The sequence below is a fragment of the Clarias gariepinus genome, chromosome 8, assembly GCF_024256425.1.
Source record: "Clarias gariepinus isolate MV-2021 ecotype Netherlands chromosome 8, CGAR_prim_01v2, whole genome shotgun sequence".
Lineage (NCBI taxonomy): Eukaryota > Metazoa > Chordata > Actinopteri > Siluriformes > Clariidae > Clarias > Clarias gariepinus.
Genome location: NC_071107.1, coordinates 25,195,408 through 25,329,337, shown reverse-complemented (window position 1 = coordinate 25,329,337; position 133,930 = coordinate 25,195,408). Strand labels below are relative to the sequence as shown.

The 133,930-nt window shown below is 40.2% G+C and overlaps 1 protein-coding gene across 6 annotated transcripts; it reads right to left on the bottom strand.

Annotated features, from left to right (window-relative positions):
• Window positions 1-18,987: 18,987 nt before the first annotated feature.
• Window positions 18,988-97,477, bottom strand: LOC128528756 (KH domain-containing RNA-binding protein QKI). 6 transcript variants are annotated; one of them, XM_053501851.1, is made up of 8 exons: window positions 96,637-97,477; window positions 74,778-74,920; window positions 55,257-55,373; window positions 45,998-46,141; window positions 27,644-27,731; window positions 26,809-27,093; window positions 24,132-24,206; window positions 18,988-21,281 (listed from the first exon to the last, which is right to left on the bottom strand). In XM_053501851.1, the coding sequence occupies exons 1-8, from the start codon at window positions 96,776-96,778 to the stop codon at window positions 21,265-21,267; spliced, it is 1,011 nt and encodes a 336-aa protein (XP_053357826.1). In that variant the 5' UTR covers window positions 96,779-97,477; the 3' UTR covers window positions 18,988-21,264. The 6 variants fall into 6 exon arrangements, with proteins under 6 accessions (XP_053357826.1, XP_053357821.1, XP_053357825.1 ...); XM_053501846.1 differs by having other exon boundaries at window positions 24,132-24,209; window positions 26,809-27,117; window positions 96,637-97,476; XM_053501850.1 differs by lacking the exon at window positions 24,132-24,206 and having other exon boundaries at window positions 26,809-27,117; window positions 96,637-97,475.
• Between the last annotated feature and the right edge of the window lie 36,453 nt (window positions 97,478-133,930).

Genomic DNA, 133,930 nt, shown 5'->3' with positions numbered 1-133,930 from the left:
AACAGTCATGTTTCAAGAGTTTTACTTCTTAATATTCTTTATCGTGATCACAAATTATATTGTGATAAAAAAAAAAACTAGTTGCATATCCTTTCCTGTTAAAGCTCTTGCCTTAAGTCTGGAACCCAAGACATCATCAGACACTGGGTTTGTTTCAAGGCAATGCTCTGTCAGATCTTTACTGCAGCTGTCTTCAGTTCCTGTTTTTAAGTGTTCTGTCTACAGTAAGTGAAATGCATGCTTATGCATGTGATCCAGGTCAGGGCACTGAATTGGCCATCTGTCTGTGACACAGTAGGTTATGAATAATTTGTCTGAATCTGAGCAGATAATATGGTGCTATACATTTTGGAGCTAATTCATATTGCTTTTCTCTGCAGTCACATCATCGAATACATTGGAAAGAACCAGTTCCACTGGCGGCCATACACGCCCACAGCAAAAGATGATGTGGTGAATATGGTGATATTCTTTAGATCCTTTCCTTGTTTATATTATTCTTTTTTATCGATCTTTTTCTTCTATTTAAAGGTCAGAGTTTTTGGCAAACTGCATTTAATCTTCCTGTTTCTAAAGCTTAACCAAGAGTTAACCTCTTGTGGTATATCCTTTGCATTAACTGTTTTGTAGTTTTCTCTCGACTGTTGACCTTAACACCTCCTAGAGGATGTTCCGGCCAAATGTGAAAAGAGTTTCTTTACCAGGGGAAAAGTTCTTCTGTCCTCCAACACAGTTCTATGTTTTCTGGGCTTTTTGATGATTCTGAATTCACCAGTCTATTCTTTTCATGTACCAACCAATCTGACAAACATTGGTTGAATCTCTCTCTGTTAGGCTTGTTTCGATATTTCTGTCTTTGGATGGCTAAATGCAGTGGCAGTGGCAGTGGCAGCTCTTTGGGCTTTATATTTCCAGTTTACAGCACAGCAACAAAATCTGAAGGCAAATGATGCACAGTACGTTTTATTTACTTATTTAATAATAAAGAAATGAGGGAATAACACATGCCTGTCCAATTACGTTTGGTCTCGTTGAAAAAGCAGGGACCCACGTATGAAAGGTGCAGTAATTCCTTTATATGTTTATATGTAGACTGTAACGGGAAGGCTGCACGTTTTTTTAATACAAATTCATAAATTTAAACTCCTGTATGCTCTGATAGACAACAAAAGAAAATTTCAAATAAATATTGATCTGCAAATATGTACTGTCACTTGCAAAAGTATTCATACCCCTTAAACTTTTACACATTTTGTGACATTACAACCACAAACATAAATGCATTTTATTGGGATTTTGATCTCTTGATTGGTATATATATTGTTATATACTTTGTTATATTTTGCCCTATTATAGTCTAGTGGTTCGGGCGAGAGAACAGGCTGGAGTGTGTGAAAGCGTCTACAGTCTGCTTAGTTCACCTTGACTCGGTGGCACAGAGCTGGCAATGTAAATTTTAAAAACATCCTCTCTGTCTACAATCTCCTGTTCTGCAAAACCAGAGAATTTCCCTGCATGCACCATATTTTTACACAATCATCACCCAGCTTCCCTCCTAGTTAATGTTGTAAAGTTGCTGTTAATGTTGCAAACCTTATTCCCTAAAATCCTGTGTAGTTTTGTCATCATCAGTTTGGGTCACACAACCAACACCAGTAGTAGAGACTTCCCAGTAGGTAAATTTGTCCAGATCATTGCCGAACCTTTCCTACATTTGTAATAACATTAGAACATCTCTCTTGAGATGAGGCTTTAGCCCATCATCATACTGTGCTGTACAGTACATGTGACAAATAATTGAATCTTAATCATGTGTGTGTAACGGAATGTTGACTTTAGTCTCTTGATCGAGTTCTGTGGAGTCAGACGGTGATCCAGTCTTTGTTGATAACTCAGCTCTGTGCAGTGGTTAACATGGTTGTGTGTATAATACAGCAGCATGGCAATGTACATACATTATCACTAAAGGTTTGTATTAAATCTATGTTATGACCACCTTTATAAGAGGATCCAAGGATTTACTCCTCTTGACTCCAGAATGGACATGAATGCTCTTCTCAGAATCTCCTGGACTTTTAAAGTGAGTATTAACTTCTCCATCAGTCAATGCTTTGTCTACAGAGACAACAAGGTTTGAAATGAAATCCGCAGAGAAATTCAGAGTACGTCCCTGAAGGGTCTGTAAATAATAATTTGATTCAATTCAATTCAATTCAATTTTATTTATATAGCGCTTTTAACAATGGTCATTGTCCCAAAGTAGCTTCACAAAAAAAAATTAAAGATTTTTTTTTTTTTTTTTAAGAAAAGAAAATATTTGAAAGTGTGTATGTGTGAGAAAAATGTGTCTAGATAATAATTAAATGAATGAATGATGAATGAAATGTCTCTGATGAGCAAGCCAAGGGTGACGGCGACAGTGGCAAGGAAAAACTCCCTGAGATGGCAGTAGGAAGAAACCTTGAGAGGAACCAGACTCAACAGGGAACCCATCCTCATCTGGGTGATAACAGATAGAAATAACATCAAGTGTGTTGTGCAGGTGAAAGTTCAATATATCAGAAGTTGTGTAGATTCAGTTCAGCAGTAGGTGCAGAGGGCAGATGGGGTCAGATCACTGGAAGCACAGGAGCAGGATGTGTAGCTCCAGCCATCATAAAGCAGAATCTAGCTGGAGCAGGTCCTTCTCCAGATGCCTTAGAAACCTTGCAGGGTTGGCCTTTGTCTACTGAAGCTGGCACAATCTCCAGATGTCTCAGGATGGGTAGAAAAATACAGAAAAGATGGAGAGAATTAGCGTAGTTGCCATTCAGGATAGGTGTACTGCAATATGAGGTTATGGGATGAGTTACGCGTATGCCAGATTAAAGAGATGCGTCTTGAGCCTACTTTTGAATTGGGAAACCGTGTCTGCTCCCCGAACAGTGTCTGGAAGGCTATTCCAAAGCTTTGGAGCCAAATATGAAAATGCCCTGCCCCCTTTTGTAGATTTTAAAATTCTGGGAATTACCAGAAGTCCTGAGTTTTGTGATCAATTGTGCAGGCTTATTTGTGGTCACGTATTTTATGTTAGTATATTTCAAATTGATTACATTTGTGTCCATGTTTTTGTATGATGGTCAGATTATCTTCATAAATAACTGTGACGCCTCCTCTTTTACCAGTTAGCCGAGACAGATGCATGTAGCTGTAGGATTAGCAGGAGGACAAGCTTCATTTAATGCTACCTACTCACGTTTCTGCTAAACATAGTACATCAAACTCCTGATCAGTGATAGTTTCATTAACAGGAAGCGCTTTAGATGTGTGAGATCTTATATTTAACAGTCCTAGCCTCAGATCTGAAATATCAGCTGTGGTCTATTTATATACTGATCAGACTAAAGCAGACATTATGAGTGTTTCTATGTTTTTGTTTCGAGCAGGGCACATACACAGTCTCTATATGGTTGAACCTGAAAGACAACTCTGTGTAGAGTGCAGGTGATCCGGTTAGCCTGTTTGTCTGCTTCCTGGCCTAGTCACTAATTAAGTTCACTTGGTTTCAGTTTTTTTTTTTTTTTTACTTTTTGATCTCATAAACTGCTAATCTTAGTGGGTTAAAATATTCGTATATTCTGTCCTTCATAACCCATGGTCAGTTTTTATTAGCGAGCTGGTACAAAATCAGAGCATAAATGTAAAAGACAAAACGTGTCATATGAAATCCTCAGAGATTGTTTAAAACAGTGTCAAAGATATGTTAAAGCAGACATAGATAGCAGATAGCTAAGACAGCACATTATGCTGGATTAATTAATAAAAATGCTAACGGAACCAAAGTAACACCACTTAACAGCATTAGTTAAATCTTCGATCCTTCTGCTGGTTATTTTGCCTCCCCTGCTTACACCATGAAAACTCATGAGAAGTTTAAGGCATCATTAATTGACAAAATTTCCCAGGATAACATCACATATCCCTCCTTCAGACACCAATCTCTCATTATCCTATTAGCTGGCTTCCGCATTTCCAACCATTGTTGTCTTCTTGGCTGTCTTCTTGGTTGCACGCTTGAATATCACAAATTGTCCCTTAGATTTAAAACCATCATCAAAGCTTAAGAAAGGTTTTAAAAAAACGTATTATGACCATTGTTAAAAGCGCTATATAAATAAAATTGAATTGAATTGAATTGAATTGAATTATGCCCTGCTATTTTGCTTATAATCTACAACTCCCTAACAAATGAAGTGGTCCGCTCCATCTGATCTGATCTCAGTCGTCACATGTTAGTCATTCTGGATCTCAGTGCAGCCTTCAACACACCTGACCATGACATACTTTAAAAGCGTTTAGAAGTTGAAATAGGTTGTCAGGGTCCTGTATTAGAATGGTTTACCTCCCACTGAATCAAAACAACCTTTTTTAATACAAATATAAAAATGTTCTTTGTCTCATTACAGTGAACTATGGTATACTCCAAAGCTAAATGTTAGGACTTCTATTATTTTCCAATACAGCCGCCCCCTTGGTTCTATCATTGAGAACTACAACATTCTTTATCATTGTTATGGAGACGACACACAATCTTACCTTTCTGTTAAACATGATAACAACCTGATAAGAATTGTGCACTAAACGTCATATTCAGTTGTCTTGATATCAAATGCTGGATGGCAGGAAACTTTTTACAACTAAACAAAAACAAAACTGAAGTTATTATATTTTATATATTGTACAGGAACTATCTGACCATTTTGATTCATTCACATTCACATTCCATACAACTTAAATAATAATTGTTTTGATTGTGTAAAGCTGCTTTGTGACAATGACAATTGGTAAAAGTGCTATAGAAATAAAATTTAATTGAAATTGAAATTGAATTATATATTTGGTGTCCACAGCCTCACTTTTAGTCTTGATAGTATGCTTTGTCCCCTGTTTTATTTGCATAAGAAAGTAAAAAATTTTGGTGTATTTCTGGATAAGTTCTTAAAATGTAATAAATCAACAGTGTAGTCAGGGGCAGCTTTTATTAACTCAGGTTGATAGCCAAGCTAAAGCCTATTCTATTTCAAAAGAACCTGGAAACAGTTATCCATGCTTTTATCACCTCTCTGCTTGACTAGTGTAACGCCCTGCGCATGGGAATCCACCCATCCTACAAATTGTCCGAAATGCAGCATCCTGACTTTTAACTGGAAGAAAGAAAAAGCAACCCCTCAGTCGTGCATTGGCTCACCTGTACTGGGTCACCCATCACATATAGAGTGGATTTTGAAATGTTTTTTAAAGCACTTAATCACCTGCCCCACACCACATTGTTGACTTGCTAAACCCATATTGTGCCCCAAGGTCACTACGATCAACTTCTAAACTCTTAGAATTAAATTCTAAACTCCTATTATTTTCGCACCTGTGTTTAAAGACCAGAGGTGACAGGTCTTGTGCTGCTGCTGCGCCTCGGCTTAGGAAAAGCCTCCAGGATCACATTAAGTCTGTTCCCACTATCCACTTTCAACTGCTTTTAGTTCAGTCTAAAGTTGCCCCAAGTTTTCCATCAAGCCTACTATTTTATTTTGAATTTGTACATTTGTAATTTTAACAGCTCATATTTCATTTATTTTTTTATTTTATTTTATGCTTATCCGTGTATGTATTTTGACTTTTTCCTGACTTACTGGTTATTAACCTTTAAGGTGGTTTATTCATATGTTTTGTTCCACACCTTATATTGTTTTATCCTATGCATTTGGCATTCTTTGGACTATGTACATATATTTATATGTGGGTAAGTGTGTATATGTTTATTCTTTCAAAACGTACCTTGGATAAACTGCTGTGGTTTAAATATGCTTTGACTTGACTTGATAGTAGACTTGGACAATAAAACATTCAACTTCCACAGCCACGTTAGACAGAGCACTATCATTTATACTGAATTTAACATGTTTTAAAGTCATTAATTTTATTTAAATATTTATAAAGTTCTCATTCACACCTAAATGTAAGTTCCGATTTTAAGTGATGAACTGAAACAGTAGAAGGCTGCATTCTGTTGACGTGCTCGCTTGATGTTGCGCAATCCCGGGGCTCTGAGCGCCATGGAGTTATAATGACACCTGGTGGTAACAAATAGGAACTGCAGCAGCTGCTTATAGTGATATACAATTTTTATGTAAAAACTTTTAACTGTAGAATTAAATATATTTTAATGAATTATATAACCCAGGATATCCACACACTTATGCACATGCATTACAGTTTAAAGGACTAAGAGAGAATGATTTGACCTATTTGACTTTTTGATATTTTAAAGTAATGTATACTTTTATTTTAAAAAAAAACAACAACATACAAATATAGTTGCAAGCAATGAGGAGCGGGCCCAAGCACCTCACGCCATCGCCTCCTGGGTGCGCCACACAACCTGTGTGTTATTTGAGCATGTTAAGACCTCCAAAAAAGTCATCGCCGCCCGGGTGGACCACACAATTTGCTCACTGTTTACTTTAATAATGTTCAAAATTGTTTGATCTCAATCATTTAAGCCCTGTGTATGTGTGTGTGTGTGTAAAATGAGTGAATGTGTTTGTGCACGTTTGTGTGTGGTGTGTGAGTCTGTGTTAACATTTGTGATGTGTGTGTTAGTGTGTGATGTGCAGTGTTGAGGGACGTTGCATTATAAAGTAACTAATTACATTACAAAATTACTGTCTTTAAAAAGTAATCAGCTACATTACAGACTTTCACACACGCACACACACTAAGGGATTGGGAATGACTGTTGTCTGACTCACGGATTACATAAATTGTCTGAATAATGGATTACATTTTCGAAAAAGTAACTAAATAATTGAGTACTTAAATGGCGGACCTAACGCATTAGATTACTGATTGCATCAAAAAAGTCATCCAAGTACTCTAACGCGTTACTTTATACCGTGTTGCACACAACACTGATGATGTGTGAGTGTGTTTGTGTATGTGTGTATGTGTATGTGTGTGTGATCTATGAGTGTGTGCGTGTTTGTGTGTGTATGTGTGTAAGAGAGAGATGTGAGTGTGTTAACATTTGTAATGTGTGAGTGTGTAGAATAGGGGGTATTTTATGTTAAGACATCCAAAAAGCCAAGGATGCTGGGAAAAAAAGCATCTCATTATGATGTTCCTCAATGTGATGTCACACAAAAAGTTATTAACCACTTTTTAGTGGAAGTTTTGATCAAAAGTCCCTCCACTATTTTGCATGCTTAATGTCGAGATCACATAGGCCCAGTGTGGTGGTGATCGTATAATTCACTAGGAGGAGTATATCTAATTCCATTGGATGCGTTTTGCAAATGACCCAAAATACTGTGCCACGCCCAGGGCCCAGACTCTCAGGCATCCTAATGGCAGCAGATTCCAACCTGTCCACAATGACGACAAAGGGCTGATGTCATAGTACTTATGGCCCTAATAAAAAAACATAGAAAGTAATCACACCTTACATATGTGAAAACATCTGAAGAGCATGTATAAATATCATCTATAACAGTCAGTGCACTAATAGGCTCTCATACATTTGAATTTGGAGTAAGGTTTAAATTGGAATATGATTTAAAAAAAATGACAGATGATGTTAAAATTTAAAGCTGAACAATTTTTACTTAAATATTAAATTATTAAAATTTGTTGCAGAAAAACACTTCTTTTACACTTATGTTAAAATAAGTTTAAAAATCTATTAATGTAAGTGCTTTCTGGATGCATGATATTAATCACAACTTTGTGAGATTAAAAAAGTATTTTAAAAACCAAATATCTTACAAGTATCCACTTACAGTCTTTGTATGGGTTGATGTAATAAATATTTGCATTGTTCATTTTTATTCAAGCATTTACAAACCTGTTATTCCTTTCAATTGATCAGTTTGAGTTTGCCACAGACCTCTATATGTAAATAAAAAAGGTTATGCAGAAAAGCAGCCACAGTGTGTGAACACGTCATCATTCACATTCATTTATTTAATTAAAACATGATCATTTATTGCATGTTATTAAGTATTTTTCTTTGTGCATGCCATGGCTTTTTAAAGTCAGTTGAAGTTTAGAGCTTTTCCATACTTTAATTGTTATTTTTTCCTTTGAGTTTGCTTAGCTATAAAAAGGGACATGCTGGGCATTGTCTCATTTCTCCGAAGCTGGGTGTGGTGTAGTAATCTTTGGCTCAGCTTGCTCTACTTGATCCTCTCCATTTCTCACATGGTGCCTACTTTTCTCTCTTACTAATCTCAGCAATTCTCTTCTTTCTGCCGCCTGTTCTTCTCTCCACCATCTCTCTCTCTTTTTAAAGGTATTGCCTTTTTTTCAGAATCCAAATTCTGGCACTTAATATGAAACTTTCTGTCATCAATGTAAGCAAACCGAATAGAAAAGTAATATAATACACACATGCACTTTATAGGGGCAGCATTTTGATGTCCACCCTGTTATGTCCATGTACTAACAGGCTGGACTATAAATTAATTAAAAAAATTAGCATAAAAGTGAAATCGGACACATTGCACCTCCAGGGCTGAGGGTTTGATATCTGACTTGAGTCTGTGTGGATGGACTTTGTCTGTTTTCACCATGCTTGTTGGGTTTCCTCTGGGTGCTCCAGTTTCCTCCCACAGTTCAAAAACATGCAGATTAGGCTAATTGCCCAAAGTGTGTGTGACCAGGAATAGATTGACACCCTGTTGGGATGTACCTCGTGCCCAAAGTCTCCTGGGATAGAAGCGCCCCTGCAACCCTACACTGAATAAGCAGTACAGACGATTAATATTTTATAAAGATTTGTTTAACAAATTACAAAATAAACCCTATCAGCTCTAGATACTGAACTACAGGAATGATGCTGCCTCTTCATGCTCACTTTTCAGAGGAGCATGAGCATTAATCAGGACAGTTACTCACATGGAAACCTGAAACCTATCCTAGGAGACTTGGGTACAAGGCGGTGTAACCCTGGACCAGGTGCCAATCCATTGCAGGGCACACTCATACACACAGACACACACTCATTCACACACTACAGGCAGTTTGGAAAGGGCAATTAGCAAAAATGTGCAGATTGGGAATGCAGAACGTGTAAACTCCATGCTCACAGACCCGAGGCAGAAATCGAACATTGATCCTGGAGATGCTAACTACAGTGCTAACCACTACGCCACCACTTTAAGTTTAATACATTCCCACAAAAAAGTCAAAGTAGAAGTTAAGACACTGCATCTATTAAGCACAATACTATTTGTATTGTAAGACATATTGCAAAGATGTTTTTTTTTAACATCAAACATACAGGAGCGATGTTTGTTTTTCCAGACAAAGGCTGGGCCAGTTCCAGCTAATTCATGTGGGTTTTTTTTATGTAAGTTTTTCTTTTCCTTTCTGGATGCATAAGGCGAGCGATATAGAGGCAGGTTTACTGCACACTCCCTCATCTTATAGTGACTACATGTGGAAGCCCAGATGCCAAGCTGGAGGCAGTAGGATGGGGCATTACTATAGCATTTTCCATACCCTTAGTGCACTTTATAGTAGCTTATCGTATACTATATTATATACTATATTGTGTATTGACATGTAGTTAAAGCACTGAGAAATGTGAAGGCTTTAATCTACTTTGAGCCAACAGCTGGCCCAGAGTTCCATACTGAAAGTGAGGAAACTGACAGACGTTTGATGAGACTGAATATAATGCAGTGATTAAGTGCTAGCTTTAACTGAAACACACAGATGGGACTCAACTTTTCTGCAGGGTCACTGCTGGACTATGAATATCTGGTAGAATTGTGCTATGTGATGCCCAATTTTATGCAGAGAATATACAATCTCTATATTGTCCATCAGGCCCTCCTTCTGGGAACCTCTGTAGTCCAACTGGAGACCGTGGAGGCCAACGGTGACCAGTGAAGGCCAGCAGTGAGTATTATTCTCATTTGTACAACCATGGTAGGACCTCCGGTCAACATTCACACATTACCAGCAAATTGGCAATGCCAATTCGATAACATAATCTGCATGTCTTTGGACTATGAGAGGAAACCGGAAAACCACCAAGGACGGGGAGACATGAGAACTCCATGCACTCAGACCTCATGTGGGAATCAAACTCGGGACCTCGAGGTGCAAGGCCACAATGCTAACCACTAAGCCACCGTACCACCAATCTGTATGTTCGAAAGTAACCAATAGGTGTTTACAACATAATGCAACATGAAACATTAAAACCATACCACATTATCTTTATTACAAATATTATCATGTCTAAATGTGTATAATGTCATCATTATTATAAACCAATTTCTTTTTCCAAATATACCTTAAACATTAATAAATCAATAACATTACAGATGAATATCTGCATGCCTGTAAAGAAACCAACAAATTACAGACAGAGCAAAAGGAGAACATGCCAGGAATACAGACGAAAGGTGAGATTCAAACCCAAACCTTTGAGCCGTGAGGTGACTGTACTAACCACTAAGCCAGCCAGTTGTCAGCTTTTATCATTATTATTATTATCATTATTATTATTATTATTATTATTATTATTCATGTTGTTGTTGTATTTGTTATATTCCTGTACTGTTATCGTGTATAAACATACAGGCATGAGTAGAAACCTCAGGAGTGAAAACTACAGAAGAACCATAATGACATCACTTTATATGTGCTGGACTTTGTATAAGCCAGATAAAACATTAAAATCTTAACATTTTACACATTCAGTCCAACAGAGGGCATCCAGCTACTGAGGAAAACTCAAGCATGCTCACATGGCTGTTCTTTGTGAAGTTGCCAAATGAAGCAGTTTCCTGACCACCCATTTGGTTATTCTCTATCAACTCTAGCTAACAAATGTAAATATAACCCTGAAGCTAAATATTTACACATAACTAACATGCACACAGGGTTGGTTTATTGTAAATCTGACTTGTTTTAAAATGTGATTTGCTAAACTTTTCACACACTGACTCTGGCAACCCTGTTGTATGCAGACTGTATGGGCATCACATGAAATAGAGGGTTGAGAGATTGTGCCAGGACGGAGAGAAACTGGCAGGCAGGGGGACATAGAGAGACACAGAGAGAAGAGCTGAAAGAGGAGGAACAAGCTCCCATTAGAATTCTGGAGCTGCAGCTGTGAGTTCTCGGCCCGCCGAAGTGAGGCAATGAAGTTTGCCATTGTTGCGGTGCTCACAGGCCTTGGCTTCCTGGCAACCGTGAAGTGAATTAGCCAGGCCTTTTTGTGGGTCGAGAAATAGCTCCTCTGTTCCTCAACAAAAAGCCCATTGAGATGAAGGGCGCACTGGCCTCCCCAGGCCTCCTGAAAGGCGAACCCCAAAGCCAGCAAATGAAAAGCCCGGCTCCTGCTAAGGCATCGGCTGCTGTGGGAAATGCCGGTGATGTCATTATCAATGCATTTTCTTACTGTTCTTGTTGCTTTCCTAAACTCCCCCTCCTTCTTCTTCTGTTCACACTCACCCTCCTATCCATCCTACTGTTCTCTTCCTGTTCCATTTAGATCCTCATTATGGGGCTGCATCTCACTGCAAATCCAAAGAAACCCCAAGATTTGGTTGCTATGGAGACTTGGAAACAGTGCAGGGGTTTGAGGGTAGCAGTCTTTTAAATCAGTTTGGAGGCGATGAGATGGGGGACGGGTGGGGCGTGGGGACGATGAGACCGGAATGAGCAGGAATTTGGACATGTTTAAAGACAAATTTGTAATCCTTCAATTTCTAGGCTTTTAGTCAAACAAAGGTTTGAAAGTCTAATGAAGTTTGTGATCTCAAAAGATCCTTTACAGTCAGCTAAAGCCTTTTACATAGATACATGCTGAGAATGTTAAATACAGCTCAACTGCTGGGAAAAAAAAACATGCTGTCTTTCATCAGCTAGCTAGAATTTTATTTGTATTGATATATGCAGTGCTCATCATTTCTTTCTCTAATTTCTTGTAGCATTTTGTAAATACACGTCAAGCTAAGTAGGGAGGCAAAACATGATCAGAATTATTGGCAGTGGCAAAGCATTGATTAAAAGAGGCATAATGACAGTATATGTGTAGCTACAGCATACAAAATCAAGTCCTGAGGGCTGAGGGAATTCTTTTGAAGTTGGAAAGGTTCTCACGGTACTTTGCAAAGAGACTTTTCTTGCTCATTTGGCTTCCATTCAGGGTCACTTTAGGCTAATTTTCAGTGTCACTATGGTGTTCTACCATTAGATGCTAAACAATGGCATTAACTGTTTAGAGTGCAACTGATTCTCTCCAAGCTTCAACTTGAATGGGAATTAACACAAGAAACATAAACATAGCCAGACCAAAAAAAAAAAAAAAAAAAAAATGGTAAAAGACTACTTTTTTTAAAATTCACTGCTGCATTGTACACTCTGACTGATTTCGATTTATAATAATATTTTCATCGTGCTCCTGCAGGCTTTTAAAGTCTACAAATGAATTAATTTAAAAGCAGTTGGCATTTACGTAAGAGGACGAATTCTGACCCCAAAATTATTTTGCAACAACAGTTTTTACAGCCCTAATGTTTATCATGTTGTTATTGTATGCACCAGTGCAGGCAGCTAAAGACAGCTCTTTTTAAACCACATATTAGCAGTGTTTTTACGAACACTGTCCAAAATGAACATTTACTCATTTGTCATATATTCACATATACTTATAAATTTATTTATATTTATTTATTAACTTTTATCTTTTCTAACTATGTATAAGCAGATACTGTAAGAGAAGCAACTAAAAGCATATACAGTGCCTTTAAAAGTAAAAAACAGCTATTCAGTGAGGGGATCGATAGCTAACACTTTTTTTTTCTTCTTCTGAAACTCGCACAATTTTTTTTACTTGTACAAATGTTCTGTTTTGGCACTTTTTTTTAATAAGGCACTTTCAACCTTATAGAACACAGTTACTGACTGGATTTAAATGGCCGTGTTGCCTGGTCTGACAGTATTCTGTTTTGAGGCTGGTTCCTCTCAAAGTTTCTCCCTCATGTCATCTCAGGAAGTTTTCCTTGCCACTGTTACATTTGGCAGCACAGTAGCTTATGGGGTTAGCACTGTTGCATCTCCAGGGTTGAGGGTTCGATTCCCAACTCTGGTCTGTGTGCAGGGAGTTTCCATGTAAGTTTCCTCTGGGTACTCCAGTTTCCTCCCACAGTACAAGACATACAGGTTTGGTTAACTGCCATTTTCAAATTACCCGTAGTGCGTTTGAAAGACAATTAGGCCACAAACTGGTAACGTGAGCCATTAGTAACTGCCATAGAAACAACGGATATATCTCCAGAGTGGGGAGTATGGGTGCTGGATGGCATGTAAATGGACCATACAAACAAAAAAAAATTGGTTTGCTTATCTACAAACTGATAAAGCTAATCTATGCATTTTCCATTTTATATCCAGATATCCTTTCTATGAAGCTGCTTTGTGACCACATCCTCTGGGTTTAAACCAATAAAATAAAATGGAATTGAATTGTATAGAACGAACAGATGCAAAGAGTAATATTTTGAGTAAAACATAAACCATACACGTTTACCCCGGTGAGCTGGCAATTAATATTTTGTCAGATGTAGAGAATAACTGCAATGAGATTCTTTTTGAAATATTTAAAAATATTGGAGATACCTGTGTCACTCATCCATGCAACATTTTGAGGCTTTTATATATTTTGGTTTGTCTACGTTGTCAATTTAGTGGGGACCTCATTTGAGCCACAGGTTTTCAAAAATGTTTAAACTGTGACAAACATTGATTTTGTTTCTCGTGTACAATTCATGATGCGATTGGCCATGAAAACACCACCCACATAGTGTGTAACAGCTCTAAACAGACCTAGAGGATCCAAAATCTTATTAGACACTTATGGGTATGTGGGTCTTTTCTAGTAATTAATCCTGATGAACAATAAAAAAAAAGTTCTAGTTCCACTCTCTCAGGTCTGCCTGATTCATCTCTGCTCCTTCTTCACCTGAGAACCATTGCTGAGCATGGCCTCACATGACTAGCCTAAAGTTAATGTTGTTGATGGTACCACACGGATACCTTAAAACTGGCTGTGGATTATTATTTTTTTTATTTGGATAGCAAAAGTGTACGCTTGCTAAAAATAGTTTACAGTCAAGTCTCAGTCATTAATCAGTGGATAACTTCAATTAAATACTGTAGCCTTAAAAGTAAATCTAGAATTAAATCAAAATGACGTTGGTGCTCACACTGAAGATCGTTTCAACACACCTAGCACTGCTTGATTCCATAGCACACATGTGGAAGAGTAATCACTTCTAATCGCACCATTCAGTGTCACCCAGATGAGTTAGGTACGCCTTTCAAGCTTTCTTCCTCATGTGGTCTCAGGGAGTTTGTCCTTGCTATCATTTCCTCTGGCTTGCTGATTAGGGCTCATGCGAGATCTAGAACGATTTCTTTATAGCTGCTTTGTGAGAATGTGCATTATTAAAATGACTATAGTATATAGATTCAAATTTAATTAAATATACATTGTGAAATTCCAGTGGGTTTTAATTAGTGGGTTGCTCTAGGGAAGAGATGTTTTTGGTTCAGGTTGGTTTCATGCCATCTTTATAGCTCTTTTGTGTTTAGGCAGTAGGTAGATGGGTCTAGAGTTTAATGAGAAGCTGTAGGTAACTGTCTGTGAGGAATTTTATCCTGTTCTTCCGTGCTCCTTAAAGGCAAAAAAACACAACAACCTATGAATTTTCATTAAACCATATTGAATCATACACTTTATGTGCACTAGTTTGAGGGTTCCTGATCATCACACTTACTGTACAACGATCATCCGTAACATTTAAAGTGGTGACGGTCGATTGAATAACATTGCCAAGCGGTGGAATATGTTGGGCAGCAAATAAAAAAAAGAATCAGTTCTTGAAGTTGATGTGTTAGAAGAAGAAAAAATCAGCAAGCATGAGGATCTTATACACTTTTACAAGTTCCACATTGTGATGGCTAAAAAGCTGTGGTGTTCCTGGTATGCAGTGTCTCGTACCTACTACGGGAGTCATGAGAGTCCATGGCTCAGTAATCCACATGGGAAGTAAAATCTAGCCTGTTTGGGCTAATCCCACATAAGAGATACTGTAGAACAATTTGTTGAAAAGGTTATTTCTGGCTGTGATAGGAAGGTGTCAGAACCCACAGTGCATTACAGCTTGCTGTGTTTAAAACTGCACGGCCACAGACTGGTCAAGTGTCCATGCTGAACCCTGTCCACTACTGAAAGCTCCTGCAATGGGCACATGAGCATCAGTACTGGACCATAGAGCAGTGGAAGAACATAGCCTGGTTTAATGAATCACATCATGTGGATGTCTGGATGTGAATGTGTGTGTGTGTGTGTGTGTGTGTGTGTGCCTCACTTACCTGAGCAACAGATGGCACCAGAATGCACCATGGGAAGAAAGCATGCGGGGGAAGACGGTGTGATGCTCTAGGCAATGTTCTGATGAAAAACTCTGGGTCCTGGCATTCATGTGGATGTTACTTTGACACGTACCACCTACTAAACATGTTGCAGACCAGGAACATTCCTGATGGCATTGGCCTCTTTCAGCAGTGTAATCCACCCTGCCACACTGCAAAATCATTTAGGTATGGTTTGAGGAACATGACTCAGACTTTAAGGTGTTGACCTGGCCTCCAGATTTCCAAGATCTTGTGAAGGCCTTATAGAGAACATGCCTTGATGGTTCGGAGTTGGACTTGTGACACAAGTGGGACCTACAAAACATTAGGCAGGTGATTTGATTTTTATGACTGATTGGTGTGTTGTAGAGGATCCCTTCCGAATCACTTTATTTCTGTTATAATATGCATTGCTTTTAATATGTCAGGTTCGTGGAATGATTAAAGTACCGAACACTTGTAATAAGCGGAGTGAGCAGTGGCAGATCACAAATCCAGAGTTCTGGTGCAGAACGCCTCTCTGTCTGCAGAAAGCTGAGCTGGAGTGCCCCGCTCAGACATGAAGGTCAGCGGTGTTCCTCGCATGGCTAAGGTGATCCCTGTGTTCCTGCTAAACACTCTCTGAGGGCTCTTTAACTCAGCCTGGTTGGCTCACTTTTCCTCAATCCTGCCTGTCCTAGCAGTCTCCTCTGCGTCTAAGCAGCACAATTACTCTCTCATTAGCCCCATCCTCTCTCTCTCTCTCTCTCTCTCTCTCTCCCAGGCCCACTGCATTGTGTTACATTAGGATAAAGAGGGCAGGTTAATGTGTGAGTGTGAGTGTGAGTGTGTGTGTGAGTGTGTGTGTGTGTGTGAGGGAAAGGGAGCTCTTAAGAGCAGCCACTGACGTTTGCCGATTCAGGGGGAACCTGAGCTCACCCAGAGTTCGGTCTCTCATTCTAATCTCGCTCTTGTTCCTCTGTCCACCCAACCTTGCTCTTTCTCTCTTCTGACTGATTATCATTTAAATGAGCTGAATATTTTAGACAGCCCGAAGTGATTAGGATGGAATTTGACGCTACTGTAAATCTTCCATGAGAGAAACATACTCGATCCAAGATTGTAGAGTTCAATATTCGAGTAAAACATTGGTATTTTAAAATATCATTCTCTTGCTGTTTGTGTTCAAATGGAGTCGCTTTCACTTGTAAACATGAAGGAGCTCCCGGGGAAAGGGTTGTGATTATTTGAGGTGTGACATTTTTACAACAAAAGAAAACATTCTGTATTCACAGACGTCACACTATCACAGTTTGCACGAGTACACACCACTGTATTAGTTGCCGCTTTCATTACAAGGTGGACTAATTTATTTCAGTGTGCATTTCTTATCTCAGAGGCAATGCAACGCTTCCCAGACTTAATATTCGCTCTCACTGTCACTGTATAATTGAAACCCTCCACACCCTCGAGTGCAGACACAACAGCTGAGCGAAGCGGAGAGCAGAGACGAGAGAGTAAAGGGGGGAGGAAATGTCAGCCGAGCGAGCCGTATGTACCGCAGCTCTGGTCATGTGGTCTTTTTCACCCCAGCACAAACAAACACTTTCATGGCTGAACACCCGGTGGCGACTCAAGATGCGATTGCTTCCCCGAAACAGCCAGCAGGATTCACAGCATGCCTTATCAGTGGTGAGCAGAGGACTACAGGGGCCCAGGCAATTTGAGCCATGTGATAGACACGGGCTGAAGAAACAAAGCTCAGCACATGGGCGGTGGGGCCAGTTGTTCAACTGAATAAACACTATTGTTTTCGTTCACTTTTTTGACTTGTGCTGTGTAATGCAGTGCTGCAGGTGGAGCTGATCATGATTATTGTACCCTATTATGAATGTTTGATAATGTCGTAGCATTAGGCAAAGACGTTATAACCTGGGAGTGTGTAATTTTGTATTTCCAGTTGGCTTTTGTCTACCTTTGACTTTTATGCAATGCAATTGTCTTTTTGCAGTCAAAACAAAAATGTATAAGAAGTTGTCCTTTCGACAGCTCCAGTTAAGACACAGCAGACCATCCGATCCACACACAAATTTGCACAAGTTTTATGACGGATGCTCGATGCTTACCCGGGCTTGGGACTGTCATTGCACCCAGTGGCTGAGAAGTGAACCTGCCTTCCGATCGACAGGCGAGACACTTACCACTTCTATCGCTTTCCCTGTTACCATTTAAAAGGTCCGCAACATGGGCTTGAAAAAACCCACCATCTGGTTATAGAGTTTTCAGAGCTAGTCTGTGTAAACACTGTCATTTTCTTCCCCATTCATCAGACTTGATTTTAATATAAACATGCTCATCAGACTGCATTCACCCCTATGATAAGCATCGAGAATGTATTTTGTGGTTGTAAGATGTAATAGTGTTACACTTAACACAAGGATAGTTAAGCGAGTTGCCCATTTATGCTTTTACTCTATAAGCGTATATTAAGAGCTTTAAATGTTTTTAAGCTTACACAAATTTAGTATAATGTAGATAAGAAATTAAGTCAGTGTGTGTGCACGCGCTTTTTTCATGTTCTCAACTACATTTTACATTTAGGCAGATGCTCTTATCCAGAGCGACTTACATTTTTTTATTTTTTTTATCTCATTACACATCTGAGCAGCTGAGGGCCTTGCTCAAGGGCCCAACAGTGGCAACTTGGTGGTTGTGGGGTTTAAACCTCTGATCTTCCGAACCGTAGTCCAATGCCTTAACCACTGAACTACCCCTGGCCTCAACTATTTGTGTTCCCTACTTACACCCTTACTTATATTGCACTATTATCATGCAAAGAAAACATTTATTCCACTATGGTTAAATGGTTATCTAAAAGGTGCTTAATTTTATAACCAAGCTTACGTTTTTATTTAAAATTCTGTCCTTGAGATTAATATTGCATTTGTACATCCTGAAAAATTGTGGTCTTTAGATAAAACAATATCCTTTTGTGATTATTTTTTTAAAGCATCACATAAAAATTGTGCTAAACATATCCAGTATATGTCAGGTGCAGTCATCCTGGACCCACTACTCCCTTCTTGGGTAAAACCCACAGATGAACTTAAGAAAAACTGACTTAAATTGAAGGTCACACAGGCTTCTGTTTTGGTCAACGTCCAATAAAACCATTAGCGCATAACTGTCCATGAAAATGCTTAAGTCTGTAGTTAATCCTGAGTCTGAATACTGATGTGTGTGTATTAATTCCTCAATACTGCGCTACACTACAATGAGTTCAAAAGGTATTAAATTATATGGTGCGTTTTAGTGGTAAGCATATTTCTTAATTCCTGTGCATTAGGTAGGCTACTTTTGAATCAAATGACGAAAAAAGTCAGACCACAGACTGGTAGGGACAAATAAAATATGGCTAGATTTGTTTAGAAAGTGCTCTCTTGGCACTGTTCCATCAACATAATAAATATACACAGTTCATTCTTCTTCAGGAGCTACCGCTGTGATGGAATAATACTCTTAGGATTCTTCATATAGACATAGCACTGAGACAAGGCATTTAATGTAGTTTATTACATACATATAAAATAAGATAGAAAAATAAGGTATAAACTTGTAACAATGGCTGTTGATACAGACGTACAGATTTTCTCATAGGCAATACCTGGGTAGGGGCACACACACAGTATGACTCTAACACAGTCTTATGTCCGCATGTGTGTAATACACTTAGTCACTCATACAATAAAGAACATTCACAGAAATAAAAGCAAGAATTCTGGAGGAAAGAAACTAAAAACAATAAAAAACTAAACAGAAACCAACACAAACCAGACTTACTTTAATTGCTATCTAGGGTGAAACATCATGCGATATTTATTATGGTGTGGCTCATTCACAGAGAGCTTAATCCTGTATTGTTCTGTCAAGCTTTTATCCGTGTAATGTTTTTAAATCTGACCGTTTTTCCCGATCTCAACTACTGAAAAGCAATGCATCTGACATACAGGCTATTTTTCATCTTATTTCAAAATACAGGCTGAACTTTAATACCTTCATAACTACGATAATACGGTCACTGTATACTGCAGAATTGAAACTGAAAAAGGGGATGAAGTGCGGATGGTACAGGAAGACATGTTCAATGACTCAGAGACCCCCCACAAGACATCAGAGGCCGTTTTGTTGCATAGTAAAAAAGATTTGGGGGATGGGGGACACGCAACACATGGTGCAGTCCAGCGTGATCAGTGCACACAGCTTTCGTTGAAGAACTCCAATGACATCTTCAACGGTGCAATTTACTCGTATTGCGATGTTTTTGTCGGTTCACAGTGGTGTAATCTGTTACTGTTATAAATTCCACCAGAAAGGTTCACAGGTTATTAAAGGATCACAGACGGAACACTGGCTACAATCTTCAAAAGCATAATACAGGCGTATGAGGCTGGAGGCATGACTGTTTCTCAGACTAATTAACCAAGAAGCTCATCATGGAGTTTATATTTCCTGTTAAAGGATTTAATGAGAACAGTTCAGATTTATTTTGAATTCACTATCAGTGCAATATTACACATTATAAATAGTCATTGACTTATAAATAAAAAATAAAAAAAAACCCGTGCAAATTGTCCTCAGAAAAAGCTGTGTGCACTGAGCGCTGGCCTGCTCATTCGCCACTAATGATGACACATTCAGATTGAAGAAACCATGAGAACCACAAGAAGGCACTTGGTAATGTTTCTGTTTTCAACCCGCCGTCAGCAGAACGAAAAGGTTGGTTTGGTCGTCCGTTTCTACATCCAATTACAGAGAACGGGATTGTTTTCACATAAAGGGTTTTTCGTGTTCTCTCTTTTTTTTTCTCTTCACAATACTCGTATAAAAGATTCAGTTGTAAAAATATATACTTTCTCTTCCCCTGAACTGGAGGATAATAAAAGTTTTCTGTACATATGTTCTTTGACTTTTTGTTTAGTTTGTCCTCTTTGAACATTTATCTACAAATTTGATACATCTGTACAGCAGATAGGCAAGCATGGCTTATACATCCTCAGAAAAAACTCGTCCACTGAAAAGTGTTCGATTGTTTGTTGGGTGAAAAAGCTAAACACTCCCCTTTTACGTTCATCATTCGCTTTGCACTGCCTATGATAATGCACCAAATCTCATTAATATGCCTCAAAGTTCCCTTTGATCCCTTAATCAGTTTTTAAACCAGAAGATAGATTTCACCAGTTCACGTAGTTAATGTACAGGGACAGAAAGGTGCATGCACTAATGCCACACCATCGCATAATACATTCAGACAGACGTGTCACTGTCACACCTGGGGAACAGACAGAGCAATGCGGGCTGTTTTTTTTTTCTGTTCTTTTCCCCTCTTGATTGAAGGCTGGGTCTGTGTTTGCATGGAGCTCTGAACATCATGTGTCATGTTTTGTGGGGCTGTAAAGCATGTGGTAAGTGTGGGTGAAGGATCAGGTCAGAGTGAGCTAACCATTATTGCTTATTGCTTACAAATGACTCAGTGCAGGTCTACTGTGGCAGGACGGTCCGCTCCTTACAGACCTTCTTCAAATTGAAGGGCGTCGTCCAGGCTTTGCTGAGTGTCCATAGATCAGGTGCGGAGACACTGCATCATCACTGCAGTGCAGTACAGTGTAAGCTGTTTAATGCTCTTTTTCTCTCGTTTTTTTTCTTTTCTATTATTCACTCATTGGTTGTGATTTTTTTAAGAGCAGAGAAGTGATCTGCAGGCAGGCAATGGGCAGGTCATCATTGGGTGAAGTTGAGAAGTCAGAAGGTCAGGGGTTAGTTGCCGGTGGTGGCTGGGTGGTTAGAGAAAAGGAAACAAGGAAAAAAGAAAACAAAGGAAAAGAAGGGCAACAAAAGAGGGAGGAAAAGAAAAAAGATAGAGAGGAGATTAGTTTCAGCTAGTGAAGGCAGGATGACATTATGATAAATGCATTACAATTAGGCTCCAGAGTAGATCAAGTCAAACCTAAGCTTTACTGTGTTCATGCCTTACACAACAACGGTTCAGTAATGTGTTAGGCATGAATTTCACAATTTAGGATAACTCCAACTGTGGTTTGAGTGAATATAGGAGCACTGGAAGAACTTTTGTATTCATTTACACAGTGCAGTAAAATCGAAGCTGATTTTACTGACAGGATGGCAGCCAGTGTGAACCAGTAGGTTACATGTTAAGAAGGAGGAAATGAAAAGGCGAAAATTCCTGACAAATAAAAAAAAAAAAAGAACCCAACTGTGGTAGACATGTCTAATGGTTAGTAGCAGTCAAGTGAAGGGTACAGGATACAGGTCCTAACGAAAAGAGAGGACAGACCAGAGAGCAGCCGATGCAGCGTCTTGTTACCCGACTGCTAGTAAGCATAAGAGCTCTTCAGAGGTTTAAGCGATAAGCTGATAGTTATGATGGAAATGAATTATAATGGCAAGGAAACAAGTCATCGAACACTGAAATAATTTAGGGCCGAAACAGTTGTTGGTTGTTGTTGTACTCAATAAAATTTTTATTGCCTTTTCAAATTCATTTTTTTTTTTTGTTCTTCTATTTACAACAACATAAAAATCTTGGCCTTTAATGATACAAAGCAACACTACATGGAATTTTCTAGATAACATAATAGCCATGGAAACATGAGCTGTGGGAATTTTAGCCATCACCCTCAGCTTTGCAGACTATTGACAATTCACAGGACACATAATATAAAATGCTTTTGCATATAAACACTGGAAAAGTCCTGTCGTTCATATAAAGCCCTAACATATATCCAAAAATATAGGAAATTCTCTAAGATGATACTATAAAGCAACTATTATGCATATTCGCCTTTCCTACAAATAGCCCTCTATAATATCACTGCTATTTCTTTGCAAATTGCAAGTATATTGACACTTCATATACATTCCTGCTTTATATTTATATATAGATTTATATTTATATATATATTTTTAAGAAGCAACAAGTAAATACTATTTTCTTTTCAACAACAACAAAAAAATAAAATGATGCTTACAATAAAACATAAAAAAGTATCAAGTGGAATAGTTTTTTTTTTCCATAAATGCATCTATACTCTGACATTTCTGTCCACACAACAGTGGTCAACCTTAAGACTATGCAGCTTCGATCACACATGTATTCAACACTCTTTTCAGTTCTGTCATCTGAGGTTTGACGTAGTTTTCACTTTTTTTTCCCAACATGTCTGTTCTTTGAAGAACAGAAGAGATGAATGCTTCTGACTTGTTCAGTGCAAAATAATAGCTGTGCCACATAGCATCTCTGTATCAAATGAGGCAAATACCAACAGTTTGAAATAAAAAAAGTAACAAAACTTAAATTAAGGAAAAAAAAGAGACCTCTGAAGACTGGCAATCCAGTACAAATGCACAGATCGGTATATCGGAAGAAGTTCTGTGCAAATGGGTTCTCAAAAGTATATTTTCTGGAAAGCAGTAGTACCATAATATAAAAAAAAACATTTGCAGTACAAAACAAAAAAAAATATATATGAAAGAAATAAATGAAAAACTTATAATAATGAAACAAGGAGTCAAAAAATATAAAGACAGTTGTATTCCCGCTTGCCATCTGTAGTTGCAGCTGGTAAAGGGCATCAAGCTTAAAATGGCACGTTATAACCACATCTCCCCTCTCGTTCAGTCAAACAGAAGTACCACATGACCCCGAATCTAAACCAAATCACAAGTGCATAAAGCAAAACTACAGGTATACCCAGATGTTGATAATACAATAGATATTTTAAGGGGCTGTTTCTCTGCTGGACTGAATTTAAGGTTTTGACCTATTCAATGTATTTTTATTAAACAAATAATACCTATTTCTCATAGTTGTTACAACTAATCATTTGTTCATATGATTAATCTTTGCTTTATTGCATCAATATGCATAATAAGTGGAACTGATCCATGATCTTTTAATTCATTTATTTATTTTGTTTCTGAGCTCTAGCGACTGAGTTTTCACGTTTTTCCTGTGTTTCAGTACGTTTCCTCTCGTTTCTCTGGTTTCGTCCTGCCTCCTAAAAACATGCCAGGGGTTACACTCAATTACCCCAGGCGGGAATGTGTGCATATAAATGTGTGAAGTGTGTGCAGGGTGACCGGCATGCCATCCAGGGGTAGATTTTCACCTAGCACTCAGTGCTCTTCTGTGACCAGGATAAAGTCTTTACAGAAGGACTTCCAAATTTGAAAATGTAGAAAAAAGTCTGTGTTGTTTATTATGTACGTTTCAATAATATTGGATTAGGCCATGCAATATATATAAACATAAATAATAAATCTTGAAGATGTTATGGGATTTTGAATGGCGCCTAAAGAAATTTCAGAACCAGACTAATCCATTATTTGTCATCAACGTCATGTCATGGTCACAAGGTCATCAAAATAATGGAAGGAATTTGATCGCATAATTTCTCTCTTGCTCGATGTTGTGTTTCTACTGTACGTGTTTCTACTGCATGTGTTTGTACTGTATGGGTTTTGACTATTGGCCTTCAAAATGTTTAAGGCTCTAACTTTTAAACAACCGTTTCCACCTGTAGTGAAGCTGGATGAAAAACAGATGAGAACCAAAACAAGGTGACTACAAGTCACGAGCACAAAAGCACATAAGCTAAACTAACCTCTGTCTGTGGTCACTACCCTTTGGTAAGGATGGACCCGCATTTCGTGCCTTCGAACTTTAGTTGCCACTGCACCTGCTTGGATTGCAATAATATCACCAAATACACAGATTAGATTAAAAAAAAAAAAAATCCCATCAAATAAATCAATCAAACTCAACAGATGTCATTTATCTGTTTGGCCAAATACGTATATAACAATTCTTATTGCAAATCATAAAAATACAAGTTAAGGCACAAATAATACTTGTTCATTTTTGAAAGTAGCATATTGAAAAAGAGGGAGGGAAAGTTGCATTCTTTCCAAGTGGTAGATCCATGCTTGGACAGTATGAGGGACATTAGTGACGAGTACACACTACACACTACACCCTACACACGCACACACACACACATAGAGAGAGAGAGAGAGCAAAGGGAGCTTTACTAGTCACATAATCCTGCATTGAAGCAAGAGGAAAGTGCACCTCTCCAGTTCCACATTTAAATATAATACTGATAAACTCACTCTCTGAGCAAAGGCACAGAGATGATAGTGCGTAGGCACGTGTGCAGTAGTAAAAAAAAAAAAGGATAGAAAATACAACAGCAATGATTTAAGTGATTAGTAAAGCAAGCTCTTTGATTTTTAAATCTCCTAAACCATAAAACATAGCAGTCAGTAGAACACTTATTTTTCACACACACATACATACATACACACACATTCCTTTACTGCTAGAGGGGCATGGGGCACAGTTTCAACATTTCTAAGCATATGCTGAGGCAGAGGGGTGGCCAGTGTAAACAGAACAGTAGCGTGTCCGACTGACTGCTAGGCTTCATTTCATAATTCATTAACACTCAAGAAATAACAAGGCCGCTGTGAAAGAAAGCGCATGAGTGTTAACACTCAGATCGGATGAGGGGCTCAGTAAGGATCCTCGAAAGCACTTTTAGCCTTTCGTGGGGAAAGCCACACCTAAAGAATAAAGGAAGGGAATGTGAAATTAGTGCCAGGAGTGTCTGTCCTCAAGAAGCAACACACACTACAATTCCATGCGTTATCAAAGCCATTGCAGGGCTGAGATGCTGCACTTGGTCTCTGCATGCATACGGCTATGTTTTTATGTTTTTTTTATTTTTATTATTATTCATATTGGTTCATAGTATACTGTAAACAACCGTGGACCTCAATGCCACAGAGCACCATCAAACGGCTGTGGTCTGACTTTTAGAACCATCCCATGCCTCCCAAAGCAGTCCCTGTCTGACCCCCACTGTCCCCTCACCGTCTTCATGTTACCTCTCCTGATGCACCCTCCGCTCCATAGGAGGGCGCATCCAGAGGGGGGGGTTGCAGCAGTTTGGGGCTCAGTGCTTTTTCTCCCTCATTATGGTACACAAAGTTTTTAAACATGACATTAAATTAAACCAAAAACAAAACAGGCTTCAGGTTACAGAAGAGATAAACAGGCTGGGGAGCACAGGCTCCTGGAAGAGGGGGGGTGCTTTCCAGTCAGTCCAATAAGATGAATGTTTGAAGGAGGGGGGTGGAGGGGTGGGAGGGTGTCGAAGGATGTGCGTGTAGGGTGAGTGAGGGTCAGGAAAGGGGATGAGGGAAGTGGGTCTGCTTTAAAAAGGAGGCCGGCCGGCTGGCTCTGCACGCTGCACAGTGATGGGAAAGTGACAGGTCTGAAAGCCCAGGTACAGCGGCAGCTCTTCGGCCTTTGAGGATGCTGTATAGGTGTACACAAGAGAGAAGACATGGATGAAATCCTCCACTCTCCTCCCTCCACAACACCCCTCACCTCCTTTGCTGTCACACTGATCTGTCCTTTTTTTTATTTTTTTTATCAAAACCAAACAGCAAAACTACTAACATCAGGTTTCTAATACAGTGCTACTGTACTGGGAGTAACAGAACACTTGCAGAACACTTGGAGCAGTCAGCTTGGCGGAATAAAGGCTGCTTTATTAGACAGAGACTAAAGCCCGCTCTGGCTCATCTCATTGGACATGCTGATCTTGCCTCATGGATGCACTTTTTGTCATTTCTTAACTTAACACTCTGCCTCTGGGAGCAGCCTGTGTTAGACTGGCAGAATGCTGTTTGTAACATGATACTCATAATCGGCTTTTCTCAAGTGCCTTAATGAAGCCATAGAGCTTGTGTGGAGAGGGAAGGACAGGGCCTTTGAGAATGAGAAAGAGAGATAGAGAGAGAGAGAGAGAGAGAGAGAGAGAGAGAGTGTGAAAATGAGGGAGGGAGAAGGAGTGAGGGCAGAAAGCAAGAAAGATCCCTCTCTTATCATTTATATAAAGCCAACAGAGCACTTAGCAGCCCAATCATTTATGCCACATATCTTTAATGTATGTTTTTTATTTTTTATTTTTGCAGTGAAAAATGACTTTTATGAAACTAAATGGATTAAGTTGAAAAGGGTTTGGGAGTGTTATTTATTTTTTTGCCTTTTTAATCTCCCTAAGGTGATGGGAAACAGGTGGATGAGGGTGGCAGGAAATAAAGAAAGCTCATCTATATCGACAGGCAGCATTTGGGAAGGAGGTGTGGGGTGTGAGGTGGTCAGGGTTTAAGAAGAGTGACGCAGAAATAAGGTAGGTGCTGCGCTCCACTGCCCAAATGGGTGGTGGTGTTGGTGAGGTGGCATGCCAGGGCACTCACAGCTGTGCTTACCTAACACGCCACTGGAGTCGATGGGGTACTCGAGGATTGAGGTGGCTGGTGCCAGTGTGTATGGGTATTCGTAGGGTGCGGCGTAAATCAGGCCGGCTGACTCCGGCCCGGGAGGCACCAGGGTGGCGGCAGCAGCATGGGCGTGGGCTGAACCGTTGGGCACGACAGTCTGGATCTGCCGAATTAGGGGCATGATGGTGGGGCCAGCAGGAGCGGGGGTGCGCAGGGCGGCTGGGGGCAGCACGGGTGCTGGGCCGCTGATGATGCGCGGGGCCTGGGCACTCGCTGCAAGAGAGAAGGCAAGGGCAGCTGCAGTGAATGGAGGGAATGAAGAGGGTGAGGACAAGAGAGAAGAAGAAGGAGAGACAAAAAAAAAGGGTTAGTTTTAGCCATGAGCTGTACATGGCACATAAAGCACGTCAGCACGAGCAGCACAACTTTAGATAGCTAGGTAGGAAGGAGCCAATCCGGGGTACTTACACCTGAGCTATTACAAAACTCCACGAGGGTGGCACTTCAACAGCAGCATGTGCAGAAGCAACATAGCAAAGAGCCAAATAATGCAATTACTAAAAAAAAATGAAATATTTTTTTTTTACTGCACACTTTTTTGAGTGTTTGCAAGCTTTTGCAGGCGAACAGCTCGCTGTGGCAATTTAGAATCAAACTAGCGAGCTGTGCTGAGTGCTCTTATCCGAGAATCAGGGTTATCTGAGAGTGCAGTGTTGGGCATTAGTAAAAGCTGAGACCACTCAGGCCGTTCACAATGCCAGCAGTGTTGGTAAAAAAACAGTGTTACAAACAAATCTCTGTAGAGACATGAGGAGGCACTTACGTGATTTAATGTTGGCATCCCTGTAGGTGCCGTTTAGAATGGCCAGTTCCATCAACTGCATCTTCTTCAGACTGTCCTCTCCTTCGGCCTGGCAAACACACAAAAAGGGTGGCAATCAGATTACAAGCACACACACACACACACACACACAAACAGAAAAACACCCTCCATACATGCTCTTTACAGTTAATAATAATTAATCCTGGAAGGTTCAGAATAAACAAAAGCTGAAATTCTGGAAAGCCTGACCCGGAATGATCTGGTATCTTACATCCACTGGGACGAGGTTCCAGATTATTATTTCAAAAACTCTCAAGAGAATGATTTTTAATAAATTACTAAGAATTTATAGCTTAGAGCTGTGGCACATGTTGATATGGATGATTTATATAACTCTGTGGTACGGTGGGTGTGGATGAGCGTCAGCTCATAGTTGGAGAGATTGAAGGGGTTGAACCAACATGGGGATACAAAGAACTTGTGTGACTGAAAAATAAAGAAGAAATGAAAAATAAACCGAGCCCCAAAGCTCTGTCACAGTCCACCTGTCTCTCGAATCCTTCACACACATATCAGGTTCTAAAAACTCATTAAAACAATTTACACAGCTCATTAGTACAGCTAAGTAACAACAGTACAAATAATGCACAATCAACATAGAAGAATAACTGGCGAAATGACACACACACACACACACACACACACACACACACACACACAGACACACACTTGTGAAGGATTTAATGGTCAATCAATAGTCAATTATTAACCTTTTAAAGAATTTTCATTGGAAATGAGTGGAATAAATACTAATTAAAATCTAATTAGTGCAAAATATCTTAGATTTGTACAAATATAATCTGTGTGACTGCAACACTGGCGGGAAAACAACAACAACAACAACAAACTTCTGTTTCATTATTCGTTCTACATCCCACATCACAGCTCTGTTTGATGTCTCTCAGGCCCGCTAGAGCAATTAACTCGCCAAGTGTAATGTGTTCCGACTTCAATCCGTCTTCATCTTTGATTTGTTCGAGTCCTCTCCAGATGAAACGGAGAAGGAGAGATGTATTCCGTGGCCCGACAGCGCGCCTCTGTGGAGATCTTCCAAGGTCCCAGAACACTCCCCTGCTCGGGCTCCGTCTAAATATCGATAGTTTATTAAGTCAAGAGGCTTGTGATGAATTGTGGGGGAGAGAAGGGGGAGCTGTTATAAATCACTCTCTGTCTTTATGTAATCAGCCTAATGGCCGCTGTCCTTGAGAAGCCTCCTGGGCCTGCTGCCTCCTTTGCTTTTTAGTGTTACAGTCAGCCACTTATACACTTGGCTTTATGAGCCCTAAGTAAGAAGTATTAAAGTTTGGGAAGTTCGCAGACTTTGACCTACATAGAGGTAAGGATTTAAGGCTTCGGATACTAAATTATAGGGAACAAACTTGCTGAGATGTGAATTATCATAATAAATCTCCTGGACTATTTTTGCGATGCAATTTGTACATCTCCAGCCATGCAAAATAATAAATGGAGAAAAGCAGCTTTTTGAAGTGTCACCTGTGAATCGCCAGTGAGAGGCGCTGTGCTGTCATTATAGCATATGGCGACAGAGCCTGGAAGAACATACACAAGCTTCCTTTCTCTTTCTGTCACTCATACACTCCCCCACACACACAACACACACCCCTGTGCACAAGTGACTTTTTTTTCTGACACTTTCCTGCAAAATGCCATTTATTCACACACAACTTGAACCTTAGCTCCCAAACATGTTCGAGAAAGCTGTGGAGCAAATCCTTTAATTTACACTGTGATTTATTCCACTTTCCTTCCATCCATCTTGCACTTGTCAAATAATAATTATGAAAAAAAAAAAAAAAATCTTCCTCCAGATTTGTGCTCAGCTATCTTTCTTTCTGTGCTCATCACTTTACAGCAAATAGTGAGTCAGGTGTCAGTTTGGCTCACACATTAGCAATATTACAGACCTGCTGACTCTCACTCATGCACCCACTGTTCTCTCTATCAGTCCACTGCACCCTGTAGTTCTCTTTTTCCTCTGAATTGTCACTCCTCCGTCCACATCCTGTCTCCTTCTCTCTTATACACCCCCCTCTCCCTGACAAATTTGCCCAGGGCCTTCCTGCACAGTGCACGGCACAGTGCAATCGTGCCAGACAAAGCTGCACAAAGCCTAAGTGATTATGCGTGTATGTGTGTATGTGCGCTTCTCTCTTGTGTGTGTGTGTGTGTGTCTCCTGATGCTTGCAGCAAACATCAATATGGTCGATCTCTGTTTAATATAAAGAATGCTCTAGGATGCCAAAGCTGCTAAATCTTATTCTAGGTTTTCCGCCAGGCGCCGTGGGGTTCGGCCGCTTGTCTTTCCTTGTGTGCAGCGCCGAAGTATTTTCAAAAGGCACAATACAAATCTCAGGCTGTGCAGAAACTCTGTCAGAAGGCTCCCAGCAACTATACAGCACAAAACGGCTGCCCGAAAACTATTTATCAGACAGCTTGCAGCACCTAGCAGGCAGAGGGGAAAAAAAGATATGCAATCCTGGGTTTTCCTGTTAACCTGCTGGGGATATGAACTGCTCATATAACTGAACATCCCAATTAATATAATCTTAACCATCATGCTACTGTTAAAACAGCATAATATTGTGATATTACACTAGAACGAACATGCCGTGATCTATGGGGTAGTGGGTGCATCAAGAAACAGACGTAACATTTAGAATCATTTGGTAGAATATCACAAGTCTTTATATGTTCAATAAATAACAATTTCATAAGAATCCAATGAAGAAATGAAGATCTACACAGTGGTCAGTGGGAGCGCATGTATGGCATAGCAGACACCTGATGACCTTTAAATAATGAATTAAACATCTAGAGATTTATTAGTGTCATCATCCAGTCACTAAGCGCTGGATCAAGCGGAGCGTGAGGGAGAAAGAGAGAGAAACTGGAGCACTTGTAGTGAGGCTACAGCGCAGTTCAGCTGCACTGGAATGCTTTTAATGTCTGTCTGCATAAAGAGGAATCACTCTGGAGCTATTCAGGCTGGGACCATAATGACCTTTGGAGTACAATGCCTGCCTGCCTAACCCTCCATCACCAGCTGTCAGGCTGACTCTGACTCCTTCTCTTCTTTCTTTGTGTGTGTGTGTGTGTGTGTGTGTGTGTGTGTGTGTGTGTGTGTGTGTGTGTGTGTGTGTGTCTCTCTCTCTCTCTTTCTTTTGCTACTCATTCAACCACTTTCTCTACAGGTTGTACACCCACTTAAAAAGCCAATCTGGGATTAAATTTGGCTTTTAATTTTTTTGGCAGCATTCATATTTTGTCTTATTATCACCTTCGCTTACAAAAGCATCTCATATTGCCTGACGTACCTTTAAGAACTTAATCATTAAGCAGGTACTGTAATAGCACAGTTCTTCTCCTGTTCTTGATGGATCAACGGGTGTCCATAGTAAAACAAACTGCACTGTAATATTATTTTAAAGTCATTTCAGGTTTAAGGAGGTTTAAAGTGCAGTTTTTGACAATTTTCATCTGATCTGTTTCAATATTATCCCTAAACTATACAGTTAAATAATGTTAATTACGTACCTACTACTAAAATGCGAGCTAAGTGTAAAAGTGTAAAATCTAAGCTAAATGTAGGGGTCACCGCTGTCACCTCACACCTTCAGGTCTGTGAGTTCAGATCGCTCCATCTCCCCATGGTCTCCGCATGCTTGATGGGTTTCCTCTGGGTACTCTGGTTTTCTCCCACAGTGCAAAGACATGCCATGTAAGTGCGTATGATTGGTGTTTCCAAATTGCTAGTAGCGTATGATTGTGCAGGGTTTACCCCGCCTTGTGCCAAAGTTCCCCGTGACCCTAAACAGGATAAGCGGTATAGAAAATGGATGGATTAATTAACTTAAATGTACTTAATTTACCTTGACAGAATAAAGGGTTCATACGATGGTGGGAAAAAGATTAGGCTTACAGGAGAAGAGCTTAAAAGCCCTGTACAAATCATTCCAGATTACCATCTGCCATTTTACAGGGGAAGTGTTTTTTTTCTTTTGATGTATTTGTCAGTGATAACTTACACTAGTTTAAAGTTTGGCAGGTCTGGACGTACTGTACACTATAATCAGAGTAAACTTCTCTGGATATTGTTTCAGTGTAAGATCACATACAGTCAATTAAACTGTTACATAGCTTAGGCCGATACAAGCGAATTCTTGGTTTTATTTCCACCTCCAAGGTGCATCATAAGAAGGAGTTTCTTTAGGATTTAAACTGGGAAATACCCTTGCGGTTGCTACTGTGTAATGCCTGTAATGAGGATGGTTTTCGTTTTATAACACTTCTTGGATTAGGCCAGCTGGTTCGAATGGGTTAAATGGGTTAAACATGACCAGATTTGGAACATCTCTGAGCCCGATCCTATGCTACACTATACCTGATCTTGTCAGGAGTATGCAATCATTTTTTTCAAGGTCAGTGAGGCAGGTTGCCCATCAGACAAGGCTCTGATTGGTGGGGACTGAAAGACAGAGAGACACTGCCAGGGGCTGAGTCAGAATCATCAGGACACTGGCTGGGGTGAATGGAAACCGGATGCCTGAGCTTTCAGAACGTCTCTGGCTTCCAGTGCACACAGCTGCTGTTACTGAATGAACATGAACACATACACACACACACACACACCACACACATGTGCCCTGTAGTCACCTGATGCCATCTTTAGCTCTTCCTGTCTCTTTTTCTTAGTATAACCCTGAGCTTTACCTGCTATTCCCTGATTTCCTCCACCTGGAGCTTTTGAAGAAATGATCATGACGTTCAGTGCCAGCGGCAATCTGACAGGTGGAAAGGAGAAATGCTTTCCACTGCAGCTGCACAAAAGCCAACTCAGCTGACCTATCTTCCTAAAACACTGAGAAAATGTCAGAATTCCAGTTTCTTTTCCTCTATTAGCTTTTTCTCACATACTCTTTTTAAAACTCTCTGAAACACACACATAACACAAACATAAGAAGAATCGGGGGGAGGGGGGGGGCTGTTTGTTTTGCTGTGGGAGGAATTTTGCTAGCAGGTTTGGGTACTTATTTTCTTTTAAGAGAAAGGGCCACTGCCTCACTGAATCGTGTGCTGCTCAGCGCCAGCAGCCCAGGTGAAAAGCTACGGCGTGACATGGTATAGAGCCTGCCAGCGTACTATATTCCCCCCACTGAGGAGAATAATTTGATGTGTTGAACCCTCACGTACAGTCTTCCGAAGACTTGAATTTGTCACCCTTCTGTAGACACACTTAGACACACAGGTCATAACAGGGCCGTTTAACTTGCTAACAGAAGAGAAACAAATACTCCGTCTGATTTTTAAACTTCATGGTGTGTAAACACAGAGGGAAAAAAAAAAGAAGTGAGTAATCTGATGTCTAGCAAATGCCCAAAGATAATGAGGCAACTCTAATACATGTCTGATTTAAATTGCCCATTACCACTGAAGTATGGAGTTAATTTAGTGCCAACAGTATCAAACAAAATTACAAGAACTGCAAGCAAAATATGGAGTATCCAAGTCTAAAAGGATGCTTAAAAAAAAAGCTCTCTCCTTTTACTTCCTTTTTCTTTTTAAATCATAATGTCTCACACACACAGTGCATTGCAAAAGTCTTAGGCACCATATTATATGCTATACCAATTTTGTTATATATGTTTATCATGTCTGCATAATTATATACAAAATCATTCAGCATTTCCATATATAGCTTAAAAATTGGCCATGCACCAGTTTTCAGATAGAACCAAAAAATCGAATGTACGCTCCTGGGATTTGCATATAAATAGAAAAAAGTGAGTGTGACAAGGTTACCAGAAGAACTCATATTCTCCAGCAAGCTCAGTAAAACCTAACAGCTGTTTTTTTTTTATATAACTGCAGAAATCTGTGTCTAAAACTACTGATGTGAAGCAATGAGTTTTCACTCCAAATATTCACTGTTTATTTTATTACTTTTTATTGCTCTTTATAGTTTCTTTTATACTTTTATATCTTTTATGTTTTCAAAAGCATATTTTGCTCATGACATATTTTTATGTACATATACAGTACTATAAGTAAAATAGTAAAACTGTACAATTTCTGTTCTTTACAGTCATGCATATATTCTCCTGTAATGTTATTTCTTTATTTTTTAAGTTAAACATGGAAATACTGAAGGATTTTGTACATAATTATGCAGATATGATAACCATATATAACAAAATTGGTACAGCATATAATATGGTGCCTAAGACTTTTGCACAATATTGTATATATACTGTACATGTTTCCATATACAGTACATAGTTAATACCTATTAGGCAAATAAATGAGGACAAATCCCCACAGCCAGCCCTCAAATCTCTCCTTCCCAGAAGAGTGGAGGTTAATCTATAATTGGATGCTGAACAAGCACACACTGTATGGGTGAGATTTATCAGGAGTCCGCACATTTGTGGCATTACAGTGTCACAAAATGAACTGAGAGCTAAGCCAGAATGGAATGGCATGTAGTAGTTATACACACACAGGTAATCTAATAATGATCAATTCCTTGGTTAAAATGAGATACTATCAGTGTTAGGATTAGCTTTCAATGCTCTCTGTGTTAAAGTAAACTATTTAACAACAGCCAATAGGGCCTAAGTCACTCAATACCTTTTATATATTATATATTGTATTAGACTGACTTATTGTGTTAATCTGACTCCAACTGGACGTGTAACATGTCAACGTTAATCCAAATAATATAAAACTCAAAGTCAGACTAGCACACCCAATAACACGTTTGGGAGCCAATACTCCAGGATGTATAACTCAGTCAATCAGACGCAGGAGCTCTGAGCATGCTACCGGAGCTTAGACCTGAAAGTCAAAGAAAATGGGCAACAACAGAAAAAGACAATACGCCCAGAATAGTGTGCATCTCTTTTGTACAGCATGTACGAAATGTACAGCGCTGTAAAGTTGTCCATCGTATTTACAGCTTGGCATGCTACCAGTTGGAAAATACAGCGCAGGGCATCTGGTGTTCTTCCTCTTTACAGAATCTCTCAGACCATCCAGGGTCCTGAGCCTTTCTCTTGTGCTCTCTCAATGGGGTTTAGGCATAAACTTGATTTCAAGCAGTCCATGAAGCCATGTGCCCTAACTATATTTGCAGGGGCTTTGGAGTTACAACAGCCTCATAACAATCACCAAACCACATTTTACAGTTGTTGTTTTTTTTCATTAAAGCCATCCTTCTTTTTAAACCTATTTTTTGAGTTTCCTGCAAAAATTCTCAACTTTAGTTTTATCAGACCTTAGCACACAGTCCCAGTCAAAATTGCAGCAGTGGCTGACTAACTCCAGGCACTCGTGTGTGTTTAAGTGTCAGAAAAGCCTTTTATCTGGCATACATTATAAAATAAAAAAAAACTCTCTTAGTATGGCGGTATTTCGAAAGACTTGACAAGACCTACGATTTTAGCTTGTTCTTGTAATTCACCAACAGTGATGCTTCTCTACACTGTACATGGGGGTAAATTAACTTTTGGTCCTCTTTCAGGCAAGTTTTTAACAATTCCAGTTGATTTCCACTTTTCATTACTTCACTCTTAGAAAAAATAGGCATTTCCAGGCAAGTAGCTGTTTTATATAAATTTTTCCTGACTTATGAAGGTAAACACACATGCTTGCGTAGTCTCTTTTCTTCCCTATCTATGTTGACGAATGACTAAGTGAACTTGCTTCTGTGCCACCTCACCAAGCTAACAGCCTGAAGGTTCCTTTCTAACACTCCAATTAGCTCATAAAAGTACATTTTAAATGGGAAACATGCTTGAGTTACATTGTGTTCACAATAATTTCCAGAGGTGCCAATTATCATAGCATTATTATTGTTTTTGTGGAAAATAATTACTTCTTGATATGGGATGTTTTTCTCTGAATACATTTATTTCAATTAAAGCTTTGCATTTTCCTTTTTTTCATTGCAAGAAAAAGCTATTTCACAAAAATTGTTTTTCCCCCCTACAACCCCTTAGTTGTGTAGGGCACTGTAGACACAATACATGAAACGTACTACCTAACTAGTACAGAGAGAGATTAGCCAGCTACTAAACCCACTATAATTGAAACTAGTTTTATTACGTATATAATCTGTCCTAACCGCAATTTAAAGAAACTATATGATGTATAGTTTTTTTTAATTCTGGTCAGGATCACAATGTTTGTGATCCTGACCAGAATAAAACATTTGCTAAGTATGAATGAATGTATGAATGAATGTATGAATGAATGTGTGAATGAATGAATGAATAAATGAACGAATAAATTTCATGACGTGACATGATTATGAGATTTCCTGTTCGAGCTCATGCTTTGAATAGATATTAAAACTTCTGGATTAATCTGTGATGCCAGATGAAATGTATTAAAGCATGCCCACTTGTGGAAAATGTGCCAAAAGAAACTGAAGAATTTGAGCATCAAAATGCAATGATACAGTAAAATTTGGTCTCATTAACTAACATTATTTACTACTGTAATTGACATTAACAAACTATTAACCTCAGTAACAGTAAACCATTAGTAAGTTAAAATGAAGTCTAATTAATGTTTGTTTAACATATTTTATTTAACCATACCTACAATGATTAATGTTTATTCAGTCCTATTGCACATTGTGGCTCAGTGGTTTGCCTGTAGTGTACCCTAAGTAGTGTGCCCTAAGTTACCTGGGACATGATCGCCATAACCCTACACCGTGTCATAGGGATCATATCCCAGGTAACTTAGGAAAATGGAAAATAGATAGACACATAGCTTTTCCTAAATGTTTTTTCTTCTATGGGTTTAAATACTTCTGCTTCAGACTCGATTCTGAATTTTCACAGTTATAAAATCAAACAATTTATTTAAGTGTTTCATGCTTAATTTTGCTCATGAATGGTATGAAAACATTTAAACATAATTAAAGTGTGAGTTATTTTGTGACTTTATGGAGTAATTATGCTGAAAGACATGTTTAGCCAGTGTGTAAATTGAATAATTTAAATGTTACTACAGTAGCAAGTGTTATTATAATAATAATAATAATAATAATAATAATAATAATAATTTAATATTACTACTATTACATGCAACATCAAAATATGACGCAAACAGAGCCCACAGAGCCCCCTGAGGTTTATTTATTACTCAGCTGGAGGAGTGTGTATTGTCTGTCTGAACAATACAAGACGGCTGTGAGCATAAACCTTTCTAAAGCTTGAAGTGCACAGACACGAACATGCCTACATTTTGTTCATCTCCCACACACACACACACACATATAAAATTAGACCATTAAACAGGGAAACAGCCTTTCCTGTCAGTGTGGAACATGACTCATTCCTCACATGATGGGGAAAAGAAAAAAAAATTCAGAAGAAGAAATGGGTAGAATTGGGAATGCGTTTAATTGATTGGCCAATTATTGCGACTCTGGATGTGAGGTGCCCACTGTCAGGCCACTGAGCATGAAAGTTTAAGGGCTGGCCTTTAATACTAAGTTTAATTCTAATACTTTGCATTAATTGGGTTTGAAAGAAGAAAAGTTGGACGTGTCGCTCTGGGTGTGTATCGGGAGATTGTCGGGAGGATCTTGCTTCGTTGGTATGCGATTCGTTTACACAGCCTGGGACGCTTTTCTAATAAGATAAACTTTTAACTGTGATCTGGTGTTGGTCATATATAAAAATTACACATATAGAAATACAGCTGTGTTTGGTACAGTCACAATTTTCTAAATGACACAATATGCAAACTAATACTCAAACAATCTATTTCATGCTGCTTCATTTCCCTCCACGCTGCAGCATCATAAACAAAAAGTCATTTTATAGTCACAACTGTTTCAAGGAAAAAAATAGCACAACTATCATCTTAACAGCTTCCCTATTTGCCGTTTTGTCTGTCTTTTCACTCGTGGAAAAATGATGTGCGAAAGAGCCGGGGTCATCCCTCTTGGGAAGTGCATAAAAGAGTCATTGATGCCGACTCAGATCCTTTTACAATTTACTGTTGTGCCTGATAGACCTGCACAGAAATACTCACTGCTACAGCATATCTGAAAATCTAGCATAAAGAATAGGAGACCAAGCAGACGAAGACAATCACATGGTTAAATGCATGTATAGAAAATGAGTAAAAATACACAGACATATAGTATGTTTGTCATGCCGATGCAACTAAAACAAGCGACTGGTTGCCTCATTGTAGGCAATCTCCTGACTGAAATTAAAGAAGCATAATTAAAAAGAGGAAAGAGTTTCATACATCAAACTGGCTTTGAACTGAGGAAACTACTGAAGAGAGAGAAAGAGAGAGAGAGAGAGCGAGAGAAAGAGAGAGAGAGAGAGAGAGAGAGAGAGAGAGAGAGATTATTATTTGCTATTTACTGCTCCTTTTATCCTCCCTGGAGACGCTGTGTTGGATTGTGTGTTGTTTTGCTGGGAATTAAAAAAAAGAGAGAGATTCAATCAAAGCTGGCTACATGCTCACATGACTGACAACCAGTAAAACTTCACATCCTCATACACAGACACACACACACACAGGTTCAAATTAAAACATAATCTCTCCCTTTCCCCCCTTCTATAATTCACACTCTTAGAAACGGTCCAGATGGTCCATTTCTCCCTCGATATAATCGCATGCTCTTATTCTCTCGCTCCTCATAAAAGGACCCCAAAAATATGCACAAGAGAAGTGCCGCGACAAGTCTCCTGGTCACAAAGTCAAAAACATTACAAAAAAAATAAAAAACAGGAAAAGGGAAGAAAGAGAGGAGTGGAAAAAGGGCTCTTTGACATCACACAGATGGAATCCTCTCATCTTTCCAGCAGGACCAAAAGCCAAAAGCTCTTTCTCTCTCTCTCTTTCTCTCACACACACACCATGCACATGCACACACACCCTCATAAACAGATTTGAGTAGTCAATTAGGCCTGCAAGAATGCATGGCATCTTACAGAATATTTCACCCAAATTCTAAATCTCTGTGAGAGACAAAGTCTGCCCCAGTCTGAATGAAAAACATTGTTAAGCGTCTCTGATATAAATGGATAATGATCTAAGAGAAGGATGTGAAAATGCAAAGAAATTGCTGTCGTTTATGAAAAGAGCTGAGAACAAATTTCTTTAAAATGAAGGGCTTCTGTTCTACATCACTACGTTCGGCTGTTACACGATCTGACAGCTCGCAAAGACATCTCTAAATGTAATCATCCAGGGAAAAGAAAAAAGAAAAAAAAACCTGTGGATTTTAACATTTAGGCGACAAAGCCCTAGAGCAAGTGACTGGGCAAAAGAAATCTTGCATGTGTCTTCATTTCTTATGCTTTTGGCCTGGCTGCTCAAGAGAGACGGAACTGTGAGTTTAACAGGAGTGACTATATCAGTTCTCTAACATAATCCGAGGGAAAATAGACTCATTACAGTCGTCAGTGCTTTTAGCTGGATCTCCGCACCGAAGGCTCCTCATTCACTTCTATACAGTCGAGACCTTTTATGAGTACCTGGACATTGAAAAAAAACGTTTGTGAATTTGCCTCTGTATGTCACTATATTGAAATATGTTTTAATTAAAGCAGTCAAAATGTGACTTCACTGTCCACACTGTATGAGAAGGGTCGAATTATTGTCCTGCATCAAGCAGAAAAAAAAGACAATTAATAGAATTTTATTCAACGCATTATTACAGAATGAAGCAATAGTGCTTAACTGTCAGCTTTGTGTAACAAATGCGATCAGGAAAAAAACAACATGAAGGCCCATGATCAGAGATCACTCAAACTCTTGGTGAAGTTGCATTAATAAAATATTTACAGTGGAAATTCTGGCTATGTTTAATTGTGGAGGTAAGGGCATTTTCACATATACTGTGATAACAACTCACAAACAGCTGTGTGGCCAATCAGGCTACTAGGCTTCAATTTGCTAGTAGTATAAAGATTGAGCTTTTTGGATCAATGGAAAAGGGTCACATGGTCTGATGAGTGCAGAGCGATGGGATAGTCAGGGTAGGAAGGGAAGTGCAAAAAGTGATGCACTGTACAAGCACTCTGGTAGTTCCCACTGTACAAGCACTCTGGAAGCAGAGTTATGATGTGGAGTCGCTTCAGTTGGTCAAGTCTAGACTCAGCAACGGTATGTGGAAATAAAATGAAGTCAGCCAACAATGCATTGACCATCAATGCATTTTTTCTTCCCTGATAGCACAGGCGTCTTCCAGATTATGACACAAATTGTGAAAGAGTGGTTCTGGGAGCATGAGGAATTGTTTCGAAACACGAGTTGGCCACCAGAGTGAGTGCCGTGATCAAAACGAAATACAGCCAAATGCAATCTTGAAGTTTATTAAATGGAGAATTTTAAAACCCTACCAATGGTACAATACTGTTGACTGTCTCTCAGAAAAGGCAGTTCAGCATTTGACCAAGCTGAATTGTGTATTGGAGGCTCAAACGGGATGTTCAAGGAAATAATGCATGCTGACAGAGTGAACATCTCATGAACAGGTGCCTGTATTTCAACCGGTCACGTTTGTATTTGTGTGGTGCCTGGGGCAGCCCCATGTTTTAGAGCACCTCTACACAACTGCAAAGATGAATCTATTTTCAAGCCCACATCTTCTATTCACTTGCACTGGGATTAATGCGTTATTCAACAAACACAGGGCAGAGAAGTATGAGGCCGCGTAAATGTGAATCATCGAGTGAGCATTATGGGGTCCTTGTTACCAGGGCAAAGTGAGTTTGGAAAAGTGGCCTTGGCTGAAGGAATAAAGCCCCTCTGTCTCATGCTCATATGAACTTATACTTGAGAGATGGGGTAAGAGCCTCTTAACAGGTCTCCAAGGCAATGCATTCTCTAAGGCTGCGTTAAAGAATGCTTTTATTTTCCTGGTAACCCTCTACTTTACTGACTTGGGTTGCAAAACACAACATGTTAGTTAATAAAGAAGAGACACAAAAGACAAGTGTGTAGATTGGCATAGATAGAGAGAAGCTGTAATAAGGCAGAGTACAGGAGGAGAAAGAGGAAGAGGAGAAAAAGAGAGAGAAAGAGAAAGAGAGAGAGAGAGAGAGAGAGAGAGAGAGAGAGAGAGAGAGAGCAAGCCAGGGAAGGAGAGGGAGCCCCACTGGGAGCATTATATCCAGCCCTACAGGAGCTGAAAGCTCGGCTCAGGATTTCCACACTCCACTTGTAAACAAAAGGCCTTTTGATGCTCCCTCAGCCTCAAAGACCTGGATGACTACTCAATCATGTGACCAGAGGGAAGAAGTGCCTGCTGTTCACACATCTACCAAAGACATACCCTGAGTCATGGACGCTGACTTGGGTATATTCTCCAACTGGTATTGAGACAGAATTTCAAATAGTTATGCAATAATCACAGCTGTGGGACAAAAAAAATGCAGCACAAATTATATATTTTTTGTTGATTCATCCGTACAAGTTTGGGTGAAAAATGAAAAGCAGAAAAGTATCAAATATCACAATTTATCTTAAAAATGAAAACATGAGAACTACACATTTTTAAAAAATAAATGTAACTAGAAATAAAACACAATTCAAAACATTATGATTTTTATCTTTTTAATATCCCCCTCACTCATCAATGAAGAATAAAAGCGTTACGGCACATCAATATCAACTCTGTTTTACAAACAGTTATACAAACAGGTGCCATAGGAAAAAACTGAAATGAAAACAATTGATTTACTAATAAGTAATAACTAAACAAACAATATTTGGAACATTCTGCTTACAGATATCTTGTTGTAATAAACCAATGTGTACAGTAGTCTTCATCCTGTCCTAACACACACACACATGCACTAACACACGCACACACGGAGTCCCATTTCCAGTCAGAGAAGCAGGGGCAATGTTGAAAGAGAGACTCCCTGCCTGGGCAGCTGGGCTGAGCACTCAAAGAAGCAGCAAGCGGCACAAAAACATGCCATGCAAGAGGGAGCCTATTGTGCTGCACAGAGAACAGATGGGAACTCCCACAAACCACCGGGCCCTTTATTTCTCCGTTTAGGAATTGCACTCACAAACACGCACCTTGTCGCGAAACACCGATGGCGGCTCCTCTTTTTCACCGCAGGGACGCTTTCTCAGTTTCTCTCTGCAGCACTGGTGTGTTCATTCCTTCATTTGTGACATCATGCTTGGAATGTGCTCGAGATGGGAATCCCCAAGCTGCAGTCCAGATCTCTCCGCCCAAAGACACAGCTCATTACTGTGTCCTTTGAGCAGAAGTGCAGTTCAAATGCACTGCTCTGAATACAGTAAAAAAAACAAAAAAACACAACTCCAGAAAAGGTGAACACGTTTGAGTGTGTATTCAAAGACAGTGTGTGTGTGAGTAGACGGTGAGACAGTGATACCCAGAATCAGGCCTAAGGCTGATGCGATGAAGAGACTGTGAACACGAGGAACACCTGGCGGTTCCCTCGCGGTCACTAGACCTGACGTACAATTGCTGAGCACGAGCTCTGTTAACTGAAGCAGGAAATGCTGTGTGATTGTCTCTAAGGGATAATCCAGAGCTCCTCAGAGTTCTCCTAGGGTCCTTGCTTCTCTGTTAGCTGGAGGTTGTGCTTGCTCGGCTCTTGAAGCCTCCCCAACCTTCATTTTAAATTCCACTTCACTTCCAGCAATGACAATTAAACTGGTCTCTGTCCTGAGTGTGGCTGGGAGCCCCAGCAGGAAGGCTGATGGACAGAACTTTAATTAAAGTAGCCCCGTCAGCAATGACCATTTCAAACAGTCTTGGTCTGGAGTAAAATCAGGAAGAGCTTCACTTTCTCTAGCAGGTTAGGACTAGTTAGGATAGTTTTACCATTTACTCTCAATAAGAACTTTCATATTATTTTTTTCTCTGAAGATTGTTTCTTTGGGATGTTAGTGTACTTCCATGCTGGAGTCGCACAGCTCAGTCCAAGAAATGAGATCATCGAATTTAGCGTCACTACTTCTCTGATATAAAAGAAATATGAATCACCATGAGCTCTGGATCAGATGAGTGGATTTCTGTATAATCCTGAGCACGGATGCCAAGAAAAGGGAACACCCAGTGGTGTTTCTGTACTTTCGGATCATGAACAAAGTGTCGCCCAAACATCAGAAAGGCATTCATGCTCAAAGCAATACTGGCCTCCTGATACCAGAGTGTTGCTGTGGCTCTAAAAGGGACACTGGCTAAACATGGCAGACACGTTTAACTGTAACTTAGTTGTACAAGATTAGTGTCATGTGCAGTAAGTGCATGAGTGTGTTGCGTGACCTGCTGCTTCTGTTAGCACAATCAGATGTGATTGTCTGGAGTATGGCAGTTTGTATTTTTGTCACAAAGCCATTGATGATGATTGCTTTCGACTGTGTTCCCAGCATCCCGCTGACCACCGCGCACCAAGCCTAGCGCAGAAAACTGATTCATGATTACATGTGTAATGATGATGATGATGATGATGATGATAATGACAGCTGGACTGCATGACGTAAGCTCCCCTGCTTGCTGTCGACAGGTAGACCACGTATTTTTCCCCTTTTTGCCAGCCTGTGCTGTTTCCAGTGACCTGACAGCTAAGTATTGGCACAACAGGACCTATGTTAATGTCTGTCATTAAAGACAGCACATTTCCCACAAGGACTGTCGTCACTGGGTTGCCTCGTTTGCCTGCCTGGGAGCCCATCTAGGAGATCCAGTACCATGGAGCTCCTTCAATCTGTATGTAAATTTCGGCGGGGATTATGGCATGCACTTGATGAGCTGGAGCAGAACACTAGTAGCTCTTAGTGCAAACCAAGAAAAAAAAAAAAAAAGACTCTTTTTATCTCCTTCTCAGAGACGAGCCTCTGGAAACCGAGAGCCAATTCCCTGGTTCCCATACATACTTTAAAGGCACCCGATATAAACTGAGGACCACCCAAGTACATTTGGTCCCATTTGAAAAAAACAAATTGGCATTGTGATCATGAAGAGTTGAGGGGTGAGCAGAGTGAAAGGGAGATAGGGAGTAGGAAAATGAGAGAGAGAGAGAGAGAGAGAGAGAGAGAGAGAGAGAGGAGTAGAGCAGGGCAGCAATAACCTAACAGAAAGAAACCAGTGGACCTGGTAATGCTTCTTCTTCCCTGATAATTATTTAGAGATGCAGCCAGCCAGTTAGAACCAAAAAGCTAAATATTAAAAAGTTATGACATATCGGTTGGATTTGAGCAGTAAAGTAGATTTCACCAAACCACAGTCGGAATTTATTATATTTAGACTGTTGTTTCAATTAGGTTTTTTTTCGTGCATTGTGATTTTAGAGTTAATTCGATTTTGATGTTAAAAACTACTTAAATAAGTACCTTATATGCATTTAAATGTTTCCCTTGTGCCACTTGTGCAGCTCTGGTTCCCGGGGCCAGAAAAAACGTTCATGCTGGGCGTGATAGAAATGTATCAGAACCCAGAGTAACTCACAGCTTGCTGTATACTGTATGAGGCCCGGCAAAGAGTTCAAAGTTGTTGATCTGGACTCCATAGTTCCCAGACCCCAATCGATCAAGCAACAAGACCGATCCATGGAAGTCCCATTCCTCAACCCACAGCTTCCAAAGCATCGACCACCCACGCCCTGGTGCTGGACACAACAGCACATCTACAGGGCGAGAGCCACCCTTAATGCTTTAAATTGCTGCTAGGTCCCTATGGGTGAAGACTGATTACTGCTGCTAGCTATGATTCAAGACATACTGTAATGATACAGGTGTAGCTTTGAGCTTCAGCAAAACTTTACTTACAGAGATGGCTCTCATTTAAATGATTTTTTTAAAAATTTACCACACCATCCGTGTTCGTTCTAGTTTCTTGAGTGATCGGCCATAAACGATTGTAGTATCGCTGCTTAGATATCTTGTTTAAGATGCAAACGTGATGCAGGAACATAAGTTCAGTTCCCAGTTCCTCAATACGGGGAAATTTTTTCATTAAACACACAAATCTTACTGATAGCTCATGTTAATGAATGCAGGTTAATATACTGATAGGGCTAATACACATCGTGCACGGGCAGCCAGGTGCTCCAGAGATAGAGCCTGTAGTCTTGTGTTCTTCATTAATGCCGGGCAGCTAATAAAATCAATGCAGCAGTTCTCTGGTCATGCCCTGGCTGTTAGCAGACTTCCCATAGCATTGAATTCATCAGTGGCAGCTCAAGTAATCCAATAACCATGACCTACATGAGGCGACGAGTACATCACATGACCTGAGCCTGATGAAATCACGTGCCCTAGCCGAGTAACACTTAATGAAAATCAACAGATGAACTTTGATTAAGGCTATTAGTTATTTAATACTAAGATGCACTCAGCATACCATATGCTTGGAGGTACAAATCTGGTATTTCAGAGACTTCAGATCCACAAAGAATAAAATGTGTATGTGCAGTGTCCATAAGGTAGGGACAGTGGACCTACAGGGCTAGTTACTCAATCCAGAGCGGCCGATCTGGAACGGGTTCGTCTTTCTGACGGTCTCATTAGCACAGATGAAAATGTTAAAAAAGAATTCTCGTGATATAAAAACAGTTACTCATTCGCAGCAGCACTGAGGAGCACTTCCACTTTCTCAAGTGTGATGAGAGTGAATTTCGTTTCCTACTTGTCAAGTGACCTGACAGCGAATGGAAACAAAAAGAGGAATTGCTGAAAGAAAAGCACGAAACACTCCCGTGCATCCATTAAGCACCAGATTCAACCAGCAAAACATAACTGTCAGAAGATTTCTTCGCTAGGATAAAGCTGACACTTGGGATGATCAGCTACTCTGGTGCAGTGTACAGTGGAATGCCAAGTAGTGCAATCATTGATAATTGGTTTTAAAGGGCAGACACTTTGTCTGATGATTTGATGATGCCATTCTGAATGAAAAGAATACTTTAATAACAACCCCAAGGTCTGGAGAAACTGCACAATGAACTCATCATTCAAGGCAAGAGACACAAGAGACGCTCACACCCACACAAATACCCAGTCTCATACATGACACACATGTATTTACACTCAATACATTACATTAAACACAAGTCCTGTGCGATTACGCCAAATGCTTTTTTTTTACCTACCAGTCAAAATGAACTTTTGTCTTGTGACACTCACTTCTCTGTCACTCTGACACACTGATTTCAGCGGTATAAATAATTGTGCTGTGTCACATTTTGGGGCAAGAACAAAAAAAAGCCACAAGCTGTATCAGGAAGTGATGTGAGAGCTACTCACCGCAGGCACCAGCAACTTGTTGACTTCCTCCACGGCTCGTTTGAGCTTGATCTCGGCACGGTTCTGAGCGTCTTCCACCGTAATCAAGACGTGCAGGTCTTCATTCAGGTGCTCCCAGTTGGGCTTGCCGCGGTTCTGCTCCTCCTAGGAAAATTAACGGAAGATAAATGTATAGTTGTAGGCAATCGATACGAGGGGAAAGATCGATTCAGTAATAAATCACAATTCTTTTGTGTGGTGATTCACACTGACTCGAAAATCATAAAAAAAAAAAACGTTTTTACATTTATACTAGGGATGAACGGGTCAATCGGTCAGTGACCAGAATTGAGTGGTTTACGGTTTGATTGGCTCTGATTGGCCGATCGGCCTTAGATATAAACGATTCTGTACAGAGCACAGAAACTTCCGAGTGATGCAACAGAAACGCATTTTCATGGCGTTACATTATCAAAAATCGTGGCATTAAAAGCCTCCGATCTGCTTTTTCTCCAAACTCTGACAGCGAATTAGTCTCAAACACACTCATTAAACACACACACATACAGAGGTCTTAAAGTACAGCGAGCGTTAATTAGCTGAAAATTGCACGCTTTAGAAGCCGCGTGCCCACGTTAGCAGCCGTACGCACCATGTGTGCTCGCCGCCACTCAACCTGCACACGCTCACTGTCAAGTTGAGTTTTAAACCTTCAAAGGCATTTAAGGTGGTAAACATCACCGTTTCATTATAATACTACAGGTGTACACTCTGAACTACTTGCTACGTTTGTTTAGGAATAATAATTTATGGCGGACGACTGAGTTAAACATTAAACTCGTGTATTTAAAGGTATTTTGTATGGTTTAAATGCTGCCCTTGGTTTTTAAAGTCTGACAAATAATCTTAGCTACATAGATTTACTCATTAAACTTATTTAAAGGTTAAAAATTGCAACAAAATTTGGGAAAAAAACTTCAGATCAAATTCAGATATTTATAAAATTGTAATACGTATAGAATCATAATTTTAATACTTAGATGGATACACCATGGATGTCATGTTGGTGACAGGTGATTCCTATCCCTAGTAGGCAAGCATGGTGCAATTAATTAGAGTGATTACTAATCACCGGAAGTGGAATGAGAATAAACAGGCGGCATAGTGTCCAGTGTCCAGGGTTCGATTCTCGCTTCGGGTCTGTGTGTGTCTGCATCATGTTGTTCCCGTTCCCTCTGGGTTTTCTCTCACAGTCCGAACACATGCAGGGTAGGCTAACTGCAGTTTCCAAATTGCCTGTACATGTGAGTGTGTGTGTGTGCCCTAAAATATGGATGGCACCCAGGTATACCTCGGCTTATACCTGGAGTTCCGTAGAGGAGTCTCCAGTACAGTATGGGTACAGTAAAATCGGTATAGAGGATGCGTGGGAGGGAGTGAAAGAAAACAGGAATAAAGCACTATTCCTCGGCTTTGGGACTAAAGCAGAGTGAATTTAAATGTATAGATAAAAGGCATGATGAGGGGGCAGGGAGTGCTTGCTGTTTGAATTTCAGCATCCTGTATTCTAGTTTGCTGCTAAATCTCACTGCTAAAGACCTGGAGGAGACCAAAACAATGTACATTGTTTTTTACTTCTCCAGCAGAGAACAGAACCAACATGAACGTAACAGGAAAGAACATGGAAATAAACATAAAATGAAGCAGGAAGAGGCACCGTGACTTTGTTCTGATTCCTGCAGGAAGGACAAGATGTTTTACACATGTTGTGGTGTAATGGAAGCATCATGAGGCGCAAACAGGAGCTGCACGCAAACGGAGCAGGACGGAGCTGCCACAACTACTGGAGGAAAGGAGCAAACAATATTCAATCAGACCTATAAGATGTACTCACGCTCACTTATGTTTCAAATGCACAGCCGTGCAATCGAAAGAAATTTTACTTCACCAGATCTGGAAACCCTGGAGTGCTTAAGGGATAAGACATAGCACTGTAAAAGGAAAGAAAATAAAGAGAGTCCCACTCCTCCAGTAGCTCTTGTTTGTCTGTTTGCGTTTCTTTTCATATATAATTTTGCCAAATGAAAAAAAAAAAAAAAAACTAAACTTGATTTATGCAATAATCAGACATGCAAACAGTGCTCATTTTTCTCCTCGTGCCAGCAAAATGGGAAATTGATGGCAATCCATGCCGCCGTCTGTGCTACTGCATTTTGCCTGCTGATTTTCATTAGGGCTCCATTGTTGGCCCTGTTCTCGTGATGCGCTGAGGGAAAATATTGCAGCATTAGCATGATCAGACGCGCTCGATATGATTTATCATCTGACACCAAGGCAGCACGCTCATATTAGGTCACTTCCTTTTTTCTCGCCGTTCATCAGTCCGTTTTCCGCTCGGCTGATTTACTCGGCTTTTTTTTTTGACAAGCACTAAAAATTGATCCTCTGTGCCTGACTGTCACAGCTCGGCTGCCCGTCTACAGCCACCCAGTCAATAACTCATGGAGGAAAAGCTCAGCTCAGACAGGCAGGAGGGTGTGTGCATTAAGGGGTTAGTGATTATTGTAGTCTGGTCTACAGCAATCACAGACACCCTGTCTTTTACGTTTGCGTGTCTATTGTGAACATGTATGACTGAATACTCAGATTCACATTCGTGCACTTTCTCAGGCCCTCCAGCACACCACGTCCCGTGACAGGCTCGTAGTCAAGGTGATGCTGTCAAGGTAATGGTCTGCAGAGGAAACATGTCCAGCTGTGCAGCTGTCCACCAGCCTTTTGTTTACACCTCTACGTCTCTACACACTTGCCTACAACACCCCCCACATCACATCCCTGCCGTCTCTGCCTCTGCCTGGCCATCCAGCAGCTGTAGAGTGGCATAATCAATGTCTATAAATCCACTGGCCATCTCCTTTGTATTCTTCATAGAGGCAATAATGTCGTCCCGAGACATCGCCCCACTGCTGAAGCCCTAACTAATATCACAGCTGCCTGAGGAGGAAAGGGAGAGGGCTTCCTGACTGATCACACACACACACACACACACACACACACAAAGGGAAATAGGGGTCTTGAAAAAAAGAATCGAAGATATACAGTAAAAGAAGATGAACCTCTCCTGCTATATAACCAGTCATGCGATGATGTAAGTGAGAAAAAGATGTATTTACTAGTCATGTGGGGAAAAAAATCATTTCAGTGATGCATTGTATGTGGCAATTCACCAGCCTCCAAAATGTATTTTTTTGCATATTATTTTTTATTTATTCATATGCAGTAAAAGTTTGGACACGCCTTCTAATTCAGTGCTTAATTTGATACATTTTAGAACAACACTGTAGATTTTAAACTTATCAAATGGCTTATACTGTATGGAATTGGGTAATTAACTAACAATAACGAAAACAACAACAATTAGTTGTTTTTTTAAGACATGAAGATCAGCTGTTCTGAAATAGTTCTTGCAAGAACAGTATTGCCAAGTGCATTTGCAAAACCCATCAAGCACTGTGATGAAACTGGCTCTCATGAAGATCTTCCAGGAAAGCAGGACCAAAACATAGAAAGTTCATTTAGAGTTACCAGCCTTAAAAATCACCAATTAACAAACAGCACCTTGGATCAGAGGCGTTATGAAGGCTTTACAGAGCATAAGCAGCAGACACGTCTCAACATCTGCTATAACTGCTTAAATGAGATTATGGCATATTTTCAAAGCCTTCAGCATTGTTTTACAACGTAGAAAACAATTAAAAAGACCATGGAATTTAAAGGTGTGTTTAAACGTTTGACTGGTAGTGAATGTTTGCATTTTTGGTGGTAAAATATTTAAACAATTCACACATTGGCAGGCAGCAATATGCGGTAGGCGTGAAATATTTGCTAAATTAATTTTGATAGTTTTTTTCCCTGTAATTTATTTGTGTCCAATTCCTCCCCATCACTAGGGGGCTCCCACATTAAGGCTACTTCTACCACTCAGTCGGGAGAGCCGAAGACTACCATGTGTTTCCCTTCGAACCACATGACGCCAGCCGAACGCATCTTTTCGAACTGCTCGCTGACGCACCATTGGGAGCAGTATAACACACTCGGAGGACAGCGCTATCCGCTCCTTCCGCTTGTTCGAGCTCACAGACGCGCCTGAATGTGGGAGCACTAAGTACCTCTCATCCCTCCCCTCTAAAAGAGCTCGGCCAATCAGCTCTCTCTAGATCTCCGGCTGCGAGAGGTTACAGCATCACCCAGGAATCGAACCAACGATCTCCAGATGATAGGGTGAGCACTTTAAAATTAACAGAATCGGGATATCTTTAACATTGTGATGCTTATGCTATAGAATCACAATACAGATTGAATCTAGACCTAGGTATCGGGATAATATCGTATCAGAAGATCCTGGTAATTTTCATCCCTAATACGGTATGCGCCAAAATATAAAATACCAAACTCGCGCATCTCAGACGTACATGTGCATTTGTCAGCAGGGCAAAGCTCCAGACTTGCGTGTTCTCAGTAGTAAAAAGGAAGTTGTGTTGTGCAGTTGTTGCTGGAAATGGGTCTCTCGACGGAGGAAATATTATTCATAGTTGAGTATTATTTCCGCTTATATGGAAGTGGTCATGAATGGGAACCGAGTTTAAAAAAAGGTCACAACAATTCCTTTTCATACCCGTCCCATTCCCCAGATCTTACACCATTTGAAAGTTACTTGTTGGGAATGTTAAAAGAGAGTGTGTTCAACTGTGAAGATCCACCAAGAAACTGCGTCTCTTTTGCAGGAATCTGCAGCAACCTTTGTTCCGGGAATCCGGGTTGAGAATTTGCATGAACGATATGAACACTGTCTACAGCGAGGTTGCGCACACACACTCCAGATGCTTACATTAAGCATACTGTGATAAATCAACACGCTAATAGTGTGTATGTTAGTTTCTGTCTTTTACAGATTTCGTCTATTCATTTCAGGACTGTATATTTTGCAGCATAGTGCAAATGCAGCTCAGAAGAGCAACAGCATCTCAAACAGTAAACTGTATGCACTAGTTTTAAATACTTTGAGAGGGTAATTAGTGAGAGCTATGTCCTGAGACACCGACAACACTTCAAAAACACATCAAAGCTCCTTGTTAGAGGATTTAGAGAACAGAAAAATCTTTTAAAAAGTTATGTTCTTTGTTACTCTGAATAGCAGCATCCTAGTATTCTGTTAGTACTAAATAGCACCGCGACACACACACACACACTCCCTTTAATTCTATTTGCTGAAATCTGCTCTTTATTTTATTTCTCCCTGGGTGACTAATAAAGACGAACAGGTTTAAATGACCCTGTTGAATTATGTATCCTTATTATGCATGCTGTCAGTTTGTCTTCATTCATATTGAGCTGAGACAACACTCGATTTAAATCTCAGGTGTCCTTGTAAAGGTGTAGATTTTTTCTGAGTACAAAATGTTCGACAATGGTAATTAAGGCAGGTTTAAAATCCGGTAGTGTATAGCTCTGTAAAATTTACATCACAAGACAATGAGCCCGTGGCTGACTTCTTGTTAGCGTAATCCGTCACGTTGTGCCTCAAATACTAATTGTAGCTTACCGAGGCCTGTATGAGGGGCTGCATTCAATACATGTCCACTGTGAGGGACAGAGAGCATCCTAAATGAAAATACACTTTCTGCAAATGTACAGTGCTCCTGTTCGGTGGTTGTATGATTTCAGCGGAGACTTGTACAGCAACTGAGCCACCAGAAAACAAGATCGCAATCATCATCAAGTACATGTTTAAGAAAACGAAGTGAAATCTCACACTCTTACACTTCCCAACCGGACAGTGATTTGTTTTTTAAAACTTATAAGCCTAATGGGAACGATGACCTTACATTCCTTGGCACACCTTTACATAAAGTATGAAGGTGTGTTTGAAAGGGCGTTCTGTATCTCTTTCTGCTGTCCCATCCAGGCTTGAACGACATATAAGGGATTAAGCGCTGTGTTGTTGGGGTGTGTTGGGGTGGTGTTATGCGACCTGTTGGGAAGCAGAGACGCTTGGTTTCTACCTGACACATGGCTTGACCGATATGAGTGGCATGTTCTCGCTTTGTGTGTCCCTTCTACAGTCTGTTTAGAAAACATTCACTATGGAGCATCAGATCCCCATCTGTCAGGTTTCCATTTTGAACTCATTTAAAAACTGAGCAAGCTAGAAGATCCAGAAGACTGGCATAAAGAGACAGCTTTTAGTATGTTTCAAGGCAGAATGGAATTTACTAGAGCTGGGTTTCATAAGTTTTTTTTTTTTAGTTTGATGTAACTTTACATAACATTTTACAAATGTTTGCATCTCTCCTCTCTCTCTCTCTCTGCACGACCCCGTCCCTTCTCTCTGTCTCCACAAAGCCCCGCCTTCTGTCCCTCTGTCTCCACACAGCCCCACCCACTTTCCCTCTGTCCCCACATAGCCCCGCTCCTTTCTCCACATAAGTCTTCGTGTAGCCCCGCCCCTTCCCCCTCTGTCTCTATATATAGCCCTGCCTCCCCTTCCTCTTGTCTCCACACAGCCACATCCCCTCTTTCCCTCCCATCTTCACCCAGCCCCTCCCTTTTCCTCTGTGTCTCCACACAGCCCTGCCCCTCTTTTCCTCTACGTCACCACAAAGTCCCGTCCCCTCTCTGTCTGCAGCTGCATGTAAACCTAGTGTTTCCAATTTGTGCTGCCGCGTTTAATATGCTGTCCATAACATTATGTTTAAAAAGTCAAAAACTCTAAATACCAATATGAGCAGCAAGGCATTATCAGTACCGTAAACCGCTGTAAAAAAGTGTCTTATAGTTTGTGCCACAAAGCCTTCACAGCCCGAAAAGTAAAAGCCTCCCTTCTGAAAGAAATTGTGTCTAACATGCTTGCAAGAATAATTTTTTTCTCTCCATTACACTTCAGGAGCTCTGCAGTCTACCCAAGTAGAAAACTTAACACCTTTCTCAAAGAAGGTTATTATTATTATTGCAAGTTACAGAGCATATGTTATTGTTGTTAAGAGCACCTGAAGGAGCGTTCTCAGAGATCTATTTATATTTAATACAGGCTGTTCATTTTATGTAATTTCTTTATTTCCATGTGTTGCAGCATGTCTCACATGGGGAAATGTCTTTGCATTTTAAATTCATCACAGACATTTTTTAATAAAGTGCCTACGACACTTCACATGTGACTGGGACTTACAGCTGAACACTGAGCTCACTTAGAATCACAAAATACTTTTTTTTTTTCCACGCACATAGATAATCAGACAAAACTACTGACAAAACACTCACAACTATTATAAAATTGCCTGACAATCAAAATTACAATTTTTATTGATTTAATATGCTTTAATTATATTTAGGACGTTATTAAGCCTTAATGTCTTGCCTACTAACTACATATATTCATAAGGAAATATTAGACTGGGGAATTAGATTAATAATCAATAATTATTTGTGATTGGACGGTTAAGTAAATATCGTGACAGGTCTATTTCCTTTACTACCTCTTTATTGAGTATAATCTGACCAAAAGTCCAAATGCTTCTCTTTGTCTGTATGTGTATGCATGCGCGCGCGTGTGTGTGTGTGAGCATATACGTGTATGTGTGCGTGCGTGTGGTCCACCTTAATCACTCCCTTTATTGTTCGGCCATCTCCATTACACTTCCAGAAGAGATTTCGAAACACAATAAGAGTCTATTTTGTTCAATTTTAGGATGCAGCGTGAGATGTCTTTAAATGAGAGTGGGATAGATGTGCAAGCTGTGGAAAGTCTTGCCTTGGGTGTTAGCGGAAAATGATCCTGCTGCCAGATGCCATCTCTGCTCACATTAAAGTTGTGCTTTAGGCGAAGCGTAAGACAAAAAAGAAACTCAATTGCAATTTGATAGCATCAGTAAGCGTCAGTATTAGCTGGTTATAAAGAACAGATGAGGCTACGCTGTATTTTTGAAGACCGAGCTGTTAAAATAAGATTTAAATTGACTAACATTTCGAAACATATAACATTAAATAAATTCAATTATGTCATTACATTGAATAAATCAAACATTTAAGCATCTGAAGCCTAGTAATTGGACAATGGGCTGTTAGCCAGACAATCTGTATTCAGTGAACATCACGTCAGGTAGCATTTGTATCACTTAAACCGGTGTGCACACCAGTTCACGCGCATGTGTGTGCATATAAATGGAAGTGTAGGAGTGAGAAGAAGGCATGAAAAATGACAGAAAAACTGCACACCTGCTAATCTAATCAAGGAATAAGCTGAAACTGATTCAGATGATATGAACAAAGTGAACTTACTATTTAACCGAGAACCACAGATACCATGTACCTAAACGAGAGCACTCAAGCATGCGTGTGAATGTTTACACTTTACAGACGAGAGAATCGTCCATGTCAAAGCCCTAGCGGTGCTAGCTGTGAAGGGGCAGGACTGACCGCACACAAACTCACGCATGCATGCATGGACACACGGATACACGAAAACACACGGAACGGACACGCACACAAAGCTGAGATCTGATACGCCGGCGACCAGCTGTGCTCCAACAGGACGCAGAACCGATCCAGATGTGGGAACGGAGTGTGAGATGACAGCGGCGCTTTTCACAGAGCACTTGCTTTATTTTTCTGCCTGCTCCCACTCAGCACCGCACAAAGTGACCTTTGATAACTAGCTCTGCAAGAGTCACTTGTCTAAATACCAGAAAGACCAGCCCGGCTCATGCACCACTTTCTCACATCCTCTCACATGCATGAGAACTAATGTAACCAGCTATATTTATCAGTATAGCCAGTGGTTTATATGCAACTAAAGTAAATTCCACAAGCACACTTCAAGTTGTCAAAAACACAGCGCAAAACTCTGCGAGTGTGTATGTTTATCCAAGCGGTCATAAACTCTGGTAATAGACTATGGACATAACCCCCCCCTTACTCTCAGACCCTCCCAGAACCCCACTGGCCTAGAGAGATAGATACCCAGCATGTAACACTCGATCTGGCGTTTGACTGGGACAGGAGCCCTGGCAGGGACACTGGAATCAGCCCCCATGCTATCTAAAGGCCAAGGACAATGTTTGAACACCTGCCCAAAACTCTCAGCTGCAACACGGAGAGGTCAGGGGGGCTGAACATTTAAGACAGGCCTCACATCACAACACAAATGAGAAGGATTATTTTAAAATAGAAAGCATTTCTCGATGCATGAGCGATGGTGCATGTGCGTGGACGTGTATGTGCTTACCTTTTTCTTGTCTCTCATGGAGCCTTTGCCTCTCACCATGATCTTGCATCCTGTCTCAGCCTCTAGTTGCTTGGCTGTAAGCCCCCGCGGGCCAAGGATCCGGCCCACAAAGTTAAACTGCAACACACAAACACACGGAACATTTAGTTGTCTGCTTACACACTGCATGTAGACTGAATTATATGTGTTTGTTGATGAGTCAAGGAAAGTAAGGTACAGCAGCAGACGGAGTACCACGTCATATTCCAGAGGTACGAAGGAGAAATGTTTCCTTAAACCCTTAAGACCCGCCATAGAGTGTGTCATAGTATTTTTAAATGTTGTAGTCAGTTTTTTAAGGGCATTTTCATGCCATTACACCTTCACCTTCAAGGTGATATTCATATATATATATATATATATATATATATATATATATATATATATATATATATATATATATATATATACACAATTGGCTATTGTTGATCTGATTGACGTGAATTCCAAAATTCTCTTCTAAGATTTATCTTGAAATGCAACCTTTAACATCCGGATAAAATCCACCTCACACATCAAACAATATAATATCACCATATCACCCATCACCCAGGATGGGTTCCCTGTTGACTCGGGTTCCTCTTAAAAGTTTCTTTCTATTGCCATGTAAGTGAGTATTTTTTCTTTCCTGCCACAGATGCACTTGTCTTGCTTATCAGGGACAATCTGATCATTTTGATTATATATATATTTCCTCATACATTTCATACTCATTTCCCTAATTTTCTTTTTCGATTCTGTAAAGCTGCTTCACGACAATGGCTATTATAATAGCAAAAACATTCAGTCTTCACCCGAATAGTTAGAGTGCAGGCAATAAAGAAAAAGAAACGTTATACAGATTCTTGCCGTTTAAGTGTAGCCTACTATAAAATCAAAACAGAAGGTAAGAAAGCACGAAGAGAGAGAGAATTAGTTTTCCCCCCGAGGCACCTTGTTTCAGCAAGCTGTCTAACCGTTATCTCTGAAGCTCATCAGCCCGAGCTCCGACAATGCCGCTCGATGTGTGGTGAGTGTGCCCTGCCTGCTCCAGACCCATCACGACAAGATAAGAGTCACTGATCCTTCACCTGATCGATTGGGTATCAGAGCTACACCGAGACCCGTCAGTCAGAAGATCAGGCGGCGTCCGAGCGCTGCCATACGCTGACGTGTGAATGCTTTCTGACTGAAAGGCTATAAAACAAAGCCAACCAGCAGTGTTTAAACATCAATTGTTTTTTTCCCCCTTTTTTCTTTAGGCTGCGTCTGCTATTTTGCACGGCTGCTTTACAGGGGAAATGAAATGAAAAGTCACAACCAATCAGGGGATATTAAATGCTAACGCGATCTTAAATATGCCATACGCCTAACTCTGACTAGACGAATTAGGTGCTCTCGCTGTTGTCCTAATGTTTTGATACCACGTTTGCTCTCGTGTGTCGAGTCGTCAAGTCAAATTCAGTTTTTATTTCCAACAGTTTCGTCCTCCTCCTCCTCCTCCTCCTCCTCGAATGAATTCCATTCATCAAAATCACAAGTCAATACAACTTTCACTAACGTTTTTTTTTTGTTGTTGTTGGTGAGACAGTGGGCTGCTACAAAGCCCGAGTTTACACTAAAGTTCCCTGCTCTAATCAATAGTCCTCCCAGGCCTGATTTATCAATCCTTTTGATATTCAGATTCAATTATGTTTCCATACCAGTGACTCTGTGCATAATCGACCCCTTGTAAAACACTGCTAAGTGTATGTGTACTTGATTTTTTATTCTTTTGCCCCTGTTGCATATTACATGGGCATGATATGCATAAAAAGGAGCAATTAAACTGTGCTGCAAGGCACAAAAGCAACCGTGCTGGCATGACATTTGTATTTATCAGCATACAAACGCTTTGTGGAGAAGAAATATAAATGTGCATTTCTCATACTCCATGCACATCAGGCAACCGTACTACTGAAATCTTTCACACCAAGAGTTCGCAATTACTATACCACCTTTCTACTCAATCGCAAATGATCTTATCTTCAAACCATGGCTCTCTCATCGCTCTTATTCATGCTCTCTAAAACCTCAACTGGGTATATATAGCCCATATTATAGAGTGCTCAGTATATTTTAGGGCGAAGATCTTTCTTATAAGTCCTGTACTTGTACTTTCAAGGTGCCCTTGCTGAAGTAGAAATCAGAGGAAGCTCCAGGAGGCCTTCGTTTTCATACGTAAAGCTTTTGTTCATGCTCAGGTGGAGGCAAATTGCGGATATATTGTTGAGTATACCCTGTTATCTATATACAGCTCGCTGAGTGAAAAAGCTTTTTGTCTTCGAGGAACGTCTGTCCTTCATAAATGTATGCAATTACTGCAAGAACAAGTATGCATGTGAATCACTGGGCAGCCATGTTTTTTTTAAATTGATCTCATTTTCATGTAACTGCGTGAACGGTAAGACAATGATACCTATAGACTTCTAATGTTCCCCACCGCGACATTCCATCTTAATAAGAAGGATATTTCTTTGCTTTAAAAAAGGGGAAAACACAGATACTGCCTTTTGTCAGATAGAGTACAAGTACTTCTATTTGCAATGAATCTACTTAGGGTTCTGTAGTGTTTTATATTATATATATATATATATATTTTTTTTTTTTTTCTGTGCGTGTTTAATGATTATAATTTACAGTAAATACATTTTATTGAGCTTGTCCATTTTATTCGTGGGCTCTTTGTGGTCCTTGGAAACCACTCTAGAGCTACACCAGCATCACAATGCAATGTTGCAAAATAAGCTATGCCAAAAAAAACTAATAAAATAAATAAATATATATATTGGTTATTTCAAAAACCTCCACATTTATATAGCATCACATCCATTTGCTACTATTTCAACGTCTGAAAGACTAGGATATATAGTTTAGAAAATACCAGCTTTGTTTGCACCAAGTGACGTGATGCGAGTTTGTTACAGAACACAGCTCTGGAAGTTGTTATCAAGTAAAACAAGACACTTAAGGATCAAGACAGGCACTGCTAATTCCAGTTAACGATACAGACTAGAGAGAGAGGCACTGCTAAGCTCGGTTAGCAATACAGATGAACTAAAGAGATGCACCGTTAAACTAGCTGACGTGTCCCTGCTGTTCGCTTTCACTGAATGTGTTTTTTGTGTTATGTTTGTGGTTTTTTTTTTTTGGTTGTTTCTTGCAATCTGTCTTCACAGTTGTCAACGTTGACCCCGCTTTCACACAAGGGGGGAGGAGGGGGAAGCAGAAGTCATCTAATTATATTTCTACTTGAGAAAAGTACATAAGTACTTACTTTCAAATTTACTTAAGAGTCAAAAGTACTGACGTTTCATTTACTTACTGTAGCCTTTAAGTCACAGTAAAAGAGAATTTATCTTTCAGAGAATCCAGCAAAACACACAATATTATGTGTAATGTATAACGGATCCTGCATACACTCTTTTTGCCAAAACTCGGAATCAAGTTCAATTTTTTCATTTTTCGAGTCACGAAATAACAAGAGAAATAAATAGATAAAAAATACATACAAGCATTCAACTGTGCAGTCAAACATAACGCGACAGTAGGGATATAAACTACTGAAGAAGGAAAGCGCAAAGCAAAGGTAATAATAATAATAATAATAATATTAATTATAACAAATTAATAATAAAATTAATAATACAATTAATAATAAAATTAATAATAATAATAATTAATATTTTATATTATCATTAATTCATTTAAATAGTTAACAGCTCGTTGTGGGGTCGCTATGTTTAAAAAAACTATCCGGAAGGGTACCGTGCTTAACGCCTTCGGAGTGATTTGTAATCTGAAGATATCTGGAGAGGATGGTAGCAAATTCGGCTGAGTGGAATGGGGGTATCAGAGAGCTCAGTCAGGATACTGTTATCTCAAATAATACTCAAAGATCCTGAAATGAATATACATATTACGCACTGTTAATATAACCGCAGCACACATTTATATTTTATATATATATATATATATATATATATATATATATATATATATATATATATATATATATATATATAAAAAAAGGGTAATCTGTCTGCCACAACCAGACTGTGTGGTGGCTAACAGCTGCATTAATCTGGTCTGTGACTGCTGCTATTTCCACCTGCTTTCCACCTACACAGCTTCCTAAAGTTTACAATGACAATTCTGTCAGCAAGCTCTGTTTCGAAATCGTCGTTCTGCGCCCTGGCCATGAGTAAAACTTTACCAATGGGTTGATCTTAAAAAAGGGAAAACAGCTTAAAAAAAGGAATCATAAAAAGGTGATGAAAAAGGAAAACCTGCTACTATGAGTGAAGATGCTTAACGCTTTCCTGAGCTGGTATGGTCTGTAAAGTAGACCGTCTAACTAATCAGGAGCAGTGTAAGCTAATGCTCAGAGCAAAATGTACTATTTTTGTTTAAATTATAACCTTTTTTTTAGACTTTCTAGTAATTTCTACTATTATTTTTGCCTGAGGCTGAACTAGATGATTTAGTGTCTGCTGAATAGACCACATATTGCAAAATGGAGCATCATTATCTCAATTCTGACTTGAAACACTGGATCAATGTCATAACTAACATATATCCAACATATATTCACTTAAATTTACACCACAAACACATGTGAGATATAAACTGAGACACACATATTAAGCAGTTGAACAAATGACAGAACTTATCTTAAGTAAGCTGCTATTAACTCTTCTGCATTATTGAAGTGCAGTTGTGAAAATGTTTTGCTCCTCCCTGACTGTGTCTATTTTTGCATTTATTACACCATTATTGTTTCAGACAATCAAAGACAACCTGAAAAAAAATAAAAAAATACAGTTTTAAAACTGATTACTTTAGCTCTTTTGAATAAAATCTTCTCTTACATAGAACCTTTCCAGCAAAGTAGGCTGTGAAGATGACAGAGTATCAACGTGCGGTTATGTGCGAAAATGGTTCCTCATGATTCCTCCATTACTCTCTCACAATTTAAGTCCTGGCACAGCCCATCAGGAAGAAAAAACTCTATTGATGTGATAACCTGGCTATTCAGTACATTCAGGTAATCAGCTGAATTCATTTTATTGCCACATAAAATTACTAAGACCAACCGAGACCGGACCAACTGATGCAACCCCAGATCATAACACTGCTTCCAGAGGATTGTACAATGGCCACTATGGATGATGGGTGCATCGCTTCATGTGCTTTCCTTCTTACCCTGATGCATCCATCACTCTGGGTACAGTCAATCTGAACTCATTACCTTTTTTCCGTTATTACAATCTTTATGCTCTCTAGCAAACTGAAGCCTTTTTTCTCTGATTAGTCTCACTAACAGCAGTCGTCTTATGGCCACAGAGCTGGTTAGTCTCAATCCTGTGAATTCTTTTCATAGTGTGAGTATGTGCGTGTGATCTCTGATTTTTTTCCTCAACACATTTTTTCCAGTTAATGCCTTAAAATTGTCCTTCCAGGTTTTTAATAAAGCGCTGGCCATCGCTTTTCTGGCCAATTCCTGTAGTTTCAAAATCTCCTCCTGTTTTTACTTGATGTAGGCCAACTATATAATTGTTTTATTAGTATAAGTAAATCGGACACACAAATCAGCCTGGACACTCTGCACATGCTCCACAGTTCCCACGATGGGCTTTGACCTCGAAGCCGAAGAAAATGAGGAACAGAGGGAAGAGGCTGCTAACAATAAGGTTTGGATAGCACCATAACCACGAGGGATAGCGTAAATCTCATTTGTGCAGAAAGTAAAACATATATGAAGCGTAAAGCACACATGAAATGGTGGTCATGTTTTTCTCGCCGGACATGCTATTCGCCACTGTCTAACATGTGTGTCGATTGTTTTGGTCTGTGATGTAATATGTTCAAAAAGGGGGCACATCACTACCTATCATTATAATGAGACGAGTGCATTTAAATGGCTGTGCATGTCAACATACTGACTGACTTGTTTTAGCTAGACAGAGCCTACCAGTCTGTAAAGGGTTACAAAGTCATTTCCAAGGCTCTGGGAGTGTGGCGGACAAGAGCAAGAGCTATTATCTCCAAATGGAGAAAATATGGAACAATGGTGAATCTTCCCAGCCTACCAGAAATCCATCTGACAACATAGAGACATTTCGTTCATAAAGTCCCCAAAAAAAAGGCCTACAAAAACAGTGAAGGAACTGTGCAGTACGTTTCATTCACCACAGATAAGGTCAAGATTCAGGACTTGAGAGAGTAAGGCAAAACACGGGCTAACAGCTAACCAAGACTCACTTAACATTTACCAAAATACACCTGGTTGTCACTTTTAGGCCTTTCGGGAATGAAAAGTCAGAAATAAAAGACTTTATTAAGATAATAAAGCATTCCTAAATAAAAACATCACACCGACAGTCAAACATGGTGGGCTTAGTGGAATGGTGTGGGTATGCCTTGCTGTTTTTCGGAACTGGGCGACTTGTCACAAGACTAAACGAGGAGCAGTTAATCAATTAAGTGCATTTGTGTCGAGACGTTGATTGACCAAAGCACACTGCTGATTTTTGGTTGTAATGAATCATGGTTTGATGATTTTCGGTTGTGAAAACGTTGTGGTGATGCTAATTTGGCAATGTAATGGTTGATGGGATGATGTACAGTAGGTGTTAGAAAGTTCGAATTACTTTAATGAAATGATGTCGGAACACAGTGACTACATGAGGATGGGATGAAATTAGACGAATGCCCTGCAAATCAACATCAAAACAATTAACACAGTACTGATGGACTGAGCAGGACCTGAACTCGAGTCACTGTGGTGAGAGCCCTGTGTGCTCATCACTGGGTCACTACGGAATGTGCTGTCGCTGCTGGTGAATACGCATCTAAAACAAAGAGCGCCACAAAAAAAAAAACCAGATAACAGCAACTAACTGAGATATCAAATTGAAAAGCAGCCACAACAAAAAAAATTAAAATAATTAAATTGAAAAAAATGAAAACCCTGCTTAACACTGACACTGTGCAAACACCATAATACAGTGGAGTGATTTGGGAGCTAAGATGCACCTCAGCTCACAGACAATTAAACAGAGAGGTAACGTTTCAACACTAAGTGACGCGTGACGTGTGCGGGGAGCTGTACTGTCCGTCTCAAACTCCGACTGGAATTTTAAACCATGTTAGAAACTTAAGGGACCACGGATGTTCTTGGACGTTTGTGAAAGGATGTTAATCAGCACGAATGCTTCAAATGATTTTGCTATCTCAACATTATGTTATTAAACGTCAAACACAATATCGTCTCGACCGAGGACGTCACCGCAACATCTTTACAACTATATTACATCGATCATCCAACGTTAGGGTTCCTGCTGGCCCACAGCTAGAACACTGACAAAAAAAACAGCTGAACCAGATGATGGCTGAAAGCAGAAATAGGAAATCTGGACTATGACAAAATATCAATAAACAGTCAGACAGGCAGACACACACACACAGAGAGAGAGAGACACACACACACACACACACAAACATATCACTGGCAAAATCCTGATTCATAATGAGTATAATGACCATAATCATGTTAAACGGATGAGGATTTTGACAAACAAGATTTGCATCTGTGTGAATGCAGTTGATGAAACATCATTACTGCACCTGGTGTGTGAAAAAAGAAGCCAATTTACCGTCTTTTCACATACAAATGGTTCATATTTGTCGTGACCCACTCAACCTCTTTCCTAAAACGGAAAAAATATAAATAAATATAAAGATGTATGTATATAAAGATACGGAAGAAAAAAGCTACAACTCTGGGATAAAAATCACTCAGATATACATACCAAAACGCATCCACACACACACACACACACACACACACACACACACACTGACTGCATTACTCATACACTTCATGCACACCCAAAGCCTATGTGACAGCAGCAACTACTCTACCTGAGTGGATGTATCACTTCTCTACCTCTCCCTACTCTCGAGCTGTCATCTGAGCTTTGATGCTGCTCTTTCACTCTCTCTCACACACACACACGCACACACACACACACACAGACACACACAGACACACACACACGCTCCTGTGCTGAGCCTTTTGTGCTGGGTCTTCTCCTGCTGGGCAACACACACACACACACACACACACCACTCTGCTGCGCTTGGCATTGATGAATGCCTATGTGTGTATGAGTGTGTGTGAGTGTACACATGTGCATTTGTGTGTGTGTATATTCCTTTGTGATGGGATGGAAGGGAAGTGCAAATGTCTGTGCTTTTTAGGAAGGAGTCTAGAAGAGAAAGGGAATTAAATTTTCATCTTCCACCCATCAGGTGGTCGAGGCAATTGAAGGTGATATGCCGGATTGCGTTTGAGAGCCTAAACCTCGGTATTTCTGCAGAAATTATTGTCAGGACTGGTGTGTGTGTGTGTGTGTGTGTGTGTGTGTGTGTGTGTGTGTGTTCCTACAAAAAAGCCCAGGTGAGGCATAAAGACCTTCTGCTGAACACAGATGTTGACTTAATTTCGGAATAAGCTTCCAGCTATTAGCTATATCTCCTGTGGTGAGTTAGAGTTGTGTGAGACTGTACTGTGAGACTGTACTGTGAGACTGACTGTGAGACTGACTGTACTGTGAGACTGTACTGTGGGACTGACTGACAGACTGTACTGTGGGACTGACTGACAGACTTTACTGTGGGACTGTACTGTGAGACTGTACTGTGAGACTGACTGTGAGACTGACTGTACTGTGAGACTGTACTGTGGGACTGACTGACAGACTGTACTGTGAGACTGTACTGTGAGACTGTACTGTGATACTGTACTGTGAGACTGTACTGTGGGACTGACTGACAGACTGTACTGTGAGACTGTACTGTGATACTGTACTGTGGGACTGACTGTACTGTGAGACTGTACTGTGGGACTGACTGACAGACTGTACTGTGGGACTGTACTGTGAGACTGTACTGTGGGACTGACTGACAGACTGTACTGTGGGACTGTACTGTGAGACTGTACTGTGGGACTGACTGACAGACTGTACTGTGAGACTGTACTGTGAGACTGTACTGTGTACTGTGGGACTGACTGACAGACTGTACTGTGGGACTGTACTGTGAGACTGTACTGTGAGACTGTACTGTGATACTGTACTGTGGGACTGACTGTACTGTGAGACTGTACTGTGGGACTGACTGACAGACTGTACTGTGAGACTGTACTGTGAGACTGTACTGTGGGACTGACTGTACTGTGAGACTGTACTGTGGGACTGACTGTACTGTGAGACTGTGCTGTGGGACTGACTGACAGACTGTACTGTGGGACTGTACTGTGAGACTGTACTGTGAGACTGTACTGTGGGACTGACTGTACTGTGAGACTGTACTGTGGGACTGACTGTACTGTGAGACTGTACTGTGGGACTGACTGTTCTGTGAGACTGTACTGTGAGACTGACTGTGAGACTGACTGTACTGTGAGACTGACTGACAGACTGTACTGTGGGACTGTACTGTGAGACTGTACTGTGGGACTGACTGTACTGTGAGACTGTACTGTGAGACTGTACTGTGGGACTGACTGTACTGTGAGACTGTACTGTAAGACTGTACTGTGGGACTGACTGTTCTGTGAGACTGTACTGTGAGACTGTACTGTGAGACTGTACTGTGAGACTGACTGTACTGTGAGACTGTACTGTGGGACTGACTGACAGACTGTACTGTGGGACTGACTGTAATGTGAGACTGTACTGTGGGACTGACTGTACTGTGAGACTGTACTGTGGGACTGACTGTACTGTGAGACTGTACTGTAAGACTGTACTGTGGGACTGACTGTTCTGTAAGACTGTACTGTGGGACTGTACTGTGAGACTGACTGTCCTGTGGGACTGTACTGTGGGACTGACTGACAGACTGTACTGTGGGACTGACTGTACTGTGAGACTGTACTGTGGGACTGTCTGTACTGTAAGACTGTACTGTGAGACTGTACTGTAAGACTGTACTGTGAGACTGTACTGTGGGACTGACTGTACTGTGAGACTGTACTGTGGGACTGACTGTACTGTGAGACTGTACTGTGGGACTGTACTGTGTTTTGAAATACGAGACGGCTTCCAGGACGTACTCCAGGATGTGCTCGTAATCCAAGGTTCCACTATATTTACAGTGACTTTTAATGTTGTGGGATGTTCATTAATCACGTTCGTTCCTGTTGTCACATAGGTTATACTGTATGAGTTATTAACTATCATTTGACCACCAGCCTCTCTTTTCTTCTACCTTCTTGAAATAGAAGGTAATAAACACCTAGTACACTGTCTAAAAAAACATTCAGGTTTGAAATGACTGGAATTGCATTAATTACTGTTTAACAAATTAAAAACCTGAAAGGATAGTGCTGAACGGGTGCGTCAAGAAGGGAAGTGCGTGAAGTGATGCACCCCTCATGTGTAGTGCCCAGTGTAGAAGCAGTGTTATGATGTGCGGTTGCTTTAGTTGGTCAAAAATGAAGGTCAGCTGATGACCTGAACGTACCGAATGACCAGCTTATCACATCTATAGAGTTTTTTCTCCCTGATGGCACAGACTTATAGAAGCATGAGGAATCTTTTCCACCACAAAACACTCGTCAAAGCTAAAGACGGTCAAACACTGTAAGTGTGCTACTTTTCTCATATGGTACTGTATTATTTGAATGGGTGAATACATAAATGCTTGAAAACACATCTGTGTGTGTTGGAAAGTGAGGGTGTAATGACTCACGTGTCTCTATTCTTAACCTGCTCTGTGATCCAGGCAACAGCAGCGTTCAGTATTGGGTCACGAGATACATTCTCTTCTTTTAAAAGCCTACACACTGTGTCTGTTCTTTTAATGCACTGGCCAGGTACAGGGCTTTGGGTGGCCAATTTTTGGCTTTTGAAGAATTACAGCTGGATGTGTCCTTTACAGCGTGTCACCCTTGTCCTTTTAGCCTACTTTTAATGAAGTAATTCTGCCATAGTGCAAAAGAAACAGAAAGAGCTTACTATTATAAAACATTCTTCTTTTTTGTATATATAAATATAGTGTTGCCCCTTACAAAGCTTTAGTCACCAAAAGAATATAATTCGCCAACAAACTAAGCTCAATACTCTCTCCCTGCACAGAAGCTACAATTTACTGTTTCTAGCACCACTCTCTCTCTCTCTCTCTCTCTCACACACACACACATACACACACACACAAACCTGACAAAGAAAACCATTAGGCTGTAATAGAATCTCTAATATCTGCTGTTCAAGGCTCAGGCCTATTTACACGATCTGCACAGTGGAGATTATGCTTGTTTTCCATCAACTACAATAAAACAGGCAGCAGGGACGTAATTAGGGCTGTTTAAGACAGCGCACGTGGGCCTGCCAGAGAGCACGAGTGATGGCATTATCTTATGAAGATAAACGAGCTGGCACTGCTAATAGGCAAATTAATTATTGCATGACTTCAAATACCACTGCGCACTTATTTCTTGCTGCAAGACGTTTTTTGTTTTCATTACGGTGTGGAAAAAGGGGAGGCGAAGCAGGGAAACCACCCTACTCCTTTAAGAGTGGGTGAGGGTGAAATCTAACGTCTGAAATGCTTGATTTCTCTCACCCGGTTCAGTTATTACCGTGATACTTACAATACTTCTTACAATACAGTACTTAGAAGGGGTTGCTGGTATCAATGAGCAGAGCTAAGAAAAATATATAAAAAACTAACTTAAAAAAAAAGTATAAGGTTTAAATTTGTACACTTCAGATTAGTCTCTATTAAAACAAATCATCTTGACGGTAAGTTATTCGCAAAGGTTTGTGGAAATGAGCTCAATAGCACCACCAGTGGTGGGGTGAAATACAGTCACTATAAAATGTTAAAATGTAACAGGGTCAACAAAGGGTTGACCAAAGAAACAACGTTTCTGTTTATTACGCTTCCAAACAAAATACAGTTAAATCTTGGATTGTGAGCATAATTCATTCGGGACGTGTGCTTGTATATCAAGCACGTCTTTTTTCCTCTTTTGTCCACAAATAAATTTTGCAGCAGAGCTTAATGCAAGAGACTTTACTGTGCTGGAAATCCATTTAAATCACACAACTTCCTCCTTACCATGAGTGCGCTGATCATGGTTGCTTAGCAATAGCAGACGCCATGATGCTTGGGAAAGACGGAGAAAGCAGTTTTTCCATTTATTTATTTTAGACGTGAAGTGAACGGCCCCTTGCAGTACAGTGTAACTTTAACTTTAAAATCATTTGGGCATTGTCTTGTTTTGTTCTCCTTTAAGCTTAGTTTGTTAAATCAGTTTATTCAGGCATCAAAACAAATCCACTTGGCTCATTTAGTTTGTTTATACATGAAAATCAGTCAATGAAGATTTTTCTCTTGTAGTTAAAATCTTTTCTAAAAATCCCTGTAAACTTGGTAATGTTGACAGTTGGAGCTGTTTGGGTTCACAAGCAAAAATGTGCAGGAAAACAGTGCCATTTTTTTTTTTTGCACAAACTCTTTCTGACACTTAAACGTAAAAAAACATTCATTGCTTTGAAGTTAGAGCTGCTTTGGTTTAAGCAACTGATTGGAGTCAAACACAGTAGGTTTCAATATATTTCATTTAAAACTGCCTTAAACATGAATGTGCATTGCTTGTGAGTTATCAGACCTTTGACCTTACAGGACCTTTGAATATTAGGTTGAGAACCACTGGCACTGATTATCACTTGAATAAACGGTGATAAATATATATATATATATTTTTTTTTATTAATGCCACAGAGCTTGGGATTCACTGTGCTTCTAGTATATTTACACTCAATTCCTGGCACGTTAACATAGAGACCGATCCCCTTTTCCCTTTAAAATGACATCCCACTTACTGTTCCTCCACCTGGTTTGACACTGGCCTGCGATTGCTCCAGACTGACAGCGTACATGAGACCTGAGCTGGCTGAGCATCAGTGCTGCCATTAAAGGAGTGTGAAGGGGAGGAGGCGGAGCTGAAGGGCTGTCTGGCTGCCTCATGCGGGCCTGAGGTGTTGTTGTGAGCAGCCATCATGTCCTAATGAACCCTAATTAACCTTCATTAGCTTTGCAATGATCCAGAACGCATCCACTCCTGATGCCGCATCCCCCCCTGTGCACATTCCTAGGATTCGTGCCCCGTGTGCCAGTCCTTACCTAATCACAGCGTAATGAATGGGGGGGATTGGGGTGTATATCAGTATATGTCCTTCTTTCTGTATAGGTTACAGTTTGGCTTATTCAGTGTATTTACTCAAGACTTGCCATTATTGAGTGGTTACACATCACATGCACACAAGATTCAGATCTGTACTACAAATCAGTCTCACACCAGCAGTCACGCACAAAGACAAAATCATATGCATGCATAAAATTAAGTCGTATTAATCACAACCAGCTGGTCCAGGGACTGCTACCGATCCCCAGATTACGTCCAGCAGTTTAGCATTCATTAGGCTCTTATTCAGTAGTGAGTTATGGGGCCGTCCTCTCAGCCTGGTTCAATTAAAACAACGACACCTGGAGAAGCAGGGCAGCCGGCCAACTCTCATCTCCAACTCTCACAACACCTCAGACATTTCACACTGCAGTTAACATGACATCAAAAAAGTGTCTCACTCAACTATGATGTCAGTACACTAACTAGACAGAGGTTCTGGGAACAGAAGAGGAGATATGGGATAAAGGTTATATCTAAGGGGGGGGTTGGCGGTTGAAGTCTATCCCGAAAGGCTGAGGGCAGGAGGTGGGGTATACCCTGGACAGGGTGCCGGTCCATCCCAGGATTCTTCCCAAAGACCTGCACACATCTACCCATATACTACTGTCAATTTGGGAACATCAATTAGCCTAATCCGCAGGTCTTTGGGAGGAAACCGGAGTACCCGAAGGGAAACCCACCGAGCACAGGGAGAACATGCAAACTCCATGCACACAGAGACGGGAATCGAGTCTGGCTGGGAATCGAACCCGGACCCTGGAGCTGCAAGGTGACAGTGCTAACTACTACACCACCTTTTGTAAAGCACATGCTTGTAAATTATTTTAGGTTTTCTTAAAATGATTTCATTAAAAAAGGAAGAAGAAAAAATATTTTAAAATATCTTATATGACCATCATAATCATAAGACATATTTGACAGAACTATGGCAGGAAAAGGAGCTGGCATCTCAGGGAGTTTTTTCTTGCCACCGTCACCCTCGGCTTGCTCATCCGGGTAATTGGGTCATTTTGATTCATACACATTTTTAATATGTATTTACTACAAATTTCCATAATTTTCTTCTGATGTGCTTCTATGTGTAAAGCTGCTTTGCAACAATGAGAATTGTTAAAAGCACTATGCAAATAAAATTTACTTGAAATGAATTGAATGATTCTCGCTTTGTCCGAGGCATGACATTTAAACAATTAAGATACACAGCATTTCAATCTAACATTAAAATCTGGTAATAGTTTTAATACTTCAAAACCTTAAGGAAGGGTAGCTGTTGAAGACAAAACAGACAAACATTAGTGCTACTGAATCAAACCATTTTGAAAATCGCAATGGCCAAATTAAATCAAATCAAATCGACAGTGTAACTGTGACTCACAGCTCCAGTGATCACCTAAACCATATGTGGTTCCTTCCCAAAACCGATACCACAAATTTCTAAGTGCACAATTATATATAATATCTCAGTACGTCATTAGGTTTTGTCACCTACGCTACCGAGGCACACCAACATTTTGGAAATGATGTCATGGGTACACAAACTGACTGACAACAACACAATGTTGACTGGGTGTCAGTCAGTAAGACTTCATGAGTTAAAAGTCAAGGATGAAGCTTTTCAGAACATTTAAAAAGTTTGCGTCACCTGTGTCACCGTGGGTTCTTACGGGCTACAGGTTTATGGTTGAGCGAGTAACCTTCACAGAGCCATGAACTCAACTCCGGTGAACGCTGAATCCTTCGGGATGAACTGAAATACTGACTTTCCCCTGACATCGGCGCCCAACCTCACTAATTCTCTTGTACCTGAATCGGCAAATCCCCACAGCCATAAAACTGGAACAGGACGTTCAAAAAGCACAGACCTTTAACCACATGGTGCCATGTTTTTTCCTCACGTAAGCTCTAGCACGTATTTACACTCACCAGGCGTATGAAATAATATTTTAAATCATTTACCAGATTTATTTTCTTTTAACTAAGAAAATGCTATTAAACAATTAGATTGGATGATTGTGAAATTCATCGCTAGGACGAGTGGGGAACGAGAGGGTTCAAAACATACATATGCTAAGTGCCCTTCTGATCCGCTCCTGTCCTGGCGTTTTTGAGTTCGCTGAACGATGACCAAGGCCAGAGAGAACTGAGAGAGAATCAATCCTGTCCTATATGCTTATAATGATTAATAATCACTGATAGCTGCTCATCTCCGCGTCGGACGAGCGTGACCCAGAAAAGGACACTGAGGAAAGAATGATAGATGACAGCCCTCACTTGTTCTCCCTCTTCTCCTCTCTCTGTCTCCTCCACTTCCAAACTCACCACGCACCACAATGACTACAATTAAAAGCTCTGTCCAAGCCCAGAGCCTGAGAGGAGTATTTATAGAGCACTTTCTCTGCATAGCACAGTCTGCTCTCTAACATTATCTCCCACACTCTCTCTCTCTCTCTTACACACACACACACACACACACACTTACTATAGATATGAGCACACAAATGAACAACAACAATTACTGGGAACAGCAAGATTCTCCTAGCCATGTTGTCTTTCCCTGCCTAATAACATTGTTCACCAACTTGGAACGAGTTGTGTGCTGGCAAGGGAACAACATCGCTGTAAGAGTTTGAAGGACCAAATTAATTTCTGTGCTGCTGGCAGGATGTCTTGGGGACGAGTAGGGAAGACACCAGGGTGTGGAAGAGTTTGTTGTCCCCTTTTTATCAGGCAGACCAGGCCAGCGCTCCTCCGACCTGATTCCCTGACCTCATCAAGCCCTCACATTCATCACCAGCTTGCATTCACAGCTGGTTATCATCTTCTCTCTCTCTTTCACTCTCTCTCTCTCTCTCTCTCTTTCTCTCACACACACACACACACACAAACACACTTTACCATTATCCAACGTTAAAACAAGGACTGCCTCGTACCTCCAGCCTGCAAGTAATAATGACCACCTATGAAGAGCTAATTGGAGATTTTTAAACACTATTTATGTGCAGGGAAAACAGTGGCTACACAGAAGGATACACACACACACACACACACACACACACACACCTCTTAGATCTTTCGGGACTCTATTCTCGGCTGGCGGTTATTTGAGGCCTCTTATTTCATCTCTCGTTCCTCTTAATGAACCCAAGCACACTAATAATGATCCTGAGTGTCCTTCAGACCAGCAAGGACATCCAGAACCTTAACACACACACGCATACACGCACATACACGCACATGCACACACACACACACATGCGCACATATCTCTGTGGCTTTTCGACAGCCATAAACTCTATCCAGTTTTACAAGACTAAGGTAGCTTCACTAAATTTAAACATTTTCTAACTCAGTATTGTGCAAAGTGAATGAACAATAGAGTATGGTAGAAAACTATGTATGTATGTATGTATGTATTATTATTATTATTATCAACATTATTTTAGATCTATCTCTCTGGATCTCATTCTCCAGCATTGTGGCTTATTCCAAGTCACTGTAACTTTAATGTTTTGGTTAAATTTTATTTCTAATTAAGTTTAATGTTGAAATTATTATTGCAACTCATTATTGCATCTATGTATCCATTACGAATAAAATATATTCCTAAATCACCCCTGGTTCATCTGTTCATTCTCTATATCACTTATCCTTTACAGGATCACAAGAGTCCTGGAGCTTATTCTAAGGAACTTGGTTACACCCTAGACAATGTGCCAATCCATCACAGGGCACAAGCACACACACACACACACACACACACACACACACACACACACACACACACACACACATACAGTTACTCACACACTACAGGGAATTTGAAAAGCATTTCTTTGGACTGTAAAGGATTTGAACCCTTGACCCTGAAGATATGAGGCCACGGTGCTAACCACTATGTCACCTAATTTAAAACAAACTATTTTTGCAAAACAGTTAGAAAAATAGGCCGTCACGGTGGTGTAGTGGTTAACACTGTCACCTTGCACCTCGAGGGTCAGGGTTTGATTCCCGGCAGGCTTGATTCCCGTCTCTGTGTGCATGGAGTTTGCATGTTCTCCCCGTGCTTGGTGGGTTTCCTCCGGGTACACCGGTTTCCTCCCACAGTCCAAAGATATGCAGGTTAGGCTAATTGGCGTTCCCAAATTGCCCGTAGTGTGTGAGCGTGTATGTGTGTGTGCCCTGCGATGGATTGGCACCCTGCCCAGGGTGTACCCCGTCTCGTGCCCTAAGTCTCCTGGGATAGGCTCCAGGTTCCCGTGACCCTGAATACAGGATAAAGCGGTATAGAAGATGAGTGAGTGAGAGTTAGAAAAATAACACTCAAGTGATCACAGATCTATTACTGTGGTATTATAATTTCAGGATTAGGGCACAGGGTTTGATTCCCGCCTGTATGGAGTTTGCCTGTTGAACTTCTTTGTAGAGGATCTATAAATCATCACTGAACAGTTTTGATAGTTTGCATCTTGGTTAAAGAAGGAATTAGTCAAACAGATGTGGTGGGACACCTCTGTCCTCATCGCTCCAGCCATTGGGAGTAATGGGCAAATCAACAACCTTCCAAACAAGGGGACAAAATGGAGGCTTGCTAACTCCATACTGTGTCTCTGCCCATGCTGGAAAAGCTCAATTAATGATGCCTATGCAGGAGTCATTGGGGGAACGGTGCACGTTAATTGGGATCAATTAGCTCAGTGCTCGGTGCGCTCTCGTGGGCTAGGGGGCGTAGGCAAGCGGGATCTGACAGATTGCTTAAAAGATTTGTTAACCGCTGGGATACTAGTGACTCGGCTGACTCAACACAAACTGGGAAGCAGGTACAGTTCAATGTCACTGTTAGTACAAACAACTCTTAATGACTCCACTTTATATTTTATTTACTCACTTATCATCTATACCGTTTTATCCTGTACAGGGTTTCAGAAGCCCTAAAGTCTATGCCTAAGAGACTAAGGGCACGAGGCAGGGTACACACTGGACAGGGTGCCAATCTATCACAAGGCACACACACTCATTCACACACTACGGGCAATTTCGGAATGCCAATTAGCCTAACCTGCATATCTTTGGACTGTGGCAGGAAACTGGAGGAAACCCCACCAGGCATGGGGAGAACATGCAAACTCCATGCACACAGAGAAGGGAATCGAATCCGAACCCTGGAGGTGCAAGGCGACAGTGCTAACCAATACACCACTGTGCTGCCTTCTTTATATTTTATTCTTTTTTACATTCAAAATATTTTTTTTATCATCAATTCCCACCTGTTTTACGGCTCTCCCATATAAAGAAATCCACATCAACATGAAAGAGCGAAGGCTATCGTGTGCTTCTTCCAAGGCACGTGAAGCCAGCTGACTGAATCTTTTTAAACTGCTAACGTAACACACTCTGAGGAAAACACTATCTGCCCACTTCCACTTTTGTGGCCTTACAGACGCCAGTGATTAGCTAGTGTCACTGTGATTGATTTGGGAGAGCACGCATTGTACCCCTCCCCCCATAACAGCGCAGCCAATTTTGCTCCCTAGGACATGCGGCCATGATGGCTGTAGCATCTCTGGGATTCGAGCTCAAGAGATTGGGTTTCTGCTTTTCTGTTGCACCACTCGGGAGCTCCTTACGAACGCACTTAAAACAGAGACATGAGCATGGAATACTGTAGAGCAGAAAACGGTTAAAACTTAAGCTGCTCTGACAGCAAATGTCTAGGAAAAAAAAAATGTCTGTTTAGTCCATAATAGATTAAATGGGCCCATAAAATCAAGCAAAACACAGTACGCTACTCACTAGCTAAGCTTCTCGTAATGAAATCAATACACTGGAGCTGAGCCCATGTCTTAATGCAAGGAAAACTAGATTACACTGACATGTAGACCTCTGTAATTAAATAATGAAATATTGTATGTAGCACTGCATTAAAAAAATTTCCATTTACTTAAGAAGATTTAACAAAGGGCCGTGCTTTAAATATATATTTCAAAAGTACTCTTTTAACGTTTATTTTTCTTATAAAAAAATATTGAGTAATATATATGAAAAACAATTCTGGCACACTGTTTAAATGACACGCTTTGAGTGTGTGTGTGTGTGTGTGTGTGTGTGTGTGTGTGTGTGTGTGTGTGTGTGAGGTTGCTATAACCCGTAAAGATGGCTGTCCACTGCGCTGGGTGTGAATGAGGTGATAAGCTGATACTCACATCAGGATATTCTTTAACAGGCACGTAGAGCTTCTCCTGGAGTTGCACAATAGGACCCACAGCATCCGGGAGCTCTGAGCTCCTCTTCTCTGTGCTCCCATTTAACGTATCATTGTACATGTCCTTCCGTACTCTGCTGATCTCTGGAACACAAAAACACTCTCTCTTAGTCATGGTCGTAACAGCCTACTTACAGCCAATTTATGTAGCATGGTGGATCTTATTGTTTGTTGTTCAAAATAGTCTTCTCATGTATATAAATATGTATTCTCTTTATGTGAGGTTTCATGCCTCTACTCACACTCCCAATTAAAAGTCAAGACTAATCCATTTCCTGTCGTGAGTGCAGACTGGTTATATATTATTCTTAAGGATTTCACACAAAACAGAAGAATGAAATATGCCTGTGAAACTGTACACTACAGTATATCTTTACAGTTTTATGGATGATCTGAGGATTAATCTGGAGCATTTTGCAGTGTGGGTGAATTTAATAATTGCAAAGTAGTTAAATGTGCGTGTTTTTTTTTTTTTTTGCTTCCTCGCCAATCGACCTGAGGTGAAGGCCACTAGCTCAATCCCTCCTCATCTTGTACTTCTGAGTAAGAGACCTTCCTAGTCAGTCCCCTGCCATGCTTACAAACTAGAATCAGGGCAATAATAAGGGTTAATTAACCACATGGTCACATGGAAAAAATGTGCGATAGAAAAACGATTGTGCAAATGTTAGCATCATTGTGAACTTTGCCTTTTCTTCTGCTCAGTGACGATGGCCTCCCTGGGTCATCAGTCCTGCCCAATGAGAAGTGCACTCTCTCTTCTCTATTTCAGTATAGACCATGACAGACACACTGTGGTTAGAGGAGGAGTTTCCTTCCATCCACTGTTGGTGTCTTTCTCATACTATTCACAGTGTCTTAGATTCAGAAAAATACTGAGCAAATAGCATCCCGTACTGGTCAATACTGAACAGGTCATAAAGTGTCCATTTACGGGACAATTCCGTATTTAACAGGACATTTGTAAATCCCAACCTTAATGTGGAAGACTTTCACTAACATTATCAGTAGACTCTGACTAGCACTGAGCCACTAGTTAATACTAGTTACTAGTTAATATTGTGGTGACCTTTGACTGAGGTACAATCAGAGTAGCACCAATGGTAAACTTTACCACATCAAATATGCGAGACAGAATGTAAAAATACAATCATAGATATAAACAAATACTGTAGAACTCAACGCCAACTGGATCAATGGGGACGCCTCTGTAGCTAACAAGTTTATTCCTTCTGCTTACCAACGTGAACTCGCTTTAAATATACATTTGACATGATCAGAGGAAAACTAATTCAGACATTTGGACACACTGTGAACTTGACGCTGTTTGGATCAATTCAAAGATCTAATGGGTTCCTCTGCTGGTTACGATGATGTTTGTTTATAAATCTTATAAATATGTAAAAAGTATATTGGATAGATGGTTGGATGGCTAAAATGATGAGCACACAGACACCTAAAGAACATTTAAAAAAAGGTCATCTTAAAGCATGTATCACTTGCACTGAACATCACAGTTGTGAGACTTTATCTCGCTTTATCGCTAATGGTTTACATCACTTCGACGTTCCAGCTCAGTGGATTGTGTGTTTACATGTGGTTGTTTAAGCAGTGGTACAAGAGAAAACTCCAAACGTCTACCTCCTCTCTGTCTCGTTATTGTTTTTTTGAAACTGATATCTTTATCTATCTGCTGCACGTGTACCTCTTTCACCATCAACATCACTGTTTAGTTTGCTATACCTGCTATAAAAGCACAAGCTCAATACTACATTTTCTCATCAGTGACTACTATTTCATGGCACGTTGTAACATTTAAAACACACAAAGTACTTTTAACCAGGCAGGAATGAAAATAAATAGCAAGAGTTTAAAACAAATGAAAAACTGGACCCACGACACTACGGTGTTATCAAGTCTGCTTACAGCTCCGAGCCTTTTCACTTCCAGTGCAGAGTGTTCTAGAAAGATATACGCCAAACAAGTGTGTGTGTGTGTGTGTGTGTGTGTTGTTCATTCAGATCTTTCCACATTTAAAGTAAATCATTAGCTTTAAGTAAAGCACCTTATTTGCCCTAAAGCCTGTAATAGACTTACAGTATCACCGTATTGCTAAAGCGTTGATGTTGCAGTTTTCATTTTGACATACACAGCTCAGACCCATTTTGCAAGCCAAGTTTCATCAAGGATCATAACTTTCACAAAAACTCACTGACATGGCAGATGATCAGAGACCTTTTACCACATGATAACCTTTAAAGCTGAAATTCTGTAAGATGTTTTTTTTTACACTTTATTTCTGTGGTGCTTTTGATGGTGGAGATTGTGAGAATGCAGCATTACACAAACGTAAATGTAGATTTAGATCTAGAATGAGTGAACCAGTGATAGTTCTCTGCTGTAAGAATTTTTAAGTTTGAGGGAAAAAAAAAACACTCAAAAGGAAACCCATGCTCTTATGGGCAACACTTAAGAAAATATCTTGTTTGTTGCCTTACAGCCTTCCAAAAAATTTTTATGTGTGTAAATACAGAGAGCCAGATTAAAACCTAAAAGGCTTCTGAAGCTTGTAAATAGAAATGTGTACAGAAGAAAGCAGACGCTTCATGGGCTGTGGACGAAGCATCCGGGGCTAAGACGCGGCTGTAAAGCTGCCACACACACTGCCTGTTTTAACACATCCTTCAGTGAACTTTAGAGGTTACGCATTATTGATGCCGCCAGGATCTACTGCAGGAAACCCACAGAACAGCCAGGAAGGATAATCACTATAATTATAGATGATCCCTTTTGTCAGTTAATGAAGGAAGCAATAAGACTCCATTTCTTAAAACAATCCATGTAATCCTGCAGGAAAACCAGAAGTGCACAAGTGGGTTGGGGGAAAAATATAGAGAGAGCGAGAGAGAGAAAGAGAGAGAGAGAGAGAGAGAGAGAAATGAGAGAGAGAGAGAGAATAAGGTGGGAGAGATAATTAAAACCGCCAGCCCTGTTAATATTTCCTAAAAGACATTAAGTCCTGGAATTTAGAAAACCGCCATTGTGTGCTGTGTAATTCCATTACTAGAGGATGAATTCTCTGGAGCAAACCTCAGGGGCAAACGCTGGAGGACGGAGAAATGTAATTACAATGGGAATAGCATGTGGCCACAGACATGCATCTGACGCACATGCACAGCCCTATAATCTCGCCGTTTCAATGACCAGTGTAATCCATATTTCATAAATCCTCTTTTATTCATGAGGATGTGAACACCTATGGATTTATACCAAAGCATAAATATATCATCTCAGCTTAGGTGAATAACAATGAGAACGCCCGCTAATAAACAATATTCAGCTTCTAGGAAAAGCTTGGATGTAATGCAGAGGCATAGAAGGAAACCAAGAATATTAAAAGGTGTTACACATCACACAACTTTTTCTGATTAGATACTGCTCTCTGTGTACACTGGACGTGCAGTTTAAATAAATATCTGTTAAACACCATATCTACAGTAGCTGATGTCAAAAACTCGACTATCAAGCCATAGACTATATGCAAAATAAAGGGACGTCACACAGAGCTTTTCTGTGGAAGCTCATCGCTATCCTGACAGGAGCTGACTCCAGAAATTAGTGATGGGTCATTCATGAACGATTCGTTCTTTAACGTGATTTAGAAGAACGAGTAGTCTCGGAGAGTGATTCGTTCATTTTCTACTGGACATGAATGCGCAAATTATCGCGAAACCTCCGTAAGTCATGAACAGGGAACAGAAATATAGCTCCCATAGACGCTATGCAGTGCAGTACACAGGAAACAGAATTAAGCGGCTCTTCTTCTTATAAGACCTCTGGTCCGATTTGTTGTTCTCTTGTCACGTGACCCTAATACACCGCTGATAGATTTGTTTACTTTGATGAACGAGTTTCAAAGAACCGAGTCACTAAAATGATTCAAACTTCCAGAAATAATCGAATGGGCGGAACAAACTCCAGTAGAACGTGCCTACTTACCTTAGTTAGCACACACTAACTAGCTAAGCTTTAGCTTAGCTAAGATGCTATGGTAGATAGTGCTAATTAATATGCTGGCGCTGTGTTGTATTTACCTCTATCATCACCATGTCCCACACGTCGTCCAGCGTCAACTCTTATGTTTCCTGGAGTAAGTTAAACTACAACGATTCCAGTTAGCTGCTCAGTTAAAATGATGCACAGCAGACGACTAGTGGTTTGACGCATGCAATGTAACTGTCACTCAAACTGGCGTTTTAACATGGGGCTCTGTCGGGATTGGGATTCTGGTTCATTCTGGTTTTGGCACTTCCTTGTTGGGCTCATTTTTCTTGATCAGAGCCTAAAAAGCTTTTCGATGGCCATAAATAGTGTGTACATCGCTATCAAGGAGGATTTATGCATTTATTACTACAACAAAGGACTTAGCTCTGAGACAGAGGTCTAGTAAGGAAGCATTTCCTTTGAGAAATGACCTGAAATATGACGGTTCCACCAGGCTGGCCAGACGGTGTGGGAAGTGCGAGTTGCAGCACACATAAGAGATATTGCTGCACCACGGAGAACATGAGTAGAAACAGCACGTCTCTACGCTTTGCTGCTTTGAAATGGAACAGCATTTTTGTTCCAATTCAAGTCTTAGGAGGTCTCTTCCTTTCGCTGATTGATGAAATAGAGCGAAGTGCACGCAACAAAACACGCATATGTGTTTGATCCTCCTTTTAGGCGGGTAAGTTATTTGCAGACTTCCATTCATTTGAGGTCCTCTAACAAATCCAAATACCACTCTTGTACAGTATGTTGCAAAAAATGCTCTTTATTTATCTAAAGCGTTATAAATACCTAGTGACAATACTCTAAAATAATCTAAGCTGTAAATCCACTCCACCCAGACTGCTGTCTCAGCCTGGTACGTGCACCCAGGATTGTGTGACGGTGCTGAGGATTAGCGAACTACATGCAGGGAACAGGATACACCTTCATCAGCCAGGATGCCTGCAAATGTCGAGTGCAGCAGAGCCATTCTGCTCTCGCTTGTGAACGGCAAGAATCCAGTATTTCCACCTGCACTTAGCTCCTACTTTCTCCCTGCTGCTCCCTTTCCTGATAACAGCTCTAAGAAATCATTACACCCTCCCAGAGGAATACAAGTTCGCCTCGTTATAAATGAGCGCATAAGAGTAGAAACTTCAGGGAACGGTTTTATTTGATGTAATCTGTCAAATAATATTCAAGTATGAGAGGATGGTCATTGATGTTCTGTTATGGGAAATCAGGGTCCGGAGCAGAAAAAATCGGAACGAGCAGACCGTGTACTTGAGCTTGTTTTCCTTCTGACTAGGGGTGCTGTCCGGCGGTCAGACTGAGACGTAGACTTGAGGATGATTAAACTGTCAGTGGTGATTTATGAATGACGTTATTACGGCATTTTAAAAGCACCTTTTAGTGATTTGTCAGCTTTCTTGCCCGCCGAATTCAATCACTTTCATCACTGGCCTCAAGGTCTGGACTTGCTGCACGACTGAGCATGCAGCAGCCACCTGTGCACATATGCCACAAATGCTTGATAAAGTCAGCCACTGACATCGCGCACATCATAGCACATCTTCTGAGTAGCATGTCCACAAAGAACCACTAAGAGAAGTGACCGACACTTTTATTACATCAATGAACAATATCACCTGGACTACAAACTAAATGTTACTAAATGTACAAACAAATGTTTAGACTAAAAAGCACAGCAGGTAAAAACTGTTCCACTGACATCCTTATCACTAGCAATAAACCTATATTCCTCATGAACTACCATTCCTAGATTAGCTGATGTAAAATGACCACTGATACGCACCCGGGTATACTAAGAACCAGTCAAGTGCTCATTAAACTGAGAACAAGATCAAGCCAAAAACCCTGGAGCTCTGAGTCGACGCTACCTACTGTGCCATAGTGCCACCTTTAAGGAAACTGTATAGTTATAATTATTTTAAGATGAATCAGCTGCATACATCTTACGTCCATTCAAATACTTTTCCAGCATTTATTCTATGTAGAGTCACAGGAGGCCTGGACTCTGGCCTATTCAAGGGAACTGAGGGCACAGGACGGGGTTCACCCTGGATGGGGTGACAACCCACTGCGGGGCACAAACACTCACAGGCCTAATCATGCACTACGGCAATTTGGAAACGCCAAGAAACCTGCAGTGGAGGCATGAGAGGAAACCGAAGTACCAGGAACAAACTGCACAGACTGGAGGCGAGCTTTGATCCCACGACCTTGAAGCTGCAAGGCAACAGTGCTAACCACTGAACCACTGTGCCACTGTACTAAATGTAGTTGATATGTTAGATGATGATTTTTTTTAAAGCCATGGCATAAAACAGTTTAAATTGCTAATTCCATGCACAGTGCGCATTGTAACTACAAAACAATCAAAACCGGGTCTTTAGTCCGATCTAACTCTATGAAGTGAAGGAACACTTTGAATGCATCTTATCAACACGAATGCAGTGATTATAACAACATACAGTAAATGATTTATGATTTTAAACACAACAAACGGAAGCCACGACATGTTATTTATACTTATATTATAATTATCATCATAAAAATCCTAAGGCAAGGACCACTGCAAATGTTTCTTAAATCAGCATCTCTACATCTCAGTATCTCAACCATTCCATTCTGGTCTGTTGTTCATGTTTCTTTATAATATATATATATAGATTAGGAGTACTAGAACTGTTAGTACCTCAACGGAAATAAGTTTTTTATTAAAAATAACCAATGACCATGCCAAGAAAGAAAAGTTTTGAGTGACGAAAAGAAAGATTCAATCTTTGCTTTACTGATACATGTATACAATGAGCGTCAGGTTACTTCCATCCGCATTACACAAGGACAAGATGAAGCAAGTGACATTGGAGACAACAAAGGCAGAGGGCAAAAACAAATCCCTACTGATGGGGATGACTGCAAACCCAGTCGAAAGGTCAGTCAACAATCAGGCTGAAGTTTACAGAAGACCTCAGATATTGAACTGTAAAAAACAGGAGTAAGGCTTCATCCGCGCATCTTCTCTGATGAGTAAAATTTTGTGGCCGTTTTCTGGTTAGAAGAAGACCTGGAACAGTCTGCAAGCCACAGTGTCTCGCACTGTAAAATATAGAGGGGGATCAGTCATTGCAACAAGGCTGGAACCAGAAAGATTTGTCATTATAAAGGACACAAGAATCAAGCCACATATACGGCTATCCTGGATAAACATTTGCTTTCTTCAGCTCTGACCATATTCACCAACTCTGATTATTTATTTTTTTCCCCCACAGGACAATTGTCCATGGCACACAGCCAGGTCAATCAAGGTATGGATGGAGGACCTCCAGATCAAGACCCTGTCATGACCAGCCCGAACTCCAGACCAGCACATCATTGAAAACCTCTGGGATATGATCAAGAGGAAGAAGAATGGTCACAAGCCATGGAGCAAGGCTGAGGTGATTTGTGCCAAGAGTGGCATAAAGTTACCCCACAGCAATGTGAAAGACTGATTTCTAAATGTTGAATTTAGGAGTCAGTAGTTTATAGAATGAAGCAAAACTGTTCACTGAAAATGTTGCAGCGGTCTCATTGTCTTATACATGAAGTTGTTGAGTCACAACTGTTTTCATTTTTTTTACTCTTCATACAGTACAGAAGCACTCTATCATACATATAATTACAATACAATACAAAGTGAATAATCAAAATAAATAAAGAAAAAAGACTATATGCAGTATATAGTGCACTCACAGTAATGACTCAAGATGTACGTGTTTGTGAGATTATTGTACTCTGATTGCCAAAATGCTCTTGTTTTTATTTATTTTATTTTTTTTAATCGTGTTTTTAATGTTTTGGTAGTTGTAGAGCATTTGGATAATGAAGTGATGTGTCTAAACTATTTGCACCAGATCCAGTCCAGAGCGAATGATCCCTCAAATGCGAGGAGCTCGGCAGTCAACTCTAGACCTAATCATAAAACTTTCCCGGTCTGAGGATTTCAGACAGCCAAAACCTCACAGCTGCTGCCTCAGCTGACCACATAAAAATTACACGAGTGATTTCTGACACTGGGTATTATATTAATAAAACAGCTGTGGAATCTCTGGCCTTCGGCCCAGTTGTAAGGAACGCTTTTGGTGATGTTGCCTGTATTGTGACACCACCGGATGTGAAGAGATGGAGTGTGATGAGGCCATCTTCCCAAACACAAGGCTAAAGCATGCTATTACCATCACTCACTGCAGGGAAAGGTCCACATGAGTGGAGAACCTGTGAGAGAATGAATACAAAGAGTAAGGTGAGATGTAGAGAGGATAAAAGGAAGATAGATTTCTAAGGAAAGAGAGAGAGAGGGAGGGAGTGAGACACGGCTGAGCATTAAAAGGAGAGCTGGTGAAGCAGACAGGCGGAAAATAAGAGTAGAAGAATGAAGAGAGAGAGGAAAGAGAGAACGAGACGGAGAGTCTAAAATGCAGCAAGGACACAGACAGCTACAACAGCAGAAGTACATTATGTCTACCGACGAGGGTTGGCGTTTGTAAGAATGGATAAAGACAATCTGACTTATTAATACATATAATAATAATAATACAAAAAAAAAAAAAAACGAAAATAGGAGATTTTACGGGAAAAACCCGTCAGTCACAAACTACTGTCAGTTGGAGCAAACCAGAGAGTCAGGACTGGCGCGAGGAAGACAGGCGCAGAGCAGAGACGGATAGCCGAGGACAGAGTGAGAGACAGCTCGAGCTGGGAAAAGTAACACCCTTCTGTGTTTGTAATTATGCGTTGCGTTGAGAGTGCAGGTGGGGAGGGAAGGAAAGGGCACGTGCTCAAATGAAGATGCCATCTGGGCCTGCACTGGGTGCAGAACGGTAACACTGCCCAGACCGGCAAGCCTACCTGCTGCTTCACCACACATATCTACAGACATGCGTGACTGCACAGACATGCGCGTGTACTGTCGCATCCCGCGAATCCTATCATGTGAAAAAAGTGCACCTGCTTGGTAAACAATTGCTAAGAGAGAGCTGAGAATAGCTTGCAGTGCAAATAGACATGGCTTGAAAAACAAAAAAACATCCAAGCTTGGACATGTAATAAAAATAATAATAATAATTATTATTATTATTATTATTATTATTAAGCTTTATACTTGCACAATAAAAAAAAACTGTTTAGCATGCTATTCACTTTGCTGATCAATAATGTACAATTCTGGAAAGCGTTCTATAAAGTGAGGCACGCTAATCCCTGCTATAAGCTAGGAGACAACCTGTTTGTTCCTGAGACATCTATAAATGATCTTACTGAACCAGTTCTACAAACAAACCTGAGCTCTGGATTGGTCACCCGCATTGGGTCTCCTGTGTCATTCGGAGAACTGCTTCTCAGCACTGTAAATAACCAGTGACTCAGCGCTTAGCATTCAGCTCAGTTCATGGTTCCTTGCTAGATATAGATTCTGACTAATGAAGGTTAAATTGTGCATGTGATATGAGCGAGCGCGTATGCTCCAATTCAGGAAACTTCCTGACATAAGCACATGCGTTTACTATGAAAGGGACAATACGGGTGATGAGATCATCGTGCCCACCTAACAGCCGACGGAGCGTCTGAGATCGGGATACTTCTTGTTTAAGGATGGAGGGAGTGTCGCCATATTCAGAGAAGGAAAAAACTTACTCTCTAAGAATCCTCCGGAATTCAATGAGGCCACAAAGATTTTATCATGTAAATGAGAGTGAAGGAGAGGGAGAGGGAGAGGGGAGGAAGCTGGGAGAGGAGGCTTCCTGCATGACTGGTTTTGGCAAAGCCTCACTTCAATTAGCTCTGTGTGGTACAGTGGAGAGAGCAAGTGCGGGTGCTTCGCTGTGTCTCTAAAAGCATGAAGTACACTTTCCCTGCGGCCTGCACAGATGGATGACAACAGCATGGCTGAGTGCAGACTCATCAGAGACCGTCGTGCAGAGACGGTATTTGCAGAATTTATATGGAACCGGCAGCTATCGTGAATATCACCACGCGCCTGGATTTCCTTTACAGAGCACAAGGCTAGGAGAAGTCTTAAAGATTAATCTGAATACAACAACGCTCGTTGCATCGAGTGAATAAAACCTGGGTAGGTCATTATCTCGATCTGTTGTGTGTGATTATTTCGAAGAGATTGAAAATTCGTTCTCATCATGGGAGAACAGTACGCTATCGGTGTTTGTGAAGAATTGAAAAGACATCCACACTGTGCGTGTGAGGATCTACATGCTTGGGCTGCTCTTGCTGCCTCGGGGGGCGGTGACACAAAAGAAATGATGATTCTCTGTGCCAAGGCACCAACATGCAGCTGAAGATGCTTCGTGCTGGGCTACACACTGGGGACAGCATATGGGCTGCTTTCTCACTGACGAGTGTGTCTCAAACTCCTCTCGGCTCGACTGTAGGGCTTCCTCTATCCTTCTATCAAAGCACAGATCAATCCACACACAAACACACACACACTAGAATATGAGACTGGGTTGAATCCACTCACGTATTGAGACACTAAAACAGAATTGGGTAAATGACGATATTTGTCCACCGAATGAGACATCACTTGTTTCCATTCGAACAAATGCCAAGATGAAAGAGCCGAATACGCTCCCATCACACTCTGGATTCCAGATTCTATGCTTTAATTGTACTGCACACTCTGGAATTGATCCTGCAAAGGGTTAACAGCTTAATGCTGCAGAACGAGCAGCCGTGTACATCGTATGCCTTCACAAAAGAAGGTCGTATTTGGTATTTGAGCTTGCCAAATGATTGATGGGCTCCTGAGCACCCTCTGATGCTTTACTAAAAGCCACATTCAGCTCTAAATCAGTACGTAGCTTTAAAAAACTGGCACATATGAAATGAACCAGGAGTCTGCACCCTCCATGAGGTCTGACTAATCAAGAGTAATTATGGCCTAAGTGTCATGAAGCTATTAATGAGGAGATTTTTTGGGGGCTGAAAAGTGGCGTTCTGTAAAAACTTGAGAGCACCATTAGCCTTTAACAAAGAATTAAAATGCACGTTTGGCCTATATGGGTTGCCGCTAAATCATACTAAGGAGGTGAAAAATCGATCATTACTCAGCGGCGGCTTTTTATCTGTATTAAGCACATGAGTCTAATGGATGGCACATTAGGTGGTACCACCGAGTGTCCTTTAAGAAGCCGCTGCCCGGGCCCTGAGCCTGGAACGTTTGAAAATCATTTAGAAGATGGGAGATCTAATTAAATGTCTCTCCTGCACCTTGAACTTTGCGCCTGCTGATGAAGGTAAACACATCAATCTCTTCTCGTTCCTCAAGCAACAACAATCTTCAAATCCGCCCAAGCGTTCACTTACTATCTGGAGCGAGAAGAAAAATAGCCCATGGACAAAGAGCAGCCGGGCTCGCAGCAAGACCAACATGCTGACATAGTTGTTGGACACGAGAGAAGATAAGAGATAAGCCGCTTGTACACTGTATTAAAGGTTTCTGGCAATATTCACAGCAAATATAATCCTCTACCGAGGCTGTTTATCTGGACACGGGTTAGGCTTTGGCTGAGAATACGTCCCTTTGTAGGATTAGTATCTGTAATTTAGACTAATTTAGATATGAATTGGCATTATCCTAAATCTGGAAACCCGGTCTAATTGATCAGAATTTCATGTTATTGATAGCTAATAAATGGAATACATTATCTTGAAATTGGAATTGGATATAATTTAAGCAAGCAGGTTGCCTTTTAAAGGAGAAAAAGTACAAATAGAGCTGGCCAGGAGATCAAGTGCACCTAATGTAAACATGAACATTTCTTTCATGCTCTTATATTCAGATGAATGCCACACTTTTTGTGTTGGCAGACTCTATTCATAAACTCCTTTGCCTTTTTGTCGCTCTCTTTGAGCGAATCCCGAGTGCTAAAGACTTATTCGGCAGTCTGCGCCGACCCATTTCAATTATATGGAGTGCCTTTAAAACTACAGCTGTGAGTGCATTATAAAGCTTGACGTTGATATATTCGCTAATACTGACAGCGTCACAGGAATCCAGCCTAATAATTTGCGATAATTCAGCGAGCGTGTAACAGAGGAGGAAATGGGAGAGAAAGGGAAAAAGCATGACTGATTTTCCCTTCCAAAAAAAGAAAAAAAAAAGAAAAAGGCATCTTGTTTGTGAAAATAAACGTGACACATGGCTTCACAATATCATGACCCTGTGACCTGTATGCCACGCCTGTCACCAATTTACATTGGTCTTGCAGTGTGGGGGTGCATGTGTGTATATCTGTCTGCGCTTCCTCTTTCAGCTGAACTCTTTCACATCTTCGGTTAGTCTGTCACTCTGACTGATGATCGTTTAAATCCAAATAATTAGTCAGATGATCTATGACTCTGAACGTACGACTCTGATAAATCAAACATATCAATGCAATAAGTGGCAGCAAAACATTTCTTAGCGTGTCGCTGAAAACACAATAAGGAAATTCTAAAGTGAAGGTGCGACTAATAATCCCTAACGCTGGGTGAAAGTTGTAACACAGTTGTCCACACTCATAACAACATTTTAAAAGTTAGATTCAATCCATTAGGGGCATTCGTTCAATGTTATCCCATGGTCATGTGGTCACTGTTGTTCCAGCTTTGCTTCATTAAAGTGATTCTGACTTTAGCAACCTAATACTACCGTTGTTCCAACAACCACGACAATGCCAAATTAACGTGTTTATACATTTGGAAATATGGATGTTGGGCATGAGAGGCAATTACCCACAATCCTGCAGCGAGAGAAAGAAGGGGGAGAGAGAGAGAGAGAGATGAACCATTGGCTCAGTTGTGATGATGTGACACTCGGCAGACAAAGCGCATGCATACTACTCATATTGTGAGACCTCGCTTGTTAATCAAGTTAAAAATAATTTAAAAAAAATTTGCTCATCTTGCAAAACACTCACAGACCAAGGTTCCACTGTATGTTATTGCACAATTCACAGCTGATTCATTATAGTGACCAAGGGTGGCGTCATTTGACCGTCAGGGTGGTCATTTCATCCACCTGTCCCCTTTCTATTTATCTTGTATTATGTCATTCAATAATGCTGCTACTGTTTGCTGTCTTCTCTGTTTCTTTTCTTAAGTACAAAATAAGACACACATGGGGATTTGTCAGTACTTAAAGTGTAACAGTCATGTCTACTCTGGTCTCTTGGGTTGTTCTTTATGTGAACCTTTTGGCCTTCAAACACTCTTATTTCTTCTTTTTAATAGTACGGAAAAGTGAGACGGATAGCAGCAGGCTGCAGAAAGGATTACTACGGGCAACATTTCATCTAGGGACAGCATTCTGGTTAATTTAGGATAAATTGGCTTTGACCCCACAGAAACCCCTGTGAATTAATTAATTGCTCCAATTTAGTGATGAATACAACCACTTAGACTAATTGTTAGAGCCACTCTGCTCCCTGTGGGACCACTAGACGGCTTTAGAGAGATGACTACAGCAACGATTTTATAACTCTTATCACTTTAGCGGGCCTTTTAGAAGGTAAAGTCATTAGACTCATGCTTCTGAGTGAGATGATCAGTCTATGGCTGAAATTCCCTTTTATCTAAATCTATAATTGTGATCAATGAGCCCTGTTAGACAGCTTATTCTGTCAGTATGATGGTAGAGTAAAAGCAGAAGTTAATGTTTAAACAACACACAATTATCAACTAATATACTGATATCTTATATAGAATAGACCAGACCCTAAATATCTTATAGAGTGGATCACACCACAGATATTTTATATAGAATAGATCAGACCACTGATATATTATACAGAGAAGATCAGACCACAGATATCTTATACAGAGTAGATCAGACCACTGATATATTATATAGATTAGATTAGACCACTGATATATTATACAGAGCAGATGAGGCCACAGATATCTTATATAGATTAAATCATACCACAGATATACAGAGTAAATCAGACCTCTGATATCTTATACAGACTGGATCAGGCCACTATATAGTGTAGATCAGGAGACAGATATTTTATGTATAATAAATCAGACTACTGATATCTTATACTGTACACAGTACATCAGAAAACAGATATCATACATAGACTAGATTAGACCACTGATATCTTATACAGACTAGATCAGACCACTGATATCTTATATAAAGTAGATCAGGCCACTGATATCTTATATAAAGTAGATCAGGCCACTGATATCTTATATAAAGTAGATCAGGCCACTGATATGTTATATAAAGTAGATCAGACCACTGATATCTTATATAAAGTAGATCAGGCCACTGATATGTTATATAAAGTAGATCAGACCACTGATATCTTATATAAAGTAGATCAGACCACTGATATCTTATATAAAGTAGATCAGGCCACTGATATGTTATATAAAGTAGATCAGGCCACTGATATCTTATATAAAGTAGATCAGGCCACTGATATGTTATATAAAGTAGATCAGGCCACTGATATGTTATATAAAGTAGATCAGACCACTGATATCTTATATAAAGTAGATCAGACCACTGATATGTTATATAAAGTAGATCAGACCACTGATATCTTATATAAAGTAGATCAGGCCACTGATATCTTATATAAAGTAGATCAGGCCACTGATATGTTATATAAAGTAGATCAGGCCACTGATATGTTATATAAAGTAGATCAGACCACTGATATCTTATATAAAGTAGATCAGACCACTGATATGTTATATAAAGTAGATCAGGCCACTGATATGTTATATAAAGTAGATCAGACCACTGATATCTTATATAAAGTAGATCAGACCACTGATATCTTATATAAAGTAGATCAGACCACTGATGTCTTATTTAGATCAGACATACCATTTGCATTCTGTTAGTGCTAATGCTATAGTGCATCAAGAACAATGAAAGTTTCCTCAAAGATTCAAACTAACGAGCAGTGCCAAGTGTTTATTGCTGGATCACACAAAAAAAGCAAGTGACAGCAGATTGGTTCAGTCAACAACACTTTAAAATAGGATCCAATCCTAGAGTGCAAATGTGAGTAATATAAAAGTGCAGGGTTCGCATCTCAACACTCAGTTTATTGTTTTAACGGAAATTTTATACAAGGTATTTCTGATGTATTTGGTACACATCACACTAGTGATGACATTGTTATGTTAAATGTGGAAAACCGCTTGCTGCTTGAATACGCAAATAGGCAGCTTAGCGCTGAATTTGTGGGATCTGTGTTGATTACCAAACATGAGGGAAAGCGCTGAGGGGGTCTTATTATTGCCTTTAGCGTGATTTTCTGTGTCAAACCTCACTTAAAGTTGAAAACGGAAATGGATTCGATTTGACGGTAAAGGTGGAGGACATACAGAGTAAAACACAGAGTAAAAGTCTACTGTAAAGTAACTTAACACTTTTCGTTACACTACAATGTTGGTCTCGGGACACACTTGTGTTCTAATGTAAGCATGATTAAATTAGTGATCACTCATTTGTAGGAATCTGAAAAGATCTGTAGGCCTGCAAAACCTGTTACATATAGATTTTCATGCCATGAGGTTTGTTTTAATATGAGAAAAATGTTTATGTCAAACAATAATAATTCACTTTAGACCAGTGGTTTGTATCGTATTGAAAAAGTTATGTGAATAATGAGTTGCCCATTTTAGATTGACCAAAAGTATTTCAGCACATTAAAGTATATTCACATATTATATTAAAGTAAGAACCAATAAATGTATGCAAAACAAGGGCTGACTATATTTTTCTTCTGAAGATGAACAAGCACGGCTTTTGTTTGTGTTTATTATTTGGCTGTAGGCAGCTCACTGGAGCAGAGACCCGCTACCGGACGAGAGACATTGGATCAGAGTTTTTACAGACTTTCATTGATTTCTTTTTATTTACCCTGTCAGCGTTCGATCCTGAGCTCAGGGGTTTGCAGGTCCTCATCATGTTCCTGTGTTTCCTCAGGGTTCTTCTGATTTTCTTCTTTTTTCCATACCTAGTCACCTAATCTGCTGTGGTGCTCAGGATCTTAGTGAAGGATCCTTTGGGTGCTGTATGTTGCGCGGGAGAGGCTTGTGGGTTTTGGATCGGAGCAGGCCCATCCCCTGTGTGCTTAATTAGATTGAGCACTTTGCCTGCTGGAACCCGTGCACTGCAGTGTTCTGGTGCCTTTTTGTCATGGCCACCATTGACTTTTTTGTCAATTTGCACCGCATTCGCTTTTCTGTGTGATCGGGCTGGTGTTTGCTCCCTGCACACACGGGTGAGCATTGACCGCCCATGAACAGTGTAAGTCACTTGACCTATCAGTGGTCATAATATTGCTGATCGGCGTATGAGCAAGGTGATTTGTGGTTTGGAGATTTCTCCGCTTTGATACGAAATTCAATACTGTATCATGTCCGAGTACTGAGATATGGCCAGTGAGAATTTGTTTACAAAGAGTACCTCGGAATAAAACATAGAAGGTATTATTTAATTTTTAAAAAATATTTAAACAAGGATTCTTTAAAGTAGTAATAAAGAGGGAACCATGCATGTTTTTAATCACAACTGGAGTAACACACCTGGAAAGTGATTTAAGTGCATTAAAACAGTGTTTGGGATTAAAACTTTAAACTTTCTTAATACGGTTGAAGGATCAGGAAGATACAGTAAGTAGTATTTTTGCCAAAATCTAAAAATCGAAATTTTATACATTTCACTAACCAAACTAACCTGTGCGACTTAATGACTGCCTTGATATGACGTGTGGATATGTGAGCTGTGCTCTAGATCTACAGTAATCCTGATCAGAATAAAGCAGTTACTGCAGATTAAAAAATAAATGACTGAAAACATAATCTTTAAAGACGGAGAGAGACGTACGTGTTCCTGCTCCATGTGTAATCGTATTGGGTTCCTTTGTTTAAAACAAATTGCCCTTGTCTGAACCTTTAGGCTAGCGTTATTTGACAGTATTTGCACTCCATCACTATCACAAGTACAGAAAAAAAAACAAAGATAAAATTAGTTTACAAATAAAAAAAAATGTAATAGCTTCACAAAACAGGCTTTTTTTAATTTGCAAATGTGAGACGATTTTTTTTCCTGATATTTTAAAGGTTAGTTAAGTAGAAATACTTTAGAGAGTGATTAGTTCAAAGATTTATTCTACAAGCTGCATTGAGCTATTGAGTCTTACACTGGCTCAGAGCCACAAATCCACTTCCTATTATAATTCTTTCGACTGTGGCAGCACCTCTGCTCGCTTCTAACTCTGCATCCCGGGTGCTGCGCTAGGGGCAGCGGGTGCTCTCTTGATTAAATTCATCACCTTTATTATGGTGCAAAATGCACAGCTCGGCATGGCTGACTGCTCCTGTTGCTCATTGAGGGCATTCATCTGCACTAACGGGGGACGGGGAGTTTACGCTTGGACTGTGTATTGGCCTACACGCATCACGTCTGCTCCACATGACTGCGCAGCTCCCAGCTAACATGGCAGGGCCGGCACAGCGCTCGGATCGACCCGCAGAACGTCACCGGTACAGAATCGCACGTGTCTGAAGGCAATAACAGCAGTCTGGTTTTATTTGCAATGTAGTGTCAAGTGTAAAGACTCCACACTGGGTTTGGAAACCCGCTAAAATCATCAGACGGCTGCAGGTTCTAACTCCAGTGGCAGCCTCAAGGAAAAAATAGTGCATGGTCTATAGTCAGATGAGATCAGATAGTAAAAACAGGGTCGGTAAACATGTGCTATAGTTTCTATTTTGATCTACGATATTACCAGTGGGACTGGAATGAAAAACATAACACACACACACTCACAAACTCACATGCTCCCACACAGAATATTGCCATACACAACACACCGCAGGGGATATCACATAAACAGTTCACGCACTGTTTGCAAACTGCTCGCTGTCCCATCGATGATGCCAATGATTTTTCTATGGTACTCGGTTTTCTGTTTTCATTCCGCACTTCTCAATGATATACTGAAAACCCCCAGACTCCTAGCCTTACGTATGATCAATGTAGCGAGCAGGCCCAAGCTGTGGATGATAATTGACACTCGCTCTCCCCTACAAAGGTGGAAATAATGCTGAGCTGGGCAGAAAGCTGTGATTTAGCCTCGCGTTAGTGATAGCACCGCAACCGGGGCGCCACTACAGAGATAGATGGTGGGTATATATATATATATATATGTGTGTGTGTGTGTGTGTGTGGAAATACCCTGGCCATTAGAGCTGCTTCTACCTCCTCTACCCTCTGTAATATTTGGAGAAGAGTGATTGCTTTTTTTTTTTCCTCCTTTCTTTCCTACTTTCTAAAAAAGAACATAGAGTGCAGCAGGAATTGACGTGCCAGGACTTGGACCGCTGTACAATCTTTTTCATTTGCTTAACATTTTACCCATTCACTACATGTGTGGATGTTTTCACTCCCTTTATCTGGCTCATCCTCCAATTCACATGTGCGTATGTAATGTAGGTAACAAGGGTGGTTAATTGTGAATTGCACAATGTTTTGACTCCCTCGAAAAAGTTCAGAATAGACTGTGATACTGCTGAGCTACCAGTGTACTAATGCTAGAACTACATTACTAATACTACAAGCTATTATTAATTTATGCAATTATTATTTTTAAGGTTCCTACTTTCAGTTTAGATGTAAATTCTTCTTGACATAATTACGAACTTAAGTTAAATTTTGGGGTGTTTTTTAGTTTGTAAGCAATCCTTCTAACATGACTAAAGCCCTGATAATACTTACATATGCATTTTGTACAATCCTAAAATTATAAAATATGATAAAACTGACCGGACCAAATTATTATTTTTATATAAATGTTTTGTATAAATGATTTGTATAAATGTTAACTGTATTAAATTGTATAGGTATTAAATTGTGCTGTATATTATATATGTTAAACTATTGTATTATTATTATATACTTCATTATTATTTCAACACTTAAGCAAAAATTGTGGTTATAATTTGAGTCATTATTTTGTAGTCCTGTGTGGTATGTTGTGGCTCTGGTTATGTGTAATTCTCTTCACATAAACACACCACTCACTCACTGTTAGCTGTGCAATCTGGGCATATCACACACACACACACACACACACACACAATATATATATATATATATATATATATATATAGTAAAAGCTCAGTAGTTACACAAGGCTGAGATTACAAATCCCAGGACCATCGAGTCCTTTCTGTCCAGGATGTTATATGATGACTAACTTTGTTTTAAATATTGAAATCATTTTGAAACATTTCTGTTTGGATGTGAATAAGTGGAATTCGAGAGCCCACAAAGGGGGGGGGGGGGGACTATAAGATATTCCCCAAGCATGTTTTGTACTTTAATGGACACAAGTGGATTATGGCTTAGTTGGGAAAAGCGAGGGGCCACTCCTGAACTATAGGCTTAGAGACATTCCAGCCTTTTGTACTGACATATCCCTTCTTCTGTCAAAACACAAGACAAGAAAATAGTTAACAAAGCAAAAAGAAACTCATAAAAACCCAGTTTGTACTCCAGCAGATAGACACGCATTAAAAAAAAAAATCTGTCACTTTTCACCGTTTCAGTTAACAGCATGTTGTTCTGGGAGAGCCAGAGTCTGACAGCAAAAAGACTCGTTATCCGTTCTAAGTTCTCTTTACTTCTTTATCTGACACAGAAAAACTCAGGCGCCTTAGCAGGAGTCCTTTAGTTACCAAGCAGACCACAAAATTTTTTCCATTCACCATTATTTAACAGGACACTCGGTTAATTCAGGTGGATTATTTTGATTTGGGGTGTGCTACTGATGACATAAACTCATCTCAGCATCCCGGAGCTTCGGCAATTGTTCTCTTGCATTTCATTTTTTTTTCCGCTCAGATTTTATTTCCCATAAAGACATGTGGCCTGATGCTCCATAAAACATTTATTGTCAGTCTGCAAGAGGAAAAGAGTCTGCTTGGACAAGTGATATATAAACCACACTAACTACTGCATAAAGTCGACAGCTGAGAAAAGGATGAAAGGCTTCCATAAAGAATTGGAAAGGAGCCTCTTGGTGCATTGCTACTCCAAATTACCAGCGGTTAAGCACTGTCGCTTTGCCAGCACGTACCATGACAGATTTCACCACATTCAGACTTTAAAAACACTCAAATTTACTACAAGCCAAACTGGGGCCGTGCTAACTTAATGCTAGACGACTGTCACAAAAAGTCAAAAGTAGGGTTTTTTTTTCAGTCCAACATAATTACCAGTAAAAAAAAACAGCGTGCAAAGTGGATTCTTCTTTGTCCCTTGATAAGAGAATTAACTTAATTTAAGTAGGTTGCATTGTTTCGACAACTTTAAAATATTGTGTGCTTCATCGCAGTATTATATTCCTGAAGTTTGAATCTACCTTTCTTTATGCGATTCTAATACAGCCTGTCAGAATAGCAAGTCCGGTCCTTAGACATTATTTCAGACATAAGATGGCTTCAAAACTAACAACAGAAGACCAAATAGATTAAGACATAAAATTACTTAATTTTTTTCTCTGGGATCATCTGAAGTCAGTAGTTTAGAACAATCATATAACAATAAGGGTGGAAATCATCTCCGCAACGTTCATGTATTCAGTGTAAACACAAGTGCCTCCAGTGCATTTACTTTTATATTCCTTTGGGACACTTTGTATGTCCACTCCAATTGAACACATTTAATGCCCTGTAAAAATACCAAAATAAATAGTTTAAACTTTTTAATTGTTTAGACAGTCTGGACATTTGAGCGAAAAAGCATTAGTGATGGTAATTCGAACAAGTCCTCCCAAAGGCATCGTAGTGCCAATATGATCACCATATAATGAACAGAGCCGCTTTTAAGCACTCTAACCGTTGATCTGATTACTAGACTGCCTTCAGGACAGTTGGATTTCCATCACAGCGGTGTAATAACCTTTACAGGACTAAATCAGCATCTGTGGTGTTTAAAACATTCTTGCAGTGCTAGAAATATTTTTAGATTTAATGCCTGCATGAGGAAAGAGTGCTTGACGAGGCTTTATTAATTGCACACCAGGGATTTTAAGAGCATTGTGATGAATCCCAGAAGAAACAGGTAGGACTGAAGAACCGTACAAACTAAAGACCTACTGGGGATCTCTTCAGAACCCATTAAAGCCCTGAAATGTGTCAACGCTCTGGACGTCATCGGGAATGAATCGATAAAGCCCTCTTTAGTGCATTCTCAATATGGTAGATAATTTCATGGAGATAAATACGAGTGTTTACGAGATTCTACGGATGACCAAAGGGACGAGACCGCATGCCCACTGTGATGTCATACATTTCTGCTGAACCATGTGTATGTTTTGAACACAGCTTTTATTTCTGCTGCAACACCACAGTGTTGATCCACAGGTTCAGGTTCTGCTTGAGTGCAGGTGACGGGTCAGTGGCAGCACAAACTTGAGAAAAAGATTTTAAAGGTCACTGGTGCAGTGGCGTGCTGACTAAAAAAACATCAGATCATGTGGATCAAAATAGCAATATGACCAGTATAAAACGGTGGATGGCACTAAAAAGCCAGGAATGACAGGTGGCTGGAGACACACACACACACACACACACAGACTCACACACAGACACACACACATCAGACAGCACCGCACACTTCTTCACTCTCACACCTATTCCTAGGCTACTAATCACACGTTCTCGGGCTGTACCTTCGTCGAGAAGGCGCTCGAGGTGGTTGAAGATGCCGCAGAAGTTGGGCAGGCTGCTCATCAGCTTCTTGTCGTTCATCAGCTGCATCAGATAGTCTGGGCTCGGCTTCGGCTTCTCCTTCGTTTCCATTTCCCCCACCATATTCCAAGAAATCACAGCTGAGGCCCCAGGATACACGGCAAAAAGCAAACAGCGTAGAAATATTAAACAGAGGAGAAAAGACGCGCTGAAGGAGAGCGAGTGTGTGTTGCACGCACTTCGGGAGACTCTCTCTCTCTCTCTCTCTCTCTCTCTCTGTGTCTCTCTCTCGCGCGCGCCGCTGTTTCCCGTCACTGCCGCAGTTCTCTCACTCACACACCGTCCGTTATTCTGCTACTGATGGCAAAAAACCTAATGAAATCATACCAAAATTAAAAGTGCACGGAGGTAGACCGATCTCTCTCTCTCTGTTTTTTTTTTTTTTTTAAGTTTCGCTCGATAAATTCCACAAGTTACAAGGCAACTCCCGGCCGCGCGCGCGTTCTGCTGAGATTTCAGCCGATTTCTCCTTTACTTCCTTTTTTTAGGCGACACTCAGTAGGCGGTGAGTGACCCCCTCTCTCTCTTTCTCTCTCTCTCACTCTGAGTCCCCCAAGGCTTCCTGTGTGTAACGTGTGTGTGTGTGTTTGTAAAATGTGTCTAGTTCCTTCTGTCTCTCTGCTCGCAATAACGGAGCTTCTTCAGCGGGACTGGCGCGCGCGCTCCTCTGTCAGCGTTCAGCTCCGTCTGCGCCGCCCGGACTCGCCAGCACGGTCACGTGACCGCCCGCGCCGCACGCCCGCGTCCCTCCGGCCCGAAAGAACGCGCGCTCCCGAGTCGAGGGTGGGAAGAGTTGACGCGCGCACGCGCGCACACACACATACATGCACAGTGCTGAGTGCTGTGACTCAGGTGATCGTATATTCCATAATAACCACACGGTCATTTCTAAAAGTCTATTGCAATCTGTGTAGGAATATAGGCCCAAAGTAGTGCACTTGTCACACACACACACTATATGGACTATATGGTTAAACCTGCATACAAATACCTAATTTGTGTTTCTGTAGGAATTAATTCTGTAGAGCATTTATGAGTCCAGGCACCGATGTTGGACAAGAAAGCCATTCCAGTTCGCCCAAAGGTGTTCAGTGAGGTTGAGGGCTGTGTGGGCCAGTCAAGTTCTTCAACTCAGAACTCATCACACCATGTCTTCAGAGTCCTTGCTTTCACTGGGGATAAGAGGCTTGATAAAACAAGTTAAAATAATTGAATAATTAACAGGTTTGGCCAAATACTTTTGTCCATATAGTGTCCACATACACGGAGCTGAGTGTGGAGCAGTTATAAAATGAGTTGCAAGTGGATGTTTTTATACCCTGATTTTTATTTGCCTTGAGAAACATTTCCAACTGCCATCACTCTAAATTTCTAGTTACTCTTAATAACTGATCTGTTTCTGATACTTAAATTTAGGCATTTGGCAGACGCCTTACATTTTTATTTCATTACACATCTGAGCAGTTGAGGGTTAAGGGCCTTGCTCAACGGCCCAACAATGGCAACTTGGTGATTGTGAACCTAGGACCTTCCGAACCGTAGTCCAATGCCCTAACCACTGAGCTACCCCTGGCCCATGATATATCACCTATAAATACTTTTTTTTTTACACATGTTTAGCTGGACTGTAGTAATTTAAGCTACGTTAAGAGCTACACTTAGTTATACAGTAATTATATGTTATGGGCAACTTGAGTAAAATATTCTATGTAGGTCTAATAATTACACCACATGTTGAAATGTGTACATTTTCAATTTATAGATCCATGTATTTATACCCAACCATCTTTATATGGAAAGGGAAAAGGTTTTACTTAGTTAACTGTGTTTTTTTTAAATGTATTTCTATATGTCTTTGCAAATTATGCAGTATACCAGTAATCTCAACAGGGGCATTGATGGCTCGGTGGTAAGACTTCTCGTCTGTCATGCGGGAGGCCCTGGGTCGCTTTCCAGCCACCTCCCTAAAACCCAGCCACTGATGTTTCAGGGAACCCCTAGTGCAAATGGAAGGGTTGAGTAAGAAAGGTCAAACCCTTGCTGAATCAAAACGTGCAAATCATAAACGACCCACTGTGGTGACCTCTACGGAGAGGAGCTGAAAGAAGGAAATTAGAAGAAGAACAATAACCAGTAGTGTTAACAATAACTGTCATCAACTGAACAGGAAATAAATGAGCTTTTCAAAACCGAGAAGTACATGATTTTCTTACCCCCAATTCTCAAGTCTTTGAATTAAACCCATTTTATCTGCAGTCCGGGATTTACCCCCCCTTACCTCTGATCACATGGACGTCATACCGACAGACTATGCATTCGTATCCTTTTGGCAAACTGCATGGGAATGTCTACGATACTGTGAGAATGTGAGAGAAAGAGACAAAAGTGTGATAGAGTAAATGCCAGGGAACATCAGAATGAATCATGGTTAAAATGGAGCATTTATCTCAATGGAAAACTTGAACAGAAAAGTGCTAAGCACTGGGCACAGAGGCTCACTAAGGCACAGTGAATGGGTGCTGCTAGTCCAGTGTTGTTACAGAGCCTGTTCCGCACAGTTAATGAATTAAAGGGGCATTTTATACTGGTGGTGCATAGAACAGGCAAGCAAATTAATGAGTTAAACAAGAATTAAGGTGTACATTCCTATACAGATTCTGTAATAACTGCATATGTAATCACTGTAAACAATGATATAAACATTTTAACAAAAACATGTTCTTTACTTTTAACCACATTAAATGTTATATTGTTGCTTGAATTATGATTTTTTTTTTATGTTTGTGCTAATTGGTCAAATACTTCAGATTTCAGATATTTTCAGAATTTTCCCATTGTAGTCCTAATCTTGTGACTTATTTGGTATATTATAAACTATGCAGTATTTCTATCTGTAAAGTGCGCATCATGCACAACAAACACACAACATGAGTTACCAATGCTTCAAATCCCTTTATTAGTACAGGTTAGTATATATACGTTAATTGGCTTAATGTTTTCTCTCTTCTTTTGTTATGCAAAATGTTTCCCGTGCTCAGAGCTGCCTGGCTTTTAGAAAATGGCTGCAAAAACAATCGTTCCAGTCTCTGTTTGATTTCACATATTGGCCCATCAGTTGCTTTCACGTGAAAAAAAAAGAAAGTGCTGAAAAACAAAGCCAGAGAGAATGTGTGAAAGGGGCTGTGAGGTTAGGGGAAGGAGGGCAAGCAGCCCAGTCCCTGACGGCACGGAAACAAATCACCGTTCAGAACAGGAAGGGATTGTCCAGGTCCTGCCCAGCACCTTTTCATCTTTTGTAGGGACTGGTGCTTTCTCATGCAGATTGCCTTGGATGAGGAGGCCTGTGTTAGGGTGCCTCTCTCGCTCTCTCTCTCGGGTATTTACCCCAAACCCTTCCTACTGAGACATGCTGCCCCCCTTCATTTGCAGCTTCCAATCCAGTGCTCTATTCTCAGTCACTTACCCGGTGACAGAAGCCTTGTGTGTGAAAATCAAGAGATAGCATTAATGAATGCATTCCTATACACATGCATCCTGAATCCCGGCAAAGCTTAAAGAAACCTCACTTTCGTCTGCTATAACCTTACCGAAGTCTCGCTCTCAACTCTTTATGCCTTAACTTCAGCCAACTCCCTGCCCAGCACTTTTGCCTCTCTCTGCTTCCGCTACATAGATCCCATTATAAGCCCCCTCCTTCGTGACTTCGTCTGAGCCAGCATGTTGGGGTGATCCGAAAATAAAAGCACCCCATAAACCGATGAAACCAAATCCATTTGGTGACAAGACCATCCTCACCATGGATATACAATATTTATTCATAGCATGGGGTCATCTGATAAAATTAGCTACTAATCTAAGACCAATTAAATAAATGAAATGAATGTGTTTTGTTATTTTATAGAAAATCTGCAAATGCAATAACTCAATGATTTTGATTTCACAAACATATGGAGTTATTGATACAGTCAGCCTGAGTACATTAGGAAAATGACCATAAAATATCAATAATAATAATTTCACACTCACTGCCTCGAAGGCTCATTACCACTACAAAGTATTTGGAAATGCATTATTAAATTTGACCTTGTTCCATGAAATTAATCCAGGCATTATTTTTAGTGGAAGGTGTCATTTTTAGACGTCTATAATTCAAGTAGACTTGTTCTGTTTTTTTGGAATAAACTTTCCTCAGCAAGAACACTGACCTGACACAAGCCCATAGGTTCTCCCGATGGGCTTGTCTCTAGTTTTTCTTTCTTTTTTTGTCGGCTACTGGGTCCTTTGTGTAAGGACTGAACTGGGTGCTAATTTGACGCGCTGCAAAGATAAAAAGGGGGAACTCATGGTCGTTTCAGCATCAGAGGATTGGAATGTGGGCTATTTAATGCAGGAGTCAATCCCTCTTGGTCATAGACAGCTCGCCCCCCCCCCCCCCCCCCCCAACCAAACCCCCCTCTCCCTGCAAAACAGCCGGGACCGCATCACTGAATAAATAGAGAAGTAATTAACAGGGCATTGAGAGGGAAGGCTTCTACCCATAGGACATATCATCACAACTAACATGGTTGGGTGAAAGTGAAAGAAAGGGGTTAGTAGGGTAGCAAACAACGTGGGGATTTATAGAGTGATACAGAAAGAAAAAGTGGGAAAAGAGCAGCGGCAGAGAGCTAGAGAGAGAGAGAGAAAGAGAAAGAGCGAAACGGTGCAAAATTGCCAGAATAGACTAATATATATCAAAGTGTATATGTTAGGAAAAGAGACAAAAAAAGGCAGAAAACAGGAGAAAAGGAACAGACAGGCATATCTTAAGGCAGGATGGATTTAAAAGGCACATAGCAGGGGGTGAGGTTTATTTGAAAGAGCTTAAGGACATTTTTGTCTGAGGATACAAATTTTGAGCGCTCCCCTGTGTCAGCATCCACCCCATCTTTATGCACCGTTTCAGGCCTTTGGCTGAAGGTCAGATGCAACTCTTATGTAGTCATTTGTGCAAATAAATATATGAGTATTTATTGCTTTCAAAGTTGTGTACTTTATAAGTTGCGTAATTGTTTAAGACCTTTTTTGGATTGAGACATGAAGACTTTTGATGATTTGGGCTTCCTTTTATCAGGCTATGCAGTGAAGTCTTTTTAATCAAATAATCTGATATCCACAATCACACTTATTTGCCTACAACAACAGGCTCAGGTTCTGTCTTGAAACTATTTATGCTTCAGGTAATGAGTGGATTATATGGATTTAAAAAGACATGGACCTGCAATGGCATTAACATAATCCATTTATCAAATGATTTACATTACAAAAACCTTCTCCTCTTCCTAGATGTAATAATATCATTAATGTTATAATGGTTACCCCCTCCCCCACACATAAATGCTGGCGATATCTTACTCCCCTTCATCCTGTAAAGAATTATTCACTAATTTATTGTATGCGAAATTAATTATATTCGTGTTTACTCAACATCCTGACAATTCGTTTGCACATAAATGAACATGTGTAATGGTTTGTGTACAAATGAGTCTGTGTGCAGGAATGTCTTTGTTTCCACGAAGCATGGATTTCTCTGGTCGATCTCTTGGTATCTGCGGAGGGTGCGTACAGTCTGAAAGGACAGTGACTGTGCTGGTCCGGCAGAGACAGAGAGAGCGATTGTTCTCGGAGAGCAACACTAGGCACCATTGTAACCTGCCAGGGACTGGAGCACAGAACCAGGACACAATGACAATTAGCGTACTTCCAACATGGAGACATCACCACGACGGCTGCTCTCAAAGAGTCATATAGATAACAAGGCCTCCTCCCCTCTGCTCCAACCGAGGCAAAATAGCCCAGTGGTGTGCCACAGAGTGACCCACAATGCCGAGACCATCCTTAGAAACTGTTTCTACACAAACTACACAAATCACTTTAGGACTAATAGCACAGGTCTGCTAATGGAATATATAAAAAAAAAACAGCAATTATTATTCACTTACTTCTTCTCTATACGACTTATCCTGGTCACAGGAGGCGTGGAGCCTATCCCAGGGGACTCGGCTTGCAAGGCAGGAAGAGGTGCCATCCCATAACACAAACAAGCAGACAAGCACACACACACTGCAGGTAATTTGGAAATGCCAATTACCCTACTCAGCATGTATTTGTAAGAGGAAACTTGAACAGCTGAGGAAACCAACCAAGCATGAGGAGAACATGCAAACACAGACCTGAGAGTGGATTTAAACCCGCAACCCTGGAGGTGCGAGGCCACAGTGCTAACCATTACACCACTATGTCACCTAACTATTATTTAGTTAAGCACAATTTTTCTTATACTTCTAATATACTACCAATCAGTTATGTATGGGTTTTTAAGGGTGTAACAGTTTTTTTATGTTCATGTTTAATCAAGACATCTAAATTAAACACTGGAAAAAAATAGAACATTTAATCAAGACATCTGTCCATCCATCCATCCATCCATCCATCCATCCACTGTATAGGTTTTATAAACTCCTTAGATTGTTGTAAAAGTCCCACATCAAGAAACTGTTATTTGTAACAGACAACAATATCCATCTAATGATATTTAAGGATTTTATTTTAATTCTTGTGCATCTTAGATTTAGAATCAACAGAATCTTATCTAAAGCTGGAACCACTCATAGAGCTTCTGGAGTTTTTTCAGCAGCATTTCATTATAGTGACTTGATTAATTGATTTCTTTCAGTCAGGATTCGTTCAGTCTTTTAGGACGGTCATTTAAGACAGATATTCTGCCATGTGCAAACCATGTAGTCTGCATACCTCTGTAAATAAAATTTATGAATAGAAATTTTACCGTTTATACTGAAATATAGTAGACATATGGTTTTATTTTTAAGCTCAGTTAGTCAGTACAGTATATAGGCTGGCTAAATTTTGAGAATTTTCAAGACAAAAGGAAATGTGCAATATTTTTGCTATTTGATATTAAAGATATTGCACAGTTATTAGTTTACTTTTTTTGAGCCAATGCGTGAAACTGAAAATATTATCAGGTTGTGTGGCAGTTAAAGTGCATACTGACATAAAAGCAAAAGGGGTCATATAAAAAAACATAATTTTTCTTACTCTTAATGATAGCAAAGAAACATCTGTAAAACTTAATACTTAACACTTAATACTAAGTAACACTTAATACTTAATACTTTGTTTCTTAAACTTATATTTCCTTGTCTTTTGTTGTTTTTTTTTTTTTTGTTTATTGCATTCAGTGAATTAACTGGATGATGTGTTTTCATGTCGAATTTCCCTTAGTTTGGTATGCGGTGATCAGAAGCACCAACAATGACGTATAAAGTCAATTCAAGGTGATTTTACATTAAAAGTGATTAGGAAAAGCAAAAGCATGTTCAAGCAAGGGCCTGTCAGTTGTAGTTCAGCAAAAAGTTTATGAAAAGCCTTGTCCAAAACAGCCATGGACTTTTATTGTGTCCTCTGTGATTTGCATCAACGCCTTGTCAAACATAACCTGGGAAGATATAAGAGCAGAGAGACAAAGCAGCTCCCTTTTATTTGCACGGCAACAGACCCGTCTGTCTCCCGTCTCCCTCTGTCTATGTGTTTCCAAGTGAATGTCTGCTGCCCATAAAACACAAGGGGCCATGCTGAGTGGCGCACACAAACCCCAGTTTGTACTGCAGCGACCAGGATAATTTATTATTTAGCATGTATTAATACATTTTCTTCACTATATTGATACAGTAAATTAAACCCAAATCAAACATGACATCATTTAAACCTGGTCAGGTACTGTACATTTTTCTGCCCCAAACAATCATACATAATTAATAAACCAAATACAGTGCTTGTTTTTTGGAGTGTTTTGTTATTTAAAAAAAAATTTAAAAAAGGCAGGAAAAAACAGAAATAGCCTATTTACATAAGTATTAAGCCTCGAGTCTGCTAGGGAATAATGCTACAGCTTGCCAGGCCTTTTGGAAGGTTCTTCCATTCTTCTTGGCAAAATCTTTCAAGCTCAACCAGGTTGGATGGGCAGCATCGGTGCACTGCCATTTTCAGGTCCCCCCGAGATGCTCTATTGGGTTCAGGTCCAGATTCTGTCTGTGTCACCCCAGGACTGTAACAGAGCTGTTCTGAAACAACTTTAACCAGTTGACCACAGCCTGAGAACCTAAGCACTTTAGAGAAAGTTTTCAGATAGCTCTTTATTTTTGTGTCTCCCAGTTCCAGTTCCAGAAAAAGTATTCCCCCAGCATGATGCTGCCACCTCCGTGTTTGACTGTAGGGAAGGTTTTAACAAGGTGATACATTGTGCCTGATTTCCTCGTTCCAAATCCTCGTTTTCTCATTGTGTCATCAGACCAGATTATTTTGTTTCTTATGAACTGTGAGTCCTTCAGGGGCTTTCGGCAAACTCCCAGTGGGCTGTCATGTGCCTTTTAGTGAGGAATGGCTTTTGTCTGGCCACTCTAGCATTAATAGTGACACTTAGGTACTTGGTTGCCTGTCTGACCAAGGCCCTTTGTCCCTAATTATTTAGTTTGGCTGGGCGTCCAAATCTGGGAAGGCTGTTGGTTGTTCCCAGTGTCTTCCATTTGAGTATGATGGAGGCTAAAGTGCTCTTTGAATGCTGCAGAAACGTGCTTGTATATTTTTCCAGATCTGTGCCTTGACTCAATCCTGTCTTGCATATCTACAGATAATTCACCCCTTCTCATGGCTTTGCATTCACTATGACAGACTGTGGGATCGTATAAAGACGGGGTGTGCCTTTTATAATTATGTCCAAGAATTATTAATTCATTGAAGAATTCATTAAGTTACAGATAGACTACAATCACATTGCAAAAGCATTTTAAAGACTACTGATATGAGTAAGATGCAACAGAGCTCACTTGCTAATGTAATAACAATGAGTGTGAATACTTGTGGTATTTTAGTCTTAAGTTAACAAAACACTCTAAACACGTGTTTATCCTCTTTGTCATTGTTAGTATTATGTGGTGAGAAAAAAGGATATGAATCCATTTTAAGATGAGTGTGAAACATAACAAAATGTGAAAAAACTTGAAAGGTTCGAGGAACTTTCTTTCGGCACTCTAATTTCAAAGCATGCTTTCTTCAAGATTCAAGATTCAAAGAACTTTTTTAATCCCAGAGGGAAATTGCTTATGCTAGGTTACAGTTGCTCACAGTTGTTATCTAAGGAAAGGTAATAAAAGTAATAAATAATAATAATAAGCACAAAAAAGGTCTTAATACAGTAAGTAAGTACCAAAAAATATGACCCAAGAGCATTCGTAAGTATTGCACAGTAATCTAGAATATGTATGTAATCTTGTATTACATATTTTATTGGGAAGTATTATTGCACTTATAATATTATTAATACGGATAAGTATTAATGTCCTGTTAGATGTCCTGTCAGACCTAACTACATGATACAAATAATTTCAACTAAAATTTTCAATTAAAAACGACTGCAATGATAATCCTCTTAGTCCCTCATTTCCTCTGTTGGAACTTTTTTAAAACAGTTGATTTAATTTCAGATTATTATTTGTTCCTCATCTTCTATGACATTTTTTGAGGATACCTAAAAATAAATCTTCAGTTTAAGTGATCTTAGACACAAGCAATCTGACTCTGCTTCCCTACAATTCATTTGTTGTCTCTTTAATTTAGGTCTTTCTTTGCATTTTGCATAACTGTAGCTGTCATAAAGTCTTCGGGTGTGATGCATTTAATTCTGTCTGAAATCAGTGTCTGATGTATGCGTATAACATCTAACTATGGGACTAGTAGGTTGAACTTGGTCTTGTGATAAAACCAAAAATCTTTAGAATCATGTTCCTTCCTTTCAATTTATGGTATACACCAAATGAGGACCAGTGCAGGTGCAGGGGAGCAGAGAAAACATGATCCTTCACTCATAATCCAATCCTAATCCAGTACATGCAAAATTCCCATCAATACGCTTGCATTTTACTGTCTGTCAGGGAAGATGTGGTTAGACAGGACCAGAGTGGAAGACATTATCCAGCTAATCCAAATTCAATGTTAAGGCAATCTGTTTTCCTTAGATCATCTCAGTCTAGTCAATCTCCCAGCAGTCTCAAAAGACTGATTTCAAAAGAGTGATGGGCATGGGACACTACAGTTCAAAAAACAAAGATCAGACATTTGAGGATGCCGAGTAAATTGTTCCTCTATGTATCAGGGCTTGTTCATTTTTGTGTCAGTGAAATTAGAAAACATCCAGAGTCTTGGAACAGTCTGACAGTAATTGTTTCTGTACGTTCATCTTCCTCATCTTTTTTTAATGAAACAATAATACAGATTAACATTAATATCAGTTAAAATGTATCTAATCCTGCTTCATGGAAGACACTCTACTGTAGGTGTACACCGAAAAGTCAAATGTATTTGCTTTTTTTTTCCTGCTTTGAAGACATTTTCAATTAGTTGTGGGAGAGAAAGTGCAGCAGCATCAAACTGCTGTCTGCCTTCCCGGAGATGTCTCATTGAGCTTATGCAGTGTTGTGTCTTTATTGCACACAAACATCTGCACAGAATGTTCCAAGCGGAGGAGGAGAAAGCCTCTGGGTGGGTCTCTGCAGCTGCTCAAAGGCCTCAGCAAGCAGCCAAGTGTGCCTGCTGAGCCAGAAGGACAGAGCAGAATGCTGGGGTGTGGGCTTGTGGAGGAGGTTTTGCCTCAGTGGAACTGCTCTGGCAGAGATGATTCGCTCATCACAGCCTGGAGCTAGAGGTCACTGGGAGGAGAGGTCACTTCTGCAGCTCAACACTACTGGGACCTGAAGGCTTAGGAACACATATTCGAAGCTTTGTGCTGAAACGCTGGACGATGCAGCTCTAAAGCAGGACTCCAATCACGGTGGTCACCATTACTGTGGAGCCCAGTAGCATTGCAAATTTGAAGTTCATTCATGAATCTTGGTGTTGTCATGCACTTGGATGCATCAAGTCTAGACTTGGGCTGTGTATGATATTCAGTGTGGAAATAAATGATGACATTTTTTGTTATTGGTAAAGGTTAAAAAATAATTGCTGTAAATGCGCTATACCTGCTCATGTAGATGTAATGGACTCTCATTATCAGATGATTTCATTATTAGTCCTGTATAGTGCATTCATGCATAGTCAAATAAAAAAGGCACACTCAGGGGGAGATGTTCAAACATTTATTTATTCCTCTATAGAATCCACTGCTACATTAATGCACTTATCTCACCTTTTCATCAGTGCTCGTAAAGGTAGAACATTTTCTCTGCTTCATGTCTGAAACGCTGGTCTCCTGGGAACTCCTTTAATAGACCAAACATGTGGAAATGGCTTAGAGCGAGGTCGGATTGTATTGAGGATGTGGCAATAACTCACAGCCCATTTCCTGTACTGTGCAAGTGGTGTTTGTGAATGATTGTGTTTATAATTCCCACAGACAAATGTGTGACTTCCAGAAGGATGTTCAAGGATCAGGCATTCCACTCTCTCGCATTTATCCCACCAAATGTCAGTTAATACCTTTGTTATATGTTAGCGATTGGCCAGAAATGGTTGTTACAACATTAGAAAATATTGGTAAAGTCAACGATAATAAAGCGACCTAGAGTTTTATATGATGTGGAATTCAGATTAATCATATAAATTTGGTTAATTTAGCAGACTTAAACTAGACTAACTGCTGGTGTGGTCCCAGGTTGTTTCATTCTCTCAGCTATGTTGAACTGGGTCTTTATTTTGGACTTGGTTAATTATAGTTCAGACTTATCTCATGTGTTCCTGAACACAAAAGATTTAACTTTCTACCTCATTTAACACACGGCTCTACTCATGTTATTACTAAGGCCCCCATGAGCTAGATTTATTGTTTTAGAAGAAACCCCAAACCTCTGTAGGGTAACCTGTGGTGCTTTGGGACATTAGGTTGGCACTGTGTTAAAAACCAGAGCCCCAGGAAACGAGCAGAGTTGTGTATCATTTGAACATCTAATTAAACAGCTTGAATAGTGTTTAGAATTTGATTTGGAGTTGAGAAATGAATCAAGGCCCTCTGAGAACCCACTTTTGTTCCTGTTTATGTGTTTGAATTTATGAGAGAAAATGACTGACACCCTTATACTAAAACTGTGAGCAAGAATCTTTTACTTTAAGCCAATAAAGCTTCACCTCTGAGGTCAGTTAATGTGCAATACATTCAATATTGCTACACTATATGGACAAAAGTATTTTGTCAGTGACATTGTGTCCAAATACAGATACTTGAATATGGTGTTAGTCCCTCTTTAGCAGCTATAACCGGTTCAACTCTTCTTGGAAGGCTGTGCACAAGATTTTGGAGTGTTTCTGTGGGAATTCATGCCCATTCATTCTGTAGAGCATTTATGAGGTCAGGCACTGGTGTTGGATGAGAAGGCCTGGCTCACAATCTCCATTCCGGTTCGCCCCAAAGGTGTTCGATGAGGTTGAAGTCAGGGCTCTGTAGGACTGCAGGCCAGTCAAGTTCTTCCTCACCGAACTCATCAAACCATGTCTTTATAGTCGTTGCTTTGTGCCCTGGGGCTCAGTCATGTTGGAATAAGAAAAGGACTCCCCCAAACTGTTGCCACAAAATTAGAAGCAAAGCATTGCCCAAGATGTGTTGGTATGATGATGAAGCATTAAAGATTGCCCTTCACTAAGGGATAAAAGGCCTGATTGAAACACCTGAATTCAATAATTAACAGGTTTGACCAAATCCATTTGCCCATATAGTGTGTATAAAAATGTGTTATATATAGTCTCTACACATATTGGCAATTAAGCAATTATATACACACCAGAACTGGTAACAGAAGTTTATCATGAGTGAGAGAGATGACTTCATGTGTCTTTACAAAAAATGTAGACTTTTATGGCATCCTGTATAATCATGTTTCCATCCAACAAGCTTATCTAAAGTAGATTTGGTGTCACAGATAATAGACCACCATCTAATAACCTGTCAGCTCTTTCCTTTAATTGCCTTTTCTTAACTCTCCTGGCTTTCAATCGAACTAAAACGACCTCCACCTCAGAGCACAAATATACATGGCATTTAGTGTCAGTGGCTTGACAAGTCATTGTTACCCGAGGTTAGGCCATTTTTGTGCAGATATTAGACTTAGTTCATAAATCATGGTTGGGTGAGCCACTGGGAGTGAGATAGCTATTTGTGGCTCGCTGTCCATGGATGCATGCTGTCAGTGCGGACCAGGAGCAGGTGTGCCCTTGTCAGAGGGGGATGGGTGTGAATAGCCAAAGTAGACTGATGGTCCTATTGGGGACATTCTAACCCCAATACTAGACATCCTGTCTATCCAATCTCCACAGAGTGCTTACGAATTCATGAAACAGGTAAAGAAAAGAGTCCTTACATCAGAAACCATTTCCTTATGAAGGTGAAGCATTATTGTATAGGAAAACCACATAAAATAAATGTTGAAATTATTATTTAAATGTTTTAATGTTCTACTCTATTTAAGAAAGCATATATGTTCCTATATGCTCGAATGATGCAGATGTACACAGGTACAGAACAGATGGAGCTAAAACACTGTCTGCATGTCTCTACTAATTAGCGTGATTAGGATGCCAGTGGATCAGCCTACCATGGAGATAAAATTTGTAGAAGTGAATGCACATTCATTTACAGAGGGGTGATAAAAGGATGACCCACTGATAAAATCATGCTTTTGTTCGATGGAATGACAACATCTGTAAATGGCATATGGAAGCCAGTGAGCAGATTTTAAAATGGCTAACCAAAGATGAAAACTGGATGGGTGCCAACTTATTGCAGGCCCCAAGCACATACACTCAGTCACCAAATAATATACCATGGCCATTGCCATGCAAATGCCAGTTCTTCTGGGCTGTTGGAGACAACCAGAGTATCTGGAGGAAACCCACCAAGTATGCGGAAAACATACGGTACAAACTCAATACATAGAAACTGGGGGCAAGAGTCTGAACCCCAGCTGTGGAGGTGTGAAGCAACAGTAAGAACCACTAACCACGGTACCTCCTTCACAACTCTATACATTTACAATTCTGTTAAAACACTACCTACCTTTTTTGAATGACCAACATTTAAGAAAGACAGCAACAAGTTCTATTAGAGGCCAACTAGGGCAGGAATTATACTGCCCCATGCATGCTCCAAGAACATATTAACAAGAGTATTTTTAGACTAGACAGGAGGGTTCAGTGGTGGCTCAGGTGGATAAGGCTCTTGGTAGCTAATAAGAGGATGGGGGTTTCCTGGGTTGCCACTGTTGGACCCTTAGGCAAGTCCCATAATCCTTAATGGCCCATATATAATAAGCAGCTACTGTACCAAGAATCAGGGCATCCTTAGTTCCAGTCTCCAGGCTGGGAATGGGTGGGTTGCATCAGGAAGGGCATCTGGCATAAAAGAACCCTGAAAAATAAACAAAGACCAAGGAAAACAAAATCATATTAGACTGGATGTTAGCCATATTAAGCCAGGATAAAAATGCTTTGTGACTCCTAAGATATTATTTAACTCATTAATTAACTAATTCATTCATTTATTTCCTGTATTACTTATCCTGTACATGACTGCAGGAAGGCTAAGGCCTAGACAGCCAATCACAGAGCACACACACATTCACATGAAACCAGAGTGAGCAAGGGGAGAACATGTTCACAAGATCCAAGGCCACAATGCTAAGCATAACACCACTGTACTGCCTCCAAAGATATTATTTTATAGCCAATCACAAATAAAAAAAATGAATATTGTTGTTTTTGGTGGCACAGTGACATAGTTCTTACCACTGTTTCCTCACACTTCCAGGTTTGATGGCCTAAGGTCTGTGAACTTTGCATGTCCTCCCAGTGCTTGGTGGGTTTCTGGGTATTCTGTTTTTCACCGACGATTCCAATTTCCCGTAGTGTGTGTTTGTGTGTGTGTGCATGTGTGTGTGTGTGCTTCGCAATGGATTGGCTCCTCAATCAGATTGTACCCCACCTCATTGACTCCTGGCCTCCAGTAACCCTATACAGGATAAACAGTATAGAGAGTGAGTGAGTAATGTCGGTTTTGTAATATGTGTAAAACATGCAATATTGTTACCAGAAGGTGTAAGTGCAGGCAGTGTGTGTATGATGTACAGAAACAGTTGTTAATTGTAAGATAAAACCATGTTTCCTTTGTGATGGCTGAGACGACAAGAAAATATGTCTCAGTTTTCCATTGAGTTGCTTTGTTTGTTTAGTATTTAGTTTTTTTTTTGGAGGGAGCTAGTTTTGGGTCTTTTCCTGTGGTTTTAGTTACTTTTTGTCTACTTGTGGCAAAAAATAGAGTTGTACAAAGAAACGTTAAATGGCTTAAAACAAGTCTCTACGCTATATGCTGTATTTTTTTTTAATGATTACTCTAATAATTCATTAAACAGTAGCTTGTAGTATAAAGTATATTAAGTGTGGTAACTCCATTCAGTTTGAGACTATGTCATTATTAATCTACTGTATGGTCACGAGCTGCTGCTCTACAGTAGGAACGGTTATTGTCAGGATCTGGCTTTCATGGTGTTTGAACAGGCATTAAAGGATCAGAATGTCAACAGTAACTCACTACTTTCTGATTTAATCTGTAGAAACCTCATTTGTTCCCAGACTGGAACAACCCGGAGGTTTTAAAGCAAGAAGAAAAAATGTACTGATGAAAAACAAAACAAGACAAAAAAAAAAAAAAAAATTCTTAATTTATACTAAAAAAGTGCTCTGCTTTTAAATCTTATGTCAAACATGTAACGGAAACTATTAATTACAGCCGATCACACGAATACATACACACACACAAATACAGAATCAGCCATCACACTGTGAGTTGAATTGACAGAATAATGTAGACTTTAACACTGGAACGCAAGCAGTGAGAGCTTACTAAGAATAGGGCCTGTCAGGCGCGGTTGTGTAGAAAGCCTCACCATTCGTCACTCGACTGCGCCCCTCGGGATGGAAATCATGCCATTCACTCAGACAGATGACATCTCGCTGTTAACTTTTTCCTAGGTTACGTATGCGGTGGCCTGGGAAACACTAAATGTGTTGTGGCTAGGCCTGTTTACTGAGGTGTTTAGTGAAGTACATCTCACCAGCGAGTTCCCACCTGACTCGATCATCACATGTCCGCATCACAGGGAGGCGCAGTGTGTGCGTCGTGTGTAGACATTACATTGCATCAAACACTTCATAAATCCTTTACATACAGTATAAGCCTTTGCATGTTAATTAAAGGCACATTGACATACACACTGACACTGCTCTGCTTCATGATTCTTAAACAAGAACATTGTGTACTGCAACAATTATTTTATTAAACCAACAGATCAGAATAATTTGTCCTCCAGCAAAAGCACTGTAATTGCATGTGTTTGCACAAACTCAAATTATGCACTAGAGGTGCTTGAGGGCAGGTATGTCTAGTTTCTTTTTGCACGGATCCCCTTGCTTAATATTCTGTAAATAATTGCAAAAGGTAATTAAATGTAGTACTGAAATTCTCTGTCACGAAAAGCATTTTCATTTAGCAACAAATAAAAAAAACACTAAAAACTGATGCACTGGGCTAAAAAACAAAACCTTTTAATTGTAATGGTCTCCCACACATGATAGACAAGCAGTCAGGGTCTTCTGTATTACAGTATAGCTTGAATATGGTCAGAATGATCTGCAACTTAAAATAAACAGTGGCCAAAGTGTGCTGCTGCTACAACTAATGCTACTAATACTAATACTATTACTACTAATACTACCACCTGGGGTAAAAGTAGTTTTAACTTCTTGCTGTATATGTAGCCAAAAGGCAAGAAGAATAAACCATGGAGGTGGTGAACAGTCTTGTAAATCTCGTAGGTTTCTCTTTATCTCTCTATTTATTCCGGCTTAAGACTTGCCTCAGCTCCAGAAAAAAAAAAAAAAAACTAACTGTTGTGGGGTTTAATATGGTTGAATACCAAATAGCATAAAATAGAAAGCTAATGTAAGGTGTAGAATCCCTTGTTCCATATACAAAGTACTTCAGGGGTTAGAGAGGGATTTGGGATTTAGCCTTGTGCTAGAAGCTAGCTAGGGCCCAAGCATTGTGACATCATAGCTCTGTTAGTGCCGATGTCATGTGAATGCCCCTATTGTCCTTCTAAGGATTTTTTCCAGCATCCCCAGGGCTTGGAGGTTGTAACATGCTCAAAAAGTCATGAAAATCTAATCTCTTGAGCTAAACAACTTTGGGCTCCATTCACAAAAGTCAGTTATTTTAGGGTGTTTGCAAAATGCACACAATGGAATTTAATATACTCCTCTTCCAACCGCCAGTAAACCAGACCAGTACAATCTGCAGGCATTGAGGATGAAAAATTGCTAAGGGATTTTTGATATTTTAGAATGTTCAGCCTGGGCGTGGCACAGGGCCTCCACATGAGATTTTGCTGCATAGCTTTATACAATCACCACCAAACCAGGCCAATATGATCTCAAGACATTGAGCTCAATGAGACAGATGAGATCTGAACTTAAGATAATGCAGGAAAACAGACTTTTGTTTGATATTGGCAGTAAAAGAGATTACACAACACAGTGATCCAGCTACTGTTATATCACATTATGACACATTTCCCCTTTAATGCATGTTTCCTCTATGCCCACTGCCTTTCTGATGTGCCCGGGCGGTGATGGCACAGGTGATGGCACTGGGCATGATCATCATTTCTTTGCAACTAAATTTAGCTTTGCAGCTTGTGCTAGCCATGAACAAAGTGGAGAGGTAAGTCAAGAACCTGTCAGCACGCTGAAAGAAGCTCGTGCTCACGTTAACTAGCATCAATCAAACTCGAAACAACATGGACAATCCTGAGAAGCAAATACTATGGAGGCAAAGTGTTGTGTAAGATGACATAACATCTTTAGATGCCTCTAAATTTATTTATTATTAAAAACCACACTCATTTATACTGTAGAATCTGTCCTTTACCTGCTGCGGCTCTGAATACATGCTGTACTGGTGGCATGCAAAAGGTCTCTAAACCTTTGTCACAAAGCAAAATGTGAAACAGATGGCTGCTAAATGAGAGGCTAATGTGTAAGAAGGCAGAACAGTTCTAGCAGATGAGCTACTCGACACTTGGCAGCAGGAGCTAATTTCTTGATTATGTAGGCTATATTATGTATATGTGCAACTGAATGTCAGGTTCAGGATTAAAATCTGTGATACCGCTACATTTGAGACTGTTTGCCAATAACCAGAAGGTGGGTTATACTTACACAAGTCCTAGAGAAACAGTGTTGCCATTAAATAGTGTGGCCTGTGCTGGCATTGTAATTTATATACTACTATATATTTCAGTTATATATTACTTAGATAAAAAAAATGCAAATAAAGTATATGTGACTGTTAACATGGGAGTGATCATTTTATAGTGTTTTTTTATGAGTCATTGTCCTGCTCATGTCCTTTTGATCATTAACAGATGATGCAATTTCTTTGTATGTGGAAAAATCTTGCATGTTTTCGCTGAAGACAATCAACAATCACATCCGATGTCAGGGAATAGCTAAAATAAATTATATTACAGGTAATATATATATATATATATATTATTTTAGGACTTTATAATATATATACATTTTGCACAGCGGTTCTAAAGATATCAAATTAAAGTACAGGCACCAAAAACAGTCTTTCCGAAAGTTTCTGTAATGCACTAGTTTAGTGGCTCTCAACCCTGCCTTGCATATTTTAGAGTTTTTCTGCTCTATCACACCCACTTCACCTCAGAAGAAGCTGCTAATACATGGATTAGTTAAATCATGTGCGCTGGCAGCTGAAAAAAAACTATAATGTGTAGGACCAGGGTTTAGAACCACAGCACTACAGCGTAAAGTCTTTCATCTTTTATACCCCTTATCCTTTGCAGGGTCAGCAGGGCCAGGAGCCTATCCCAGCGGACTTTGGGCATAAAGCGAGGTACACCCTGGACAGGGTGCGAATCTGTTGCAGGGCACACACACACACACACATACCATCATAGGCAATCTAGGGGTGCCAACTGGGGACGCTCACCAAGCACGGGGAGAACATGCAAACGCCACGCACACAGACCCAAGACAGGAATCAGACACTCGACCCTGGAGGTGTGAGGCCTCTGTGCCAACTACTATAACAAACTGACCTCCATATTAGCATAAAGACATCAACTGTATCAACTGTTATATTGAACTTCCAGCTGCCTATCAATGACTGCAGATCAATCCCTGCTATCCGTTATCTCCCAAATGAGGATGGGTTCCCTGTTAAGTCTGGTCCCTCTGAAAGTTTCTTGCTATTGCCATCTCAGGGAGTTTTTCCCTGCCACCGTCGCCCTTGGCCCTCGAGACAATCTGATCATTCTGATTCATACACATTCACATATTATACAAACTTCTATAATTTCTTTTAATTGTGTAAAGCTGAGCGGCATTGTCGCCTTGCACCTCCAGGGTCTGGGTTCGATTCCCGGCCAGGCTTGATACCCGTCTCTGTGTGCATGGAGTTTGCATGTTCTTCCCGTGCTTGATGGGTTTTCTCCGGGTACTCCGGTTTCCTCCCACAGTCCAAAGATATGCAGTTTAGGCTAATTGGCGTTCCCAAATTGCCCGTAGTGTGTGAATGGGTGTGTGAGTGTGTGTATATGTGTGTGTCCTGCGATGGATTGGCACCCTGTCCAGGGTGTTCCCCGCCTTGTGCCCTAGGCCTCCTGGGATAGGCTCCAAGCCCCCTGCGACCCTGAATACAGGATAAAGCAGTATAAAAGATGAGTGAGAGAATAAGTATGTTAAGCTGCTTTGTGAAAATTGAATTGAATTGAACTATGCCAATGACAGCAATAATTCAATGTCTTAAAACAAATATCATGTAAATCCTTTTTTAAAAATTACCCTGTAACCCCTATCACTGTAAAGACTGTAACTGTCTCCGCTGAAACCAACTAAACATCTTTTTTATTGAATATCTTAGCCTTATCCTGCACTTTCTGCTTCTTTCACTCCTGGTTTAACCTAAACTGCATTTCGTTGCCTCAGACTTGTACATGTGTAATGACAATAAAGTTGAATCTAATCTTAAGCTAAAATACATTTTGTAGCTTTTAATTATTAAGACTTGACTGGAACAAAAAACAAAATGACTCTTTTTATGTGCATTGATAGGCCTGTTAAACATGACTATATGTTATCCTTTTGCAATTGATTAATCTATTGCTGCAGGCACGAGACCTCTGGGAGTGGATGAGTTTGTTGAATAAGCACTAAACTGTGTTTTCCTGTGTCCCCTATGCCTCTTACGCTGATGTAATAACAGAATGGTTAGATTTTACAAAGACATTTCTTTATTTACTGTGGAGAATACACAGCACAGACCAGCTCACAAATGTGTTTAGACTTAATCTTTCTCATTGATCGGCTTATGTAAGATTTTTAGGCCCAAAACGCAAAAAGCAACTGATTTCGTGTTTTCAAATGCTACAAAATATCACAACAAATACCAGTTTCATTCACTTTCAGTACCTGGATTTGGAGGATTTGGAGCACGTCCCAGTAAAAAGTAGGCAAGAGAATTTAATTTGGATGGGGTGATAGTCCATAACAGTGCACCACACACGTGGACACACACACACACACACATAAGAAATTTTTACTATGGTATGTACGGTATTATATAATTATAGTATATGCCATAGTTTACCATGGTATTACTGTGGCACTTCAAACATTACCATAGTAGGGCTTACCACTGGACTTATAGAGTACCAGCGTACGAACTATGGCTGGTAGTACTATGGCTACTTCAGTGCTATGGTATGTCCCATACTTTGGTGAATACAATAGTTAGTATGTTGGCACTTCACTGGGTACGGTGGTACAATAGTACTGTGGTGTGTACCACCTTACTTCAGTAAATACCATGATACTTACTGGGTACCACAGTGGCTACCAAAGTTCAGCAAGTATCTACCATGGTATGTTTTTACATACTGTACCATATTAGACAAGCTAGTAGATATGCATGTTCCATGATGTACATGATAGAACCATGTGCCATAGTGTAGTACAGCACATGTGCTCTATCTGCAAAGGTAAACTTTTTTATTTTCAGAATAAAGACGATACGGAGTAAAAACTCCAAACATAAAATTGTATTTCTCTTTAGTTTAGAGTGTAGAAATATGGAGAAAATATGTTTAGAACACTTTTTTTTCCCAATCGAGAAATATTTTGTATTCAGTTCCATCCATATTTAATATTCAGAAATCAGAAAAACATTTGACGTGTAACTGTGGGGCAATTACAGCCTGCTTCTCGTGATGAGCCCGCCTCCCCTCCTGTGATCGTTTGCTGCTAACAACACTAATGAAGGACCTCTTTAGTCCTGTGCTAGTTAATGAAGAACCTTCCCACGACAGCCTCTTGTCCAGAATAAAAAAGCTCTCCCCCTGCATTCAGGGACTAAAGTTTTAACTTTTAGTGACTTTGCTCTTTTCCCTGTCAACACGTGAATGTTTTTTTTAATTAAGCAGAATTGCTTGGTTTTATAGGACTGCTTCAAAGATCGGTGTGAACAAGTGTCTTAGTCAGCACTGCATGTTTTAAATTTGGTTTCTGAGCAACAAAAATGCATCAAAATAAGGTTGTATACTGCAGTGTGGCCAGTACACTCACGTTTGTGGAGCTGTGCCTGAACATACATCCGCTGAACTGTTTCTCACTTCCTCGTCTACGTCAAAGTGTGTTCTGCTTTCTAGTTCTGCTCTCTATGTGCAATCTATCTTAAGCAGTGCTTTATATACTGTGTGTGTGTGTGTCTTCTTACTCTCTATGGTTACTCACATCTACCATGGGATTTAATTAGCCCCCTACAGGCAGATGTGTGACATGCCTTCAGCACTCCCTGATACTCTAGCAATCAGTTCAATTGTCTACTTTGAGCAGTCATGAGGTCACCTTGTCGACGCAGTAAATGAAGCTGTCTTTGATTCACTCTTACACGTGACAAGGACATCATGCACCAGAAGTTAGTAGGTGCTTTATTCCTCCGTAACACACTCTCATAGGCCTCCCTTAAAAAATACAACTTACATGCCACGAGAATCACATGTCTTAATCAATATTCTTTGTATGCATTGACAAAATGTAATGCCTAGATTTTTTTAAGTATACAGACTATCTAGCATAATGGGCATTGGAGGCTCAGCGATAGGCGTCTCTTCTTCCATAAGGCAAGCCTGAGTTCCTGCCCGAACCCCAGCCACTGGATGCAGTGCCGGTGCCAAGCCTGGATAAAATGGGAGGGTGGCATCAAGGTGGGAGTCTGACATAAAATCTGTGCCAAGTTATATTGCGGATTGGATGGTCCTCTGTGGCGACGTCTTGACTGGAGCAACTGGAAGACAAACAGCATCTAACTATCTAAGCAAGATTTAAAAAATGCTTTGTTCACCATTTCCTTTAAGGGAAACTGAGTTAGTTTGCAACACCTTTATATGAGCAAATTCTACTCCTGAAGACCGTTAATGAGAGAATGTTTTAAACAATACTAAAACTGCCCCAGTTTGCCCAAAGCCAGCAGCTCAACATGACTTTTTCCATAAAGAGTTTCCTTAAGCAGGGTTTTCATCATTGGAGTCAGAGTTTGCCAGTGGTTTACGTTTCTGCTTGCAGACACTCAGTGCTGAAACAGGACACGAGACTGACTATCAAATAATCTCTACAACAGCTGATCATGAATGATGTCACCACAGAGTGAAGTAGTGGCACATGCCACAGCTGACCTCTGACCTTTTAACTGATTCCGAAGTCATTCTGCATGAAATATAAGTACTGTATATGAAGGCAATGGATGATTTTAAAGTTCTAAGAGACATTAAAGGAAGAACAATCACAAAAAACATTACCAATTATATTTAACCTGACATTTGTCTCCTGGGGGCAGTCACCATTCCAATTCATCCCGAAGGTGCTCAGTGCGGTTAAGGTCAGGGGTATGTGCAGGAAGCTCCAGCCCTTTCTAGGCAAACCATGTCTCCATAGAATTCACTTTCTGTACTGTAATGGTTCCTTAGTTCCAGTCAAAGGAACTCCTATATAATTGTGTATTTCCACGAATTGGTGTGATGGTCAGGTGTCCACATACCTCATGTTGTGAAAAAGAAGCCTGGCGAGTCTGTGTGACAATCCCAGTTAGAGATAGACCATTTAATCCTACCTTCTCTAAAATATTCAGAATTACCCATCAATAATAAATTAAATAGATCATCAAGAATTTACAGGCTCTGAAAGTTGTGATAAAGATATATAAAAATCTTTTTTTTTTTAAATCAAGAGCTTATGGTGACTCACTCCAGGGGTTTCTGGATAGTGAGGCATCATAACCTCTGACAGGCTGAGGGGGCATTTGGAGCAATGCTGTGAGAAGATGTCACATCTTATCATAGGTTTAGGAAAACAAAAGTGGGAAATTCAGAGCCAGAGTGAGACTATTCCATTGAGATAGACTGTTGTTGTTCATCATGGCTTTGTAGCAACAAATCCTCCTCATACATTGCTGGAACATTAGGTATTGTCCATGAACAGCTGAGCAAGAAAACCCATTTCCTGAACCTGCTCATTTTGCTGAGGTCTGATTTTTTTTTTAGTTTTGTCTCTGCCCTTTTCCAAGGATCCATGATTTCATTTAAAATGCTACAACGCAGTACAGAGAATTTAACGTCCCCTTTGGGAAAGCCTGCAGAAAAATCTACCTGGATCCACAGATAAACACAAGGTCATGGTTCTGATCTTTGAAACAAATATGAAATGAGAACCTTGAGCATGTTACGTCCCTAGTGACTCCTATATGGCAACGGTTTGTGTAGCTTATTTTAATCATGACAAACCCAAACGCTTCCTAGATTGATGTTCTTAGATGGAGCTCCCTATGGACTACCAATGTGCCTCTGATCCATAAGAGAATATATGCACACCAGCTCCTGAAACTCACAGTCCAGCTCCAATTCAATTACAGTGAGGCCACAGAATGTCACACAGCGCATTCCACCGGCACTCGTCACACACCACCTCAGGCTGGAAGCAGTGGGTCAGCCAAAGGTGACAAATGCATCTTTGGTGATTTGCAAATGCCTATGGATATCCTTCAGCTGAAAATGTGTCTGTTTCTCCCTGGGTCCATGCTGCACTTTAATCGATGTCTTTACTTACACAAAGAATTCTCACGTATGCTATAATTGGAGCAGGTGTTCAAAGACTGGATGTAAGGCAGAATCCGAGAATCACAATCCAAAGTTATATTGGTGGGTCAGTAAACACATATACAAGACTATGTACTGTATAATTACTAATGATGGGAGACTCAAATCATAGGATAGGGCTAGGAACATGGCTTAGAGTTGTAAATGCAGTTGTTTGTCTGCAACAAACAAAGATAAGAATAGGTGTATACTGTACACACAGAGTCATTACTGGACACAGAACCAAAAAGAAGAAGCACATGGCACGTTTTTAACCACAAGACCTGCGATACAACTCATAAGAGGAAACGGCAACAACAATGTCAGAGAGCGGAAAGGTTTGAGATCCCATCTTCAACCAAGTGAGAGTGACTGAATCTCGACTTTGTCCTTTTTGTGCCATTCACCATTATTAGTATTGGCATTCTAAACTGTGCATTAATGGATATCAGAGCAAGTTGTCAGCACCAGCCGACTGTCCGTCTCCTTAATCGATTGTTGTTTGCTCGAGGAGGAATCTAAACATGGACCATGCACATCTTCTCCTCATACCCGCTGACATATCATAGAGGAAATAAGAGCACGATGAATAGACTGATAACTTATGACGTATTTGGATTGCTGGGGATGTTAACCTGTCAGTGTGTCACCTGTTGCTTAGAAGATTTGGTCAGAACAAGTAGATACGGATTGCATAGGGGGGACAAAAAATAACTAAAGGGAGAAAGGAGAAAGAGAAATTTTGACCAAAAAAAGCCTGGGAAGAAAATGAAAGCCACAGTGGGAGCTGCGTAGAGACGATATTAGACTGATAATATTCATCCAGACAGTTTTATAGATTTATATTGATGGATAATATGCTAATGCTGTATTTAATTAAGCTTCATCTAAGACGCTTTTCTTTTTCGCCTTTTCGGTTCATTTTTACACAGCTCTGTCCTTTTCTTACAGCAACTGCATTGATTTTGCAGGTGTATTGCCTGAGCCCCGCTGCTGCACAGTTGATCCAACGATAAGTGAATGCAAATAACACGCTGCTAGGAATGACCTTTTCAGGATTCATTTCAGCTCACATTTGTAAAGTTCAATTTCCGGATACATACAGCAGTGGCCAGACAATAACAGTCAACAAGAACATTAGAAAAGTTACAGGTCATTAGCAAAGCTCCGAATTAATGAGCATTCCTCGTTTCGCTCTTGTTTTATTCTTTCTCCTGACATGGAGAAAACAAGCAGCCATGCACTTCGTCTTTAATTCGGAGTGTATTACCTCCCAACATTATTACCTTTCTCTGTGGTCTCACTATCTTCCTTTTTATTCCCTTGGCGTCTCTCTCTCTCTCTATTTCTATCCTTTTTTTCCTACTTTTTTTTTCTCCGCAGCTCCCCAGTACTAATTGAAGTAGTTAATTAACTGAAAAAAACGCATTAACACCTTTCCAGACCATTAGGATATGCAAGTGAAGGTGTGTGTGTGTTTGTGTGTGTATGTGTGTGTATGTGTATGTGTGAGTTTGCGTCTGTTTGCGGAAAACAGTATATATGTGCGTATAAAACTCTTGCCCCAAGTGCGTCACATTTCCTTGCTATAGCTGTCACCGTGGAGACCAGAGTAGTCCTTGTAGTGGGGAACAAGGATGATGAGGATGAGGAGGGTGGCCAGAAAGTGTGAAGACGAACTTGACCAGTCTGACACCTGTTGATTTGTTTTGGGTCTATCAAAGCTCCACGGAACTGGGATGAGTGTGTAGAAAATGGTGTAATTTATATTATTTAATGTCCTACAGAATGCAACAAAAAGGTGAAAATGAGCAAAATGAGTCTCACAATAATAGTATTTGCCAGGAGGAAGGATTGATCCTTATTTCTGTGGAGTTAAACTTTAAGAGATTCATACGCTCAGGAATAAAGATAGCAATCTGTACCCTTACTTGTCACTGGGGTGGTACCATCAATCATACCTGAGAACATCAATCAATAATCAATGATCAAATTCAATTATATACAGTACTGTGCAACACCCTTTATTTCAGCAAGTTCACAAAATTCTATTCTGTAGATTTAATTAAAAAAATGGGAACAGATATTCTACTGTAGAAGTCTGAAAAATGATTAAAGAATTTTAAAAGTGCTTGTTTATATACAACCTCAGCAGCAACCTCATTTCCCCTCTCCTCTGTTCCAAGCACTCAGCATTCAGCATCAGCAGTACACAAATCACCAGCCTGCTCATCTGTCATCATCTGCACCTGTTTCTCACTGACTCATGCCTTAACTTAGATGATTTTTCAATGCTTGAATAATTCATGGGATACTAGGTGGCTTGACAAACAAAACCATTCCGCTGAAACTGCTCAGGTACAGGGACTGGACTGAAAATGAAAGCCTCAAACTTGCCAAAAATGAAAGCCAAAAAATCTTTTAGGAAAGCTGGAGAACTATTCCTCAAGACTACATTAAAAATACTAGGAGGTCTGGCTCTTTGAGAGCTAAATGTGAAGATATGAGGGCTGCATGCTAAAGATCCAAAGGATGTAACTTAATGGCAGTGCCAATTAAATGAAAGTTTAATATCTTCACATCTGAGAGTGGCACATCTAGTGCTGCAGATGCCAGTGAGTGTATTGTAGCAAAAATAATGGAGAAGTCTCATAACATACATATCTCATACAATCTGCTACTGATCCGAATAAACATAAACAGTCTGATCTCTTCCACAGCCATACGCAGCTCTGTCAGATGGCACCAGCACGGCTTCATAATGCCCTGCCTGTTGATGTCCACATGACCAGTACCAGCTCCCTACTGGAACCGCTGGTCAGCGACATCTTCACATGCGAACACAATTACTCGCTTATGTTTCCTGTCGTCCCCCTCCCCCTGTTTCAGCCTCTGCCTCAACAAATCAGCCTTTCTCACAACCCCTACACAATAGCCCGAATGTACCAACCATGGATGAGTGTGTATATGTGTATGTGTGAAACAGAAGAGCGAGAAAACATGAATGGTGACTTAGGGGCCACTTCTAGCAACAAAACAAAAACTCATTTGAGCCCTTCTCAAAATGCCTGGCATGATTCGAACAACAAACATATATCTTTCCTTTTATTTGGTCTCAGTATTCGCAGTATTTCTATTAGCCCCCTCCTGTCATGGGTCTATTCAGTGTCTGGCATTGGCAACTTGGACTGACTGTGGACTCCTTTGTAATGCTTTTGAGAGAACTATGTGTGCTGGCCCGAATATTCCCATCGTCAGCTGTGCCTCAAGAGCCCAGCCGCCCACCGTGTTTTCTAGGGACAAGAACAATTTGATCAAGCACTGCCTGATCAAGCAGCTGGGTGACAGTGTTAATGGGGGGAGACGGGGGGCAATAGGATGCAGCACCCACTGCTGAAAGCACATGACTGACATGCTCTTGATATCAGACGGTGGGTAGGACATTGTTCCCTCAGCACTTATACAATGGCATATTGTGTTGTACTCATGCATTCATCTGTGCAGTCAAGCAACAGTGCAATGCCAGGACTTGAACTATGTTTCACAGGGTAGCCGGAAGATAGTGACCTGGGCCTGTCCGGAACGTTTACTATCTGGTGCTCTTTCATGTCTCGTTATCATTCAGATGTCTTACAATTTGGTTTGGCCCCAGAAAAGCACTTCATAAGACTGTCTTTATCTTTATCTATGGACAATAGAAATGTTTCACTATAAGAATAACGCAAAAAAAAAGACATATGCATTGTATGCTTTGTTACATTAAGAACAAGGTAAGGCAGTATTCAAAAGTCATGCCCAGTCATAGTCATTGATACTTTGATTGACCAACTTACACTCACACCTTCTTATTCTGCATTTGCATGAAATTTGCCATGTGATTAGGTCCATCTTGGTATACAAAAAACAAAGAAAATATTCAGATCGTGCATTTTGTCCTCACACTATCATGTTTAGACATCACTAGCAGAGACAGAGCCATCAGAATGCTTCAGCTTGGTACAACTCAACAAGACGCCACCAAAGCGTTTGGAGTTGCCAGGAATACCATTTCCAGGCTGTGGAACAGATTCCATACAACTGGTTCCACTGCTGATCACGCTAGGTCTGGAAGGCCAAGAGTGACAATGGTAAAACAAGACAGGCTGATTCAATTGCATCATTTGTGAAATTGGACAGAAAATGCTGCAACTAACACTGCAGGTATTCCAGGGTTACACATGATAAGTCATCAGACTATTCAACTGCATCTGGCTGCAGCTGGACTTGCTGGACATGCAAGTAAGGCCTTATCAGGGGCCAATGTTGACTCTATGTCAATGTTAACATCATCGGGATTTTTGTTTTCTGGTGCAAATGGAGCCAGATTTTTGTACGAAAACAAATTTTCTTGTTTATATGTCAGAAAAAAAACATTTTGTGAGAAATTTATATGTGCAGCATTTATATTGTCCATGAATATATTTGGTTTTCCTGATTTTGTTAGGATAGCTCTCGCTCTACACTCACAATCAGGTTCTCTTTTTCTTTGTCCTCTTTTGAGAGACCCTCTCTCTCTTTCTCTCTCTCTCTTATGATAAAAGTTCCACTTCTCAATCTCCCAACTAATCCCTCAGACACGCAGCATGTGTAGTCCCAATCGTTACACAGACCTTTAAAGCATTATGCTATGTTTCTCACAGTTGGTGCTTCAGACCCATTTAAAGAAAACACGGAAATCAATATTTCTTATTAGGAATCCCTGCTGATGTGCCTGAGGCTGAGTATTCTCTTTTCCCCAGACTTTCCATACACGCTTTTTCCTAAAGGAAAAAAAAACATTTTCCTTTATACAACATGAACAAATGAAATTAGATGTATGGTCTATTAGGAGCCATTATGTACCTACTGGTAGGGCATTTATTTTATAAGAAAATATTGTCAGCAATATATTGTTTTGAATTGAGCAAAATGCAAAGTGAGCGTGTATGAAATCACAATCTCTTTTCAAGAGAAAGCTGTTGGGAGTAAAATCAGTTTGTTAGTGTTAGCTGTGTGTCTAAATAAACCGATCAACAACTACGTGCAACTATGTGTATCACTGTCTGCTGTGTAATGACTATGTATGTCTGCACAGCAACAGCTGCATTTGCCCTTTTGCGCCACACTGTATGTGACCCTGAGAGGACTGACTGCTCTGGCTGTCAGAGCGTTAGCAGATACGGCAGACCGATCTGAAATGTCTGCAATGGGAAATCAGTGGATGCAGTTGCAGTTGGCAGTGAAGGAAGAGTGATAGACACATTCATTCTCAGACTGTTTGGGAGGAAGGCAGGAGACAGTCTTTCTGTCCTTGCCAGGGATAATTGGGCTGTATCTTTTGTTCCCTCGTGGGTCCCTCTACTGCTCTTCACTCTCTCTGCCTCTATTTACTTAGCAAAAGAAATCTGTTTACCGAGAATGGCAGAAGGGGCCAATGGCAGGAGGTTGGGGGTGTGGGGTTTCAGCTCTTCATTGTGATTGATCGAGAGGGCCATGGGAAAGTACCACTGGCATAATGCACATATTTCATGGTCGCTTGTTTCTTCTTTGCTTTGCTCCTAAAAGGTGCTATTAAAAGAATCAACCGGGAATAGCCATAGAGCAGCAATAAAAAATGCTGTTTAGTCCGTCATTATGATTGCGCACTTTTTTTTTCCTTTTTAATGTAATCATCAAGCAGTCAGAGTTAAACATTGTGCGAGCATATTTGTTTTTAAACCACTAGCCCACATCACAATATATATTAAAGCAGCTAATGCCAGTATAAACATTCCCAGAGTGAAATAATCAAACCTTCATTTTCTGAGGGTTAGCTGGTTTAAGAGCTGAGACCGGTCGATTAGCTTATGTAGGGAAAATCATTATCCAGGCATTACAAATAGCGCACATCAGAGAAATGAAGGCATCTCTCCTCTTCTCTCCTCTCCTGGCTCCACCGACTTGTTCGAGTTCCTGTCCCTTAGGAGCAGTAAAAAAAGCTGTGTGTAATATGAGATGGTAATTACTGATAGCTCCCCCCTCCCCAGGCCTTCTGGGACAGGAGACACCTTGCGTCTCATTAGATCATTCACTGGCAATAACTCGGATTCCTTCACTCCCTCTTCCTATAATAATCCACTGTGCCACTGAACACATATCCCGTTTCATGTGCCTGTGGTTATCCATATGCACTTCTGACAGATCGATTTATTATGCCGTGCCATTTCCTAATCAATTGTCTCCAGCAGGTGGATTTACTGTTTTGGCATACTGAAAGTTAAAAGCCACTGAACTTGAAATAGCTGCCAGTTCCTTAACGGCCTCCATTTACAAAATTAGGATAGTTATGTGAATCAAAGTGAAAGGGTATAAAAAAAATGTATTGGTTTTCACACTAAGTCCATACAAATACTTTAAATCTTTAAAAGTGCTTTGAAATAGTAATGGCAGTCCACTGACATTCAGATTTAGGTATAAAAGACATAAAGTCTAGTGTCAGGTGAGACCAGGAGAGGTTGCAGGCAAACATACAGCACACAAAACAAAATGATGCTGGTTGATGATTGATTATTAGCCGGAGTAAAAGCCAAGGTTAACCTTTGTTTAGAAAAAGGAAAAGTTGAAGAGAGGAAGATTGCACATGGAGAATCATTTGATATTATTTCCGCAAAGTTATGGCTGATTGCTTTGAATCTCCTGGATTTGTGGAGCTTTAAGATAACTCAACCTTACACCCTTCTACCTGCCACAAGAAAAAAAAAAGATTCCTTCTGAAAGAAAAGAGTGATGTGTGATGCTGGGATCTGACCTGGACTCTTAATGTTTAAAGAGCATTTTATTAAAGGCACAATAGGCTTTTGTACGTGGACGTTCAAGTCAAACTGGGACTTGTCGTCACATGAGCAGAAGAGATCCGAATGCATCCTTTTAGTCATGCTGGTAGGTAAACCGCGTGTTAAGGAAAATGGCTTGCGACCGTATTAGTGCAAGCATGGAACAGTGTGATGTGATAAAATTTCTTGTGAATTCAAGTGTAAAACTAATTGACATTTACAGAGGACAGTGATGAGACTCTTAACCGCAGTAAAACATTTGACTGGTGTGAACGTTTTAAAGATTTTGCCAAATGTTTCATCTGAGATGACGTGAAGTGGGCAGTCTGATCGTGGCTTCAGTGAAAAATTTTTACCTTGATGGTATCCAAGCACTAGTAAAACACTGGGATAAGTGCATACGTTTAGCAGAGGATTATATACAAAAGAAAGGTATTTTTTTTTACTCTCATAACTCTGTTATTTTGCAGAAGTCCTGGTTTGACTTGAACAGCTCATATTAAATCAATAACAACAACATAAACCTATTCATTTTCGAACGAGTGATTTTGGTCCTATACAGAATGGTTGAAAAATAAAATTTGACTGTATGAATATTTTTCCCCATGGATCCTAATAAGGCATTGCATAGTGTGGGCAGCCGCAGGCAATGAGGCTGTTCAAAGGCAAAAGACAACTCAGAGCGTTCTGTCTGCCTCTAGAGAAAAGCGTGACACATTCTGTTTGAGAAGCAGGCAGGCTTTAACCGACAAATAGACAAATCATAATGCACATTCATTTCAATTGCAGGTTGCATCAGATCAAAGATAAATCGACTTCCTTCAATCCCAAATGGCAGGTTTAAAAACTGCGAATGTTTTTTTTTTTGTGCTTTGTGTAGGTGTGTGTGTGCACAAATTCTTTGCAGCTATTTGTCAAAAAGCACTGAGCAGCTTCTGATTGAAGGGCCTATTAGCCAGCCCTGGGGAAACATGTTTACCTGCTGTCAGTTCAGCGGTATACATAGATCATTGTCATTTAAATGAGCAGCAACAACAACCAAACAGAAAAGGTAATTACGTTTTACCTTTCAGAGAGATAGAATTGATTTGGTTAGCTGGGGGAGCGCCTGTTCGCAATTTGGTGATGAAGCTCTGTTTTAATACGCTCTGACAGCTAAATGGATTGGGAGCATAGGAACATGGCTGCCACTTTATGGCTTGGCTAAACCAGTGGGTGAAGGGGAAAGGACATAAATTAAACTTGGTGTAATCAGGCCAGAGTTGACCTAACCACTGCCAGGTGGAACAATCCACATGCTGATGAAAAATTCAGAACGGCAACATTTCTCTGAAAACCAGCAAGTGACAAATTCGGTGGTAACAAATGGAACAGTCTAGACAGACTCCAGTGTGCCAGCTGTATTCAAAGAGTGTTTGCCTTGTTTGTTTGTTTTTTTGTATGAGTGCCAACAAAATTTCGTGAGTACAGGTTGCTAGAAAGGAGTCACACTCAGGACTTTGATGTGTGAATACATCTGATGTAATTAAACTTTGGAAAGATTGACTTGTGGATAAGTATCACCTTCATCTCTCAAATATGAAGCTTCAGATGCCATTTCATTGCTTTTAATATGAACAGAAATTCACACTGGGAGTTTTCGCATCGGGAGGCTGTCACAGACTTCCCCATTCATATTTGATAGTTTCCTAAAAGCGGCCGCTTGTGAGGAAGACTTCCAAACGAAGCTAAAGCCGGGCCTGGCCAGCCAATAAGCCATTTGTTTGCCCCTCACGTAGAATGAGAGCAACATTCAGCCTGGGCCAAGTAGCAACAGCGCCCATTTCAGATGTCTGTCCTTCTTTCTTTTCTCTGTGTTCCCTCCATTCATTCATCCTTGCTTCTTTCCTCCAGCTCCCCCACCCCAACTATCACCCAGATGTGCATCAGGTTCAGTCCAAAGTCAGCCAGTGTTCATTGCATGCAGCTGGAGGAAACGCAGTTCCGCTTTAATATTAATTCCATTTATACTTATAGCTTTTGAGAAATCTTGTCATGCTTGTCAGGGACTGCTTCTAAATTCATTCACAAACAGAATAGCTAATGCTAAAGCATTTCTTCAGGAAGCCTGTGGCTTTATGGCATGCGTTTGAGCTAGGGTTAGAAGTGCAGCGGTGGATCAGGAGAGAAGGCTAATTAGCATCTTGTCATAGCCTGTTTGTACTGGTATACATGTGCATTGGTCCACAGTTGCTGGTGACCCATTTGACAGCTGGACAACAATGCGGTTAGGGCTGTAAAATTAAGATGTAAGCTTAAGGAAACAACAGCACTGTGCACTTAGCCACGTGTAATAAAAGATCTAGATAGAAATGGTGTGTAAGTATACATTAAGAAAAACTAATTTAGGAAATATTTGATGTGCCCCCCTTAAAAACTGTGTTAGATCTCTTAGGTGCACTGTCATGCAGAAAATCAGTTTGTCAGTTTTTCCAAGCCTCTCAGGGACCCTGATGTAAAAGACATACAGTGAACAAATAATAAAGATAAAGATTGTACGACTTTTGCATTCATGCCTGAACACGTACCCTCAATGCATAACTTCTGGTCAGTCACTGTGCGAGGGAAAAGCAAGCAGAAGCACTAAGTCTTTCCAGCTTGAAGTAGAACATGTGACCCATGTAGTCCTGGAGGTTTCAAAAAATCCTGGTGGCAACATGATCTATATTAAGGCCGAGCAGGCTGGCTCTTATTCCAGGGGTAAGACTAATTAAGTAGTAAGGACTTACACAGTGGCAAATACAGTGCATAGTAGATAGTACACTAGAAACAAGAAAATATTCTCAGAAATGTAGCAAATATAGAATCGAGCCACAGAGGCACTATATCACTGTTATCACTGTTAGAATGGAAGAGAAGATAATGATAATGACATGGAACAAAAACATCGGTCAGTAACTGGCATTAGCTGTTACTACAAATCCTGCTGGTGAACACTTGACATGATGCTGCAGAGCCTTAAATGTTCATGCCGTGCTATACTTACACCCATGAGGCAGTGGGGGAATTAGCAACCTCAAGTTGTGCACCAGTTTATCTCCCAAATCCAGGTGTAAGTTAGCAGCATGCGCGTTGCTTGAAGCAGTATAGCTAGTCATTTTCTGTGGAATTTGAATGCTTTTGAATTGTCACTTTGGGATGAAATTGAATGTTAAATTCAGGTGCGTTGCGAGAACATTTCGCACCGATTGATTCAAAGATCATCTTGTGCTGCCTTGTCACACATGAGGCCTATTGTGTGTAATGTTTAAATTGTACAATCATTTCGCCTGCTCTATGGATGGGTGTCAATACCTGTGAAGTTGTCCTACTTTTCTACTTTTCCCTAAATGCATCAAGTCCACCAGGAACTACAGCATAGGATAATCGTTTTGCTCTCTTGTCTTCCTTTTTTTCCTACTGCCCAGCTGATGCAACTGCAATTGTTACCGATATCATCTCTCATGTGTGTTTTGACTGCTTGCACATGTTGTCTCTGTCTTTTCTGCCCTTATCTGTGACGGCTTTGCATGCATTGTGGAAAAGCTTACGAAGGGATAGGAAACACAGTTTTGCCGTTTACCCCCGACAACACTACGTCAACCTCATACTGACATTATGCCATTGGCTACAGAATTAACATTCATAAAGGCAGACGAGGGAATTTAAGGTGTGCATATCTAGACTTCCTGTTGGGCAGAACTGCGGAAGGTTAATAGGAAAACAGGGATGCCGCGGTGCAGGAAAGGCAGAGAGGTTCGACTCGAGGTATGTGATATTCCGCTTAGAATGCATTGTTATCACTGAGAAAGCCTTTGAGCGAGTTTGAGCATGCATGTTAAGTGGATGGACTAATAGAAAGCTTGATGCATGGCATTACTTGTGAGATTAGCAAGTAATTCTAGAAATAAATGAACTTTGAGGATGTCTCTTCTATGCTTAGCGATGCTTGACTGCAGCGAGTTTGTTTAAATACTCATTTCGTATCAGCCTAAGAATATTGCTATCTTAAAAAACAGTGAAAGTCAAAATTTTTTAAATGCCATGAAGGTTTTCTCTAGAGAAGGCAATATGTGACACACACAAAAACTCCAGCAAGCACTGCCAGTTTTTAATTCAGCACATTGAGATACGATATAACTATCCACATTAGCACCAAGGTCTAGCTGATTAGATCTCATCAGGGCCGTCAGAGTTGCATGGAACAACCTCTAAAGAGAGAGGTATGCTGAATCAGATAGTTCACACGGGGTCGGAACGCAAACAGGAACGAGACAGAGAATGCAAACACTGATTTCTGGAGAGACGGCACGCTCTTGTCGCCTCACACAAGAAGATAAGTGTAATTAATTAATCTGAAACACACCCTTGGAGGGCTCTCTCACTGTGTAAAAATGATTCTAGATTAAAGCACAAATCATTTGTGTATTTCATTTACGTTATTACCAACTCATTAAGCTCATCTTATTTTGTGCATTACTGTCTATTAGGCTTTCAGTGGGGAATTAATTCAACTATTCAGTTCAGCAATTAAAATTCCATCTAATCAATTTGACATTTAACTCCTATACCTGGCCCTCATCAGACCATCTAATGTCTCCTTTTGTGTGCCAGAGATCGGCGCAACATGCCCACTCCAGTGCGTCCAGCAAAAAGGCCACCGAAAGGATTCTGTATACATTGTTCAGGATCACTTTGGACCTGGAGTAGGACAAACCCTATAGCTGCAGGAGGAAGTTGAAGATCATAGATCCATTAGCATCATAAAAACACATCATATAATTGAGTTCTTTGCTGGAGTGAACCAAATGACAACCTCATTAAAAATAATAAATAAAGCCAATGCACAAATGCTAATGCTAAATACTTATACTGGGCTCTGGCTCCAAAAGCAAGTCAATCCCCATAGAGCCCCATGTTAGAATGCCCAACTTTACAAGAGAACTAAACATGTTTGCAGGCTGGTACAAAAAAAATATTTAAATTATACATAATTAGGGGTGATTTGAGTGAGCATTACAATGCTAGCTGATTACTATGCATCATTTTAGCTAACCAGCTAACTGGAATTATTGTAGTTTTTACTTACCACAAGAGATGTAGGAGTTGACAGAGGACGACGTGCAGTGTATGGATAAAGTATGCAATTTAATCAAATGCATTAGCATACAAATTAACATTAGCCACCATAGCATTTAGCAAAGTTAGGTAGGTAGGTTCCAAACAACAGCCCGGCTTCGTTTATGCTTCATGGGTTTTTGGTCAGAACTCGCTCTCTTTCAGTTATATCCTTATGTTTCATACATTGGAGGAGCAGAAACCAGTCTCGGTTTTTCTGTCTGACTGAAATTTTCTTTCTGTAAGTCTGTCTGTCTGTCTTTCATTAAATTCTGTCCAGCCAGTTTTGCGTGATGCTGTGACTAAATCCGGCTGGACAGAATTTATTAAAACTTTGGCAATACTTACGTAGATATCTGCCTAAAGTTTAACTTGCACCATAAGTGAAACAAAATGTTGAGTAAAAGCAATGTTATGAACAATAATCCAGTAATCCACTAATTCCTTGATGTAAACAAACACCTGCACCAACAGATATTGATCAGAAAAGCTAAACATCTAACATTTACCAGCTAACTATTTTTCCTGGGCTTAGTTAAAATTTTCAGCATTGAAGTGGTTTAAATAAATTTCAACACACTGGGGGAGTATTTAGGATAGTAATACTATAAACATAACTAACGAAATTACTAATGTCCCTGAGGTGAGGTGTGGGTTTACTCTGGGTACTCTGGTTTCCTCCCACAGTCCAAAGACATGCAGATTAGGCTAACTGGCATTCCCAGTTGGAGCGTGTGCACTCCACCCCTAAGTCCCCTGGGATAGGCTCCAGGACCCCCCGTGACCCTGTACACAAGATAAAGTGGTATACGGTACATGATGCTTGAATGAATGAACAATGAAGTGACTTCAAGTCTTCATCGTGTAATTATTGAAACCCCCCATTTAACTACCGACAAGTGACATTATTACATAGGATAAAGATTGCAAAGAATAAT

What these genes read in the sequence shown, in the direction of transcription:
- LOC128528756 (XM_053501845.1), bottom strand. Translation starts at nt 96,778, where the DNA reads ATGGTGGGGGAAATGGAAACGAAGGAGAAGCCGAAGCCGAGCCCAGAC. An exon ending in CTGTTAAAGAATATCCTGAT is followed by an intron (nt 55,374 to 74,777) that starts GTGAGTATCAGC and finishes TGTGTGTTGCAG; the next exon opens with TTTAACTTTGTGGGCCGGAT. An exon ending in GGATGCCAACATTAAATCAC is followed by an intron (nt 27,118 to 27,643) that starts GTAAGTGCCTCC and finishes CATTCACTGCAG; the next exon opens with CTGCCCTTGCCTTCTCTCTT.